Here is a 144,179-nt window from a genome sequence, read left to right as displayed (position 1 = left end):
GGAGGGATGAGGGCTGGAGAGTGGATGAGAGAGATGGAGGGATGAGGGCTGGAGAGTGGATGAGAGAGATGGAGGGATGAGGGCTGGAGAGTGGATAAGAGAGATGGAGGGATGAGGGCTGGAGAGTGAATGAGAGAGATGGAGGGATGAGGGCCAATCCCTTCTTTTGTTCTCTTCAGTTTCTGCCTGTCTGTCTCTTTATTTGTCTTTCTCACTCTCTCCCTTTCTTTCTTCCTCTCTCATGCGCCCCTCTGCCTCTCTGCCTCTCTTTACCTCTGTCTCTCTCTCCCTCTCTCGCTTCCTCTGACTTTCTCTATTCCTGTCTCCCTCTCTCTCCTTCCCTGTCTCCCTCTGTCTCTCTTTCTTTCTCCCTCTGTCGCTCTCTCCGTCTGTCTCCCTCTCTTTCTGTCTTTCTCACTCAATCTCTCCCTCTCCCCTTTATATCTCCCTCTCCTTCCCCCTCTCTCTCTCAGTTCAGTTCAGTATGCTTTATTGGCATGACAGTCCGGGTTGAGCAGTATTGCCAAAGAAGTCCATATTGAATGGACATTTTACACATATATCATAACATTTAACAAGGAGTCTAATAATGTCTAATAATAATATGGCAAAATAACAGTAGCATAGTAAGTGTAACAGTAACAGATAAATGCATGTTAAGATACAGAAAGGTTTTAACAGTCATACAAGGTTGGTTCACTGTCCCTCATGTTGTGACTTTGAGGTGCATATCTAGCGGCAAGACTTGCAGTAGGCCGTTCGCCCAGAGATTTCCTTCATTTATATCAAGCTCTGTGTAATTTTCAATTGACTGGTTACATTTTTCCAGATATTTCTTATACTTTTATTCTTGTAACATTTAAGTAGGAAATGTGTTTCTGTTTCAATTTCCCCTGATGTACAGTGATCACAGATTCTGTACTCTTTAGGTAACCATGTTTTTTTATTTATTTTTATACGATTGCAAGGGTGTGGTCACTCATTCTGTATTTAGTGAGCAGCTGTCTCTGTTTTATCTCCTTGACGATATATAGATATTCAGCCATTTCCAGAGGTGGAAAGTAACAAAATACATTTACTCACGTTACTGTATTGAGTAGTTTTGTGGTGTATTTTATATTTTTCAAGTCTTTTTTTAAATCGATAATTTAAAATGTACTTGATTACGTTTTACATTTAGTCATTTAGCAGACGCTCTTATCCAGAGCAACTTACAGTAAGTACAGGGACATTCCCCCTGAGGCAAGTAGGGTGAAATGCCTTGCCCAAGGACACAACGTAATTTTGCAGAGCCGAGAATCGAACCAGCAACCGTCTGATTACTAGCCCGATTCCCTAACCGCTCAGCCACTCCTGACTCCCTAGGGTTTTGAGGGAAGGATTGTATTTTGCTACATTAGCCGACAAATCCCATCTGTTGAGTAAAAAAAAGTCTGACTAACGAAAACAGCAAGAAAAAAAAAATTGCGCCCGGAACCACAGTGACGAATGATCAGCATCTATAGGCTGCCTACCAAGCGCAAAGTCTTTCTGTAGGATGTGCTGGATTACTGTTTACTGCAAAGTAGTGATGGTAAGTTCGGATCTTTTTAAGGACTCGGTTCTTTGAATCTCGTTCATTAAAAGGAACGAATCTTTTTTCGAGTCATTCGTTCATTTCAACGGGGCGGGGGGGGGGCCACACTCCTAGCCCCTAGCTCCTCGCTCCTCAATCCTAGCTCCTCACTCCTAGCTCCTAACTCTTAGCCCCTGGCACCCTTGTGTGATTGTGCAAGGCTGTGGTTCTTTGAAGCACAGTTCATAAACAGCACACAGGTTTAATTGGTTGCAAAATCAGTTCCTCCTGGTAGTCGGAGTAAAAGTGTAAATTAAGCTGTGTGTGTGATTGCTTATGTGTGTGTGGATGTGTGTGTGGGTGTGGATGTGTGCGTGTGTGTATCTTCACCCCAACACTAACCCAGGTCTATCTCCTACTGGAAAACCCTGTCCATCAACACTGCTGATCAAAGATCTTATGACTGAGATAATGGAACAGACTACCCTTTTATTTTCAGCACCATTTAAAGGTCATTATACTAAGACACACACACTCACACACACATTAAGCTGAAGGTCAGCTGATGGTTTTCAGCCCTATGGCTTTGTCTCCACACTGAGACCCAGCTACCAGTCTGACACACACACAAACTAACGCACATAAACACACTCACGTACACACACACTCACATACACACCATGGCACACACACTCACATTCAAACCCAGACACACACACTCACGTACACACCCAGACACACACACTCATGTACACACCCAGACACACACACTCACGTACACACCATGGCACACACATTCACATTCAAACCCAGACACACACACTCACGTACACACGTACACACCCAGACACACACACTCACGTACACACCCAGACACACACACTCACGTACACACCCAGACACACACACTCACGTACACACCCAGACACATTCACTCACGTACACACCCAGACACACACACTCACGTACACACCCAGACACACACACTCACGTACACACCCAGACACACACACTCACGTACACACCCAGACACACACACTCACATACACACCCAGACACACACACTCACGTACACACCCAGACACACACACTCACGTACATGTTAGTACAGTACCATCTGCTAACTGAAAATATGCCCCAAAAACGTAAATAAGATTTTTGGGGGCATATTTTAAGTTAGCAGATGGTACTGTTTGAATCGCGATTCCATCTTGTTAGGTCCCTCGCCCTGCTTGTATGTGTGTTCGTATTGTTGTGTGCTTGTCTTCCCTTCTGTTTCCCCTCATTCTCGTTGCTGCAACCAGGTGCCCGTCAGTGATTGGCAACCGCCTCCATTCCCCGTCACCGGAGCACCTACACCCATCCATCTCCGTCCATGATTGGCTGTCGTCACCACTCCCCCGCCACCGACGCACTACACTCCTCCAATCAACTGTCTGTCCGTCCACATTTAAACCCTGTCCTGTCCTCTGTTCAGTAGTCTCTCGCCCTGTGTGTGTTTATCGTCGGCGTTGTATGTGTTTGTGCCATTTGCGTTTGCCGATACTTCTGAGACTCTTGTTAAGTGTTATACATTGTTATCCTCCCGTTTGTTTGTTTGTCTAGTTATCACTGATACTCGGTATCGTGCTTTTCGTTGTTTTATTATTAGTTCAGTCGCACAGGGGCTTTGGAACAGGTAAGCTGCCCACATGGGCATACATCCCATCAGGTAGCTAACCCCTAGTTAAGGAGCGTGTGCCACCCATGTATGTTTTTAGTACAGGGACGTCTTTTGGTTAGGTAGATAGGACACTTTTGTTACTTACTTTTCTTGGGCACCGCTCATAGTTCCACTGTACCCTGTCGGCTGTGTTTTTCTCTTTTGTGTAGACAATAAACGTTTTGTTCGCTTGTACCTCAGTGTGTCTTAGTGTCAAAGGGTCATTGGGCAGTGTTCAGTGTGTCCTCATGTATAGGCTCATTGGGCAGTGTTCAGTGTGTCCTCATGTATAGGCTCATTGGGCAGTGTTCAGTGTGTCCTCATGTATAGGCTCATTGGGCAGTGTTCAGTGTGTCCTCATGTATAGGCTCATTGGGCAGTGTTCAGTGTGTCCTCATGTATAGGCTCATTGGGCAGTGTTCAGTGTGTCCTCATGTATAGGCTCATTGGGCAGTGTTACGGCCTTTCCCCTAGACAAGGTCCGTAACACATCTGAAATACTGCCGGTGACAACGTTGTTAGAATACCTTCTCGATGGCTGAGCGGTTAGGGAATCGGGCTATTAATCAGAAGGTTGCCGGTTTGATTCCCGGCAGTGACAAAATGACGCTGCGTCAAGGCACGTCACCCTAGCCTGGTCCTAACCAGACTCTTGTACATTTCATTTGTACAGAGAGTCTGGGCTCGATCCATTGACAAGCGTTAACTTCCTTGAAAGCAGGTACTCTGTTGAAGTTTAAAACTATTGGATCTGCCCAGAGCCACTCTGGATCTGGCATAACCAATCGCTAGCGTTCGCCTTAGCCAACTCCTTCACCACTAACGGAGCTAGCTGGAAAATCAAACGAACCCCGTGGGGATCAAAGATTGTTCTTGCTCCAGCTTTAACTTCTGGATATTCGGCAGCGTTGCCACAACGGACCGAAATGGCTTCACTCTCATCCTTCTCCGCCGCCATTACGGAACTACAACTCAAACTAGCGCACAACATCAACGTCATCGTTCTCAGCCACTCCCTCTGTCCGCTGATTGGACATCTGACTAATATATCTAAAGCCCAAACGCACACCAGGAGCAAAATCAAAAATTTGCGGAAGTACGTAGGAGGGCAGAGCCAGGCTAATGTCACCCTACTTGCCTCGGGGAATGTCCCTGTACTTACTGTAACTTACTGTAAGTCGCTCTGGATAAGAGCATCTGCTAAATGACTAAATGTAAATGTATATATCACCATATATGTACATACATTATATGTGCATGTTCTCATATATGTACACATACATTGTACAATATATATGTACATATATTTCCATATAATTGTACATATATTTAAAATATATTCCATAATATCATCAATATATGTATTGGAAAATATAAATATTAAGTCCCATATATGGGAATATATTGCCTAATATATCACAAGATATTTTCCAATATACTGCAATATATTTTTCTTCCGTAAGGGTTGTTCTCAGCAAGGAAGCATAATCTCACTATCTGCTGGAGACACACACACACCCACACCCCTCCTGCAGTATCATGAGCTTGTTTTCACCAGGGAATCCTCGTCATTCTGCAGGGATGTGGAATCACACCTGTGTCGCTCTGATAGAGCAGAGTACCTGCACTGTGTAGGGGGGTGTAGGGCTGTATAGGGCGATGTAGAGGAGTGTAGGGTGGTGTAAAGTGTGTAGGGAGTCAGGTGGCTGAGCGGTGAGGGAATCGGGCTAGTAATCCGAAGGTTGCCAGTTCGATTCCCGGTCATGCCAACTGACGTTGTGTCCTTGGGCAAGGCACTTCACCCTACTTGCCTCGGGGGAATGTCCCTGTACTTACTGTAAGTCGCTCTGGATAAGAGCGTCTGCTAAATGACTAAATGTAAATGTAAATGTAAAGAGCTGTAGAAGGTGTAGAAGGGTTGGTGACAGCAGCAAACAGAGGCAGTGATGGATGTTCCCTCTTCACTGGTTATCTCAGTGAGCAGGGTGACAGTCAGATAGCAGCAGTAGGCTGGGTGTTCCTGCCTCTCCCTTTGTCTCCTAACATCCTGTTGTTGTCAGTATTCATGTTCAACAGAGACTCTCCCTCCCTCTGTGTCTCTCACTCACACACTCACACACAGACTCAAACACCACGCACATACACACACCATCCTGCCTGTCTAACCCCCAACCTTCCTTCCTGCCTGTCTAACCAGAGTCCATGTCTATTACTACGCTGGTCCCAGTCTTGCTGCAGGGTCCATGTCTATAACCACCCTGGTCCCCGGCTAACCCTGTGAACCCCTCCACCATCCTCCACCCGCCTTCCTGGGTGGGAAGACCGACCCTCTCTACGATTAGGTGTGACCAGTCCTTCTGTACGATTAGGTGTGACCAGTCCTTCTGTACGATTAGGTGTGACCAGTCCTTCTGTACGATTAGGTGTGACCAGTCCCTGTGTACGATTAGGTGTGACCAGTCCTTCTGTACGATTAGGTGTGACCAGTCCCTGTGTACGATTAGGTGTGACCAGTCCCTCTGTACGATTAGGTGTGACCAGTCCTTCTGTACGATTAGGTGTGACCAGTCCCTCTGTATGATTAGGTGTGACCAGTCCTTCTGTACGATTAGGTGTGACCAGTCCCTGTGTACGATTAGGTGTGACCAGTCCTTCTGTACGATTAGGTGTGACCAGTTCTTCTGTACGATTAGGTGTGACCAGTCCTTCTGTACGATTAGGTGTGACCAGTCCCTGTGTACGATTAGGTGTGACCAGTCCCTTTGTAAGATTAGGTGTGACCAGTCCCTTTGTAAGATTAGGTGTGACCAGTCCCTGTGTACGATTAGGTGTGACCAGTCCCTTTGTAAGATTAGGTGAGACCAGTCCCTGTGTAAGATTAGGTGTCACCAGTCCCTTTGTAAGATTAGGTGTGACCAGTCCCTTTGTAAGATTAGGTGTGACCAGTCCCTTTGTAAGATTAGGTGTGACCAGTCCCTGTGTACGATTAGGTGTGACCAGTCCCTGTGTACGATTAGGTGTGACCAGTCCCTTTGTACGATTAGGTGTGACCAGTCCCTTTGTAAGATTAGGTGTGACCAGTCCCTTTGTAAGATTAGGTGTGACCAGTCCCTTTGTAAGATTAGGTGTGACCAGTCCCTTTGTAAGATTAGGTGTGACCAGTCCCTGTGTACGATTAGGTGTGACCAGTCCCTTTGTAAGATTAGGTGTGACCAGTCCCTGTGTACGATTAGGTGTGACCAGTCCCTGTGTACGATTAGGTGTGACCAGTCCCTTTGTAAGATTAGGTGTGACCAGTCCCTTTGTAAGATTAGGTGTGACCAGTCCCTTTGTAAGATTAGGTGTGACCAGTCCCTTTGTAAGATTAGGTGTGACCAGTCCCTTTGTAAGATTAGGTGTGACCAGTCCCTTTGTAAGATTAGGTGTGACCAGTCCCTTTGTAAGATTAGGTGTGACCAGTCCCTGTGTACGATTAGGTGTGACCAGTCCCTGTGTACGATTAGGTGTGACCAGTCCCTGTGTACGATTAGGTGTGACCAGTCCCTTTGTACGATTAGGTGTGACCAGTCCCTTTGTAAGATTAGGTGTGACCAGTCCCTTTGTAAGATTAGGTGTGACCAGTCCCTTTGTAAGATTAGGTGTGACCAGTCCCTTTGTAAGATTAGGTGTGACCAGTCCCTGTGTACGATTAGGTGTGACCAGTCCCTGTGTACGATTAGGTGTGACCAGTCCCTTTGTAAGATTAGGTGTGACCAGTCCCTTTGTAAGATTAGGTGTGACCAGTCCCTTTGTAAGATTAGGTGTGACCAGTCCCTCTGTACACACGAGGGCTTCGGGCCTGAGGGAACTCATCAGTTGTGCTCGTTATGTAACACCACTCCTGTTTCTGTTAGTAAGGCCCCTCTTATTGAAACATGAGTGGAAAGCTGTCGTTGTTGCAGCACTTTCACGGTAAAGCATTCAGACTTTTCAAAACAACAAAGTAATTAGAGCTTCTGCCAGCTTTTTTCCTCTTGCTGCTGGAGATCAGAGATATTTTACTGTGGTGCTGGAGGTCAGACATATTATAGTGTGGTGCTGGAGGTCAGAGCTATCCTACCGTGGTGCCGGAGGTCAGAGATATTCTACTGTGGTGTTGGAGGTCAGAGCTATCCTACTGAGGTGCTGGAGATCAGAGATATTTCACTGTGCTGCTGGAGGTCAGAACTATTCTACTGTGATGCTGGAGGTCAGAGCTATCTTATTGTGTTGCTGGAGGTCAGAGCTATCCTACTGTGGTGCTGGAGGTCAGAGCTATCCTACTGTGGTTCTGGAGGTCAGAACTATTCTACTGTGCTGCTGGAGGTCAGAGCTATCCTATTGTGGTGCTGGAGATCAGAGCTATCCTACTGTGGTTCTGGAGGTCAGAACTATTCTACTGTGCTGCTGGAGGTCAGAGCTATCCTACTGTGGTGCTGGAGGTCACCTACTGTGATGCTGGAGGTCAGAGCTATCCTACTGTGGTGCTGGAGGTCAGAGTTATCTTATTGTGCTGCTGGAGGTCAGAGCAGGTGATGCAGTGATGCTCTGTATTCCCAGGTGATGTATTGATAGTGAAACCCTAACTCTGCTACAAGATTGATGTTACTGTCATCACTGCCTGGCCAGGATGGAATCTCATTGAGCCCTTCCTGGTACAATAAGGTAAAATAAATGACAGGTGCTGGGATAAAAGCATTTTACACTCAGTTAAAAAAGAAAATGAATTCCAATTCATGAAGAGAAAATGTAATTTGTCCATTGATTTGTTTTCTCCGGGTTAGTTTCCCAACTGAAGTGAGTCTTAGAGATGTTGAGATGCTGGTCCTGGAATGCAGGGAGGAAAACAGCAACACAGCTCTTACACTTAGAAAACTGTCCTCCAAGAGGCAGAAGGAGCTAGATACTGTGAGGGGGAGTCAGGTGGCTGAGCGGTGAGGGAGTCGGGCTAGTAATCCGAAGGTCGCCAGTTCGATTCCCGGTCATGCCAACTGACGTTGTGTCCTTGGGCAAGGCACTTCACCCTACTTGCCTCGGGCGTATGTCCCTGTACTTACTGTAAGTCGCTCTGGATAAGAGCGTCTGCTAAATGACTAAATGTAAATGTAATACTGTCTCTAAGCCTAACATAACCCTAACCCTGTGTCCTGGCTCTTCTCTGGGTAAAACCCTCTGCTGCAGAGTTAATATAAAGAGGGAAATGAAGGAGAGAGGGAGAGAGAAAGGGAGAGAAGGAGGATAAGAGAGGGAGAAGGAAAGAGAGAGGGAGGGGGAGGATAAGAGAGGGAGAAGGAGAGGGAGGGTAAGAGAGGGAGGATAACAGATGGAGAAGGGAAAAAGAGAGGGAGGATAAAAGAGGAAGGAAGAGAGACAGAGTGTGTGAGGGAGAGAGAGAAACAGAGGAGAGAGGGAGCAGGTAGAAGGTGATTCCTGATTCCTGACAACTGATTTGGCTCTCAACGAAGGCAGTCGCATTTTCTTTCCCTCTCCTCCCCCTGACTTTCCCTGCTTGCTTCCCTGCTTGGCTTCTATCGTATTGTCTAGTTATTCACGGAGAAATGCTCTGAAGTTTCAATCATTGGGTGTGCTTTGCCTTCGGCAAGGGCACAACCTTTGTTCTCTCACATAAAGAGGATATAGAAGATATTTAGACGATACAGCTATGATTACATTTTCTGAACAATTTGCTCTATATGAGCCGACTAATCATGATTGCTCTCTGAATGAAATGGTAGAGAACCTCAATGATGCACTATTATCTGTGTTAGACTCTGTTGCACCACTGAAAATCAAAAAGAAGTGCACAAGCAGAGCCTCCCCCATGGCTGAGAAAAATAAAATAAAAATGCCATGCAGCAGAGAGAAAATGGAGGAAAACAAAGATCACTATCCACTACAATATCTACAAAGATACTCTACCCACCTATAACAAAATCATCCGTCTGGCAAGGAGATAATATTTCTCCAACATTATTACAGAAAATGCCAGAAATTCCAGAGTTCTTTTCTCCACCATTGACCAGCTGCTAAACACTGTCCCTGCCCCACCTCCATCCTCAGCAGTTAAATGTGAAGAGCTTGCTTTATTCTTCAAGAACAAAATAACTTTGATCAGAGCTAGTATTATTAATAGTGGGGTCGAAACTGACATCAGTAGATTCTGCAACATAACCATGAGCACATTTACCTGTATCACACTTAGTAAACTTTCCAAAATTGTCTGCGAATCTAACTCCACAACCTCAGATATTGATCCTATACCCACAACATTCTTTAAGCGAGTGTTTGATAGTGTCTCAGGTCCGGTGCTAGAGATTATAAACACATCCCTTAGAACTGGCGTCTTCCCAGATGCCTTCAAAACAGCTGTTGTAAAGCCCCTATTAAAGAAACCCAAATTGGATAACAGTTTACTTGCAAATTACAGACTAATATCAAACCTTCCATTTATTAGTAAAGTACTGGAAAAGAACTGAAAGTACTAAAGTACTGGATTCTTTTCTTGAAGAAAATAACATCCTGGAAGTCTCGCAGTCAGGTTTCAGGAAATATCACAGTACTGAAACTGCTCTCACCAAAATAAAATAAAATGCAAATAAAGTCTCTATCCTTATCTTGTTAGATCTCAGTGCAGCATTTGATACCATTGATCACAGCATCCTAATCAATAGACTGGAAAAGCTTATTGGGTTCACGGATAGTGTATTGAACTGGATTAAATCATATATCACAGGAAGGAAGTTTTATGTTAGTTTAGGAGACCATAGGTCCAAGAAACTACAGGGTTGCTCAAGGAAGCTGCTTAGGTCCATTACTTTCACCTGAGGAATATAGCAAAGGTACGACCATTCATAAACCAAAATGATGCAGAGAAGTCAATTCATGCTTTTAAATCCAGCCGGCTGGACTACTGTAACGCACTTTTCACTGGTCTTTCCAAGAAAACCACTGAAAGACTACAGCTCATTCAAAATTCTGAAGCTAGATTATTAACCAAAACTAAAAAGAGAGAACACATTAGTCCTGTCCTAGCTACTTTACACTGGCTCCCTGTTACCTTCAGAATTTACTTTAAGGTCCTTTTCCTCACATACAAAACTCTACACGGACAAGGACCTAGCTACATTGCTAACTCCCTTATAAACTACACACCAGCTAGAACACTGCGATCATCAAATGCAGGCCTATTAGAGGTCACCAGAAGCAGTCACAAGAAGATTGGTGATTCAGCCTTTGTCAATTACGCCCCAAAACTGTGGAACAAATTACCCATAAATATTAGGGAAGCAAATACGCTAGACATTTTTAAAAGACAGCTTAAAACCTACCTTTTTACCGAAGCATTTAAGTAATTTTATCTCAGAAGGGTTTTACTACTTTTATTAGTTAGATTATTGTTTTTATAGATTTGCTATTTTAATTATTACTTTTATCACTTGTATTATTGTTTTTATTGATTTTATGTAAAGCACCTTGAGCTACAATTCTTGTATGAAATGTGCTATATAAATAAAGTCTTACTTACTTACTTACTGAGTGTGTGTATATACAGTGCAACTCAGATAATGAGATGCAGTGTCGCCTTGCTGCTGTAGTTCATAATGATTGTTGTTATTGTTGCTTGTGTCGTACCTTGTGTGGACTACAGGTACTAAGTACCCAGCCACTGTGGCTGGAGGCCCGGTGGCCTTGCTGTGTCATTGGCTCTATAATCTGTCATGTGTGGCCATGTGAGATAATTGAGTTTCCTGTGTCCCCAGCACACTGACAGGAACACATGAGCTTCTGAGGGCTGTGCTGCTCTGAGACCAGGGAATTGATTACCCATTGATGCAGTGACTGCTCTATGGAGGAACTGTCTCCATGGTGACTTGAATGCTGCTCTGTAGAAGCAACTTTCTTCATGGTGACTAGAATGCTGCTGTATATCTCCATGGTGACTAAAATGCTGCTGTATATCTCCATGGTGACTAGAATGCTGCTCTGTTAAAGACACAGTCTCCATGGTGACTAGAATAATGCTCCAGGTCTTCATGGAGACAACACTTCTGCTGTAGGTCTCCATGGTAACTAGAATGCTGCTGTGGGTCTCCATGGTAACTAGAATGCTGCTCTAGTGCTCTCAATGGTGCAGCATTGGTCACCATGGAGATTGGTCTCTTTAGAATGTGGCAGGTGGTGGAGGAGGAGAGAGAAAAAGGAGCTTGAGGGTTAGAACAACACACTTCCCCAAAACTGTGAAAAATGTAAAGGCCTCAAAACTTTTAACAAATAGAGAAAAACTAGTGTATTTATTAGGAGTCAAACTTAGTTGCTCCCTAAATTTTGGCAGTTCTCTGATGTGTTACAAATTACATGTGAAGGGACACTTCACTGTGGACTGCTTTGACCACATTGTGGTTCCTCGGACAGGGAGAGGAAGGGGGAGAAGGAGAGGGAGAGGGAGGTGGGGAGAGTAAGAGGGAGAAAGGGAGGTGGGGAGAGTGAGAGGGAGAAAGGGAAAGGGAGGTGGGGAGAGTGAGAGAGAGAAAGGGAAAGGGAGGTGGGGAGAGTGTTAGGGAGAAAGGGAGAGGAAGCGGGAGAGGGACCCTCTCTAACTAACTAACCAACCCTCCCTCTCTATCTATCTCCATGTCAGATCATTTCAGATTTTTTTTGCATGAAATACATATGTAAATATTGCCAGAGTAACATTAAAATTATAACAATAATAAGGAGGAGGTAGAATGTTTAGCAAATATTAAGAAAATTATTGTTTACAATATATTTCCCTCTGTCTGTCTGTCCACACACACACACACACACACACACACACACATAACCTCATGTACCTGACCTCAAACAGGAAAAAAGTCTCCTGTGTGCTGAGTGATCTAGGTCCTCCTCTACCTGAACTCCCTCTGTTCTCCACACATCTAACCCATCACTACATCACCTGGAGATACAGAGCATCACTACATCACCTGGAGATACAGAGCATCACCACATCACTACATCACCTGGAGATACAGAGCATCCCTACATCACCTGGAGATACAGAGCATCACCACATCACTACATCACCTGGAGATACAGAGCATCACCACATCACCTGGAGATACAGAGCATCACCACATCACTACATCACCTGGAGATACAGAGCATCACCACATCACCTGGAGATACAGAGCATCACCACATCACTACATCACCTGGAGATACAGAGCATCACCACATCACTACATCACCTGGAGATACAGAGCATCACCACATCACTACATCACCTGGAGATACAGAGCATCCCCACATCACTACATCACCTGGAGATACAGAGCATCACTACATCACTACATCACCTGGAGATACAGAGCATCACTACATCACCTGGAGATACAGAGCATCACCACATCACTACATCACCTGGAGATACAGAGCATCACTACATCACTACATCACCTGGAGATACAGAGCATCACTACATCACTACATCACCTGGAGATACAGAGCATCGCTACATCACCTGGAGATACAGAGCATCACTATATCAGTAAGGATGCTCTCAGAGTGTGTGTATGTACATGTGAGTTTACACATTGTTAGTTTAAACAGACTCGTTCTCACATAAATTGAAGGTCGCATGGTGGTGTGGATTTTGTCAAAACATAATTATCCTCTTGACATTTATGGATAACGCATTTGAACGTAAATGCTTAAACTAAACTGACTAAAATTGACTAACCCCGTAGGCTACAGAAGCCGATTCTGTCAATCTTTATGTCACCAATTTGGCCACTCATGGCCTCACTCAATAAGAGCAATACAGGGTGATTTTTAAGACCTCTTTTAAATCTTCAGTCTCACCCGGAGTACGGGAGTGCCTGATGCTGATAGCCGCTCCTGTCGCCTGTCAAGCAGAGACGTCCTATCAACACTAAGCTCTTACAACAAATAGGCCAACTGCAATTCTCCACTTTAATTCTGTATATTCCAAGTTGCCGGTGGAGCTATAAGAAGAAAAGCCGTCGTGCACAGTTAAACAGACATGGCTTTGCGTGGCGGCTTTCACAATTCAACAACTATACTTTACCGATCGAGCGAACGTACCGTGAAATGTGCTGCTTCAAGACTTCTGACAGCGGAGAGTTCATCCTGGAGGATAGAGGACTGTTCACTCATCCGTCCCACTTTAATTAGCGCAGCACAGTTTAGTGTGTTGTCAATTACACTGCTTTTACCTTCTCGGCACAGGCTGTGTTTCTGTGTCTGTTTAACGGACCTCAGAGTCAAGTACAATTAACCCTGTTGTGAGTGCTTGTTCATTTTAACAGCTAATGGGCCTGTGTCACAGCACCTGCAGTTTCCCCGGCTGGTATGAGTGTGGTTATATTAATCATGTTTATGATTATATTAATTAATTATGTTATATTAATCAATCATTATTTTACAACTAACAGTTGCTTCCACTTCTGACTCCTGTTTAACTTTTAGACGCGACACCATCAAACACAACGACAGGCTACGGGCGATGATGAAAGCACACTACTCTCTAACACACTAACTGTATTTTCTCTTCTATCATCTTGACTATTCCCACTATCCATAGGTGCTTGTGTGAGCTTCACTAAAAGCACTAACACTTTCAGCGTAGACATCCCTGAGGCTGCCTGAACAAAACGGCTTCATTGGTTTCTAGCTCCGCAGGGAGGCTGAGAGGTAGAACTGGATTGATAGGTGTGACAGGAGAGCGGGGTCGGAGTCCAAAACAAATACACCACCGACCTAAGAGAGTTCTGATCGTGGCTCAGCGCCAACACCAGACAAGACGGGCAACAGAAAACAACAAGCAGCGTGTGGCAGAGTGTGTTCTGGTGTAGAGTGTGTGGTAGAGTGTTTTACTGGTGTAGAGTGTGTGGTAGAGTGTGTTCTGTTGTAGAGTGTGTTCTGGTGGAGAGTGCGTGGTAGTGTTTACTGGTGGATAGTTTCTGGTAGAGTGTGTGGTAGAGTGTGTTCTGGTGTAGAGTGTTGGGTAGAGTGTGTAGTAAAGTGTTTTACCTGTGTAGAGTGTGTGGTAGAGTGTGTAGTAAAGTGTGTTCTGTTGTAGAGTGTGTGGTAGAATGTTTTACTGGTGTAGAGTGTGTGGTAGAGTGTGTTCTGGTGTAGAGTGTGTTCTGGTGTAGAGTGTGTTTGGGTGTAGAGTGTGTGGTAGAGTGTGTTCTTGTGTAGCGTGTGTTCTGGTGTAGAGTGTGTTCGGGTGTAGAGTGTGTGGTAGAGTGTGTTCTTGTGTAGCGTGTGTTCTGGTGTAGGGTGTGTAGTAGAGTGTTTTAATGGTGTAGAGTGTGTTCTGGTGTAGAGTGTGTGGTAGAGTGTGTTCTGGTGTAGAGTGCGTTTGGGTGTAGAGTGTGTTCGGGTGTAGAGTGTGTTTGGGTGTAGAGTGTGTTCTGGTGTAGAGTGTGTAGTAGAGTGTTTTACTGGTGTAGAGTGTGTTCTGGTGTAGAGTGTGTTTGGGTGTAAAGTGTGTTTGGGTGTAGAGTGTTTTACTGGTGTAGAGTGTGTGGTAGAGTGTGTTCTGTTGTAGAGTGTGTTCTGGTGGAGAGTGCGTGGTAGTGTTTACTGGTGGATAGTTTCTGGTAGAGTGTGTGGTAGAGTGTGTTCTGGTGTAGAGTGTTGGGTAGACTGTGTAGTAAAGTGTTTTACCTGTGTAGAGTGTGTGGTAGAGTGTGTAGTAAAGTGTGTTCTGTTGTAGAGTGTGTGGTAGAATGTTTTACTGGTGTAGAGTGTGTGGTAGAGTGTGTTCTGGTGTAGAGTGTGTTCTGGTGTAGAGTGTGTTCAGGTGTAGAGTGTGTTTGGGTGTAGATTGTGTTCGGGTGTAGAGTGTGTGGTAGAATGTGTTCTTGTGTAGCGTGTGTTCTGGTGTAGGGTGTGTAGTAGAGTGTTTTAATGGTGTAGAGTGTGTTCTGGTGTAGAGTGTGTGGTAGAGTGTGTTCTGGTGTAGAGTGCGTTTGGGTGTAGAGTGTGTTCGGGTGTAGAGTGTGTTCTGGTGTAGAGTGTGTTCGGGTGTAGAGTGTGTGGTAGAGTGTGTTCTGGTGTAGAGTGTGTTCGGGTGTAGAGTGTGTGGTAGAGTGTGTTCTGGTGTAGAGTGTGTTCGGATGTAGAGTGTGTAGTAGAGTGTTTTACTGGTGTAGAGTGTGTTCTGGTGTAGAGTGTGTTCTGGTGTAGAGTGTGTTCGGGTGTAGAGTGTGTGGTAGAGTGTGTTCTGGTGTAGAGTGTGTTCGGGTGTAGAATGTGTGGTAGAGTGTTTTCGGGTGTAGAGTGTGTTCTGGTGTAGAGTGTGTTCTGGTGTAGAGTGTGTGGTAGAGTGTGTTCTGGTTTAGAGTGTGTTCTGGTGTAGAGTGTGTGGTAGAGTGTGTTCTGGTTTAGAGTGTGTTCTGGTGTAGAGCGTGTTCTGGTGTAGAATGTGTTTGGGTGTAGAGTGTGTTCTGGTGTAGAATGTGTAGTAGAGTGTTTTACTGGTGTAGAGTGTGTTCGGGTGTAGAGTGTGTGGTAGAGTGTGTTCTGGTGTAGAGTGTGTTCGTGTGTAGAATGTGTGGTAGAGTGTGTTCGGGTGTAGAGTGTGTTCTGGTGTAGAGTGTGTGGTAGAGTGTGTTCTGGTTTAGAGTGTGTTCTGGTGTAGAGTGTGTGGTAGAGTGTGTTCTGGTGTAGAGTGTGTTCGGGTGTAGAGTGTTTGGTAGAGTGTGTTCTGGTGTAGAGTGTTGGGTAGAGTGTGTGGTAGAGTGTGTAGTAGACTGTTTTACTGGTGTTGAGTGTGTTGTAGAGTGTGTTCTGGTGTAGAGTGTTGGGTAGAGTGTGTGGTAGAGTGTGTAGTAGAGTGTTTTACTGGTGTAGAGTGTGTGGTAGAGTGTGTTCTGGTGTAGAGTGTTGGGTAGAGTGTGTGGTAGAGTGTGTTAGTAGAGTGTTTTACTGGTGTAGAGTGTGTGGTAGAGTGTGTAGTAGACAGTGTTGCCACAGTTACTTTGAAAAAGTAACTTAGTTACGTTACAGTTACTTGATTTTAAAAGTAACTTAGTTACTTTACAAATTACTTGATTTTAAAAGTAACTAAGTTAGATTACAAATTACTTTATTAGTTACGCCTCAACATAAAAATAGGTGTGTTCGACTTCATGCAGCGCCGCCGGTGCTGCATGAAGTCGAACACACCTATTGACAACCGTCTCTGTAAGTTTGACTGTGCAGTGCTGCGACTCCAAATTTTTTGCTTGATAGCACTTTGTCACCACCAGCACAGAGTGTACAACGAACCTTGATATTTACTATATTTAATTGAATTGACACAGAGCTCAAGAAGTGTGTCAGTAAAATGGAGCTATTACTGTAACCAATTGCAACGCTGCTCATGACTATATTGGAGTTTACTGGAGCTGCAATGGGAGACACAGCTTCCCCAATTCTTGTCTGAACTTCTATGCTTTCCTCTAGTTTTAGTTTTATTGACAGTGGTTCCACAAAATAAGGCAAGGAGGAAGGCCGGACCGAAGGCGATTGGCAGGGACAGGATTAAACTTACAGGAAAAAGTTATAAATGGCCATTCCACGGCCCTGAGCTGTCTGTGCTGCTTAACAACTCCCACAGGGCCTCATTAGCTCATCCAACATGTTTATAGGGGACAAAACATCCAAGTTTTTACTGAAAACTTCTTCTACGTTTAACCAGTCCTGGCTGAATACTTCCAACGCCCCACAAGGACAAGAACACGCCTTTCAAAGCACATGCTTTTTCCAAAGCAACTTAGACATTTTTTGGATCAGAAGTGAATCGTTATAATGGTTTGTCAGTGGTTAGAAACCAGGAACAGTCTGTATTTACCAGACACAATGCAGGACCCCAGTGGTTAGAGACCAGGAACAGTCTGTCTTTACCAGACACAGTGCAAGACCCCAGTGGTTAGAGACCAGGAACAGTCTGTATTTACCAGACACAGTGCAGGACCCCAGTGGATTCCTCCTCACCACACACTCTACACCAGTAAAACACTCTACCACACACTGTACCACACTCTACCACACACATACCCCACATGTTGTAACTGGTTTGCTAGCTTCTTGGCTGATCGTGACTTGGTTTCCTGTATCGAAACAAGGCCTCCTTCACACACTCTGCCAAAGTCACCCTTGTGAAAATGACCATCCTTCCTCTTTTTGACGGTGATATAATTTATAAAATGGCATCAAAGACCACCCTCAGAAAACTGGACACACTCCACCACTCAGCAATCCGTTTTGCCACAGGTGTCCCCTTCACCACCCACCACTGTGATCTTTACAGACTGGTGGACTGACCCTCCCTTCACACCAGGCGGCTACAACATTGGCTGCTCGTGGTCTACAAGTCCATTTTGGAAATGACCCCTCGCTACCTCTCAAATCTTCTGCACATCTCTGACAGCAATCGGCAGTCTTAAAGTTGCGTCAGAGGTTTCAGTACAATGGACAGCGTCTTGTTAAGTGCAACTTAAGAGACACGTACGATGAGCATGTTCATGAAACGCACGTAAGAAATAACGATGGATCGTTATTTTGATCGTAGAGAACCCTCGTAACAGCTACGATCCATCGTTATCGGGAAACGCAGCCCAGACTGTTTTTTATTGTTTTTAATGTACTTCAGCGCGAACAAAATAAAGACCCTAATTGGCCCATAAGAAACTAATACGCAGGTGATTGGGTAGATGTGACTTAGGTCAAAATACAAAGGTTAAAAGAACAACGTGACCAAGATATCCTAAAACACATCCCTAAATTGACTGGATACATCAAGGGTGCTGAATCTTCATCCAGTCGAAGACAAGATCCACAGCAGGAGGACTGCCAGCTAGCATCGGCTAACATCGGAGCTGGGGTTGAAACACCAGCAGCAGGATCCTTGGCTGTTGCAGCAGCTAGCTCATCATGTTTCATTCATTTGTGTTTTGCTAAAACTTTGCCTCAAGGACAGAGGGTAAGGGTATAGCAGCTAAATTGGTCAATAGGTAGCTAGCTAGAGATCGAGTTTCAGGGTACTTGCCGCCAAGTGAGACCCTGGCTTTGTTTACATAATTAGGTCCATTGTCAGCTGTACCTTTAGCATATTTAGGCGAGTAGCACTGCAGAGGCAGCCTCGTCTGGCAGCCTCGGTGCACGAAGACTCGGTCGAACAAAGACAGGGAGTCTACCTGCAGGAGTCCACCGAGGACGGCCGAGGACGGCCGACGAGGCGGATCACCTCTTCTGATAAGCATCACCCTATTTGTATTCTATTCTACCTAGAACATATTCATAGCTAGCATGTGTTTCTCCAGCATTCCTGTTCATTACACTACTGATAGACGTAGATATATCACAAAGTATATACGGTCAACTTCTAACCTTCACTACCTATCCAGATCTTCTCCACCTGCCCTCTCTCTTTCTATAGGGCTCTGGAACTGCCAGTCTGCTGTGAACAAGGCAGACTTCATCCCAGCGTTTGCATCCCATGCTTCTCTTCACGCCCTTGCGCTGACAGACATGGATCCGCCCAGAGAACACTGCAACTCCAGCTGCTCTCTCCGTCAACCACTCCTTCACTCACTCACCCCGCTCAACCGGGCGGGGTGGTGGGACAGGGTTGCTTCTTTCCCCACATATTAAATACACATCCACACCACTCCCTGTTACTGCCAAATCATTTGAACACCATTATGCGATGCTAACTGATCCTATCAAAGCATGCTTAATTGTTCTTTATCGCCCACCAGGCCCGCTAGCCGACTTTGTGGAGGAGCTGGACATGCTCCTCAGCGTCCTCCCGGATGATGGAACCCCCCTGATAGTCCTTGGGGACTTCAACATCCACCTCCAAGGAACGCAGGCCGTCGACTTCTTGTCTCTCCTGACCTCCTTCGACCTGACGCTGCTGAGCACACCGGCGACCCACAAGGCAGGCAAACAGCTAGACCTCATCCTGACACGTAACTGTATCACTAACTTAACCTCTATAACCCCATTGCATATTTCTGATCACTACTTTATACAATTCTCTATCTCTCTCCCTCCAACTCCTTCTACCTCCCCTCCTCTTGTAACTTTCCGGCGCAACCTCCGCTCCCTATCCCCCTCCCATTTCTCCTCTATTGTAACATCCTCCCTCCCCCCCATTGACGAGTTCTCGTCCCACCCCACTAACACTGCCACCGACACCTTGTTAACCACTTTAACTGCATCACTTGACTCTCTCTGTCCCCTGTCAACCAGGCCTGCACGATCTTCTCCCTCCTGCCCGTGGCTTACGGATGTTATTCGTGAAGCAGCTGAGAGGAGATGGCGCAAGTCCAAAGGCGGTCTGGACCTTGATAAGTATCACTTCCTCCTCAAATCCTTCTCTTCTCACATAACTGGTGCTAAAACCCTCTACTTTCTGAACAAAATTAACTCTGCTTCAAACCCCCACAAACTTTATTCTACCTTCTCCACCCTTCTTAACCCACCTCCCCCACCCCACCCTGACAGCAGACGACTTCTCCTCCTCCTTTGAGAAAAAAGTCGGCGACATTAGCAGTCGGTTCCCTAAACCCACCTTTCCTACCCTCTCACCCTCCATGACTGACCCAACTAAATGTCTAAACTCTTTTTCTCCCCTGTCTGAGGCAGAGATCTCTGACCTCATTGTCTCTCATCGCCCCACCTCCTGTCCCCTTGATCCTATCCCCTCCCCTCTCTTTCAAACCATCTCCCCCTCCATCATAACTTTTCTTCTCCATGTCCTAAACTCCTCTCTTACCTCTGGCACCTTCCCCTCTGCCTTCAAACAGGCTAGAGTTACCCCTCTACTCAAAAAACCCTCCCTTAACCCCGCCGTCCTCCAGAACTACAGACCGGTATCACTGTTACCCTTCCTTTTAAAAACAATTGAACGTGCTGTATCTAACCAACTGTCTAACTTTCTCTCTCAGAACAACCTGCTTGACCCCAACCAATCGGGCTTCAAGACTGGCCACTCCACAGATACTGCCCTCCTTTCTGTCACCACTGCCCTCCAGTCTGCCAGAGCGGCTTCCAGGTCATCCGTCATCATTCTGCTGGACCTATCTGCAGCGTTTGATACAGTTAACCACCAGATCCTGCTCGCCAGACTTTCTGAGATGGGCATCACTGGCACTGGACTCCAGTGGATCTCATTCTACCTGTCGGGAAGATCCTACCAGGTTTCCTGGGGAGGCAAACTGTCAGGCCCTCGCCAGCTCTCCACTGGTGTCCCACAGGGCTCCGTCCTTGGACCCCTCCTCTTCTTTCTGTACACCACCTCACTTGGACCAATCATCACCTCCCATGGCTTCTCCTACCACTGCTACGCTGACGACACGCAGCTGTACCTGTCGTTCCCCCCGACCGATCCGGGGATCTCAGCTAGGATTGAGGCCTGCCTCACAGACATCTCCGCCTGGATGACCGAGCACCACCTCCAGCTGAACCTCGCCAAAACAGAACTTCTCATCATCCCGGCTAAACCCTCCATCTCCCACGATCTCTCAATCATCCTGGGATCTGCGACGGTGACCCCTTCATCCTCTGCCAGGAACCTTGGGGTTACCATGGACGACGAGCTCTCCCTCACGGCCCACATTGCTGCGGTCTCCCGGTCGTGTAGATTCACCCTCTACAACATCTGGAAGATCAGGAGATACCTGTCTGAGCACTCCACCCAGCTGCTAGTCCAAGCACTTGTCCTCTCCAAGTTGGACTATTGCAACTCGCTGCTCGCTGGTCTCCCAGCATGTGCAACCCGCCCTCTTCAGAGGATTCAGAACGCAGCGGCCCGCCTGGTCTACAATCTACCCAGACGCTCCCATGTTACCCCGCTCCTCATCTCTCTCCACTGGCTACCTATTATGGCCTGTATCAGATTCAAGACCCTGGTATTGACCTTCCGAGCAGTGAACGGGACTGCACCCGTCTACATCAAGTCTCTCCTGCAGCCTTACACCCCCACCCGTCACCTACGGTCTTCTTCAGACAACCGCCTGGTGGTCCCACCGCTCAAGACCGCCCGGTCCCAACACAAGCTCTTCTCCTGTCTGGCCCCCCAGTGGTGGAATCAACTCCCCACCTCCATCAGAGACACTGACTGTCTCTCCACCTTCAAGAAAAGGCTCAAGACACACTTGTTCCGGGAGTACAACGGTACTTAGGAATGGTTCGCTTGACCCGATGTTAGTTTCCTCAAGGATCACAATGACTATTGCTCAGAGACTTGTTGCTCTTGTGGTTAGTGGTAACTGATTTAAAATTGTTTGTACTCGCTGTGATATATTGTTTTTATTTTTTTATTTTCTCCACAGGTACACTTGCACTTATAGCAGTTCATGTTGTTTAATTGTAACTTGTTTAACTCATGCTCTTATGGTTCTTCCCTTTGGCACTTACTTTGGTTGTTCACAATGTGTGCTTCATGTTTTGGCTACTCGCAATGTTTTGTGGCTATCTCGTTGTTATGATCAGTGACCTATGCACTTTGTAAAGCTCTCTCTTGGAAGTCACTTTGGAAAAAAGCGTCTGCTAAATGAATAAATGTAAATGTAAATGTCATCGGTAATATTTCAGCGAATTTGGGGGAATTATTCCACAATGACACGCATATTACGCATCAGTGATTAATTAGACACATTAGTGATAGATTAAACCATGTGTAATCAGACTGTGGTTTGTGTCTCAGTAATGATCAGCGGTGGAATGTAACTAAGTACATTTACTCCAGTACTGTAGGCTACTTAATTCCACATGTTGAGGTACTTTACTTGAGTCTTTTCTTTTCATGACACTTTCTACTCCGTTACATTTCAGAGAGAAACATTGTACTTTTTACTCCACTACATTCATCTGACAGATTTAGTTATTAGTTACTTTACACATTAAGGTTTCTGCACACAAAACACATTTAGGTCTAGTTTGAACAATACAAGTTTTATTATTAATGAAACTAGCCAACAATATAAAGGCCTAAAAGTCCTAAGTAATTAGCTGAGGAAATAATTAGTTGATTGACAGAACTGTTTGGATCATTTCTAAAATGTGAAGATTTTTCCGCATTCCGTACTTTTACTTTAACACTTTAAGTACATTTTCCTGAAGATATTTACAGACTTTTACTTAAGTAACATATTCAATGCAGGACTTGTAACATAGCACTTTTACAGTGTGGTATACTTTTAAGGATCTGAATACTTCTTCCACCACTGATGTTGTGATTTTGCCTCAGTAAAACATGGTGTTCCACACTGATGCAGATGCTGTAACCTACCTGTTGGTTAATAAAGTTAAAAGCGATTACCAGCTTGCAGTTGAACTGTGAATGCAGGGTATTCTGTTGCTTTGCTGTTTATAGTTACATTTACATTGTATTGATTTGGGGCTGTGGAGTCTACAGGTTATATCTGGTATTCTTTCCACTTACATCTCTGTTGACGTTAGTTTTGTTTGTATTGCAAGTGTTTCTTGATCATAATTAAAGGGCTGATTCTAGCACTGGGCCTTATGCTTGTTTGTATTTGTGTTTTGTCTGTAATGTTGTAATTTTTCATTTTAACTATGTGGTGTGGTGGTAATTTCTTACTGTTGTGGTCCACCACTTGTAGGAATGTAAAGAAAACACTGTAGTGTTGGCTGTCTCAATGTGTGTGTAGGCCAGTTCACCTTATTTGCATGTGGACCTTGTATTGCACTAAATATTTTTCTAGTAAAGCACAATGTTTAAGGCTCACACAAAGAGCAACCTAGGGGCCCCTGACTACCTTAATCCGCCCCTGCCTATAGCACTCTGTTAGGCTTCTGTGTTGCAGTCCAAACATGAAGGCTATTTACGTGTCGGCTACCGCTGTGAATAGACTAACGGTAAATGCAGATTAACTGTTGATCTCATTTTTATCTAGAAAGTTAGAAGAACACTGCTTAAACGTTACTGTGTAGCAACTAAACCTACAAGTAAAGTTGATATCACCAGTTTATTGGACTCCCTCCGGTAATTGGTTATCTCTTTTTTGGACATAACAGTCAAGTTATCATATATTTTTTTTTATTTCTTGAATTGACCGCTTCACCAAACACGTAGAGTATATTTTTGTTACAATTTCGATGCACATTGTTTTTTGTTTGCAGTCAGGGCCTATCTGTGGATCAAATGTAAAAAATGTTTTTTTTTGCCTTCTTGTCCTCCATTATTAGCTCTAGCTTTTTCTAAGGTGATGCACTAGCGATACAACTGAACAAACGCGGTCAGGAAAAGGTTGAATTTTACGGCTGTGAAATCACGTTCAATGTAGTAAATCCCTTAACTTTTCTATGCAACAACCTTAAGTAAATGCCTTATCTAAGGAGAAATCTACCCCTAAGTGTCATAATTAAGGAAAAAACTTAAGGTGTTTTGTACAACCGGACCCAGTTACTGTAGTACAATATCTCTTATTGAACAACTATCGCCCTAAGGGGACAGAGATGGCTTTGGTCACACACAAACACACACACGTGCACACATGTGCACACACACATGCATTTTATTCATTTATTTTATTTAACCTTTATTTACTCAGGAACGGCTCCTTGAGATATGAAATCTCTTCATCCAGAGTGTCCTGGCCAGGATAGGCTGCACCAAGTCATAACACCATCACAACATGAAAAACGATTAATCTAGTACAATAATCATACTGGAATATAATAAAAACAACTGTAAACAATTACAGGTCAGGGAATCAGACTAAAAATCCTCCATCAGTGATTTAAAACTCCAATCTGGACACGTTTGTCCAGTTGAAAGCAAATTTGAAAGACGTTCCAACGGGGGTGGCGTGTTACCCTGGTATTCTACCAAACCGCCCATGATGATGCTCGTTAAAGACAATGTTAATGTTTTTTGAATAACAGATCTGAACATGTAAAAGTGTCTTGCTTTAACTAATGATGTCTCTACAAAATCTCTCTGCGCATTTGATTTTCTATAAGTGCATTTACGTGGACTTCCATTTTTTATGATGGATTTATGGTAGACAGAGTTGTCTACATTTTGTTGAGATATAATGTGGTTTCATGGTTCCGTTAGGCTACTTGGCAGTGTTGTTGTTATAAGGCCAGATTAAATGATGCCATACCCTATTAATTTGAAACGCTGCCACTGTGTTCCAGGCTGATGGAGACCAGGACATGAAATCATGTTTTCCATATGTCATTCTGAATGTTGAAACAGTTCACAGGATATAATCATGTGAAAGACGTGAGTAGACCTCCCAGTTCTGGTGAATAAGAATCCTCCGATAAAATGGTCAAACCCAGAATGTGTGAGACAGAGCACACACACACATACACACACACATACACACACATACACACACATACACACACATACACACATGCCATATAGCTTTTCTAGAAGACATCTGAGACATAGAGCCAGAGCGTGGTGCTTACAGTAACAGGGCGCAGGGCTGGGATCGATAACTCCACGGACCAGCGCTTCTGCAGGTCGTATTGATTTTGTGAAGGTCTATTAAATGTTCAATTTAGCGTGGATGCTCGCCTCGATTATGCGGAGCAGTTAGAAGTCTTTTGCCAAGAAAAGGGTTTATGTTTTGTAAACTGTGGACATTTGTAAACTGTGCAATGTCTAAAACCGAGTCTTTTCCGTTGTCATGCTCTCCTGCACCGCGCAGGATATTCTCCCGCCGAACCCGAAATCAGAAAATGTCTGCAGTTAACACGTAACACTGGTATCAGATGGGCTTTAACAGGCAACTGCAACCAATATGATGGCGTCCCAAAAGCCAAACCGTCCATTTGAGGGGAGATTCCCCATCCATTTAGAATTTTGCGCATTCGAAAAGGCCTGTGGCACACGCCCCCCCCCCCCCCCTTCCACACACACGCGCACACACACACACACACACACACACACACACCAGTGCGGCAGGAGCGCATTATGATCGGATTTTTGCCCTCCATGGCTAGAACCCTGTCGAGGATTTCTCGGAGCTGGTTCTGGATAATGATGCGCAGAAGCGCGGAGAAGGAGTAGCCCGCTGTTACCTAACGGCGATACAGAAGGGAGTCTGATGCGGGTCGATGATAAAACTGTGACTGTCACGTAACACATCTCTGAAACTCGCTGGTCACTTAATGGGTATCTAAAAGCCTATCGTTTTAAAGCGTTGGTAACTTTAGCAAAGTGGACTGTTCTAGGCACAGTGCTCGCGATGATGAATCATGCTCATCGGAACTCGGTGAAGCAACTCGCGGGTATCACTAGAACTAAAGCGTTAATGGTAGAGAAATCACGATGACGTCACGAGTCTCCGGTCGCTCATGTTCCGAACATTAAGACTCTAATGAAAGTGTGCCAATAGCGGACAGAGGAGGCTGTGGGCTCGTGAGAACAGTAAACGGCGCCGGGCAGTCATCTTTCGGACAGAGAGAAGCATGATTCAGAGACGGTCTGGTGCTAATCACGGGAGCTTTCAACCCCGCAGCTGAAAACCGATAGGAGCCGCGACTCTTAACGAGACGAAAAAATAAGAAAAATAACACAAATGGCGGACATGTCTGCGGCAATTAGAGAATGGCAGAGATGACTTGTGTGTGTGTAGGACGGTGTCACATGAGAAGAACAGATGTTCTTCACGGTCCCACGGTAAACCCCGTGGCAGAGTACTAGCGCTCGACATAGAAGTCCTACAGCGCTGTTACGCAGATATTCTGAAAAAGCATGGAGTGTCCGCGGCTCCGGGAGGGAGAATGCTTTATTGACCTGATACATCCACAAGTGTGTCTGTTCTTGTTGCGTTGTCTCGTCTCCTACAGTCTCCTACATCTGCAAAAAAGACGATAGTTTCCATACTCTGTTGCCCGTATGTCGGTACGTTGGTCAGGACACCACGAGACATACCCATGGAGTTCTCTAACGGCCCGTCCTGACCGGTCAGAAGCGCAAGTGAGTGAGCATAGATGCCTTCCCCGGCGCGGAGCGGGTCGCTGTTCGTCTCTCTGGGGGTGCTGAAACCTGAATCATGCCTGTCCAGCGGATGCCGGGCTGCCGCGGGCTACACATCAACGAAGACAACGGGCGCTTCCTCCTCCTCGCGGTCCTCATCATCCTGTACCTGCTGTGCGGCGCGGCGGTGTTCTCCGCCATAGAGAGACCCTCTGAGCTGCGCGCTCACGGCCGCTGGAACCGGGCGCTCTACAACTTTAGCGATACGTTCAACATCAGTCTTGCGGAACTGAAGTCCTTCTTACGGGAGTACGAGGCGGCGATCGCTGCCGGGATACGGGCTGACGTTCTCCGGCCAAGATGGGATTTTACCGGAGCTTTCTACTTTGTGGGGACCGTTGTGTCAACTATAGGTGAGTTTCGGGGCTACAGGGATCAGTATCCAGTGTTTGGATATAGTTATAGTTAAGGATATAGTTAAGGATATAATTCAGTGGTAGTGATGGGTATAGTTCAGTGGTAGAGGGTAGCCTATAACTCAGTGGTAGAGGGTATAGTTCAGTGGTAGAGGGTGTCAGTGGTGGTGATAGGTATAGCTCATGTGAGTGTTTATATTTATTGTTGTGTGTGTACGTGTGTCAGTGTTTATATGATAATGACAGAGGGTGTGTGTGTGTGACAGAGGGTGTGTGTGTGTGTGTGTGACAGAGGGTGTGTGTGTGACAGAGGGTGTGTGTGACAGAGGGTGTGTGTGTGTGACAGAGGGTGTGTGTGACAGAGAGTGTGTGTGTGACAGAGGGTGTGTGTGACAGAGAGTGTGTGTGTGACAGAGGGTGTGTGTGACAGAGAGTGTGTTTGTGACAGAGGGGAAGAGCAGGGACGCCAGCCCTCCGGAGTGTGTAGGACAGGCCCCCTGGGTGGGTCATGCTGCAGTCTTAGTCCAAACATGGAGAATGTCAATGAGAAGCCCCCCCACACACACACCCTTCAACATTTGCTGGTGCGATAGGTCACTAAAGAGCAAGAGGCCCCTCTGGCGCCCTCCCATCCCCCCCCAGCACCCCCATCCCCCCCCAACATCCCCCAGCCTCCCCAGCACCCCCCAGCACCCCCTAGCCCCCCCCCCCAACACCCCCCAGCACATCATAATCTATTTAACTCCTCCCTCAGAGTATCGGACACACGGTCTCATAGTCACTAAAGGGACCTTGTAGTGCAATACTTGTAATCAGCAATATTTTCTTATGATGTAAATTACTTTATGTTTTTAACTGTATATTTTTAGACATGTATTTTTAATCTTCTATTTAACAACTTTCTATTATTATTTATATTCTTTATGCCTGATGTGCTAGGTGTGCAAACGCAACACAAGATTTTACCCTCTGAGATCAATAAAGTATTTCTGATTCTGAGGATGAAGCTCTTTCCCTGCATCATCCTGTTGTCTTTCCTCTGAGGGCAGCCGGGAGCAGCGTCCTGCCTCAGGAAGGAACTCGGGCTTCCAACCTTCTCGGTAAAAGGGACTGAGCCACCGAGCCACAAAGAGAGACAGAGTTTGAGTGCAAGGCCCCTCTCCTCTCTCCCCTCATCCTCTCTCCTCTTCCTCCACTCTCTCCCCTATCCTCTTCCTCCAATCTCTCCCCTATCCTCATACTTCCCCCTCTACCCTCTCATCTTCCCCCCCTCTCTCCCCTTTCATCTTCCTCCCCTCTCTCCTCTTCCTCCCCTCTCTCCCTCCTCCCCTCTCTCCTTTCCTCTCTTCTCCCCCTCTCTCCCCTCTCAGCTTCCTCTCCTCTTCCTCCCCTCTCTCCCCTCTCTTCGTCCTCCCCTCTCTCCCCTGTCCTCTTCCTCCCCCTGTCCCCTCTTCTCTTCCTCCCCTCTCTCCTCATCCTCCTCTCTCCTCCTACTCCCTCTCCCATCTACCCTTTCCCCTCTCTACTCATCCTCTCCCCTCTCTTTCCTCATCCTTCCCTCTCTCTTCATCCTTCCCCCTCCCCTCTCTCCCCTCTCCCCTCTCCCCTCTCTCCTCATCTTTCCCCCTCTCCTCATCCTCCTCTCTCCTCTTCCTTCCCTCTCTTTCCTCATCCTTCCCTCTCTCCTCATCCTTCCCCCTCCCCTCTCTCCCCTCTCCCCTCTCTCCTCATCTTTCCCCCTCTCCTCATCCTCCTCTCTCCTCTTCCTCCCTTCTCTATCTTCCTCTTATCAGTCTGTGCTGGAGGAGGTCATTTGTTCTCTCATCCATCCCCCTCTCTCTCCCCCTCTCTCTCCCTCTCTCTCTCCTTCTCCCTCTGTCTGGAACCTTCACTTGTCAATTGACTTGATTTTGTTGAAAAGGAGTAAGTGAGATAAAAAATGGCTGTTGTGGTATCACTGTTGGTTAGCTGGAAGTTTTGACTGCCCAATAAAGATATACAGGTACATATACATTTAAAGTCAAAGTCTCTCTCGCTCTCTCGCTCTGTCTCTCTATTCCTCTCTCCTTCAGTGTTTGTGGTGGTGGCTCAAAGTAACAGGCAGATATAACATTCCTCTACTTTTTTAAGTCTTATTGCCAAGTTTTTTACTCTAAAGACAGAAGATCACTTCAGTAATCTACGTATCATCCACAACATCTAAATATCTAAAGGTGTAAAAATCTCCAGGTAGATACCTGTCTAACATACATCTTTGCTCTGCTCTCCTCTCCTCTGCTTTCCCCTCCCCTCCTCTGCTTTCCTCTGCTCTGCTCTCCAGCCCCAGTGTCACTATGTTACTCCCTGTCCCCCCAGTGTCTCTATGTTACTCCCTGCAGCTCCAGTGTCTCTATGTTACTCCCTGTCCCCCCAGTGTCTCTATGTTACTCCCTCCAGCCCCAGTTTCTCTATGTTACTCCCTGTCCCCCCAGTGTCTCTATGTTACTCCCTGTCCCCCCAGTGTCACTATGTTACTCCCTGTCCCCCCAGTGTCTCTATGTTACTCCCTGTCCCCCCAGTGTCTCTATGTTACTCCCTCCAGCCCCAGTTTCTCTATGTTACTCCCTGTCCCCCCAGTGTCTCTATGTTACTCCCTCCAGCCCCAGTGTCTCTATGTTACTCCCTGTCCCCCAAGTGTCTCTATGTTACTCCCTGTCCCCCCAGTGTCTCTATGTTACTCCCTGTCCCCCCAGTGTCTCTATGTTACTCCCTCCAGCCCCAGTGTCTCTATGTTACTCCCTGCAGCTCCAGTTTCTCTATGTTACTCCCTGTCCCTCCAGTGTCTCTATGTTACTCCCTGTCCCCCCAGTGTCTCTATGTTACTCCCTCCAGCCCCAGTTTCTCTATGTTACTCCCTGTCCCCCCAGTGTCTCTATGTTACTCCCTCCAGCCCCAGTGTCTCTATGTTACTCCCTGCAGCTCCAGTTTCTCTATGTTACTCCATGTCCCCCCAGTCTCTCTATGTTACTCCCTGTCCCCCCAGTGTCTCTATGTTACTCCCTGTCCCCCCAGTGTCTCTATGTTACTCTCTGTCCCCCCAGTGTCTCTATGTTACTTCCTACAGCCCCAGTGTCTCTATGTTACTCCCTGCCCCAGTGTCTACAGGGTTAGTGCTTAACTGCCCCCCTGATCTCCTCGCTGCAGTGTGAGATCACAGAGGAAGGAAATGTCAGGATTCTAAATAGAGAACAGAGGGTTTCTTTTCAGATGAAAGACTCCTGCTGTGATGCTAGGCCTAGGTTCTCCTCCCTGGAGCAGGGGCTCCTCTCTGCTCCTGTCCTCTCTCCTCCTCCCTGTTCTATCTCTCCGGTGTTGTAAAGACTTGCGCTACTAGTGTGGGTGGGCTGAAGGTTTTCTGTCCTTTCTGTCCTGTGCACATTTTCTTACTATTTTGTGTGGTTTGGGTCCTATTAGAAAGGATTTCGTATTAACGTTGTCTAAACTTGGTAGCATAGGATGGTGGGTTCAAGTGAACATAGGCTGAGTGCGTATGTGGGTGAATTGACAATGGCGTCTTTTCCCAACAAAGAGGAGGTGTGCATCCTCTCCCTTAGCCATGGCTTCAGGTGTGTGCCTCGGGCCGGCTAAACAAACGTGTAAATATGTCAGTGGAGAACGGCTTGTGGGTGAAATGTGATGTTTTTGCAGGAGACGCATAGTGATGTAGGGATTTAAGCTAACTGGGGTATGGAGTGGAAGGGGGAGTATGCCCTGAGTCACAGGAGCACGAGAAGGAGAAGGTAGAGGAGGGCAGAGCCTTGATCCTGAGTCATGGGAGAAGGAAAAGGTAGAGGAGGGCAGAGCCTTGATCCTGAGTCATGGGAGAAGGAGAAGGTAGAGGAGGGCAGAGCCTTGATCCTGAGTCATTGGAGAAGGAGAAGGTAGAGGAGGGGAGGGCCTTGATAGTGAAGGCAGAGATTGAGGGTTACGGTTTCTATTTGTTAACGTATATGCTCTGAACAGGGGGTTCCCATCTTGTTTCAGACGTTCTACTCCCTCTGCAGGATGGAACAGATATAAAGCAGACAGAGAATGATGGATAGAGAGACAGGGAGATGGTCTCTCCTCTCATCTCTCTCCTGGTCTCTCCTCTCCTCCCCTCTCTCTCCTGGTCTTTGGAGGATTTCCTCAACCTGACAGCAGACATCACCAGATCTGTTTGTTTCTGTAACAATGACGAACAGGAAATCATTAGTCACTGGGTATCCTGGTGGGGAGACCAGGGCCACTGGGACAGAACCCAGGGACAGACAGACGGACTGGCCCATCTGCTGAGTAGCAGGACTGCAGAAAGGATGAAAATAGACACATTGACACTGTATACAGAGACGGTATTAGCACTTTACATAATCACTCTCTCTGTCTTTCATGCTCCCCCCCTCTTTCTCTCTCACACACACATAGTTAATGCAGCAACACTGATCCTGTGTCTGAAACAGAATTGAACGGTATGTTATGGTGATTCACATTCCAGGGATAATACCGGCTTTGATGAGACACTGTTTAACACCCTGTGCTCTGGGGAGAATGTGTGTGTGTGTGTGCTTCCATGTTGATTAGTTGTCAGGTACATTAGGTGCATTAGCTCAATCTCTCTGTCCTCCTCCCTTTTCTATCTTCCTCTCCTCACTTTCCTATCTTCCTCTCCTCCTCCCTTTATTCGCTCTCCTCCTTTCCTTCTCCTCTCCTCCTCTCCTCTCCTCCTCTCCTCCTCCTCTATTCTGCTCTATACTGCTCTGTACTGATCTATACTGCTCTACTCTGATCTGTACTGCTCTATACTGCTCTGTACTGCTCTATTCTGCTCTATACTGTTCTGTATCGCTCTATACTTCTCTGCACCGGTCTGCACTGCTATACTGCTCTGTACTGATCTATACTGCTCTACTCTGATCTGTACTGCTCTATACTGCTCTGTACTGCTCTATACTGTTCTGTATCGCTCTATACTTCTCTGCACCGGTCTGCACTGCTATACTGCTCTGTACTGATCTATACTGCTCTACTCTGATCTGTACTGCTCTATACTGCTCTGTACTGCTTTATACTGTTCTGTATCGCTCTATACTTCTCTGCACCGGTCTGCACTGCTGTACTGCTCTCTACTGCTCTGTATTGCTCTTTACTGCTCTATCCTGTTCCATACTGCTCTGGACTGCTACATGCTGGCAACTCTAGGCAGCTCTGGGTGACCTCACTCTGAAAGACAGGCTTTTAGAATATCTTACTCCCAGCTTCAACCTTGTGGATCCTATTGGACCAAAATGCTGGCAACTCTGTAAGGACTTCTTTAATGTGTGGGAGGAGGTCACATGGACAGGAGCCAGAGTATTCTCTCTATCTGTCTTTCTTTCTTTCTTTCTCTCTTTCTCTCTCCCTATCTCTCTCCCTCCCTCTCTCTCTCCCTCTCTCTCTCCCTCTCTCTCCCTCTCTCTCTCCCTCTCTCTCTCTCTCTCTCTCTCTCCCTCTCGCTCGCTCTCCCTCTCTCTCTCCCTCTCTCTCTCCCTCTCTCTCTCCCTCTCCCTCTCTCTCTCCCTCTTTCCCTCTCTCCCTCTCTGCCTCTCTCCCTCTCTGTCTCCCTCTCTCTGCCTCTCTCTCCCCCTCTCTCTCTCCCTCTCTCCCCCATGCTTTGTTTATTTCCTTATTTTCTTAGCCTTTGTTCCCCAAATTACAATTTACAGCAATGAATTTGTGTTGTTGACTAACAATACTACTATTTGTATACTGTGACCACTACAGTAACAAGAGCTCAAAATGCAATTGCTGTATAATGTAAATATAAAATAAACATCCTGTAAGAAGGACAATGGCAATATTTATAATTTACATAATGTCAAACTCATTAGGTGGAACATATCTAAAATTCAGGGACACGTTATAGTCAATGGTTCATGAAAACCTTTTTATAATAGTGTTTTCAATTCCTCCCAGCAGTGTGTAAAAGGTATTCAGAATGTTGATTTTATTTGAAGGCTTTGTGTCTATTTTGAATGCAAAGTTTGGTTTCTACGACAGATAATATGGTTTTGACGACAGTGTTTGATTTTGGGTCAAAAGTCAAGGGTTTGGCCAAAACAGTGTAAGTATGAATGTGTGTGTTTAGAGTTTGGAGAAAACACAGTACACATTCAAGAATGTGTCTTAGCAGAAAAACTGTAAGTACAACATTAAACTGGTGCACAACCATAATGCTGTGAGGCCGGGAGGGCTCGGGGCAGAAAATACTTAGAGTACTATGTGATAGCCTATTGGCAACGTGGTTAAGCATTTTGACTGTCTTGCTTGTGAACAATGACACAAGGACTGATTCTGATGGCACTGGCATGTTTATTGACCTATAGCACGTAGGCCTCTCTAGGAGTTTGAGCAAGCTATCCTTGCAGGTAATCCATATTATGGTAATGTTTGAATGAAATGTTTTGATGCTGACAATCGACTGAGTAGGTTAGATTCAGAATAGTTTTCTTGTCGCCCATTTGTGGCTTTGTCACACAATAGATTACTGTAGCTCAGCTCAATGCTGTTGTATTACTGTAGTGCAGCTCAGCTCAATGCTGTTATATTTAAATCTAGGACCAGTTCCACAGCTGAAGCCATATTCACTGTGGCAGATCCATGGATGAAAATCTGGCAAGTTTACTAACAGCAAAACAATCTGAAGTGGATGCTTACGTAATAGATGAGTGAATTTTGTTACGTTAACCTAATGCATACTACACAAGTCTGTTATAGCATCAGCTAGTTAGCATACAGCTCTACCTCCAATATACCTATTTACTGAAGGCATACATACTCCCTTTATTGCAAACAACAGGATCCCTTTTAGTGAAAGAGTGTTCGGGCAGGTCTGGTGTAGAAGAGTGTTCAAACAGGTCTGGTGTAGAAGAGTGTTCAGGCTGGTCTGGTGTAGAAGAGTGTTCAGGCAGGTCTGGTGTAGAAGAGTGTTCAGGCAGGTCTGGTGTAGAAGAGTGTTCAGGCAGGTCTGGTGTAGAAGAGTGTTCAAACAGGTCTGGTGTAGAAGAGTGTTCAGGCAGGTCTGGTGTAGAAGAGTGTTCGGGCAGGTCTGGTGTAGAAGAGTGTTCAGGCAGGTCTGGTGTAGAAGAGTGTTCAGGCAGGTCTGGTGTAGAAGAGTGTTCAGGCAGGTCTGGTGTAGAAGAGTGTTCAGACAGGTCTGGTGTAGAAGAGTGTTCAGGCTGGTCTGGTGTAGAAGAGTGTTCGGGCAGGTCTGGTGTAGAAGAGTGTTCAGGCAGGTCTGGTGTAGAAGAGTGTTCAGGCAGGTCTGGTGTAGAAGAGTGTTCAAACAGGTCTGGTGTAGAAGAGTGTTCAGGCAGGTCTGGTGTAGAAGAGTGTTCAAACAGGTCTGGTGTAGAAGAGTGTTCAGGCTGGTCTGGTGTAGAAGAGTGTTCAGGCTGGTCTGGTGTAGAAGAGTGTTCGGGCAGGTCTGGTGTAGAAGAGTGTTCGGGCAGGTCTGGTGTAGAAGAGTGTTCAGGCTGGTCTGGTGTAGAAGAGTGTTCAGGCTGGTCTGGTGTAGAAGAGTGTTCGGGCAGGTCTGGTGTAGAAGAGTGTTCAGGCTGGTCTGGTGTAGAAGAGTGTTCAGGCAGGTCTGGTGTAGAAGAGTGTTCGGGCAGGTCTGGTGTAGAAGAGTGTTCGGGCAGGTCTGGGTAGAAGAGTGTTCAAACAGGTCTGGTGTAGAAGAGTGTTCAGGCTGGTCTGGTGTAGAAGAGTGTTCAGGCTGGTCTGGTGTAGAAGAGTGTTCAGGCAGGTCTGGTGTAGAAGAGTGTTCGGGCAGGTCTGGTGTAGAAGAGTGTTCGGGCAGGTCTGGTGTAGAAGAGTGTTCAAACAGGTCTGGTGTAGAAGAGTGTTCGGGCTGGTCTGGTGTAGAAGAGTGTTCAGGCTGGTCTGGTGTAGAAGAGTGTTCGGGCAGGTCTGGTGTAGAAGAGTGTTCGGGCAGGTCTGGTGTAGAAGAGTGTTCGGGCAGGTCTGGTGTAGAAGAGTGTTCGGGCAGGTCTGGTGTAGAAGAGTGTTCAAACAGGTCTGGTGTAGAAGAGTGTTCAGGCTGGTCTGGTGTAGAAGAGTGTTCAGGCAGGTCTGGTGTAGAAGAGTGTTCAGGCAGGTCTGGTGTAGAAGAGTGTTCGGGCAGGTCTGGTGTAGAAGAGTGTTCAAACAGGTCTGGTGTAGAAGAGTGTTCAGGCTGGTCTGGTGTAGAAGAGTGTTCAGGCAGGTCTGGTGTAGAAGAGTGTTCGGGCAGGTCTGGTGTAGAAGAGTGTTCGGGCAGGTCTGGTGTAGAAGAGTGTTCAGGCTGGTCTGGTGTAGAAGAGTGTTCGGGCAGGTCTGGTGTAGAAGAGTGTTCAGGCTGGTCTGGTGTAGAAGAGTGTTCGGGCAGGTCTGGTGTAGAAGAGTGTTCAGGCTGGTCTGGTGTAGAAGAGTGTTCAGGCAGGTCTGGTGTAGAAGAGTGTTCAGGCAGGTCTGGTGTAGAAGAGTGTTCAGGCAGGTCTGGTGTAGAAGAGTGTTCAGACAGGTCTGGTGTAAAAGAGTGTTCGGGCAGGTCTGGTGTAGAAGGTCTGGTATCTCCTCCCCAGCCCTACAGTACAGATGGTCTCTCCTCCCCAGCTGGTCTCTCCTCCCCAGCCCTACAGTACATTTGGTCTCTCCTCCCCAGCCCTACAGTACAGCTGGTCTCTCCTCCCCAGCTGGTCTCTCCTCCCCAGCCATACAATACAGCTGGTCTCTCCTCCCCAGCTGGTCTCTCCTCCTTGAATGAGTGTTGAATGATTTACTATTTTATAGCTTCTGTCAGACAGGAAGTCAGTGATCCACCTGCAGGTGGAGTCTGGCACCTTCGTCTGGGAGAGCTTGTCTTGTAGCAGATCCGGGATGATGGTGTCGAAGGCAGAGCTGAAGTCCACAAACAGAATCCTGGGGAGTCCAGGTGTTTCTGTGTGTGAGTGAGGTGTGTTTCTGTGTGTGAGGTGTGTTTCTGTGTGTGAGTGAGGTGTGTTTGTGTGTGTGAGTGAGGTGTGTTTCTGTGTGTGAGGTGTGTTTCTGTGTGTGAGTGAGGTGTGTTTCTGTGTGTGAGTGAGGTGTGTTTCTATGCTCCTCAGAACCGTATGTGTCTAGGTAGGTGATGGTATAGTCCACCCTGGTGGTCAGTAGTGACGAGGCTTCTGTTTGCACAGCATATTAACCCTTTCAGATGTCACTTTCAGGACAGGCTCCTGATTACTCTAACTCTTTATTCTCCTCCTCCCCTCTACGCTCCCTTCCTCTCCCCCTTCCCTCCATACTTCCCCCTCCTCTCTCCTCTCCCCTCTCTTCCTCCCCTCTCCCCTCCCCTCTCTCCCCCTCCAGGGTATGGTATGACCACCCCAGTGACAGCAGCAGGGAAGGTCTTCCTCATCTTCTATGGTCTCCTTGGCTGCGCCGCCACCATCCTTTTCTTCAACCTCTTCCTGGAGCGCATCATCACCCTCCTCGCCGTGGCGATGAAGACTGTGCGTGAGCGTCGTATCCGCACCAGTGGCCTGCTGCCTCCAGGGATCCAGCATGACTTCTCATCCTACAGCCTGCCGGGCTGGAAGCCCTCCGTCTACCACGTCATGCTCATCCTGGCCCTCTCCGCCATCCTGATCTCCTGCTGCGGCTCAGCCATGTACGCAGCGGTGGAGGGCTGGGCCTTCCTGGACTCGCTGTACTTCTGCTTTGTCACCTTCAGCACCATCGGCTTTGGGGACCTGGTGAGCAGCCAGCGACACGCCTACGACCAGCAGACGCTCTACCGCCTGGCCAACTTCCTGTTCATCCTGACGGGCGTGTGCTGCCTGTACTCGCTCTTTAACGTCATCTCCATCGTCATCAAGCAGGTGCTCAACTGGCTGCTGGAGCGGGCGGGCCTCCTGTGCTGCCAGCGCTGCCACAAGACCAATGCCTTCCTGGGCAGACGCAACGCCATCCGGCCCGGCTCAAGGAGCCGCAGGGGGCGCTTTGGACGGCCGGAGTGTCCAGACGCCCCGCCAAGCGACAGCGACACAGAGGGGAGGCGTCTGTCCGGGGAGATGATCTCCATGAAGGACCTGACAGCCTCCAACAAGGTGAGCCTGGCCATCATGCAGAAGCAGCTGTCAGACTCCGCCAACGGCTTCCCAGCCTGCGGAGGATCCAGACACAACGGCTTCTCTGGCGGCGTGGGAGCTCTGGGGATCATGAACAACAGGCTGGCGGAGACCAGCAACTCCAGATAGACACCAGACACCAGGAGAGAAATCTGGCTTTTGACTTTCAGCCTGAGGAACACTTCACTGTTTCAATTGTTCAGATGTCTTCTTCTTAGGCTTGGGGGAGAAACCAAAGGACAAGCGGGCGTGGAGAGAGACCAGGGGGCCTGGAGAGACCAGGGTCTTGGAGAGACCAGGGAGCCTGGAGAGACCAGGGGCCTGGTGAGACAAGGGGGCCTGGAGAGGCCAGGGGTGGGGAGTTGGGCAAATGTTACAGGGCACCATATATGCCCAGGAAAGAAGGAGAAGCTCTTAAAGGTTTTATGTCTGGGAGAGACCAGCATTTGAAGACTTTTTATTTGTGAGACCAGCTCTCCTGCGAGTGGAGACCAGAGACAAACCTCTGCTTGTAGACCTGGAGAGACCTAGAGAGGGGAGGGGGTGGGGAGGGCAGTAGGACCCTAGGGAGACCTATAGAGGGGTGGGTAGGGCAGTAGGACCCTGGGGGGACCTAGAGAGGGGTGGGGAAGGGATGGGGAGGGCAGTAAGACCCTGGGGGGACCTAGAGAAGGGTTGGAAGAGGAGGGCAGTAGGACCCTGGGGAGTCATAGAGAGGGGTTGTGAAGGGTTGGGGAGGGCAGTAGGACCCAGCAGGGTTGGGATGACTCATTGGGGGGTTAAGAACTTTTTTCCTGTTCAGTGTTGATGTGCATGATGTGCATGATGTGTTAGAGTCCCTCAGTAACGTTTTTCCTGCCTGACATGATGATGATAATGATGATGATGATAATGGTGGTCATAGTGATGATGATGATGATGGTGAGGATGATGAGGATGATGATGGTAATAATGATAATGATGGTGGTGATGATGATGGTGATGATGATGATAATGATGATGATGATAACGATGATGGCGATGATGACGGTGATGATGATGATAACGATGATGGTGATGATGGGGATAATGGTGGTCATGGTGAAGATGGTGATGATGATGATAATGATGATAGTGATGATGAGGAGTAGGATGATGGTGATAATGATGATGGTGATAACACTACCGTGTAAAGGCAAAGACCATAACTTCAATTTGATCAAAATTACTTTTTGAACATTTATGGTCTGCTTTATCATGTGAACAAATATCTTGAATTAATGTTGTTGTTTTTTGGAGAAAATAGGGGGTTGTCTTCACTGTAACTTTCAAAAGCCCAAGAGAAGCCGAGGCAGAATCCTGTAACATTAGTTACAGATCTTTGCCTTTGTTTTGCTGTACTCTACAACGTTCAAATTGAGTTACGGATTCACTTTGCCTAGCAACAACAACAAATCTCACAGCAACTAGCAACGAATCTGCCGACTTTTTGCTACTTTGGCAATCCCCGTTTTCATTGTTGAGCAGCACCAAAATAACTAATTTGATGGCCTACCTTTTTTTGTAACCTGATAAAAAAAGCCATCCTCTGTAGTTAAATCCACAGCTCTGAAGCTGTGGATTTAACTACAGTCTGACAACTAAAAACATTTCAAGTCATTTTTCTCAGTTCTACAATCTGGTGAGTTATGGTCTTTTGCCTTTGTATGGCAGAATAGTGATGATGATGGTGATGATGGTGATGATGGTGATAATGATGATGATGGTGATGATGGTGATGATGATGATAATGGTGATGATGATGATGGTGATGATGGTGATAATGATGATGATGGTGATGATGATGATGATGATAGTGATGATGGTGATGGTGATGATGATGGTGATGATGATAGTGATGATGGTGATGATGATGGTGATGTTGATGGTGATGATGATGGTAATGATGATGATGATGTTGATAATAGTGATGATGATGGTGATTTTTTGATGATGATGATGATGATGATGATGATGATGATGATGGGGATGATGATGGTGATGATGATGTTGATAATAGTGATGATGATGGTGTTGATTATCATGATGATAATGGAGATCATGATGATAATGGTGATGATAATGGTGATCATGATGATGAAGAACTAGCTGCACATCTGTATAATCTGTATTATCTCCACTGGCATGGTTAGCTTCTTCTATACTCTCTTCAGATCTTATTGTTCAGGGGCCGTATCCACAAAACATTTCATTTTACCACTAACAGTTCTCCTAAATAGCTAAGAGTTTCCTTCTAAAACATTCACAAAGCTGCTGAGACCAACTTTTACTAAGAAATGGGACGAAATCTTCAGCTAAGCGTAAGGGCGGGATTGATCTTGTTGGCAGGATGTCAACAAGCTTACTGACTATGCCCACAGCGACCCATGTGGGTCTTTGTCATGTCATCATAGAATGATTGTAGAACAAGGTATCAACTGATGGATGGCTGAGATATGCCTAGTTCGTCTGCGCTGCAGAGCTGCAGTTTCTCTGGTGAAGTAGCGTAAAGTTGTCACCCTTGATCTCCGGTGTTACTGGGTCGTTTCTATAAGTGACTGCATCCCTGATAACTCTACTGCAATCACAATACCCTCGTAATTAAGGCCATACCTGTAAGTTAAGTATCAAAAAATGTTTCTCAATGTTTATGTTTGCAAGACGGATTTTAGGATTGTTTGACTAAGATTTGGTCTTAGTTTGTGACTTGGTCTTAGACTTTGGTCTTAGATTTAGGAGCTCGTTTTAGTGCTAAAACGCTTTATGTAATATTCAGACACACCCATTACTTTTAAGAGTTTCACCTAAATTGGCAAGTTAGGAGCTAAGGGGGGAGGGGGGACAAGTGGTACAAGGAGTGAGACTGGAGGGGGGAGGGGGGCAAGTGGTACAAGGAGTGAGACTGGAGGGGGGAGGGGGGGCAAGTGGTACAAGGAGTGAGACTGGAGGGGGGAGGGGGGGCAAGTGGTACAAGGAGTGAGACCAGCATTTGAAGACTTAACACAAGTGGTCTTTCCTGATCAGGATCTTCTGGCCAAGTCAGCCAGTCTGATCTCATTAACCCATCCAGGGATTAAGGTATGTAGCAATAGAGGAATGAAGTAATGGCGTGGCAGGGGTGGTTCTCATATTTAGATGGTTCCCACCAGACACCCCCTCATCATGGTTCCCACCAGACACTCCCTCATCATGGTTCCCACCAGACACCCCCTCATCATGGTTCCCACCTGATACCCCCTCATCATGGTTCCCACCAGACACCCCCTCATCATGGTTCCCACCAGACACCCCCTCATCATGGTTCCCACCTGATACCCCCTCATCATGGTTCCCACCAGACACCCCCTCATCATGGTTCCCACCAGACACCCCCTCATCATGGTTCCCACCAGACACCCCCTCATCATGGTTCCCACCAGATACCCCCTCATCATGGTTCCCACCAGACACCCCCTCATCATGGTTCCCACCAGACACCCCCTCATCATGGTTCCCACCAGACACCCCCTCATCATGGTTCCCACCAGATAACCCCTCATCATGGTTCCCACCAGACACCCCCTCATCATGGTTCCCACCAGACACCCCCTCATCATGGTTCCCACCAGATACCCCCTCATCATGGTTCCCACCAGACACCCCCTCATCATGGTTCCCACCAGACACCCCCTCATCATGGTTCCCACCAGACACCCCCTCATCATGGTTCCCACCAGACACCCCCTCATCATGGTTCCCACCAGACACCCCCTCATCATGGTTCCCACCAGACACCCCCTCATCATGGTTCCCACCAGATACCCCCTCATCATGGTTCCCACCTGATACCCCCTCATCATGGTTCCCACCAGATACCCCCTCATCATGGTTCCCACCAGACACCCCCTCATCATGGTTCCCACCTGATACCCCCTCATCATGGTTCCCACCTGATACCCCCTCATCATGGTTCCCACCAGACACCCCCTCATCATGGTTCCCGTGAATACCATGACTACCCTGAGTCTGTGGCTCCTGCTGTAGATGTTGAGATGTAGAGATGGATTCATGTAGGACACAAGGCTCCTGCTATAGATGTAGAGATGCACCTCTCATTTTCAGGCTCAATGATCCTCTCTGTCTGAGCTTCCACCTTGTTTGCAAACACTCCCTTTTCCTGCTCCTCCTCCAACACACCCTTCTCCTCCTCCACCTTCTCCTCCTCCTCCAACACACCCTTCTCCTCCTCCACCTTCTCCTCCTCCTCCAACACACCCTTCTCCTCCTCCACCTTCTCCTCCTCCTCCAACACATCCTGCTCCTCCACCTTCTCCTCCTCCAACACATCCTGCTCCTCCACCTTCTCCTCCTCCTCCAACACACCCTTCTCCTCCTCCACCTTCTCCTCCTCCTCCAACACATTCTGCTCCTCCACCTCCTCCTCTAACACACCCTTCTCCTCCTCCACCTTCTCCTCCTCCACCTTCTCCTCCTCCAACACACCCTTCTCCTCCTCCACCTTCTCCTCCTCCTCCACCTTCTCCTCCTCCTCCAACACACCCTTCTCCTCCTCCACCTTCTCCTCCTCCTCCACCTTCTCCTCCTCCTCCAACACACCCTTCTCCTCCTCCACCTTCTCCTCCTCCTCCACCTTCTCCTCCTCCTCCAACACACCCTTCTCCTCCTCCACCTTCTCCTCCTCCTCCAACACATCCTGCTCCTCCACCTTCTTTTCATCCTCCTCCTCCTCATCCTCCAACACACCCTCCTCCACCTTCTCCTTTCCTCATCCTCCAACACAACCTCCACCTCCACATCATTCTCCAATACACCCTCCTCCTCCACCTTCTTCTCCTCCTCCACCTCCTTCAACACACCCTCCACCTCTTCCTCCAACACACTAGCAGAAACTCTAAGTTCGAGAGGGGAGGGGAGGAGAGAACAGGAGAGGAAGCAGATCTTATTCTGTCAGCCTTATCAGCTCAGAACATATTGAAGGACTGAAGACTAGTCAGAAAGCTGTCTCAGTAGGAATTAACCATCTGCCTCCACTGATCACAGAACTGAGGCCAGTCCTGTTACACCAGGAGACAATGAGTAAGAACAAAACACTGATGGAACAAGAGAAAAAGAGAAGGAGAAAGAGGAGGGGAAATAAAGAAAATGGGGAAGAAGAGAGATAGAGAGAAAGAGCTAGAGAGAGAGAAAGGGGACAGAAAAGAAGATAAGTAAAGAGAGAGACGGTAGGGAGGGTGAGAGTGATGGAACAGCTGTAACTGTATTCCTATAGGTGATGAAATTGAAGTCAGCCCGATGGGAGTTCTGAGACTTGAAAGAGTAAAATTACTTTCCTTCCATATGGAGACTAAAATCTGAAATAGGGGGGTGGGGTAGAGAGGAGAGAGAGGGAGGAGATTAAGAGGAGAGAGAAAGGAGGAGAGGGAGAGAGAGAAAATGAGGCTGGAGAAGAGAGAAGGATGGCTAGAGAGAAAGAGGAGAGGAATACAGAGTTGGAGTGGAGAGAGAAAACGAGACAGGCGAGGAGGAGAAATAGAGGAGAGGATGAAAGAGGAGAGGAAGAAACATACAGGAGATAGAGGATGAAAGCTAGAGGGGGAGATGAGGAGATATAGAGGAGCAGAGAAGAGGAGAGAGCGGGGCCCGTGGCAGTTGATCCACAGCTCCAGCAGTTTCTCTCCCCAGTGTCCATCGTTAGTTTCTCTCTTACTCCATCAGCCCACGCCTGCTGCTGCTCCATCATCTCTGCATTCCACTGCACCCTCCCCATCCTCTCTCCTCCTCCTCCTCCCTCCCCCAACATCCATCACTCCCTCCTCCTTCCTCCCTCCCCCTCCGCCCTCCCCCTTCTCTCTCCTCCTCCTCCCTCCCTCCCCCTCCCCCCTCCACCTCCACCCTCCCCCTCTTCCCTCCTCCTACATCCATCACTCCCTACCTCCCTCCATCCTCCCACCTCTTCATTTTTCAATCCCATTCTCCCTTGCTTCCTTATTCCCCCTCTCCATCTTTCTACATACATCCCCATCCGACACACACACCCAACATCAGTGCAGACTGCAGTCCCCTGTAGGACAGTGATTCCAGGGCTCCCTGGTATCCTTGATCTTCTGCAGAGGAGAATCTCAGGTCGTTGTTCGTAGCTCCCTGCATGTTGCCATGGTCAAGCCATATGGGTAGGAGGTACTGTTTATAAACAAAGAACTCTGAGTCAGGTGGCTTAATGGTTAGGGAGTCGGGCTAGTAAACAGAAGGTTGCAGGTTTGATTCCCGGCCCTGCAAAATGGCGTTGTGTCCTTGGGCAAGGCACCTAACCCTACTTACCTCGGAGGGAATGTCCCTGTACTTACTGTAAGTCACTCTGGATAAGAGTGTCTGCTAAATGTAATGTAACTCTTTTATGAGGTATATATTTTTTACTGCTTTTAAATATGAAAGAGGATCATGTGTGATGACAGTTGTTGATCCTGAAGGTGAACTGTTTCTGTGTGTAACTGGTTTCCTGTCTGTCTGAGCTGCAGAGCCAAAGGGAGACCCCTAACTCCTTACCTCTTCTCCTCACCCTTGAAGCCAAACCGTGATCCCAGCATTATAACAGTGCAGGATTACAGCTGTGACACAGAAAGAGAACAGGGACTTCAGGGCAGCTAGGAGCTCTTAGTGGGGCTTTGACAACACAGTTCTTCCCCAGTGTTTAGTACACAGCTCCCATCAGCAGAGGGGCTAGGTGTTACTGGTTGTGCATGTGTGTTCAGCCCACCTGGTACATCACTCCACTTCTACTACCCAAGAACATTACCCTATTCAGAGTTAAGGTTTTCTTGCTTAAAGATGCATGCATGGCTTGAATTCAGATGCCTTACTTTTGTCCTTGCATATTATGAAAACAATTGTATTACTATAGATACTAGATTATTTTAAATGTATTACAGATTCTATAGAGCCTGTGCATTGTACAACACACATAGCATTTAGCAAAATCTCCATTAAATGCAATGCAGAATGCATGTGGGAAATTACGTGTGTTTGTGTGTATGTTTGTGTATGAAGGCTGTCATCGACCCACAGCTCATTGTTCTGGAGCTGGAGGAGCAGAGCAAGCACTAGCCTGAGGCTGTTCTCGTGTTCTCATGCTCTCATGCTCTCATGTTCTCATGCTCTCATGTTCTCATGTTCTCATGTTCTCATGCTCTCATGTTCTCATGGCCAAGGGATCTGATGGACCTGCCTGCCGACCGCGCTCGATGTTTGTGTGCCATGTGTATGGCCACAAACACATTGTGTAAAGGAATTGCAATGCGAAGAAAACACACTGTGGTAAGAACCTGGTGGTCTGGATGGTAGCTAGGCATAACCCTGGGGTCTGAATGCTAACCCTGGGGTCTGGATGCTAGCTAGTGCTAACCCTGGAGTCTGGATGCTAGCTAACCCAGGGGTCTAGATGCTAGCTAGCGCTAACACTGTGGTCTGGATGCTAGCTAACTCTGTGGTCTAAATGCTACCAAACCCTGTGGTCTAGATGCTATTCAGTGCTAACCCTGTAGTCTGGATTAGAAGCTCCTCATCTGCGTCTCTGTGGTTAGGGTTAGCTACCAGGGTTACAGTGGTTAGCTATCTGGTGATGTCTGTTATAAAGCACCATCATCATCATTCTGATACCCCTGACCCCTGAGCCCCATCCTGACCCCACACTGACCCCTGAGCCCCATCCTGACCCCACACTGACCCCTGAGCCCCACCCTGACCCCACACTGATCCCACTCTGACCCCTGAGCCCCACACTGACCCCTGAGCCCCACCCTGACCCCACACTGACCCCTGAGCCCCACCCTGACCCCACACTGACCCCTGAGCCCCATCCTGACCCCACACTGACCCCTGAGCCCCACCCTGACCCCACACTGACCCCTGAGCCCCACCCTGACCCCACACTGATCCCACTCTGACCCCTGAGCCCCACCCTGACCCCACACTGACCCCTGAGCCCCATCCTGACCCCACACTGACCCCTGAGCCCCACCCTGACCCCACACTGACCCCTGAGCCCCACCCTGACCCCACACTGACCCCTGAGCCCCACCCTGACCCCACACTGATCCCACTCTGACCCCTGAGTCCCACACTGACCCCTGAGCCCCACCCTGACCCCACACTGACCCCTGAGCCCCATCCTGACCCCACACTGACCCCTGAGCCCCACACTGACCCCTGAGCCCCATCCTGACCCCACACTGACCCCACACTGACCCCTGAGCCCCACACTGACCCCTGAGCCCCACACTGACCCCACTCTGACCCCACACTGACCCCTGAGCCCCACCCTGACCCCACACTGACCCCTGAGCCCCACCCTGACCCCACACTGACCCCTGACCCCACCCTGACCCCACACTGACTCCTGAGCCCCACCCTGACCCCACCCTGACCCCTGAGCCCCACACTGACCCCTGAGCCCCATCCTGACCCCACTCTGACCCCACACTGACCCCTGAGCCCCACACTGACCCCTGAGCCCCACACTGACCCCACACTGACCCCACACTGACCCCTGAGCCCCACTCTGACCCCACCCTGACCCCTGAGCCCCACCCTGACCCCTGAGCCCACCTTTACCCCACCTTGAGCCCTGACCTCACCCAGGGTCAGCCCTGACCCCCTTCCTGACCCGACCCTAATCCCACCCTGACCCCACCCTGACCTCACCCTGACCCCACCCTGACCCCACCTTAACCCTGAGCCCCATGCTGCCTGCATCGTGATATTCCCTTGATTTAATGTATGCAAATAAATTCTGGTTGCAAATTGCACATTTATACCAATGATTGTACTTTTATATTTATGTAATTAAAATTAAAACCTATTTAAACACTGAGGAGTAACATTATAGACTGCTGTGGTTATTCTCATGTCTGCCTCTCTGGGTTAAAGAGACCATCCAAATCAAATCTTGTGGAAGAATGAATGAATGAATTGAATGTTACAACAACGACATAAGTCGGTGCAAGACGTTCCTGCAGAAAAACATAAACATCTGTCTGTCTCACAGGCACTTTTGCAGCCGCAGTGTATCACATGCAAAACACTGTCAGGGGCCGAATTTCTGGTCATCCAGGTGACGTGCAAGGTCCCATCCTCTATTTGCCAACCATATCCATCCATGTGGACAAAAAGCAGCTACCTTATTTGTGTAGAACGATCACGTGTCGAACCATGCCACCAAAATCCTATTATGCTCTGAAGAATCTAGTTCTGCATAAAACATAGACGCATCGACAATCGACTGGAATTTCAGCGAATTTTTTTTTGTTAGCTTAGCATGACTCGTTCTTTTTTATGAGCTAAAGATTGTGTAGATGCCAGACCGTGGAGCGGGATGAAACGATAACAGGGTTCAATTTACGGTCTATAGGAAAGTTTTGCAAAGCTAGCTATTTTAGCTTCTATTCCAAACGATTCAAACCCTAATATCCCATCCCCTCCCTTCAAAGGCACTCACACAAAACACATGAACGCGCTGCCTGACTACAGAACTGCTGGGAGACCAGACTAGTTAGTCCATGAAAGAGAGAGAGAGCTTTTGGGAGAGCAGCATTTTTCCCAAGAATTACCCCATGTCGCATTCACATATAAAAACACACACACCACTATCATAATGAACACAAACATGGCTAACATTAGTACTCAGTACTTTCAAGCTAGCATGTTAGTATTGGGATTTTTTTTAAATAGAGTTTTAACTGTGAAATCTGGAACTGGATTTATTGCCTGCTCTTTCTCCGCCATTCTTGTGCTGCTAGCTCCTCCTCTCCTCTTCTCTCCTCTCCTCTTCTCTCCTCTCCTGTCTCCTACTCTCCTGTCTCCTCCTCTCCTCCCCTGTCTCCTCCTCTCTTCTCCTCTCCTGTCTCCTACTCACTTCTCCTGTCTCCTCCACTCCTCTCCTGTCTACTCCTCTTCTCTCCTCTCCTGTCTCCTACTCACTTCTCCTGTCTCCTCCTCTCCTCTCCTGTCTCCTCCTCTCCTGTCTCCTACTCACTTCTCCTGTCTCCTCCTCTCCTCTCCTGTCTCCTACTCACTTCTCCTGTCTCCTTATCTCCTCTCCTGTCTCCTCCTCTCCTCCCGTCTCCTCCTCTCCTCTCCTGTCTCCTACTCACTTTTCCTGTCTCCTCCTCTCCTGTCTCCTCCTCTCCTGTCTCCTCCTCACCTGTCTCCTCCTCTCCAGTCTCCTACTCACTTCTCCTGTCTCTTACTCTCTCTCCAGCTCCTCTAACCTCCCAGCCCCCCAGGCCAATCTGTATGACTCACGCAAAGAGTGTGAAGGGGGAACTCCATCATACCCTCCACCCCCTGCCCAGACAGAAAGACCCGGAGTCATGACACTCACATTCTAAATGGAGAAAATATGGAAAGCACTTCCTGGATTTACTGTTTTCTCAAGTCACAGGAGTGAGAGAAGAGGGAAGGGGAGAGGTGAAGGAGGGGTGAGAGAAAAGGAGAATAGAGAGGAAGGAGAGGTAAGAAGAGAGGAGTGTGCAAGGAGGGGTAAGAGAAGATGAGAATAGAGAGGAAGTAGGGGTGAAAAGAGAGCAGTGGGCAAGGAGGGGTGAGAGGAGAGGAGGAGAGGGAAAGGAGGGGTAGGAGGAGAGGAGGGGTGAGAGGTGTTCTGTATTGGTAATACTGGTATCACTCCAGAATAAGGCCATGCCGAGTCAGCGTTGGATTCATTGTATCTTTTCTTCACTCGCTTGCATACAACACAGTATTCATACATTTCCCCTGATGCAATGCAGGGTTTTCCTACGGGTGTCAGCGAGGAACATAAGGGAGTCACCATGATACATAACAAGAGGAGAGGAGAGAGGGAACGGAGGGGTGAGAGAAGAGGAGGAGAGGAGGGGAGGGGAGAGGGAAAGGAGGGGTAGGAGAAGAGAAGGAGAAACAGTTATTGATCGCACAATTTGACACGTGTGCTGGGAGCGGTGACACCAGAACCCACACACACGCGCAGGAGTAGACAGCCATGACAGTAACAACAGCCCTGGCATCAAGTGCTCGACCAGGGACGTGGGCAGGAGAGCAATCTGGTCTGAATGGTTTCATACTGGGAGACAGAGAGGTTAGGAGATACTGGGAGAACATGCAAACTCCAGACAGGGAGGTCAGGAGATAGCCACCCTGAGCACTTACAGGCCTGGGGACAACATACCCATGGGTGAATAAAACCCAAGACCTTGCTGTGAGATGGCGGTGCAGATCATCATGCCACACAGAGAAGAGAGAGACAGGGAGAGTTTCTCACCACCCCCATATCTTTCTCTCTACAGTACCTGTTCACACTCACACCATCTTTCTCTCTACAGTACCTGTTCACACTCACACTATCTTTCTCTCTACAGTACCTGTTCACACTCACACTATCTTTCTCTCTACAGTACCTGTTCACACTCACACCATCTTTCTCTTTACAGTACCTGTTCACACTCACACTATCTTTCTGTCTACAGTACCTGTTCACACTCACACTATCCTTCTCTCTACAGCACCTGTTCACACTCACACTATCTTTCTCTCTACAGTACCTGTTCACACTCACACTATCTTTCTCTCTACAGTACCTGTTCACACTCACACTATCTTTCTCTCTACAGTACCTGTTCACACTCACACTATCTTTCTGTCTACAGTACCTGTTCACACTCACACTATCCTTCTCTCTACAGCACCTGTTCACACTCACACTATCTTTCTGTCTACAGTACCTGTTCACATTCACACACACTCTCTTTCTCTCTACCAGTTCACACACATACAACCACACACACATCAGCTCCTCGCTGGACATTTCCATATAAGATCACAGCTCAGAGTGATGCTCATATTTATACAGTAGCATACACACACACAGTAATAGACACACACACACTGACAAACACACATAACAACAGACACACACACACACACAGTGCTGTACCTGCCAGCACTTCTGATGTATCAGATGTGCTGAGTCCACACTTCATAAAGCACAGTGTTTCTATAGCAGCCCAGCGCCCAGGTCTCTGCTCCTTCCACACCATGTCCACATCTTTACCCCTCCCCTCTACTCTCTTCTCCTCCCCACCTCTCCTCTCTTCTCCTCCTCACCTCTCATTTCCTTTCCTCCCCACCCCACCTCTCTTCCCTATCTTTCATCTCCTCTTACCCCGCCTTCTCTTCTCATCTCCCCACCTCTCCTTTCCTCCTCTCCCTCTTCTCTTACCCCCCTCCCTCCTCTCCCTCTATCCTCTGCTCTCCCCACCTCTCCTCTGCTCTCCCCACCTCTCCTCTGCTCCTCCACCGGCTGCAGCAGCAGAAGAGATCACTGAGTAATGGTGATGTCTTCCTCTGCATCCCAGTCTACCTGAACGACTGCTGACAGATGGGTTACAGTGTGTGTGTGTTTATGCACGTGTATGTGTTTCATCTCCTCTGCAGGGTGAGAGGGGAAACAAGCTTCACAAGATCCTTGTTCCTATTGGAGCCTATCACAGAGTTTAGAATTCATTGCACCCAATCCCTGGGCAGTTGGAACTGGTTCAGAACCAATAAGATCACACAACCAAAACATACAGTAGTCATACACAGTGTGGGCTTGTGTGTGGGTCGAGTTCATTTCTACACAATATGAATATGCAATGATCCTCATCTTGTTGTAATACTGTACAGTTATTACTGTGCAGTTATCACTGTGCTACTGCACAATGAAGGAAGGAGCAGAGGACTGGGAGTATCTGGGAGGATCCCCACCATCATCACCATCATCGTCACCATCATCAGCCTCATCATCATCATCATCACCACCATCATCATCGTCGTCACCATCATCATCACCATCGTCATCATCATCATTATCACCATCATCATCGTCATCATCGTCACCATCATCATCACCACCATCATCATCAACATCGTCTATAAATAGGATATTTGTTTGTTTTTGTTCAGTAAGTGGGTGGAGCCAGAAATGTCTGCAGCCTGAAATTTCTGCAGCCTTGAAATTTCTGCAGCCTTGAGCTTTCCTCAAACACAGTAGATGACATTATCTGCAGAATTTTATTATTTCTTGACCCAGGTGGTAAACAAACTAGTTGTTCTCCTATCTCTACATTTACATTTAGTCATTAGTCAACCTTCTGATTAATAGCCCGATTCCCTAACCGCTCAGCCACCTGACCCCCCCTACTTCAATACACTCTACATATGAGCAATATGTTTACCAAGAAATGTATGCTTTCTAGTTAACAGTATACAGTGTTTATACAGTATCTGTTATGATTAATTGATTGTTTAATTTTTGAGTCCTGCACAAAACTGCCAAACCCTCTTGGCTTTACAACCCTAACCCTCTTGGGTTTACAACCCTAACCCCAATTCAAACCCTCTTGGGTTTACAACCCTAACCCCAACCCTCTTGGGTCTACAACCCTAACCCCCTTGGGTTTACAACCCTAACCCTCTTGGGTTTACAACCCTAACCCCAATCCAAACCCTCTTGGTGTTTACAACCCAAACCCAAGACACCAAAAGTACCGTTGCAGTGGTCAAACATGTCTTCACATTTCATAACAAATCACAAGTTATTTTACAGCTCGGTCTTAAAATTATTGTCGTCCTTTTCTTCCCAAGATCGGCAAATGAAAACTGCAACAAAAATGTATATTTAAATCTTCACTTGAGATTTAAGAATTTCCATTTAATTGCTTCCATTTCAACTGCTTGGTTGTTGTTCAATGGTAGATAAATAATTGTATGATTGATGGGAGTACTTGGTAGCCTGGTCCTAACCAGACTCTCGTACATTTCATTTGTACAGAGAGTCTGGCCTCGCTCAATTGACAAGCGTTGACTTCCTTGTAGGCGGGTCCTCTGTTGAAGTTTGAAACTATTGGACCTGCGAAGAGCCACTCTGATCTGCCATAACCAATCGCTAGCGTTCGCCTTAGCCAATTCCTTCACCACTACTGTAACAGAGCTAACTGCAGTAGCTGGAAAATCAAACTGTTCCCAAACCCTGTGGGGAAGAGGGCCACAACATCATGGCCACCAACAAAACTCAGCAAAACTTGTTCTTGCTCTGGCTTTAGCTTATGGATATCCGGCAGCTTTGCCACAACGGACCGAATGCCTTCGCTCGCATCTTTCTCCGCCGCCATTACAGAACTACAACACAAACTAGCGCACGACAGCCACTCCCTCTGTTCGCTGATTGGCCGGTAGAAAATTAACCGGAGACATCTGACTTACTTACCTCATGGCCAGACCTGGTACAGAAGCAAAATCAAAATTGAGCGGAAGTACGTAGGAGGGCAGAGCCAGGCTAAGTACTTGGCACCAATTGTGTCTATTCTATGTACAACATCACCCTCTAGTGGCAAGGGGATGGTGTCAGTATCCTGTTGGAACGTAGAGGGTCAGACTGTAGCTTTTATTCAGGGGAGAAAGGTTGATGAAAGGGTCTGAATTTTACAATTTAACTTTTGTCCATATACATTTCATTCCAGGTATTTACTTGATATTACATACCTGGTGTGTACATGACATTTCACACCTGGTGTGTACATGAAATGTCATACCTGGTGTGTACATGAAATGTCATACCTGGTATGTATGTTACATTTGATTCATACTCTTACATGCAGTGTAAGAGTAAAAATAAACTAGAGAGGATACAATTTCTGGGGAAATTGTAGGGTGTGCTTGCTTGCGTAGGTTGCACAGGGGTCTGTATATTTTATATAAAAATGCATCGGGCCTACTTATTATTTATAAAGATTACATAGATTTAAAAGCATCTTTTTTTTGCTGCTCATTTACAACTCAAAATACGAGTGAAGTGTAGAATGAAATATGATGTCTTCTCATTTCCCCTGCAAGAGGCAGCTGACAGGCTGAATCAAAACGAATACATTTGGCAGACCGGTGTACAAATGGACCTAATCTCTATGACTTAAACGTCCTTTTAAGTTGTCCCTTCTCGTGATATTTTCAGGCATTTAGCCTACTCATATTGCATTCATTCATTAATAAAGAACCCCCTTTGAAGATTATTCTACGACTTTACCGGCAGAAGATAGAATCGCGATTCAAACAGTACCATCTGCTAACTGAAAATATGCCCCCAAAAACGTAAATAAGCTTGACATTTATTTAGTGGAAAATAGCTCATTCATAAAAAGCTCACTGGTAGCGATCATTGTCAGTAACAACTCAAAATGCGATATAGCCCTGTGTGGAGAAGCTGCCCCGGTAAATTCTACTACTACAGAACATTACTAGACTACTGCTGTGTTCGTCTTGATAGCGATTGCGTTGGTTGAATTCGATTAAACGTTCCGTTGTACGGTTTAGGCTGAAATTAATTATTTTCATGAACAGATTGACAAAGTTTAGGCTGTGGCAATGAAGTTCAGGTTAGTAGTCAGATAGTTTCCCTACTGAAAGACTTTTGAGTAAGGGGAGTGCCGAACATGTTCTGTTGCCGTTTGACTTAAACAGCTGAGGAGTTGTTGTTAGCTACTCACACTAGTGTCTCGGGTACAGTAGGCTACAGCGTTGCAGTGAGCTACACTGGTTTGAAACCACAGGTAATGGTAATTTCACCAACAAATCGTTTACTAATGTCAGAATAAATCCTACAACGAAAATGTATATGTGAGGAATGTTTATTTTAACGATTGAAAACAGATACATCATAGACCACTGTAGTATGTGTTGCCCGGGCAACACAGGCTAATGTCATGATGCTAATATGTCAGTGAAATAGTAGACTACTGTTTCCGAAAGTAGATGTACTTCCTTAATAATATCAGCTTATATTGTACATTACACATCACAATTGTGTGTCATATCACAAAGTAAAATGAGTAAATATTTATCACCCTGGCCTCTTTGCTTGTGGCGTTTCTGCAGCTGCCTTGCAGTAAAGCTATAGTTAGCCTAGCTATCCCCCAAGTTAACAGATGCGAAACGAATGTTCTGCCAAAGGTAGTCACGCGTGTTTTCGTGACATTATTGCAGACCGGTGTAAAAATTGACCTAATCTCTATGATTTAAACGTCATTTTAAGTTTTTCTCTTCTCATGATATTTTCAGGCATTTAGCCTACTCATATTGCATTCATTCATGAATAAACAACCCCTTTGAAGATTATTCTACGACGTTACCCGGCAGTAGAAGATGGAATCGCAATTCAAACGGTACCATCTGCTAACTGAAAATATGCCCCCCAAAACGTAAATAAGCTTGACATTTATTTAGTGGAAAATTGCTCATTCATAAAAAGCTCACTGGTAGCGATCATTGTCAGTAACAACGCAAAATGCGATATAGCCCTGTGTTGAGAAGCTGCCCCGGTAAATTGTACTACTACGGTACAGTACTAGACTACTGCTGTGTTCGTCTTGGTAGCGATTGCGTTGGTTGAATTGGATTTAACGTTCCGTTGTATGGTTTAGGCTGAAATTAATTATTTTCATGAACAGATTGACAACGTTTAGGCTGTGGCAATGAAGTTCAGGTTAGTAGTTAGATAGACTTTTGATTTAAGTAAGGGGAGTGCCGAACATTTTCTGTCGCCGTTTGACTTCCTAAACAGCTGTGTACTGTAGCTAGATGTTTTTGTAGTGTGTCTCGCGTAAGCTACAGCGTTGCAGTGAGCTACACTGGTTTGAAACCACAGGTAATGGTAATTTCACCAACAAATCGTTTTCTAATGTCAGAATAAATCCTACAACGAAAATGTATATGTGAGGAATGTTTATTTTAACGATTGAAAACAGATAACGCTACATCATAGACCACTGTAGTATGTGTTGCCCGGGAAACACAGGCTAATGTCATGATGCTAATACTTCAGTGAAATAGTAGACTACTGTTTCCGAAAGTAGATGTACTTCCTTAATAATATCAGCTTATATTGTACATTACACATCACAATTGTGTGTCATATCACAAAGTAAAATGAGTAAATAGTTATCACCCTGGCCTCTTTTCTTGTGGCGTTTCTGCAGCTGCCTTGCAGTAAAGCTATAGTTAGCCTAGCTATCCCCCAAGTTAACAGATGTGAAACGAATGTTCTGGCAAAGGTAGTCACGCGTGTTTTCGTGACGTTAGTGACGCAGTGACGTTAGTAACGTCAGTGACTGTGGCTAGCAAATTAGCCACCGTTAGCTTCACTTTTCGCCACAAAAACTTAACTTACGCTTAAACCATGCAACGGAACGTAAATTCCAATAGAAGCAACTCAATCGCTACCAAGACGAAACTTTTGACACCTACGTTGTCTATGTAGGCCAAGTATTTACTGAGTTTTAGGGGGGCAAAAAGAAATAAAAAAAATAATAATAATAATATATATGTGAGAGAACAAAGGTTGTGCTCTCGCCGAAGGCTTGAGCACACCCAATAAAAAATGACTAAATGCAGTGACAGCTTGCAACGTTCTCGATAGGCATGTCTCCAGTTAGGGTTACGGTTTGGGTTAGACTGCCTCACGCTCTCGAGAGGCATGTCTCATGTCCATTCGTTTCAATAGAAAGCAATCCACACCACTCCGGCAAATCTACCACACTCGGACGGTACGGTAGGTGTGTTGCATCTGTTCAATGCCTTTTAAAATTCAAAACATGATGTCACTGATTTGCTTCCATACATGGTGAGCTAGCTACAGGGCTCTTAAGTCTCATGTGTTCGTCGGACAAGGTTTTTCCGGAAATCTGGGAACTCATTAGATGGATCAACTGCCATCCCTTCTTTCTACAGTATTGACCTTATGTAACGGTGTGAAAACCGTGAAACTCACTCCTCAGGTATGTAGTAGGCCACCCGCGTCAACGAAGAGCTAGCTTTTCTTTGGCGTAGTTGGTAGTGGTTGCGCTTGGCAAGTCGGAGGTCGAGCGTTCGAGTCCAGCCAGTGGCGGACGATACCTTGTAGTAACGGAGCGTGGCTACGTCTGTCACACTTATGTCATTGCTCCCCAACATACGTATTCATCCTTGTTTTAATTCTATATCATATTTACATTTATTCATTTAGCAGACGCTTTTATCCAAAGCGTCTTACAAGATAGAGCTTTATCAAAAGTGCGGGTAGCCAAAACATGAAGCATACATTGTAAAAAGCAAATAAGTGCTAATGGGTAGAAACAGAAGAGCATGTAGTTAAACAAATAACAATTAAACAACATGATCCTCGAAAGTGTGAGTGTACCTGGAGGAAAGCAAGCAACAATAATATAATTCACAGCGAGTACAAGTAGTTAAATCAGTTAAAACTAACCAACAAGTGCAACAAGTCCCTCAATAAGTGTCACTGTGTTCCTGGAGTAAATAAACTAACATCTGATCCAACAAATCTTTCTTAAGAACCGTTGTACTCCCGGTACAAGTGCTTCTTTACTCTTTAGCCTTTTCTTGAAGGTGGAGAGTAAAGAATATATTGTGCTTATTAAAGTTATGCATTGTGCTTATTAAAGTTATGAACTTAGAAGTGTGCTCAGGCTTAAACATTGGGTCTCACACTGGGTGTGGGAAGCAGGCTGTTCTTTGTGTCTCTATCTCTTCATTTTCAGAAACAACCTTGAAACCGGGTGGAGACGGCACCCGAGCAGGTGGGACGCGTAGGCAAGAACAACTCCCTGATGCACGAGAGAACAAGCTCAACCCTCTTTTCATCTTTCTGTTTTAATTGCACTGTATATTATATGCTGGGGCAGGGAAAGATAGCCAGTTGGACTTCGTGAACCAGCCCAAACTCTGTTGCGGGTAGGGAAACGTAGACAGCCCCAGAGCTCTGTACTTGTTGATTTCCAACTGCTGCATTAAAGCTGATATTATCGGACCTCTGCGACTCCAGACCACTCTTTCTAGAACACAGATTTGTGTCATAGAATACCATCATTACATATTGGAATAGACACATAGATTTTGAATCCTTCAAGAGACAGTCAGTGTCTCTGATGGAGGTGGGGAGGGGATTCCACCATTGGGGGGCCAGACAGGAGAAGTGCTTGGGTTGGGAGCGGGCGCTCTTGAGAGATGGGACCACCAGACGGTTGTCAGAAGAAGACCGTAGGTAGCGGGTGGGGGTATAAGGCTGGACGACAGACTGGATGTAGTCGGGTCAAGGGCGTAGGTTTGGTCTCAGCTTTGGTAGGGACACTGAACGCTGAAAATTATATGTAGGTAATTGGTTTAGGTTTTATGGAGCTGTACTAGGCCTACATCATCTGTACTGGACTTTTGAGCAATGAAATAATGATTTATATTTGGGCATCCCAATTTATAGCACCTTTTTTCTACCTACAAGTATAAGTGTGAATGATAACATTCATGGGTAACATTGTCTAAACATCCCTTAACCCTTGTGTTATCTTCGGGTCATTCTGACCCATCAGTCATTGTGACCCACCGTCGTATTGCGACAACTTTACCGCATACAAAAACAAAGTTAAGCATTTTCTTTTAACCGTTGGGCTGTCTCAGACCCCCACATTGCGAATGTTAAAAGAAAATTATTTTTATTTGTTTTTGTATTGGGTAAAATTGGGTAAACACAACGATGGTTCGTTATGAACCTTTGGGTCATGTGACCCGAAGGCAGCACGAGGGTTAAAAACAGCAATTTAATGCAATCTTCACCAAAATTGACAAATTCAACTTCTCACCTGAACCCCTGATGCTGATTCATCACCAACCTGCTCTACATCTGTATCAGAGTGCTGTTTTTCCTGCACAGTAATTCATCGATTTAATACAGACACTAACCATGCTTAGTTGACTGCTGACATTGGTCGAGATTACAGGGATAGCCATATTACTATCCAAGGGATTATATATCACTTTTAAATTGCTAGCCTGCTGGTACTAGGCTAAACTAGCACGGTCCCATTATGTGGGTAGGTTAGCTTTATCCTTCTGGCTTCAACAAGACCAGCTGCTGCTAACACAATGGTCGAAAGATTGCAGACGCTAGCAATAGATTTAATACAAGCAAAAGTTACATGCTCTACTACACTAACAACTTTCAAAACATGTTTCCATTGTAGAATGGGTGGCGATGTAAGGCTAGCAGGTTTGCACTGTGTGGGTAGTTTTCCTGAGAACAATGGTTCTCAGTTGCCCCTGCCCGGAAGCGGGTCACCGGGGCCCCCCCCTGGAGCCAGGCCCGGGGGTGGGGCTCGATGGCGAGCGCCTGGTGGCCGGGCCTTTTCCCATGGAGCCCGGCCGGGCTCAGCCCGAAGAGACAACGTGGGACCCCCTTCCAGTGGGCTCACCATCCGCAGGAGGGGTCATGGGGGTCGGGTGCAGTGCGAGACGGGCGGCGGCCGAAGGCGGGGGCCTTGGCGGTCCGATCCTCTGCTGCAGAAGCTAGCTCTACGGGCGTGGAACGTCACCTCGCTGGCGGGAAAGGAGCCGGAGCTGGTGCGCGAGGTAGAGAAGTTCCGGCTAGATATAGTCGGCCTCGCCTCGACGCACAGCATCGGCTCCGGAACCAGTCTCCTTGAGAGGGGCTGGACTCTCTTCCACTCTGGAGTTGCCCTCGGTGAGAGGCGTCGAGCTGGGGTGGGAATACTTGTTTCCCCTCGGTTCGGTGCCTGTACGTTGGGGTTCACCCCGGTGGACGAGAGGGTAGCCTCCCTCCGCCTTCGGGTGGGGGGACGGGTCCTCACTGTTGTTTGTGCTTATGCACCAAATGGCAGTGCAGAGTACCCACCCTTTTTGGAGTCTCTGGGAGGGGTGCTGGAAAGCGCTCCTCCCGGAGATTCCCTCGTCCTCCTGGGGGACTTCAATGCTCATGTGGGCAACTACAGTGAGACCTGGAGGGGCGTGATTGGGAGGAACGGCCCCCCCAATCTGAACCCGAGCGGTGTTTTGTTGTTGGACTTCTGTGCTAGACACGGCTTGTCCATAACGAACACCATGTTCAAGCATAAGGGTGTCCATATGTGCACTTGGCACCAGGACACCCGAGGTCTCAGTTCCATGATAGACTTTGTAGTCGTGTCGTCGGATCTGAGGCCGAATGTCTTGGACACTCGGGTGAGGAGAGGGGTGGAGCTGTCAACTGATCACCATCTGGTGGTGAGTTGGCTACGATGGTGGGGGAAGACGCCGGTCAGGCCTGGCAGGCCCAAACGTAATGTGAGGGTCTGCTGGGAACGGCTGGCAGAATCCCCTGTCAGAAGGAGCTTCAACTCCCACCTCCGGGAGAGCTTCGACCATGTCTCGGGGGAGGCCGGGGACATTGAGTCCGAATGGGCCATGTTCCGGGCCTCCATTGTTGAGGCGGCTGACCGAAGCTGCGGACGCAAGGCGGTCGGTGCATGTCGCGGCGGTAACCCTCGGACTCGGTGGTGGACGCCGGAGGTGAGGGAAGCCGTCAAGCTGAAGAAGGAGGCCTATCGGACTTTGTTGGCTGGTAGGACTCCAGAGGCAGCTGATGTGTACCGGCAGGCCAAGCGGAATGCGGCTTTGGCGGTCGCGGAGGCAAAAACCCGGGCATGGGAGGAGTTCGGCGAGGCCATGGAGAATGACTTCCGAACGGCTTCGAAAAGGTTCTGGACCGCCATCCGGCGACTCAGGAGGGGGAAGCAGTGCACTGTCAACGCTGTATATGGTGGGGATGGTGCGCTGCTGACCTCGATGGGGGACGTCCTGGATCGGTGGAAGGAATACTTTGAAGACCTCCTTAATCCCACCAACACGCGTTCCGACGTGGAGGCAGAGTCTGGGGACATTGGGGGGGGCCCTTCTATCGCTGAGGTCGCCGAAGTGGTTGAAAAGCTCCGCGGTGGCAAGGCCCCTGGGGTGGATGAGGTCCGCCCGGAGTTCCTTAAGGCTCTGGATGTTGTAGGGCTGTCTTGGTTGGCACGACTCTGCAACATCGCGTGGACATCAGGGACAGTGCCTCTGGACTGGCAGACCGGGGTGGTGGTTCGCCTCTTTAAAAAGGGGGACCGGAGGGTGTGCTCCAACTTTAGGGGGATCACACTCCTCAGCCTCCCTGGGAAAGTCTATTCAGGGGTGCTGGAGAGGAGGGTCCGTCGGATTGTCGAACCTTGGATTCAGGAGGAGCAATGTGGTTTTCGTCCTGGCCGTGGAACTGTGGACCAGCTCTATACCCTCGGCAGGGTTCTGGAGGGTGCATGGGAGTTCGCCCAACCAGTCTACACATGTTTTGTGGATTTGGAAAAGGCGTTCGACCGTGTCCCTCGGGGGCTCCTGTGGGGGGTGCTCCGGGAGTACGGGGTACCGGACTCCCTGATCGGGGCTGTTCGGTCCCTGTACGACCGGTGCCAGAGTTTGGTCCGCATTGCCGGTAGTAAGTCGAACTTGTTCCCGGTGAGGGTTGGACTCCGCCAGGGCTGCCCTTTGTCACCGATTCTGTTCATAACTTATATGGACAGAATTTCTAGGCGCAGCCAGGGCGTTGAGGGGGTCCGGTTTGGGGACCTCAGGATCGGGTCGCTGCTTTTTGCAGATGATGTGGTCCTGTTGGCTTCATCGGGCCGTGACCTCCAGCTCTCACTGGAGCGGTTCGCAACCGAATGCGAAGCGGCTGGGATGGGAATCAGCACCTCCAAATCTGAGGCCATGGTTATCGACCGGAAAAAGGTGGAGTGCAATCTCCGGGTCGGGGAGGAGATCTTGTCCCAAGCGGAGGAGTTCAAGTATCTCGGGGTCTTGTTCACGAGTGAGGGAAGGATGGAGCGCGAGATCGACAGGCGGATCGGTGCGGCGTCCGCAGTGATGCGGGCTCTGCATCGGTCCGTTGTGGTGAAGAAAGAGCTGAGTCGAAAGGCGAAGCTCTCTATTTACCAGTCGATCTACGTTCCTACCCTCACCTATGGTCACGAACTGTGGGTAGTGACCGAAAGAACGAGATCGCGAATACAAGCGGCCGAAATGAGTTTTCTCCGCAGGGTGTCCGGGCTCTCCCTTAGAGATAGGGTGAGAAGCTCGGTCATCCGGGAGGGGCTCAGAGTAGAACCGCTGCTCCTCCGCGTCGAGAGGGGCCAGTTGAGGTGGCTCGGGCATCTGATAAGGATGCCTCCTGGACGCCTCCCTGGTGAGGTGTTTTGGGCACGTCCCACTGGGAAGAGGCCCCGGGGAAGACCCAGGACACGTTGGAGGGACTATGTCTCACGGCTGGCCTGGGAACGCCTCGGGGTCCCCCAGGAAGAGCTGGTGGAAGTGGCCGGGGAGAGGAAAGTCTGGGCCTCCCTGCTTAGGTTGCTGCCCCCGCGACCCGACCCCCGGACAAGCGGAAGATGATGGATGGATGGATGGGTAGTTTTCCTACTAGCTAGCTAACCAACAACGACCTTGCTAGCTACTTACTCTCTGGGTGGTGAAAAAACTTCTGATACATCTTTTCTTTTTGGGTGACATTTTCCTATCACAAAAGGGTCAAAAATATCAATGCTGAGACCAAACGAAATACTAATATGAGGCTTTATTATTTCCTGGCGTATTTAGTAGTTTACCGTGTCAGACTACTGACAGCTCTCTTTCTGCAAGTCAAGATTCACGAAGTGTTTCTGACTGCCACTTCAGCCAATTAAATTACATCATCTTGTCTCGCAGGCTCAAGGGCGCATTGGATAACTTGAAAAATTATTTTTCACTTTTCTGGGCGACGAACAATAATACAAATGAGTTTTGCACATATATTGTGTCGTCTTAAAATATTGGTGGGGACTAGCGTGCCACCCTAAATCTACGCCCATGAGTCAGGTTCAGTCCCGTTCACCGCTCGGAAGGTCAGTACCAGGGTCTTGAAACTGATGCGGGCCGTGATGGGTAGCCAGTGAAGGGAGATGAAGAGTGGGGTAACATGGGAGCGTCTGGGTAGGTTGAAGATCAGGCGGGCTGCTGCGTTCTGAATCTGGTGGTCCCACCGCTCAATAGCGCCCGGTCCCAACACAAGCTCTTCTCCTGTATGGCCCCCCAATGGTGGAATCAACTCCCCACCTCCTTCAGGGACACTGACTGTCTCCCCACCTTCAAGAAAAGGCTCAAGTCGCACTTGTTCCGGGAGTACAACGGCACTTAGGAATGCTTGGCTGGACCTGATGTTAGTTTCCTCCAGGATCACAATGACTCGTATTGAAAGACTTGTTGCTCTTGTTGGTTGTAACGGTTTCAAATTCTTGTACTCGCTGTGAAATATTTTACTGTTGATTGTTTTTTCTACAGGTACACTCTTGCACTCTTGTGGGGAGTTTCCTGTTATTCAATTGTAACTTGTTTAACTGCATGCTCTTATGGTTCTTCCCTTTGGCACTTATTTGGTTTTCCACCATGTATGTTTCATGTTTTGGCTGCTTACAATGTTTGGGGCTATCTCATTTGTTATGATCAGTGGCCTATGCTCTTTTGTAAAGCTCTCTCTTGGAATTCGCTTTGGATAAAAGCGTCTGCTAAATGCATGAATGTAAATTTAATATCAGCAGTCTTCTCTGCTTGAAACGGGGGGGGGCGTGTCGCCTGAAGGAGCTGAAGCTCCGCCCCTTCGAATTTATCAACAACAGCAACACTAGCTAAATCAATTGCAGATATCAGAACAGGGGCCTGTTGCACAAAAGTAGAATTAAGACATCCGGGATAAATGACTCAGCTGAGCTCAATGAAGCCAAAACATGTGCGTCCAGGCTTAATTGGTTGCACAAAGACCAAGCCAGGATGAGCAGACACGGATTCATTAAGCCAGGTGAAACCAATCCTGGATAGGTGCGCGCTCACGGCTCACTCAAATAGACCCCGCCACAGATCACAGATTAACTGATTTACCATGGCAACTAGAGCCGCGTACTTTTCCCCGTCGGAAGCACAAATCCTCATGGAGGCATACGAGGAGGTAAAAGATATAATTAAGAAGAAAGGCAACACCGCCACAGTGATAAAGCAAAGAGAAAAAGCGTGGCAAAGTATTGCAGACCGCCTGAATGCGTAAGTAGTGCACAATTACATACTCACCGCTCCGCTGAAACATCACAATTACAATTCAAATATTTAATTCACATCTCCAAAAATGCAGTTGTACTGTAATTATGAAACGGTTAAATTTTTTATTGAAATGCACTGCAGATATGAGTGAAATTGTGTAAAGTAACTCCATCACACTGTATAAAGCTATGATAAATTTTTTGATATTTTTACTGAAAACAAGACAAAAATACCAAGTAATTTTTTGCAGTGTGACTCCATTAAATATGTGTGTGTGTGTGTAGATTAAACATGAACGGGCCAAAACGGACATGGCAGCAGGTCAAAATCAAATACAAGAACATTCTGCAGAATGGTATGGTCCCTGACTAATATTTAACAAAGCACAAGCATATATTGTACCCAGAAGGTGCCTGCTCACACATTGTCTGTACTGTTTTAGCAGTGAAAAAGAATACCCACAGACAAGGCACGGGTGGTGGGTCACCAAAGGCTGACCTTACCCCAGCAGAGGACATGGCCTTGGAGCTAAATAAAGGCAGGCCCGTCTTAGAGGGGATCCCTGGGGGGAAAGAGACGAGCATAGGTTCCTCCCAAGATGCCACCCGCTTCATTCAAGGTATGTCCTTCCATCTCTACATGGGATACAACCACATTCATATTGAATCAATTTGGACTGTCTGACTTTGGTTTACCTATTGCCTTGCAGTGTCTGGCAGCACTGTGTTCCTGTTAGAGCCACCAGCACAAGCACCAGACGATGCTGATCCAGTGAGTACTCCATCAAAGGCATACTGTAGGCCTGGCATGTCTTGTCTACTAGCTTCAATATGAATCCGATTAAATGTGATAGGGTGAAGGCCCCAGTGCAGCAGCAACAGCACATGATGGAGACGATGATGAGGAGGAGACCATCTCTCTGGATTCCAGAAGGCATGAGGTATCATGTTAAGACTGTGAAAGTACTATTTACTCTACAATGGTGAGGAGTCCTCATCAAAATCAAAAAATCTAATTTCTTTTACAGGACCCAGATGCTATACAGTGGGAAAACCAGCCTGGCAACATAGTGCGTATTAATAAAAGGACACCACATCCTGCCAAATTCCAGCTGCGCTAATTGTATTGTGTTCACAGAGCTCACAAGCTATCAGAAAGTTGTATGGCAACCACCTCCGGCGCCAAATAGAACTGGCAGACATAGACATTCAGTACAAGAAGAAAAAGATGGAAAATCTTGCACTGGAGTCCGAAATAAAAAAGAGGACAATTAGGAAACTGGACCTTGAAATAAAAAAACTTGAGAGGGAGGTGAGATATGCCTTCAATGTACACTGTATGCTAACTGTAACACAAATGTATTAATCATTATTTTTCTTTCCTCCCCCAGCTCCAAGAAGATGACACAGCTGAAAATAAAAATTAGGTATATTCTCGTAAAGTCAAGTGAGCCATGACATATGAGCTCTTATTGTGAGCACACAGGACGGTGGCATCTTTCTAAGGTTTTTTTTATTTTCCCAGCAATCAGTACAACCAAGTCATCGTTATAAGGCATCGCCCTCTTTTGCCCACCCCCCCAGCACCAGGTGTGGCCACTAGCCTATATGAAGGCCCAAAATTGTGTGTTCCTTTCTGCTCTGACAATGGCATGCCCATTCGTGCGAGATGTGGTGGATGAAGAAGCACTTGTGCTGAGGAGAGCCTTCAGGCGAGAAAGGGTCTTCAGGGACCGGTTGGACCCACTGGCCTTCCCTGATGACCATCTATATGAAAGATACAGGTTTTCTGCAGATGGCATCAGGTATCTATGCAGACTACTGGGTCCCAGGATTAAGCACCGCACTGCACGGAGCCATGCACTGAGTGTGGAGCAAATGGTTTGTGTGGCCTTGCGCTTTTTTGCTAGTGGAGCCTTCCTGTACTCAGTGGGGGATGCAGAACAGCTGAACAAGGCCACAATTTGCCGCACAATAAGGAGTGTGTGTCTGGCTATCAAAGCATTAGCAGATGTCTTCATCTCCTTCCCTGGCCACAGAAGACTCTGTGACATCAAAGAGGAGTTCTATAGGATTGCAGGTAAGAGGATCTACAAATTACAGGACAACTGTTAACACATAGTAGGATACTCATTACTTTGTGTGACAGGTTTCCCCAATGTCATTGGTGCAGTGGACTGCACACACATAAGGATAAAAGCCCCCTCAGGTGCCCATGAGGCCGATTTTGTGAATAGGAAATCCTTTCACAGCATTAATGTTCAGGTGAACATAACTTTTTGATATTGTCCATTGACGAACACTCTGCATTGCCAGTGATGTGCATTGATTGGTGTAATATTCCTCATCTTATGATTTCAGATGGTCTGCAATGCTGACTGTGTGATCAGCAATGTTGTGGCAAAATGGCCTGGCTCAGTCCATGACTCCAGAATCTTTCGGGCCTCTGAAATCTATCAGTGCCTATCACAAGGTAAGCCACACAACCCCTATTTATAACCATCATGGCTGTGTCAAGAATATCACTGTGTTTATGAGGTAGTAATGATGAGATTTTGTGTTGACAGGTGAATTCTCTGGTGTGTTGCTGGGAGACAGGGGGTATGGCTGCCAGCCTTTTCTCCTGACACCTTTCACAGACCCCCAGGAAGCACAGCAGGCCTACAACCATGCCCATGCCAGGACCAGGGCCAGAGTTGAAATGACCTTTGGCCTCCTGAAGGCACGCTTTCACTGCCTTCACAAATTAAGGGTCAGCCCTGTTAGGGCATGTGATATTACTGTGGCTTGTGCTGTCCTCCACAATGTGGCCTGCCTGAGGAAGGAGAGGGCCCCCAGAGTGCCACCAGCCATGGACTGGGACAATCCGGCAATCTTCCCTGATGACGACAGTGGTCGGCTGCTGAGGGACCAATATGTGTTGAATTATTTTAGTTAGTATGTGTGCTTTCAATTTTGGTTAAATATGTCCTGCGGTGGCAGAGGAATTTGGGTTTTTTTGGGTTCGTTTTTTTACGAATTTGGCCTCTTATGATGTTTGTGCGGTATACTGTGTGTAATACAAGGCTGCAGGGAGGCTACTGCATCCATTCATTTGTCTGTTCAGTTGATGTGTATGGATTTGTCCTGCATTTATTTTAGTGTGCAGACATGCAGGGTGTGTTATATACAGACCTTTGAATGTGTATGTATCATTTTGTATAATATGCTTGGATTCTGTGCTTTCCATCTTGTAGAGTCACTGTGACTTCAGTTTCGAAAGGAGCTGATGGTTTACCTGCTTTGTTTTGTCCTTATTCAATAAAGGAACATAATGTTACACATTGTGTTTTTATATTCATATGGAATGTGTATTTGTTTATATGACAGAGTACTAGGGCCACACTGAAGAAAAAGGATAAAGTCATAAATTTATGAGGCTGGTTCTTTCTGCAGAAAAGCTACATATTGTTTTTACAGTTTTGATACTTATGACAATGTGATACTTAATATTCTGGCACATCAGCATGTCTTTGTTTATGAAACCATACTGAAGTACAATTTCACGAAATGCCCCACATCTGTCATTTTAACAACTGTCCTCCTTTAAAACAACTGGTTACAATATTATGACTTGTGTTTTTTTCCCCTCTGTGGCCCTAATATTCTATCATTTTATATATAGCCTTATAGTCTATGGGAAACTGTAAATTATCTAATGATAGCAACATCATCTAAAAATCATTTTTTATCCAAAATCATTGAAATTAATGATCACAAACGTTTAAATAATGACAGTGGGTCTAGTTATATGTGATAACAATGTATAGTGAGCAGTGAAATAACTATTGGTTTCCATTTGTGGTGACTGCTGACTGACATTAGGGATGAGATTAAATAGATCCTGGAATTTAGCCTGGTCTGGAGCAGGCTAGCTCCACAGAATAAATCTCCATGGTAATTTATACCATAACATATCCTCCTGCCCCCTATCCATCTTTAGTGCAACCGGATTACGGATCAATTGAGCCAGGATCACCAAGATATCCTGGCTTAATCCCTTATCCTAGTTTTGTGCAACAGGCCCCAGACCTACCTGCAGTCTCTGAGTGTTTATTGTGTTAATTACTTTGTCTTTGCATTGTACCAGCTGAGTAACAGAATGCAACTGTCTGTGATCTGACGTAGATCGGTCGCTGTGACGTAGATCGTCGGGTTTTGGCTCCGCTTATACAAAACCTGAGCTGAAAACGGAAGAGAAACTGTTCAACAGTCTAACTCCACATTTCAGTGCGACAAAGTTTTCGCGCTTTGCACATGTTTTCAGGAACTCATTCCACACGCATATAATGTACTGAGAAGCAAATCATGGAATTTGCTTTACAGGATCTTTAAGGACTTTCATAGACATTTATTTGTCCGGCGCCCCTCGCCCATGAACTGCTTGAAACATCTTGTATTTACATTACTGATTAAAACCAATTTTTTATTAAATGCTGAGGCGATTAATACCAGCCAGCACATCGTATGAATAAACTATTTTATTTTTATATTATTGTTGTGTTTAAGTATACTAGTATATTTCTGGAATTTTGATCGTGGCGGCGCCCTAGCGCCCTTTATTAACAAACCGCTACTGGTAATAACATTATTGGCTGTGACAGACCCCTCTCTAAGATGCCATTATAAATGTTTAATCTGTTCATTATGTAAAACTAATAATGAAATAAATCAGTGGGGCGCCATGTTTAAAGGGTCTACTTAATAAGAGGTGCATATGTGCCTCAGACTTTACTTGTATGACCCTTTTGCACAATAATCAGAATCAGAATGGGATTTATTCGCCATGAAAGTTTGCACAGACAAGGAATTTGCTTTGGCAGGAAGGTGCATACAATAAACATATACCTAAAATTTAAATATGTGGACTATCTATACTAAGGGTACATAAACTAGCAGTACTAAGTGGGATTATAATATAAGTTGCCGTAAATTACAATATAAAAATACAAATATTACAAAAAATACAAATGTACAAGATATGCTTTGCTGATTGTAGAGTAGCAGTGATCCAAGGTGTTTCCTTCTCTGGTAGGGCATTTGATGAATTGTCTATATTTTGGGCGTTCTTGAGTGAGATTGCCTTTGTTAAAGTCGCCTAGCACAATAACCAAGGAATCCGGATTTTCATGCTCCACACTCAGTATCTGGCTGGCGAGCACACGTTGAGCCTCGTTGACGCTAGCCTGCGGAGGCATGTAGACGCCAACCAGAATGAATGATGCAAACTCTCGGCGAGTAAAAAGATCTAGTTAATAAAAAATGATTCCATATCAGGAGAACAGTGCTGCAGAATCACTGACACATCTTCACACCAGCCACTGTTAATGTAAAAACAAATACCACCGCCTTTCGTTTTGCAAGAGAGCACAGGGTCACGATCCGCTCTCAGCAGTTTGAAACCTGCTAGCTGTAGCGCAGAGTCTGGGATCAGTTCACTCAGCCATGACTCCGTAAAGCACAAAACGGAAGATGAATGAAAGTCTCTGTTTTTCCACACCAGTAGCTGAAGTTCATCCAGTTTGTTGCTCAGTGAACGCACGTTGGAGAGAAATATCCCCGGTAACGCTGTGCGTGCCCCACGCCGACGGAGTCGCACCAGAGCACCGGCTCGTTTGCCTCTCCTACGACGCTTCGCTGCTAGGACAAAGCCGAGGGTGGCTTTGACTATAATTCCCACTAATTCTGCCGCTGGAAGCAGAAAAGTGGGAAATAAATCCACAGGAGTTGTAGTCCTGATGTTTAGAAGTACTTCTCTAGTTAGAGAACCCCGAAAATCTTGGCAGAACACTGAATTAACAGACAAAACGAGACAAAAAAGAGCGCACCTAACGACCGAGGCAGCCATCATCGGCGCCACCTTGGATCAATCTGGAACGATCTGTTGTGATTGTATATTTTATTTAATTCTAATCCCACTTAGTACTACTAGTTTATGTACCCTTAGTATAGATAGCCCACATATTTAAATTTTAGGTCCCTATATGTTTATTGTATGCACCTTCCTGCCAAAGCAAATTCCTTGTCTGTGCAAACTTTCATGGCGAATAAATCCCATTCTGATTCTGTTGGCCGTAATACGTCTTCACGTGCAGATAATCTACCTGACGTGTTAACATTTCAATTTTTGTTAGGTTAACGCGTCCAATAAATACCAGTTAACACCACCAACATGTACATGTTAAGACGTATTTTATGTCATGTTATCATGAGATTTCTAAGACTTGAACTGCGCTTATTGCCTTCTATGCTGATGCCCTGCCGTAAGATGGAGAGGTCCTTTGTCTTTTTGCGCTTGCCGTACTTGCTTACGTAGTCGTTGCTGGTTTTCCTCCACGTCGGCTGCACATGCGCAATGGTTCATACACCTGCAGAGCGATGAGAGTCGAAATAGGAAGTGAAACACTACGAACTTGATGCAAACATTGTTTAAAAAACACAAAACTGTTTATCTAGAAAGGATCTGAACCAGCGTGGGAACATGTTTAAGAAACTCAAGCAGAAGATTAACGAGGAGCAGTCTCCACAGCGGAATGCGCAGTCACCACAGGCCCAGGTTGGTCGGCACATTATGTTGTTGATAGCAGTGTTGCTAGTAGCTAGCTGTCTGTTGGCTAGTCGGCTGTCAGTTCAGCTACGATGTAAGGTAACTTTTGGTGATGATATGACGAAAGACAGACAAACTGTTTGGTTCGAGTTATTTGGCATGTCAGACTGATTCAATGGTGACCTTGCTCTGGCTATGTAAACAATCTACATAGCTTGCTAAACAAGCCAGATTGTTGTTGAGGAATCTATTATCCTTTCCCCAATCGGGCAGTGGCTAGCTACTGTGTTTGTCAGTTATAACTGGCTGCACGTTTTACTGACACACCAGCAGGTGCATTACTAGCCAATTACCTTGGACTGTGAGTCGGTGATGGTGATTTAAACATTGCGGTTAAAGTCATGGTAGGTCATTTTTCGAAACTAGCAATTTAACTCGCATTCGAAAGGATTCACATCAAAATATCCCTCCCCTTCCCTTAAAAGCCACTCCTCCAAAACACATGAACGTGCTGCCTGACTATTGTCAGGTGGCAGACAAACAAGTAACCTGTCCAATCATTGCATTCATTTTGAATGCCGTCCAATCATGAGTGCCGGTCCGACCATAATGATTGGTCGTTTTTTTCTGAAACAGACCAAAGGTTAAAAGAAAATGCTTTACTTTGTTTTTGTATGCGGAAGTTGTCGCAATACGAAGGTAGGTCACAATGACTGATGGGTCAGAATGACCCGAAGATAACAAAAGGGTTAAATGGTCATACATGAAGACTTGAGAACCAGAAAACTTTGTATTGCGATCAGATTTATCTCCTTGCCGGCAAGCATTAAACCATTGTACTTTCTTTGAATCCGACGACTCTGTGCATTACTTGATAAAGAAATTATTTTAACACAGAGGCTCATTGTATTTTTCATCCAGATAGCTCAGGATTTTGGTCTTGATGGTGCAGGTTAGGTCTGTCTCATCATCGTTCACTTTCAAGATGGAGGACTGGCTTCACAAAGGAAACGCTGACATACTTCTCACTGGAAAACGCATCAGTAAATTCCGATAGAGGGCTGAGGGATGTCTGTGTCCTGCCAGGTGGGGATGAGGTGTCAGGCTTTTCTGTCATCGGACAAGACATGAGAAATATCCCTCTGCTGCTCCAGGACTCGTGCAGTCATTGCCTGCCTTGATCCCCACCTTGTGGGACACTCGGCCTTCAGTGTTAGCTGCTTTTTACGTTGCCAGCTGTTAGAGATACCAGCTTTTTGCAGAGACCCCAGTGTTTCCCCTAGGTTTACAGCTTTGGGGGGGGGGGGCGTGGGACTGACCATGTAGAGACAGAAATGCCTTTCCTTTGTGTAAATGAGATAAATAACATAAGGCCATTTAGTTTGTTTAATAACAGAGCAAGCTATAGACCTGTTTTACAGAAAGGTAAGGTAACCTTAAATGATTTATTTTGTGATCTGGCGCTATATAAAAATAATAATAAAAATATTTACAATTTTTTAAATTATTGTTTTTACAAAATTAACTTGACCTTCCAGGGGGGGCGGGGGGGGGCATTGGGGGGGCGGGGTGCCCCCCTTATATAATGGTAGGGGAAACACTGGACCCACTGCTTGGTCAATCCGAGGATCTCTCATTGCATACTCTAAGAAAGAACATGAAATAAAATGTACAATTTTACCACAGATTTGATAAACAACCCAAATCATATTATTCAAGATTTAAGTTAGTTAAATCTTATGCGGGAGTCAGGTGGCTGAGCGGTGAGGGAATCGGGCTCGTAATCCGAAGGTTGCCAGTTCGATTCCCGGTCATGCAAACTGACGTCGTGTCCTTGGGCAAGGCACTTCACCCTGCTTGCCTCGGGGGAATGTCCCTGTATTCACTGTAAGTCGTTCTGGATAAGAGCGTCTGCTAAATGACTAAATGTTATGCCAGACAACATGAGTAAAACTGTTTGTTTTTGGTTTCTCAACACTAGCAGAAATAACAGTTGTTATATTAGGCTACTATTGTTATTATCAGTAACATATTCACACACTTAAGCACAATAAGTACCGTATTTTACAGTAAATAAGCCACATCGTGTACAAGCCGCACCCCCCCAGAATGAGCACTTTATGTTTGTAAATTACAGTATAAGCCGCACTGGAGTACAGGCCGCACTTCATAAGAAAACTGTAAAATCGGAGTACATGCCGCGGCTTATTTATTTAGAGAAGCTGCCTTCACCACATTAGCAAGGGGATCATGTATTGTTTATCCAAGAATTTGAAGCCTTCCTTTGTCACCGTGTTTATTTGGCACATCTTTGGCCAAATGAAATGCGACGTTATTTCGTTATTTCACTGTGTCTTTGAGAGGTGGATGGGTATGGTGATGCGCTAAAGAGGCTCGCTTCGATGGATGCCTGAGTTAATGTTGTTGGATGATTAGTCTTTGAAACGCATTTCTTGGCCCTCATACATTCATGGTATTGAACTTCATGGTGTTTTTTTAAGTGGTTGAAGAGGTTCGTTGTACTGCTTCGTGGCGCCAACTAGGGCTGGGCGATATGGGTAAAAAATTATCAATAGGCCATAGATATTTATATTTCCATTGATAACGATAATTAAGACAATAGACCAAAGTTCCGTAGTAGCAGCAAAATAAATCTCTTCTTCAACTTTTACCCTACACTCGGCATAAGGTTTAGGCAGCGCGGTGTGAGAGAAATATTTGCGGCCAGGGAGCACGTACCTGGGGTCAAGTAACTTAAGCTTTTTAAAACCTTGCTTTTTGTCAATACCTTGGCGCAAACTCACACTGTCTGCATGTTCCAACGAGTGTTTTTGCTTCAGATGGTAAAAAAGGTTTCACGCTAGTAGTATAATTGGACCAATACGCTGTTCTTATTGGTCCAGAGATGTTCTAAGAAGCAAGTGTCTTAGCTAGCGGTTGCCTTGGAGATGTTGACAACATGGCGTCTGCTCCAGATTCGTTGTGTTTGATTTGGGATTTTCCCACGTATTGTTGTAGTATATAAGAAACCAAATATGGACTTTGACAGGTCTGCAAACGCTTTGTCACCTCGATTTGTTAGAACGTTTTAACAAATCTCTGCTTACAAAGGCGTTTGTAGACTTGTCGAGAAGTCCACATTTGCAGTTTGTCGTATTACCAGACTTGGTAGCCACCTGTTTGTTTACTACACAATTTGCACCGAACATTGCTCTGCTCTTTGTCGGATTTCAAAAAGCTACGTTAGACATTTTTTTTGTTTTCTTTGTTAAGATAGTTTATAGCCTTTTATACCATGGTCTGGGTGAATACTCAATTCTGATTGGCTGCAGGGGTTTACATTAAAAGTTGATATACGGACACCTACGTAATTGCATCAAAACTGTCTTTTCACCGTTCTGAATTATTGGGCTGGCTACATAGTATATGAGCCTGTACAAAGTGTCTGAAATAAGTAACCATAACAACAGGGATGCAGTCAAAGCCTCCATTTACAATTTTGAAAGACTTTAACAAGCTACCTTGTATTTACAACAATGAGTGACTTCAATATTTATTTGAACCTATTTGAAGATTTTTACTTTTCTGAATGTACTGTGTCAGTGTCACGTAACCGCTCATCTCACATCCCATTCGCTAATCTTCACCTCGCTAGTCAATCTACTTCAGACAGGCTGCGGCCAACACGACAGTAGCTGCAACTCTACACATGGCCGATTATTTTCTTCTTAAAAATCTTGATTTTATTTGGGGACAATGACATGGCTCGATAGCTGGCTAGTATTGTTGTTAAACATACTGTAAAATTATAATTACTGTTTGGAGAATATGTCAACTTTGATGCGGTCATCTCACATCCATTTTCGATTCAACTCGCTCCACAGGCTGCGGCCGTAGTGTAGCCTGGTACTAGTTTATGGCCGATACTTTGTTCGTGAAAATCTTGATATTGATTTTGGGACAGTGACATGGCTGGTTAGCTAGCAAATCTTCTTGTCAAACATACTGTAAAATTATATTTACTGTTTGTCAACCGTATACAATGTTATTGCCTTTTAATCTTGCTAGCATAACGTTATCTTTCGGGCTAATAGCTCATCCAAAGGAAAGCCGGTGTTGGTTCTATGAGTTGAGCGGCTAGAAATATCAGAGTTGGCTAACGTTAAAAAACGTTACATTTTCTTTTGCAAAACGCATGAAAACATAAATTAATGTTTGTAATAAAAATCGTTGGCAAGTGACCATGGTATAAGCGGGATAATGCCTTTCGAGGTGTACAATATCACCTGATAATGGACTCCGCGGGACCGTCAGAACCATCCGACGCGCACACCTCCGCATCGTCCATTATCAGGTGATATTGGACACCTCGTCGGGCATTATCCCTTACATGACCGACTGCTATCTGTTTTGGAATTTTCCTCACGTTACTCTGTCCTCTGTGACAGTCTACATCTAGAAAACTAAGTTGCGCGGTGCAGGGAACAACTCTGATTGGCTCATGGAGGAACGTGATCAGACGGTAGGTGTGTTCGACTTCATGCAGCGCCACAGCCGGCTGCAGCCTGCAGATTGGAGACAGAGTTTAACATAGCCCAATACATCAAATGACAAATTTCAGTGCACTGGTTCGTGCAAGTTCTAATGCGAAACCAATGAAATTCACGACCATGCAGTTCGTCAGCGATAAAGTAAGCAAACAGCGCTTGATAGGCCATGACTGACATTCAACGCAGCAAACCACGAGAAGCAGGAATGTCAGACTTTACAGAGTCGTTTATAACTCAAAACCTTGAAACTGAGTGTTCTATGAATGGAATGACTCATTTTAAATATCGCTCGATCACGCGAATTTTATCGTGGGAAGCTAAAATCGTGATTGTGATTCAAATTCGATTAATTGTGCAGCCCGAGTTGCTATCGAGTTTAGTTTATTGTATTTATATTGATTGAGGGGCCCTGTCTGTATTGAAGAATGGATGTTTAGTAGTTTAGGTCGTATCCATGCATTGAGCTGAAGTAGCTAGTTAGCTACCCAATAGTGACGGCTCAATGTTGAAACCTTGAAATTCTAGGTGGGTCCTGGTGGCGACAGACGTGGCAGCCACACGCCCTCTCTGCCGCGCGACGGACCTGTGTTGCCTAGTGACAGAGAGGTAAGGAATGGTTGTCCCTGTAGCTACTGTCGCTAAGCTAACTGATGTGCTTGCCTTGCAGCTGTTTGCGCCTTAAACATGCCCCTTTTGGATCAAATTCCTGCAGCATAATATGGATAATCCTCACACATAATAATGGACCTCTTTTATCCAAATCAGGGCACTACACTGCGACTGAAATGGTCGCATTTGCGACCTTTTGAAATGCCATTGCGACCGTAATTTTTTATGGGTCGCAAATGTATCACTGATTATTTTTGTGCTTACCTTAGGTTTTAGGCAATATGCTATGATTTATTGTGAGCATTTGTTAAAACAGTAATGTGTATTTTTAAGAATGTTTTAAAACCTGCTCTGAGCAAAATCAACCTCATCAAGACGCGTGCAGCAATCGCATAGGCTACTCAATCTGACATGTTAAAATGAAGCGGACAATTTGCCATGTACGGAGCATGTGAGTGAGAATGCTACGGACATATGAATTTCAACACCAGTGGCTCGAAGAATACCAGTGGTCATAGGTGCCATCACCAGAGTATAAGTAGTATTGCCAAACTTTTTCGCCAGCGCAAGGTGCAACGTGTAGCCTATTGAAAAATCTAATGTTTTTGTATCGTTTCAGATTCCTCATCAGAATCAGAATCAGAATCAGAATCAGAAAGGGATTTATTCGCCATGAAAGTTTGCACAGACAAGGAATTTGCTTTGGCAGGAAGGTGCATACAATAAACATATACCTAAAATTTAAATATGTGGACTAACTATACTAAGGGTACATAAACTAGCAGTACTAAGTGGGATAAATATAAGTTGCCGTAAATTACAATATAAAAATACAAAAATACAAATATTACAAAAAATACAAATGTACAAGATACCATGTTGTGGTGCAGTGCAAAAGCAGTGTGTTTTAAGCAATAAGTCATTTGAGTCAGTGTGGTCCCTTGGCCTTGTTGAAGAGGCCAACAGCGGAAGGGAAGAAACTGTTTTTGTGGCGTGAGGTATTGGTCCTGATGGACCGCAGCCTTCTGCCGGAGGGGAGTGACTGAAACAGGGAGTGTCCAGGGTGGGAGGAGTCGGCCACAATCTTCCTCGCTCGCCTCAGGGTCCTCGAGGTGTGCAGGTCCTCGAGGGTAGGCAGATTGCAGCCAATCACCTTCTCAGCAGTACGGATGATACGCTGCAGTCTGCTCTTGTCCTTGGCAGTGGCAGCAGCGTACCAGACGGTGATGGAGGAGGTGAGGATGGACTCAATGATGGCTGAGTAGAAGTGCACCATCATTGTCTTTGGCAGGTTGAACTTCTTCAGCTGCCGAAGGAAGTACATCCTCTGTTGTGCTTTCTTGATGAGGGAGCTGATGTTCAGTTCCCACTTGAGGTCCTGGGAGAGGATAGTGCCCAGGAAGCGGAAGGACTCCACAGTGTTGACTGGGGAGTCACACAGGGTGATGGGGGTGAGTGGGGCTGTGTTCCTCCTGAAGTCCACAACCATCTCCACTGTCTTAAGAGCATTGAGCTCTAAGTTGTTCTGGCTGCACCAGGTCACCAGGTTGGCCGCTTCCCACCTATAATCAGACTCGTCTCCACCAGAGATGAGCCCAATAAGGGTGGTGTCGTCCGCAAACTTCAGGAGTTTGACGGACGGATGACTGGAGGTGCAACTGTTGGTGTACAGGGAGAAGAGCAGAGGAGAAAGGACGCAGCCCTGAGGTGATCCGGTGCTGATGGACCGGGAGTCAGAGACTTGTGTTCCCAGCTTAACGCACTGCTTCCTGTCAGACAGGAAGTCTGTGATCCACCTGCAGGTGGAATCAGGCACGTTCAGCTGGGAGAGCTTGTCCTGAAGCAGGGCGGGGATGATGGTGTTGAAGGCAGAGCTGAAGTCCACAAACAGGATCCTGGCATAGGATGCTGGGGAGTCCAGGTGCTGTAGGGTGAAGTGGAGGGCCATGTTAACTGCATCGTCCACAGACCTGTTGGCTCTGTAGGCAAACTGCAGGGGGTCCAGTAGAGGGTCAGTGATGGATTTAAGGTGTGCCAGCACCAGGCGCTCGAAAGACTTCATTACCACAGAGGTCAGGGCGACGGGTCTGTAGTCATTATGTCCTGTTGGCCTTGGCTTTTTGGGCACAGGGATGATGGTGGAGGACTTGAGACAGGCTGGCACATGGCATGTCTCAAGGGAGGTGTTAAAGATGTGGGTAAACACCGGAGACAGCTGGTCAGCGCAGTGCTTGAGGGTGGCTGGAGAGACAGAGTCCGGCCCAGCTGCTTTGCGGGGGTTCTGCCTCTTGAAAAGTCTGTTAACTTCACCCTCCTGAATGGAGAGAGTCGTCACTGTAGAGGGGGGGAGGTGGGAGGCCTCCTGGGTGGGAAGGGGTAGTTCAAGACTGTCCAATTGTCTTTCAAATCTGCAGTAGAACTCATTCAGGTCGTTGGCCAGGCGGGAGTCGTTAGTGGAGTGGGGGGCTCTGGGCTTGTAGTTGGTAATTTGCCTGAGCCCTCTCCAGACAGAAGCAGAGTCGTTTGCAGAGAATTGGTGTTTTAGCCTCTCTGAGTACAGTCGTTTAGCCTCCCTCACCGCCTTGCTAAACCTGTTCTTTGACTCCTTGAAACTGTCTTTGTCCCCACTCCTAAACGCGGCCTCTTTCTCTGACCTCAACCTTCTGAGTTTAGCTGTAAACCAGGGTTTGTCGTTGTTGTAGCTTACCCTGGTGCGTGTTGGTATACAGCAGTCCTCACAGAAGCTGATGTATGATGTCACAGCCTCTGTGAGCTCATCCAGACTATTGGTAGCAGTCGTGAACATGTCCCAGTCAGTGCAGTCCAAGCACGCCCGCAGATCCTCCATAGCTTCACTGGTCCACTGTTTTGATGTCCTCACAGCAGGCTTACAGCGCTTTAGCTTCTGCCTGTATGCAGGAATCAGGTGGACCATGGCGTGGTCAGAGTGACCCAGTGCTGCTCGGGGGACCGCATGGTATGCTTTGCTGATTGTAGAGTAGCAGTGATCCAGGGTGTTTCCTTCTCTGGTAGGGCATTTGATGAATTGTCTATATTTTGGGAGTTCTTGAGTGAGATTGCCTTTGTTAAAGTCGCCTAGCACAATAACCAAGGAATCCGGATTTTCATGCTCCACACTCAGTATCTGGCTGGCGAGCACACGTTGAGCCTCGTTAACGCTAGCCTGCGGAGGCATGTAGACGCCAACCAGAATGAATGATGCAAACTCTCGTGGCGAGTAAAAAGATCTACAGTTAATAAAAAATGATTCCAGATCAGGAGAACAGTGCTGCAGAATCACTGTCACATCTTCACACCAGCCACTGTTAATGTAAAAACAAATACCACCGCCTTTCGTTTTGCCAGAGAGCACAGGGTTACGATCCGCTCTCAGCAGTTTGAAACCTGCTAGCTGTAGCGCAGAGTCTGGGATCAGTTCACTCAGCCATGTCTCCGTAAAGCACAAAACGGAAGATGAATGAAAGTCTCTGTTTTTCCACACCAGTAGCTGAAGTTCATCCAGTTTGTTGCTCAGTGAACGCACGTTGGAGAGAAATATCCCCGGTAACGCTGTGCGTGCCCCACGCCGACGGAGTCGCACCAGAGCACCGGCTCGTTTGCCTCTCCTACGGCGCTTCGCTGCTAGGACAAAGCCGAGGGTGGCTTTGACTATAATTCCCACTAATTCCGCCGCTGGAAGCAGAAAAGTGGGAAATAAATCCACAGGAGTTGTAGTCCTGATGTTTAGAAGTACTTCTCTAGTTAGAGAACCCCGGAAATCTTGGCAGAACACTGAATTAACAGACAAAACAAGACAAAAAAGAGCGCACCTAACGACCGAGGCAGCCATCATCGGCGCCATCTTGGATCTATTCGCCACTGTTTTTGTGGCGTGAGGTATTGGTCCTGATGGACCGCAGCTGTGTTTGGCATTACAGTTTACTTAAGTCTTCTAAATTAAATACATCTCATAAGGTCTGCGAAAAAAAGTAGTATTGCTAGGCAAATGAGGCAATACTTGTTTCAAAAGTAGTATTGCCATGGCAATACTGGCAATACTGACGGCGGCGGCAATGGTTAAGGTACCAAGACGGAGCAATGCACTGTGTGTACTGTACATTCTGTGGGACTTCAATTGCAGGACTGTCCAAATTTGTAACAGCGTCAAAACAATTCAAACACGAAACATTGAAGCTTCACAATGACAATATGAAGCACGTGAAGTGTAGAGACAGGTAGGCCTACATATCCCGTAACGCAGCAGCACTCCCGACTGCATTTCATTAAGAGTTCAGGAGTCTGCCCATCTGTGCCCCAACCATATGTTGAAATCTACAATAAATTAATTTTGCACTTCATAATGTAGGCCTACTGTATTTTCTATTGCAGTAAATCTATCCCAATCAAATGTTAAAGAAAGGCATATGGTTTAAAAGATGGCAAGTAATTAAAGGTCCCAGGGCATGCTGTTTTCGGATGCTTTTATATAGGCCTTAGTGGTCCCCTAATACTCTATCTGAAGTCTCATTCCAGAAATTCAGCCTTGGTGCAGAATTACAGCTACTACGAGCAGTCCCACAATGAGCTTTCCTCAGGACGTGCCATTTCTGTGTCTATAGCTTTAAATGCTATGAGGAGGAGAGAGGTGGGGCTAACTGCCATTGCAAGCAATGATGTCTCTCAAGGAAAAAACAATATCGCGCTTGCAGTCGTAGCTCATTTTCTCATTGGTGGGCCAAATTTTCTGTGCGGGCAAAGCAGAGAAAGGGGAGGTAACCTTTCCCCTTATGACGACGTAAGGGAAAGATTTTCTTCTGACAACCGTCTGGTGGTCCCACTGCTCAAGAGCGCCCGGTCCCAACACAAGCTCTTCTCCTGTCTGGCCCCCCAATGGTGGAATCCCCACCTCCATCAGGGACACTGACTGTCTCCCCACCTTCAAGAAAAGGCACAAGACGCACTTGTTCCGGGAGTACAACGGCACTTAGGAATGCTTGGCTGGACCTGATGTTAGTTTCCTCCAGGATCACAATGACTCTTATTGAGATACTTGTTGCTCTGGTTGGTTGGTTGTAACAGATTTTTTTTTTTACTGTTAATTGTTTTTCTACAGGTACACTTGCACTTTTGAGTTTCATGTTGTTTAATTGTAACTTGTTTAACTGCATGCTCTTATGGTTCTTCCCTTTGGCACTTATTTGGTTTTCACAATGTATTCTTCATGTTTTGGCTGCTCGCAATGTTCGGGGCTATTTCGTTGTTATGATCAGTGACCTATGAATCAGAAGAAGAAGAATCAGAATCAGAAAGGGATTTATTCGCCATGAAAGTTTGCACAGACAAGGAATTTGCTTTGGCAGGAAGGTGCATACAATAAACATATACCTAAAATTTAAATATGTGGACTAACTATACTAAGGGTACATAAACTAGCAGTACTAAGTGGGATAAATATAAGTTGCCGTAAATTACAATATAAAAATACAAATATTACAAAAAAATACAAATGTACAAGATACCATGTTGTGGTGCAGTGCAAAAGCAGTGTGTTTTAAGCAATAAGTCATTTGAGTCAGTGTGGTCCCTTGGCCTTGTTGAAGAGGCCAACAGCGGAAGGGAAGAAACTGTTTTTGTGGCGTGAGGTATTGGTCCTGATAGACCGCAGCCTTCTGCCGGAGGGGAGTGACTGAAACAGGGAGTGTCCAGGGTGGGAGGAGTCGGCCACAATCTTTCTCGCTCGCCTCAGGGTCCTCGAGGTGTGCAGGTCCTCGAGGGTAGGCAGAATGCAGCCAATCACCTTCTCAGCAGTACGGATGATACGCTGCAGTCTGCTCTTGTCCTTGGCAGTGGCAGCAGCGTACCAGACGGTGATGGAGGAGGTGAGGATGGACTCAATGATGGCTGAGTAGAAGTGCACCATCATTGTCTTTGGCAGGTTGAACTTCTTCAGCTGCCGAAGGAAGTACATCCTCTGTTGTGCTTTCTTGATGAGGGAGCTGATGTTCAGTTCCCACTTGAGGTCCTGGGAGAGGATAGTGCCCAGGAAGCGGAAGGACTCCACAGTGTTGACTGGGGAGTCACACAGGGTGATGGGGGTGAGTGGGGCTGTGTTCCTCCTGAAGTCCACAACCATCTCCACTGTCTTAAGAGCATTGAGCTCTAAGTTGTTCTGGCTGCACCAGGTCACCAGGTTGGCCGCTTCCCACCTATAATCAGACTCGTCTCCACCAGAGATGAGCCCAATAAGGGTGGTGTCGTCCGCAAACTTCAGGAGTTTGACGGACGGATGACTGGAGGTGCAACTGTTGGTGTACAGGGAGAAGAGCAGAGGAGAAAGGACGCAGCCCTGAGGTGATCCGGTGCTGATGGACCGGGAGTCAGAGACTTGCGTTCCCAGCTTAACGCACTGCTTCCTGTCAGACAGGAAGTCTGTGATCCACCTGCAGGTGGAATCAGGCACGTTCAGCTGGGAGAGCTTGTCCTGAAGCAGGGCGGGGATGATGGTATTGAAGGCAGAGCTGAAGTCTACAAACAGGATCCTGGCATAGGATGCTGGGGAGTCCAGGTGCTGTAGGGTGAAGTGGAGGGCCATGTTAACTGCATCGTCCACAGACCTGTTGGCTCTGTAGGCCAACTGCAGGGGGGTCCAGTAGAGGGTCAAGCCTGGGGCTGGAGGTACTGGGGGGGGGGGGGAGCAGGCCTGGGGCTGGAGGTACAGGGTGGGGGAGCAGGCCTGGGGCTGGAGGTACGGGGGGGGGAGCAGGCCTGGGGCTGGAGACTCCCTCAGCCCAGGGAGGGCTGGAAACACCAGTTACATTCTGGGAAAAGACTCAGATCTCTTAGAAACTGGTGGTGGTTGAAGAGGTGTTTTACTCACCTCCAGGGACTGTTACCATGCAGGAAGAGTTTTGATGCGGCTGCTTCATCAGCAAAACACTTGTCTAGACGGTCAGGGTTAGACCTGGATCAGTCTTCAGGTTGAGTATGTAGTGTTTGACCTTTGTCTTCAGGAACGTAAACCACCAGGGTGATAATAGCTTAATACTGGACCTGGTATTCTGAAGTTGGCAAAGCATGGAGAATGCTAGACTATGACTTCAGGATGTTGGTGAAGTTCTGAGGTTATTTTAGATCTAGTATTCCTACCTTATATCTGCATCAGACCATCCCTAAACACAACCATAGACTTTGTATTGTCCCTTTGTTCTGCATTTGTTAGGTTTGTGGTGACCGGGGGCATCTTATTGCTAAAACGTTTCCCAAATAAAGGTCCATTTAATAAATAAACATACAGGTAGACAAAGCAACACAAAGTAAAAGTAGAGCAGGGCTTGAAATAAACTTTTTACCTGGTAGCACTGGTGCTCCCAACTGTAAAAAGTTAGGAGCACCAGCAAATATTTGGGAGCACCCACCAAAGTTTTCATGTTGTCTTTTCAGCTCTTCAAACTTTGAGCGTGTTAGCTCCCTGCCATGTGACCAAGGAGCGCAGTGATGAGGAGTGAGTCACAGATAATATTAACCAATCAAAATGGTTGCAATTTGAAGCCCTGAGTAGTTTAAGACAAACTGAAGATGATAAGAGCACAGACCAGGGCTCTAGAATAACGTTTTTTTGTAGGAGCACAGTAGCCCCTGACTGAAAATTTTAGGAGCGCAAGCAGAACATTTAGGGGCACACCTTAAATCAACCTGCAATGCAATTATTAATGTAAAGAGAGGGTACCATTTCTGGGGAAATTGTGCGGTGTGCTTGCATCGGTTGCAGATGGGTCCGTTTTTTTACAGATGATATACAGCGACGCACCACACAAGCTTGAGTTTTAAAGGGGTGATTGAATGCAAAACCGATTTTACCTTGTCATAGTTGAATAACGACAGTTCGGTGGGTAAAATGAACATACAGTGAATCTCAAAGTCCATTGACACCTCTTTCCTATGCAAATCTCAAAATGAAAACATTTGGCTGTAAAACGCTAGCTTTTCAACAAAGCCACCGGACTGACGTCAGTCCGGGGACCGCCTTTTTTGACTCTGGTCTGTATCTTTGTCACGCCCCAAAATTTACATCCAGACCAGCCCACTCTCTGGTGTTCTTGCCCAGTCCGAGGTAGCGTAGATCTCCGATGCTAGTTTAGCTGCGCGCTGCTCTGTGTAGGCTACTAAGCAATTACAAAGAATAATGTTTTGAAGTATAACAAGGATATTGAAAATGGACCACGGTCGTAAATGCTGTGTGCATTCGACAGGCATGGCTGCTGTTTGTCTATGAGAAGATCCCGGCGAAGTTCAATTATTCATTTGCTCTGAACATTTCACCCAAGACAGTTTTGACAACCTTGGACAATTTCAAGCAGGATTTGGTAAGAAGCTGAACCTGAAAATATATGCTGTTCCGACCGTACGCTCATCGCAACCGCAAGCTGTAAGTAGGCTACAGTATGATTTTGTCGGTAACAGTTATTAGCAATGCTAACGTCTCCTGTATCTAGCATAGGTAGAATGCTAAATACGTTTCTAAACACATCAACATACTTTACTTAGCAAATGACTCTAGCTAGACTAGCTGTAGTCGGCATTAGAAGGGAAGCTTCCGAAAAAATAGCCAGAAAACAAATAGCAGTCTGGCCTATTGCTAACGCCTGTCTAGATTATCTATTTGAAAGAACTGGAGAAAGGCAGGTGCTAGATACAGGATACGTTAGCATTGCTAATAACTTATCGACAAAATCATACTACAGCTTGCGGTTGTGATGAACGTAAGGTCGGAACGCACCTCTTTTCAGCAACAGCTTCATAGCAAATCCTGCTTTAGCTACATTGTCCCAGGTTTTCAAAACCGTCCTTGGTGAAATGGTTCGCGCAAATGTGTCGAGGGTCGAACTGCACAGGGATCTTCTACGCTACGGTATAGACAAACATCAGCATGCCCGTCTAGTCAATGTTAGCTAGACTCTAGCTCATCTGCTTTTTATTAACGCTGATTTGCAAGGAATGCAAGAACAGCTAGATAGCGAAAACACCTACACTGTAGGCATGTAAACTAGTTTAGCTAACGCAAGAGCATAGGTAGAATGTGTGATGATTTAGCCTAGTTTATTGGCAATGGGGCTAACGTTGTTTCATGTTCCTGACTGTTTCATTCAAATATATAACCCGTGTTGTTATGTAAATCTACAATTCACGATGCATGTTTGTCCAGATCTTTGTCAGGTTATTTTTCAGCAAGATGTCTAGAGCTAGCTAACTGAAGCTGAGTTGAATCACGATATAGTTTGGTTGCTATAAGCTGTAACGTTCTACCCACCTAAGTCAATCCAGTTTGCTTCGACAACAGAAGTGGAAACAACTAACGTTATCATTTCAAATGATATCAAGTCAATCGGTTGAAAACAGTGTTGTGTAGACACAATAGATTTATTTGCACGTTTTTATTTCAAGTCTCCAACTTCGGTGTTTCAGTGAGTGCTGTTGGCCGTGTTGCGTGTTTGCTCCCCAGCTTCACTCGTTGAAAACCAACCAATCAGCGCGCAGCTCATCTAAATATTAATGAGCATACCATAAAAGGAGAAAAGCTAGTGTTTTTTCCCGGGAACATTTCAGAGGATCTATCAGGGGGCATAGAACAGCACCCGGGCCATTTTCAACCCAACCAATGTTACATACCCTATTCGGAGACCTTAAGGAACAGTGTGAAATACCCCAAAAACCCAGTCAATCACCCCTTTAAATACATTATTTATTGTGACATTATGTGTACTGTACATGCAAGTCTTAGCTAAATGCCTTAAATGTATGATGCGCTTGTCGATCAGTCCTCCCACACCACGACACGATACTTGCTGAGCAACAGCGCAAACACAGGCAGGGATACAGTAGTTAACAACGCTAGTGCTAAATAAGTATTTAGCTGCTCGGCTCCATGACGCTGTGTAAGAAGGGCTTGTGAGACTGCTCACCAAAAGAACGAAGGGGAACCCACTTGTCTAGCAGATTAAGACATGTTTGTAGGAACCTAGCGAAAAATAGCCTAAACTTTCCAAGACTTTTAGCTAGGTTAATAGGTACCTATCGAAAAGTAGCCTCAACTTTCCTAAACTTTTAGCTATGGTACTAATGCTGAGGGCTCGCTGATATCGCTGTCTTACTAGAACGTTGTATCTATGCGTCGTTGCTAACGTGTGCTGACGTTGTGCACACACAAAAAATTCTAAATTTGTAGGTACTTGTAGAGTACTTGTAAAAAATAAAATAAAATGCACTGTCTCAAAAAATGTTCTCTAAATGTCTGGAGCCCTGGCACAGACGGTAAACCAGCAACAGCTCAGAAGCTGTACTCCCAGTCGACCACCACCACACACGCTGCTCTTCCAAAGGAACGTCTTTTCACCTGTAGAGGCACATACTTGCCAAACGGAAATACAAATGACAGCATTATGATAAATTATCAAATAAATGGCTCCTACAGACTTGTTGACCTCATATCTCTGCACCACCAAAAAACACCATCATCCTCACTTCCCCAAACCCACTCTTCCAAGCACACCTGTGGACTGGGTTAGGGATGAGCTGGGATGAGTCTTGTTCGGGAGGTAGGATCAGGACAGCCCGCTCATCCCAGCAGAGGGAGTAGGAGAGGTCTTTCTCAGCATCTCTGGTGTCACCTCCCGCCTCACGCCCTTTGACCTCTCTGTCTGCTCTCTGCCCCCTCCTTCTGGTGGGAGGGAAACTCTAGGTTGTGACTGTCTGAGGGAATCGCAGGACATAGACAGAGATGCCAACTGGTTCTACACTGCCCTGATGTTGATGGCTGTTTCACTCATCTTCTCTCTTGCCATTCTCTTTCTTTCTCTTTTCTGCTCCTTCTTCCCCCTCCCCCCTTTCACTCTCTCATCAGCACATACCTGCTCACATTCTCATTGCCTCTTTTTTCTCTCACCTACCACAAATACTCACACCTTAATTCTCTCTCTCTCTCTCTCTCTCTCTCTCTCTCTCTCTCTCTCTCTCTCTCTCTCTCTCTCTCTCTCTCTCTCCAGCCCTCCCCCCAGCCTCTGGTCAGTCTATCTGAATGGATCTCTCCCCCCCCCACTCCTCCACCCCCCCCCCAGCTCTGTTTCACTCATGGTGTTTTTCTCATTGCTCTCTGTCTCCCTCTCCTGCCTGTTGTCCCGGCAACCCTGTGGTGGTCAGCTGCTGGCCGGGATGATAGCTGAGCCTGCTTTTCTCTCTGAGTACACTATCTTTGCTCTGGACCAATCAAAAAGACCCAAAGCGCTCCAAGTTGTCAGTGCGGTGAGTTGGCGCAACTTTACGCCCTCCTCCTCCTCCTCCTCCTGCTCCTCCCTCGTGCTGTGCTGTGGGACCAGGCAGCGGAGGAAGGCCCCTGCAAGGACTGCTTCCACCCCACTCCGTCTCTCCTTCCTGTTTCCTTTGGAGTGTATTCTGACGGCATCCAACCCTAACCCTGCATCTAACCCTGGGAGAGTGATGTGTGACGTGGTATTGAAGCTTGTGTTGCTTTCTGCTGTGGGCACATCTGCATCCCCTGTCCCCTAGTTGGGGGGTCCGGGCCCGGACGGTCTGGGCCCGGACGGTCTGGGCCCGGGGGGTCTGGGTCTGGGCCCGGGGCGGTCTGGGCCCGGGGGGTCTGGGCCCGGGCGGTCCTCCCTGTAGTATGCCACGTGCAGAGAGAGGCCAGGCCTCCCCAGGGCTTCTCCTCTCTGGTCTGATTGGTAGGAATGTCCTCTTTGTCTTCCCCCCCCTCCATACACTGTCCTCTGCCTCTCTCTCCATCTTTTTCTGTATCTCTCTCTCTCCCTGTTTCTCTCTCTCTATCTTTCTGTCAATGTCTCTCTCCCTCCCCTCCCCCTCTGAGTCAGTGTGTGTTGAAGGTGTTCCTGTATGTGCATCTGTCTCTGTTTGCCTTCAGTTGTTAAATTAGAAGCTTGTCTTGGTCTCTTTACATCTAAACATGTGTAGTGGTGACCTACACACCTGGTGTAGAGAGACTTGCATTCCTGGTAAAGAGAGACCTACACACCTGGTGTAGAGAGACATACACATACCTGGTATAGAGAGACTTGCACATACCTGGTATAGAGGGACCTACACAAACCTGGTATAGAGAGACCTACACATACCTGGTATAGAGAGACCTACACATACCTGGTATAGAGGGACCTACACAAACCTGGTATAGAGGGACCTACACAAACCTGGTATAGAGAGACCTACACATACCTGGTATAGAGAGACCTACACATACCTGGCATATAGAGACCTGTACATACCTGGTATAGAGAGACCTACACATACCTGGTATAGAGGGACATACACATACCTGGTATAGAGAGACCTGCACACCTGATATAGAGAGACATACCCATACCTGGTATAGAGAGACATGCACATACCTGGTCAGGAGAGACCTGCACATACCTGGTATCGAGAGACTTGCACACCTGATATAGAGAGACATACCAGGTATAGAGAGACCTACACATACCTGGTATAGAGAGACCTGCACACCTGATATAGAGATACATACCCATACCTGATAGAGAGACCTACACATACCTGGTATTGAGGGACATACATATACCTGGTATAGAGAGACATGCACATACCTGGTCAGGAGAGATCTACACATACCTTATATAAAGAGACCTACACATACCTGGTATAGAGAGACATGCACATACCTGGTATGAGAGACATACACATACATGGTATAGAGAGACATACACATACCTGGTATAGAGAAACCTACACATACCTGGTATAGAGAGACATACACATACCTGTTATAGAGTGACCTACACATACCTGGTATAGAGAGACATACACGTACCTGGTATAGAGAGACTTGCACACCTGATATAAAGAGACATACCTGGTATATAGAGACATGCACATACCTGGTATAAAGGGACATACACATACCTGGTATAGAGAGACTTGCACATACCTGGTATAAAAAGACCTGCACATAGCTGGTGTAAAGAGACATACACATACCTGTCAGGAGAGACATACACATACCTGGTATAGAGAAACGTACACATCCTAGTGTAGAGAGACCTACATATCTGCTGCCAATCCTCTGGATGTCTTATCTTCTCCCAGCAAACTCCATCCTCTTCATCATCATCATCATTAACATCTTTATCTGCATTAATCACACTAGTCTAAGAAAGTTAGGTTAATACTTTGGTCTAAGTCCCAAAGATAGGCTTATTCCTAATGTCAGACTAATTTCCAAATTGTAGTTAATTGCAAAAGTTAGGCAAATTACTTAAAATCCCAACACTAAGCAAAGTTTAAGCTAAATCCCAACACTAGGCTAATTACTAACTCTAGGATAATTTCCAGAGCCAATGCTTATTCCCAGTGCTAGGCTAATTCCCAGCTTTTGGCTAATTCCAACTGCTATCCTAATTCTCAACGCTGGGTTTACACAGACAGAGACTGGTACTGGTTCCTACCAGTCATCACTGGTCCTGGTACTGGTTCTGGTTCCTACCAGAACCAGTACCACTAACCACTAACACACACATTCACTTTCTTACACACACACTCACATACAGACTTGCTTTAAAGGGAGCTAACAACTACTTTCTAAGGTGCAGCCCTGCCAGTGAACTTGACCTCTCTCCCCTGGCTGGTCCTCTCCCTGAGTTTCACTGTGTTTGTTATTAATGGTTTGTTTGTACGTCCTGACTTCTGGATGTCCCGTAGAGATGACATCAGAGTTTACTTATAACCCCCCTGCCTCTCCTGTTGTGCTCGCAGTAGCGCTGCCCACTATGTTATATTTAACAATCTTTACCCTCAAACCTTGCTCCCCTACCCCCTGCCTCTACACCCCGCCCCCCCTACCCCCCATACCCTGACCCCTCAACTCTTCTACACCCTGCCCCCCTACCCCCCGTACCCTGACCCCTCAACTCTTCTACACCCTGCCTCCCCTACCCCCCATACCCTGACCCCTCAACTCCCCCACATCCCCGCACCCTGCCATGCTGGTCTCCCTGCCCCCCCTCACTGGTCTCACCCGTCTTACCCTCTCTTACCCAGGTTGACTCCCCCGCTTCTGGTGTAGGTCTGAGGTCTCCCAGAGGAAGCATCAATGGAGATGGGGGTGCTTCTCCTCAGGTGAGGCCCCCAGTAAACACGCACGCTCATACACTATGGGATCCGTGTCAGTGCAACTGCACACAGTGCATTCATCGCGTACCTGCTACAGGTGAAGTACGTGTACTTTGGCGAGTTGTAGCAAACGCCACATGAACACTATACCTTACAGTTTGATAGATAACTAGGCGTGCGTATAGGCTGGCGTTATTAGTGCTGAGCATAGCTGACATGCAGCACAACACAGCAACCCCTGCAAACACCTACACGCCTAGACGCATTAGCTCTTTAGGCTACGTCAAACACCTCCACGCCTAGACGCATTAGCTCTTTAGGCTACGTCAAACACCTCCACGCCTAGACGCATTAGCTCTTTAGGCTACGTCAAACACCTCCACGCCTAGACGCATTAGCTCTTTAGGCTACGTCAAACACCTCCACGCCTAGACGCATTAGCTCTTTAGGCTACGTCAAACACCTCCACGCCTAGACGCATTAGCTCTTTAGGCTACATCAAACACCTCCACGCCTAGACGCATTAGCTCTTTAGGCTACGTCAAACACCTCCACGCCTAGACGCATTAGCTCTTTAGGCTACGTCAAACACCTCCACGCCTAGACGCATTAGCTCTTTAGGCTACGTCAAACACCTCCACGCCTAGACGCATTAGCTCTTTAGGCTACGTCAAACACCTCCACGCCTAGACGCATTAGCTCTTTAGGCTACATCAAACACCTCCACGCCTAGACGCATTAGCTCTTTAGGCTACATCAAACACCTCCACGCCTAGACGCATTAGCTCTTTAGGCTACATCAAACACCTCCACGCCTAGACGCATTAGCTCTTTAGGCTACACCAAACACTTCCACGCCTAGACGCATTAGCTCTTTAGGCTACATCAAACACCTCCACGCCTAGACGCATTAGCTCTTTAGGCTACATCAAACACTTCCACGCCTAGACGCATTAGCTCTTAAGGCTACATCAAACACCTCCACGCCTAGACGCATTAGCTCTTTAGGCTACATCAAACACCTCCACGCCTAGACGCATTAGCTCTTTAGGCTACATCAAACACCTCCACGCCTAGACGCATTAGCTCTTTAGGCTACATCAAACACCTCCACGCCTAGACGCATTAGCTCTTTAGGCTACATCAAACACCTGCATGCCTACACACATTAGCTCTTTAGGCTACATCAAAGGATCGCTGGTCCGAAAATTTGTTTTGTGCCATTACATCTTTCCAATCGCGACGATGAACCGCCTTAAACAAACAAGCCATGGCTGGACTCTCATGCACCATGTTATTATTGTCTTGCATCTTTGAGTTGTGGCTAACTGCGGGTAACCTAGCCTATATAAATTATGTTATTATGCTGTAAAATGAGGGTCTGCGTTGTGTTCTTAAGTTGGCAGTAGCCTAACACCAGACAAGGAAACCGACTGAGGACTACCCAACTCACTTCCTTTTCATTTATTCTTTCAACTGGATGTAACTTAAAGCACTTAATATTAAGATGTATTTCAGTAACATGGTGACTGAAAGGTAGAGTTATATGTCATGTAATAGGTCTTTAGGGTTAGGGACCGTGAGGTTGAGTCCTGGCTGAGGTGACTTCTGCTAAACTGCATTTCATTGTCTTGAATTACAATAAAGTTTAATCTAATATGATTCTTAGTAGGCGACAGTGCCCAATTATAATTACATTGTTAATAGCAGATTAGACAGATAAGCTGGCATAAGAGGATGGCAGTAGACCAGAATTAATTATGTTAATACCCATGTAAAGAACAAATGCGTTTTATAGTTATCTTTCTTAAGGTCAGTTTACACCGAGAACGATAACCATCAATATCCCGTTTAAGAATCGTTCTATATTTAAAACTATAACAAAAGTCCACAACGATAACAACAACTATATAGCAGAACGATATCGTTGGGATCACTTTCAAAGCGATTATTTTCCATCTGATGAACGATAAAAAACAGACAACCAATAAGTATCCATCTGAATTGAAAGTGCTACGTGTTTGAAATGGAGGACAACAAGCTCATGGTCAAGATTGGTGTGGACGCAAATATAGTTATTGGGTGTGCTCAAGCCTTCGGCGAGAGCACAACCTTTGTTCTCTCACATATATATTTATTTATTTATTATTATTATTTCTTTTCGCCCCCCTAAGGATCAGTCAATATTTGGACTACATACACAACGGCGGTGTCAAAAGGTTCGTCTTGGTAGCGATTGCGTTGGTTGTATTTTTATTTACGTTCCGTTGCATGGTTTAAGTAGAAATTGCGTTTTTGTGGTGAAAAGTGAAGCTAACGGTGGCTAATTTGCTAGCCACAGTCACTGACGTTACTAACGTCACTACGTCACTAACGTCACGAAAACACGCGTGACTACCTGTAGCAGAACATTCGTTTCACATCTGTTAACTTGGGGGATAGCTAGGCTAACTATAGCTTTACTGCAAGGCAGCTGCAGGAACGCCACAAGCAAAGAGGCCAGGGTGATAACTATTTACTCATTTTACTTTGTGATGTGAAACACAATTATGAAATGTAATGTACAATATTAGCTGATATTATTAAGGAAGTAGGCCCACATCTACTTTTGGAAACGGTAGTCTACTATTTCACTGAAGCATTAGCATCATGACATTAGCCTCTGTTGCCCGGGCAACACATACTACAGTGGTCTATGATGCATCTGTTTTCAATCTTTAAAATAAACATTCCTCACAAATACATTTTCGTTGTAGGATTTATTATGACATTACATTACAAGTAAACGATTTGTGGGTGAAATTATCATTACCTGTGGTTTCAAACCAGTGTTGCTCACTGCAATGCTGTAGCCTACGCAAGACACTACAAAAACATCTACACAGCTGTAGGAAGTCAAACGGCGACAGAACATGTTCGGCACTCCCCTTAGTTAATCAAAAGTCTATCTAACTACTAACCTGAACTTCATTGCCACAGCCTAAACGTTGCCAATCTGTTCATGAAAATAATTAATTTCAGCCTAAACCGTACAACGGAACGTTAAATCCAATTCAACCAACGCAATCGCTACCAAGACGAACACAGCAGTAGTCTACTAGTACTGTACCGTAGTAGTACAATTTACCGGGGCAGCTTCTCCACACAGGGCTATATCGCATTTTGCGTTGTTACTGACAATGATCGCTACCAGTGAGCTTTTTATGAATGAGCGATTTTCCTCTAAATAAATGTCAAGCTTATTTACGTTTTGGGGGGCATATTTTCAGTTAGCAGATGGGACTGTCTGAATCGCAATTCCATCTTCTACTGCCGGGTAACGTCGTAGAATAATCTTCAAAGGGGGTTCTTTATTAATGAATGAATGCAATGAGTAGGCTACATGCCTAAAAATATCACGAGAAGGGAAAAACTTAAAATGACGTTTAAGTCATAGAGATTAGGTCCATTTTTACACCGGTCTGCCAAATTTATTCGTTTTGATTCAACGATGAGGCTGCCTCTTGCAGGGGAAATGAGAAGACATCTATTTCATTCTACACTTCACTCGTATTTTCAGTTGTAAATGAGCAGCAAAAAAAAATGCCGTTAAATCTATTTAATCTTTATAAATAATAAGTATGCATTTTCATATAAAATATACATAAATCAGTTGTAAAAATGTCATTCAAAAACGGACCCCTGTGCAACCGACGCAAGCAAGCACACCCTACAATTTCCCCAGAAATTGTACCCTCTCTAGTTGTTATAGTTATAGTTGTCTTTATCGTCCTTGGTGCGAACAGGCCTTTAGGATCAGCGATTCCTTGATGTAGCCAAAAGAGCTCACGTGTCAAGGCGGGCAGGAGTGTGCAATGTTTCTGTGTTGCCCTGACACACTGCATGTGAAGCATTAACAATCTGCCTGTATGCATGCCTAGATATCTATCAAACAGTTAGACAAAGTGTTTGTTGCGTAGGTGACTTTAGTCTGTAATCCATTACATTTAGCTGAATGATTGAAGGGCTAGACATCAAATATTCAAAGGAAATAGTCACCGACTAACAACACAAACATGAATGACAGCTTGACCCAAGGCCAGTTTATTTTCCGACAACAAGTCGGGAAAACTGGCGTGTTGAGGCTCTAGTGTTGAGGCTGTTCATCATGGCACAGAATGTATTTAGAAACAGCAATCTCTTGTTGTAGGCTAGCACACACACATGCTCCTCTCACACACACCGGCTCCTCACACACGCACCCACACACAGGCCGACATGCACATTGACACTCACTCATACACAGTAATACATCCCTGCTCCCCCCTGTGGCCCCAGAGGGCCGAGCCCCAGTCGCTGGCCCAGAAGCTCCTGAAGGTTCCCTCAGTGGAGTCCCTGCTCCGCTCAGCCGGCCGTGCCGAGGGCCTGTTCCGCTCCGCCTCCCGGGAGTCCCTGCCCCCCCTGGGGGAGGCCGAGCCCCCTGCCTACGACCCCCCCTCCGACCTGGAGAGCGAGGTTGAGGAGGGGGAAGGGGGGGAGGTTTCTAAGGAACATCAGTCACACCGTCTGGCCAGGCTGGAGAAGAGCCTGGGCAAGTACCGAGTGAAGTACTCTGAGGTGAGTACACACACACCATACACACTCAGGGTTTCCCGCCGAAAATTTATAAGTTAAGGTGGTAGGGTGAGGTTTGCCAGCAGACCGACAAAAACATTTATTGTATTTTTTATTTTTTTATTTAATGCGTTCTGCAGAGAAGGGAGACTTGCGTTGGTCACGGTTTGGAATGAAACAGGACAGAGTAACAGAAGATATCGCTCAGAAATTGCTATTTTTTTCTTTTTTTTGACGACGTAGTTGCCTTAACTGCAAAGTGCTGCGGGAAACCCTGACACTACACACTACACACACCATACACACTACACACACAGACACCATACACACTACACACACAGACACCATACACACTACACACACAGACACCATACACACTACACACACCATACACACTACACATACCATACACACTACACACACACCATACACACTACACACACGCTACACGCTACACACACAAACCATACACGCTACACACACCATACACACTACACACACCATACACACTACACATACTACACACCACACACACTATACACATGCTACACACTACACACACCATACACACTACACACACCATACACACTACAAACACCATACACACTACACATACTACACACCACACACACTACACACATGCTACACACTACACACACCACACATGCTACACACTACACACACCATACACACTACACACGTTACACGCTGCACACTACACACACGCTACACACACACTACAACTGCGCCATACACACACACACTACATACACACATTACACACCATACACACACACCATACACACCATAGACACACTACACGCACACACTACACACACACTACACGCACACACAGTACACACCCCTGTATGTATTCACCTCGACAATATGCATTTCACACTATCAACTGTGTTCATCTCTCCCTCCCTCCATATCTCCCTTCCTCTCTCCCTTCCTGCATCTCTCTCTCTCTCTCTTTCAGCTGGTGACAGCGTACCGTTCAGTACAGAAGGATAAAGAGAAAACCCAGGTAATTAGCATGTTAGCTAACACTTCCACTCCTCCTGCAGTTAGCATGTTAGGTAACAGCTCAACTCCTCCTGCAGTTAGCATGTTAGCTAACAGCTCAACTTCTCCTGCAGTTAGCATGTTAGCTAACAGCTCAACTCCTCCTGCAGTTAGCATGTTAGGTAACAGCTCAACTCCTCCTGCAGTTAGCATGTTAGCTAACAGCTCCACTCCTCCTGCAGTTAGCATGTTAGCTAACAGCTCAACTTCTCCTGCAGGTAGCATGTTAGCTAACAGCTCAACTCCTCCTGCAGTTAGCATGTTAGCTAACAGCTCCACTGCTCCTGCAGTTAGCATGTTAGCTAACAGCTCAACTTCTCCTGCAGTTAGCATGTTAGCTAACAGCTCAACTCCTCCTGCAGTTAGCATGTTAGGTAACAGCTCAACTCCTCCTGCAGTTAGCATGTTAGCTAACAGCTCCACTCCTCCTGCAGTTAGCATGTTAGCTAACAGCGCCACTCCTCCTGCAGTTAGCATGTTAGGTAACAGCTCCACTGCTCCTGCAGTTAGCATGTTAGCTAACAGCTCAACTCCTCCTGCAGTTAGCATGTTAGCTAACAGCTCCACTCCTCCTGTAGTTAGCATGTTAGCTAACAGCTCCACTCCTCCTGCAGTTAGCATGTTAGCTAACAGCTCCACCTTTATGTGGCCTAGCGTGTGATCAGTGAGGGTTAAGTTTGCTGATGTTACACTCTTCTCCTCAGGTTATCCTCAGCCAGAGTCAAGACAAAGCCTTACGAAGGATCGGAGAACTGAGAGAGGTGCTCTACAATCCTGTCTGGATCTGCTTGCCTGCGTCCTGCCTGGCTCTCTTCTCATCTCTACTCTCCTCTCACCTCTCCTTTCCTTTCCTCTTATCTCTCCTTTCCTCTCCCCTCATCTCTCCTTTCCTTTCCTCTTATCTCCCTTTTCCTCTCCCCTCATCTTTCCTTTCCTCTCCTCTCATCTCTTCTTTACTGTCCTCCTTTCCTTTCCTCTCCTCTCATCTCTCCTTTCCTTTCCTCTTATGTCTCCTTTCCTCTCCCCTCATCTCTCCTTTCCTTTCCTCTCCTCACCTCTCCTTTACTCTCCTCTCCTTTCCTCTCCTCTTTACTTTCCTCTCCTCTCATCTCACCTTTCCTCTCATCTTTACATTCCTCTCATCTCTCCTTTCCTCTCCCCTCATCCCTCCTTTCCTCTCCTCATCTCTCCTTTCCTTTCCTCTCCTCATCTCTCCTTTCCTCTTATCTCATTTCCTCTCCCCTCATCTCTCCTTTCCTCTCCTCTCATGTCTCCTTTCTTCTCTCGTCTACTCTCATCTCTCTTGTCACCACTCATCTCATCTCATCCCCTCCCATCTCTATCCTCTTATCACTCATCTCTCCTCTCTTCTCTCATCTCTCCTTTCCTTTCTCATCTCTTTCCTGTCATCTCATCTCTCTTCTCTCATCTCTGCTCTCCTCGCTCCTCTTTTCTCCTTTCTTACTTTCTCCTCTCCTCTCCTGCCTCACTTTGTACACCTGTGTTTAAATATAAACCTGTGTGTGTGTAGGAGCTTCAGATGGACCAGCAGGCTAAGAAGCACCTGCAGGATGAGTTTGATTCTGTGCTGGAGGAGAAAGATCAGATGATCACAGTTCTGCAGACACAGGTAGTGTTTGTTATTGTTGTGTGTGTTATCAAGGCTGTAGACTGTGTGTTTTCTGACTGTGTGTTATCTAGACTGTGTGTGTGTAATCTAGAGTGTGTTTGTTATCTAGGATGTGTGTGTAATCTAGAGTGTGTTTGTTATCTAGGATGTGTGTGTAATCTAGAGTGTGTTTGTTATCTAGGGTGCGTGTGTGTAATCTAGAGTGTGTGTGTTATTTAGACTGTGTGTGTAATCTAGACAGTGTGTGTTATCTAGACAGTGTGTGTCATCTAGACAGTGTGTGTTATCTAGACTTTGTGTGTGTTTTCTGACTGTGTGTGTGTTTTCTGACTGTGTGTTATCTAGACTGTGTGTTATCTGACTGTGTTTTCTAGACTGTGTGTGTGTAATATAGTGTGAGTGTTATCTAGACCAGGGGTTCTCAAACTTTTCAGCCCAGGACCCCTAAAATAATGGTGCCAGTGACTCGCGACCCCCGCATCCTCTGAGGTGGTTTACGTATACGTGGGAGTAAAAATAGGCCCTGGATCTGATCCAGACCGGCCCACCAGAATCGGCCCCCGTATACGCCACCACAGCTAACCTGTTAATGCATGCAATGCTTGATGTGATGCTAGTTCGGGAGTTCGATAGTAAATGCCAATTGGCGCTCAAATAAAGGCCAAAGAATTTGGCCTTTATTTGAGCGCCAATTGGCAATTTTTTTTTGAGCTTTAGTGTAAAATAAACTGCTGTTTTTCAATTGGTAAAACTTTATCTAGTGAAGGTGATGTATTTTTGTCTCTTAATTATTCAGCCCCACCCTTATGTTTGTTAGACTGGTTTTCCATCGTTATTCTTCTCCCGGTGCTCCTGATGGCCAGTCTGCTACTGTGGGGCTGTGCCGCGGTGGTGGATTTTCAAGTCATATCATTTTAAATTCTCGTGCTGTCAGGGGGTGCTGCAGCACCCTCAGCACCCCTAGTTCCCGCGGCCATGGGTATTCCCTCTCCACTGACATCCAAAACTCAGCCAGTGTCTTGGCTGAGAACGCTGTCTTTAACGTTCGGTCGCTTGACAGTTCAACTAATGCGTTCTCCTGCTTGGATGTCAGATGGTTTGCTGTACTTACAGTGAATGGAAAATCAAAAGGCTGATGGCTTTTTTATTTGCATGCATTAATTTAACTACTATGTTTAATAGTAGTGAAATAAATTCGCGATCCCCTAATAAATAGTAGGGGGTTGCGAATTAATAATTTTTAATTCGCGACCCCCACTTTGAGAACCCCTGATCTAGACTGTGTGTGTTATCTTGGCTGTGTGTGTATTATCTAGACTGTGTGTGTATTATCTTGGCTGTGTGTGTATTATCTAGACTGTGTGTGTGTTATCTAGAGTGTGTGCGTGTCATCTAAACACTGTGTGTGTGTGTTATCTAGACTGTGTGTGTTATATAGGCTGTGTGTGTGTTCTCTGTGTGTGTGTTATCTAGGCTATGTGTGTGTTATCTAAACACTGTGTGTGTGTGTGTTATCCTAGACCTAGGTTGTGTGTGTGTATTATCTGTATGGAGTGGTATGTGTGTGTATAAAGTGGTATTTGTGTGTGTGTATGGATGTGTGTTTGGGAGGGGGGGGAGATTTACTTAGAAAGAGGGAGATTTCGTTAAAAACATTGATTTACTGAATATTACTAATTGTTTGTATGGTGAACTCCTATCAGCTGTAACATACATACATTTACATTTATTCATTTAGCAGACGCTTTTATCCAAAGCGACTTCCAAGAGAGAGCTTTACAAAGTGCATAGGTCACTGATCATAACAACAAGATAGCCAAAAAACATCGCGAGTAGCCAAAAACATGAAGCACACATTGTGAACAACCAAAGTAAGTGCCAAAGGGAAGAACCATAAGAGCATGTAGTTAAACAAGTTACAATTAAACAACATGAACAGCTATAAGTGCAAGTGTACCTGTGGAAAAAATCAAGCAACAGTAATAAAACAATATATCACAGCGAGAACAAAATTTTAAATCAGTTACCACTAACCACAAGAGCAACAAGTCTCTAAGCAAGAGTCATTGTGATCCTTGAGGAAACTAACATCGGGTCAAGCGAACCATTCCTAAGTACCGTTGTACTCCCGGAACAAGTGTGTCTTGAGCCTTTTCTTGAAGGTGGAGAGACAGTCAGTGTCTCTGATGGAGGTGGGGAGTTGATTCCACCACTGGGGGGCCAGACAGGAGAAGAGCTTGTGTTGGGACCGGGCGGTCTTGAGCGGTGGGACCACCAGGCGGTTGTCTGAAGAAGACCGTAGGTGGCGGGTGGGGGTGTAAGGCTGCAGGAGAGACTTGATGTAGACGGGTGCAGTCCCGTTCACTGCTCGGAAGGTCAATACCAGGGTCTTGAATCTGATACGGGCCATGATAGGTAGCCAGTGGAGAGAGATGAGGAGCGGGGTAACATGGGAGCGTCTGGGTAGATTGTAGACCAGGCGGGCCGCCGCGTTCTGAATCCTCTGAAGAGGGCGGGTTGCACATTCTGGGAGACCAGCGAGCAGAGAGTTGCAATAGTCCAACTTGGAGAGGACGAGTGCTTGGAATAGCAGCTGGGTGGAGTGCTCAGACAGGTATCTCCTGATCTTCCGGATGTTGTAGAGGGTGAATCTACACGACCGGGAGACCGCAGCAATGTGGGCCGTGAGGGAGAGCTCGTCGTCCATGGTAACCCCAAGGGTCCTGGCAGAGGATGAAGGGGTCACCGTCGCAGATCCCAGGGTGATTGAGAGATCGTGGGAGATGGAGGGTTTAGCCGGGATGATGAGAAGTTCTGTTTTGGCGAGGTTCAGTTGGAGGTGGTGCTCGGTCATCCAGGCGGAGATGTCTGTGAGGCAGGCCTCAATCCTAGCTGAGATCCCCGGATCGGTCGGGGGGAACGACAGGTACAGCTGCGTGTCGTCAGCGTAGCAGTGGTAGGAGAAGCCATGGGAGGTGATGATTGGTCCAAGTGAGGTGGTGTACAGAGAGAAGAGGAGGGGTCCAAGGACGGAGCCCTGTGGGATACCAGTGGAGAGCTGGCGAGGGCCCGACAGTTTGCCTCCCCAGGAAACCTGGTAGGATCTTCCCGACAGGTAGGATGAGATCCACTGGAGTGCAGTGCCAGTGATGCCCATCTCAGAAAGTCTGGCGAGCAGGATCTGGTGGTTAACCGTATCAAACGCTGCAGAAAGGTCCAGCAGAATGATGACGGATGACCTGGAAGCCGCTCTGGCAGACTGGAGGGCAGTGGTGACTGAAAGGAGGGCAGTCTCTGTGGAGTGGCCAGTCTTGAAGCCCGATTGGTTGGGGTCAAGCAGGTTGTTCTGAGAGAGAAAGTTAGACAGTTGGTTAGATACAGCACGTTCAATTGTTTTTGAAAGGAAGGGTAACAGTGATACCGGTCTGTAGTTCTGGAGGACGGCAGGGTTAAGGGAGGTTTTTTTGAGTAGAGGGGTAACTCTAGCCTGTTTGAAGGCAGAGGGGAAGGTGCCAGAGGTAAGAGAGGAGTTTAGGACATGGAGAAGAAAAGTTATGATGGAGGGGGAGATGGTTTGAAAGAGAGGGGAGGGGATAGGATCAAGGGGACAGGAGGTGGGGCGATGAGAGAGAATGAGGTCAGAGATCTCTGCCTCAGACAGGGGAGAAAAAGAGTTTAGACATTTAGTTGGGTCAGTCATGGAGGGTGAGAGGGTAGGAAAGGTGGGTTTAGGGAACCGACTGCTAATGTCGGCGACTTTTTTCTCAAAGAAGGAGGAGAAGTCGTCTGCTGTCAGGGTGGAGGGAGGGGGTGGGGGAGGTGGGTTAAGAAGGGTGGAGAAGGTAGAGAAAAGTTTGTGGGGGTTTGAAGCAGAGTTAATTTTGTTCAGAAAGTAGAGGGTTTTAGCACCAGTTATGTGAGAAGAGAAGGATTTGAGGAGGGAGTGATACTTATCAAGGTCCAGACCGCCTTTGGACTTGCGCCATCTCCTCTCGGCTGCCCGAAGGGTGGACCGTTCTTCACGAATAACATCCGTAAGCCACGGGCAGGAGGGAGAAGATCGTGCAGGCCTGGTTGACAGGGGACAGAGAGAGTCAAGTGATGCAGTTAAAGTGGTTAACAAGGTGTCGGTGGCAGTGTTAGTGGGGTGGGACGAGAACTCGTCAATGGGGGGGAGGGAGGATGTTACAATAGAGGAGAAATGGGAGGGGGATAGGGAGCAGAGGTTGCGCCGGAAAGTTACAAGGGGAGGGGAGGTAGAAGGAGTTGGAGGGAGAGAGATAGAGAATTGGATAAAGTAGTGATCAGAAATATGCAGTGGGGTTACAGAGGTTAAGTCAGTGATACAGTTACGTGTCAGGATGAGGTCTAGCTGTTTGCCTGCCTTGTGGGTCGCCGGTGTGCTCAGCAGCGTCAGGTCGAAGGAGGTCAGGAGAGACAAGAAGTCGACGGCCTGAGTTCCTTGGAGGTGGATGTTGAAGTCCCCAAGGACTATCAGGGGGGTTCCATCATCCGGGAGGACGCTGAGGAGCATGTCCAGCTCCTCCACAAAGTCGGCTAGTGGGCCTGGTGGGCGATAAAGAACAATTAAGCATGCTTTGATAGGATCAGTTAGCATCGCATAATGGTGTTCAAATGATTTGGCAGTAACAGGGAGTGGTGTGGATGTGTATTTAATATGTGGGGAAAGAAGCAACCCTGTCCCACCACCCCGCCCGGTTGAGCGGGGTGAGTGAGTGAAGGAGTGGTTGACGGAGAGAGCAGCTGGAGTTGCAGTGTTCTCAGGGCGGATCCATGTCTCTGTCAGCGCAAGGGCATGAAGAGAAGCATGAGATGCAAACGCTGGGATGAAGTCTGCCTTGTTCACAGCAGACTGGCAGTTCCAGAGCCCTATAGAAAGAGAGAGGGCAGTGGAGAAGATCTGGATAGGTAGTGAAGGTTAGAAGTTGACCGTATATACTTTGTGATATATCTACGTCTACGAGTAGTGTAATGAACGGGAATGCTGAAGAAACACATGCTAGCTATGAGTATGTTGTAGGTGGATTAGAATACAAATAGGGTGATACTTATCAGAAGAGGTGATCCACCACGTCGGCCATCCTCTGTGGACTCCCGCAGGTAGACTCCCTGTCTTTGTTCGACCGAGTCTTCGTGCACCGAGGCTGCCAGACGAGGCTGCCAGACGAGGCTGCCTCTGAAGTGCTACTCGCCTAAATATGCTAAAGGCGCAGCTGACAATGGCCCTAATTATGTAAACAAAGCCAGGGTCTCACTCGGCGGCAAGTACCCTGAAACTCGATCTCTAGCTAGCTACCTATTGACCAATTTAGCTGCTATACCCTTACCCTCTGTCAAAGAGGCAAATAATTAGCAAAACACAAATGAATGAAACAAACTCTGGTTACTTACAGTCAGATGGCAGTCACGAAGTACACTCAGTAAGACACTATTAGCTCTGAATCTGATTACAGAAGTCAGGGCTGATTTAACCAAATTCTACAATGGCCCTAATTATGTAAACAAAGCCAGGGTCTCACTCGGCGGCAAGTACCCTGAAACTCGATCTCTAGCTAGCTACCTATTGACCAATTTAGCTGCTATACCCTTACCCTCTGTCAAAGAGGCAAATAATTAGCAAAACACAAATGAATGAAACAAACTCTGGTTACTTACAGTCAGATGGCAGTCACGAAGTACACTCAGTAAGACACTATTAGCTCTGAATCTGATTACAGAAGTCAGGGCTGATTTAACCAAATTCTACAATGGCCCTAATTATGTAAACAAAGCCAGGGTCTCACTCGGCGGCAAGTACCCTGAAACTCGATCTCTAGCTAGCTACCTATTGACCAATTTAGCTGCTATACCCTTACCCTCTGTCAAAGAGGCAAATAATTAGCAAAACACAAATGAATGAAACAAACTCTGGTTACTTACAGTCAGATGGCAGTCACGAAGTACACTCAGTAAGACACTATTAGCTCTGAATCTGATTACAGAAGTCAGGGCTGATTTAACCAAATTCTACAATGGCCCTAATTATGTAAACAAAGCCAGGGTCTCACTCGGCGGCAAGTACCCTGAAACTCGATCTCTAGCTAGCTACCTATTGACCAATTTAGCTGCTATACCCTTACCCTCTGTCAAAGAGGCAAATAATTAGCAAAACACAAATGAATGAATCAAACTCTGGTTACTTACAGTCAGATGGCAGTCACGAAGTACACTCAGTAAGACACTATTAGCTCATACCTCCCAGCAGACATGTTACATTCAGCTGTAACATACATACCTCCCAGCAGACATGTTACATTCAGCTGTAACATACATACCTCCCAGCAGACATGTTACATTCAGCTGTAACATACATACCTCCCAGCAGACATGTTACATTCAGCTGTAACATACATACCTCCCAGCAGACATGTTACATTCAGCTGTAACATACATACCTCCCAGCAGACATGTTACATTCAGCTGTAACATACATACCTCCCAGCAGACATGTTACATTCAGCTGTAACATACATACCTCCCAGCAGACATGTTACATTCAGCTGTAACATACATACCTCCCAGCAGACATGTTACATTCAGCTGTAACATACATACCTCCCAGCAGACATGTTACATTCAGCTGTAACATACATACCTCCCAGCAGACATGTTACATTCAGCTGTAACATACATACCTCCCAGCAGACATTTCATATCAATAAGCTTGCATTCACTATTAAGAATAGGAAACTAAGATCACGGATACTGTCAAAATTAAAAAATAAAAGGTGATTTTAAGAGATGAGTCAACAAAAGTCCACCAAAAGTACGCTATGTGAGCTTAAACAAGTTTGTCCAATAAACTGCGCATTGTCGCTGTTTCATATAAGTCACCAACGAGACGATAACAAAATAAACTATTAATTGAAAATCAAAGCAAACTAATTATTTGCATTTGTTTTTGAGAATATCTAACAGCAAAACAATTGAACATATTCTCACAAGATTCACTTTTCCTGAAAGGTCCATCTTGAAAATGGCGTGGCAAGTATATATGCAACCAAATCTATCTTTTCTCCTCCTTCAGCCATCGCGGGTGAAAAAAATATAACAGCAGCAATAATAAACAGCGATCGCAGTTGGTAGATAACGGATCGATCTCTCTCACTAACGGATTGCCCTCTTTCAGGCTCTCACGAGTGCTTATCCAATCACAGGACGTGTACATGTCAAGTTCAGCTTAAGACCTTCTAGCTGGCCTTGGTGTCGCAGACTCGAGATCTGATTGGCTATCGCAACTGACTGTCTCCGTTCACTTACAGTGCACGGGAGCCTGCTCTGTTGATTCTGAAGGCCTCAGACAGATTTCATAGAACCTGACAACACAAGCTAGATGAAATATGATTGGAGAAAAACTACCATAATATACAACACTGTCGGAAGCTCAACCAAGTGGATATAACATGACATGAGAACAGACTATGGAGAATAATTTTTGTTATTTATGTCAGTGTATTTATTGAATGACATTAAGATGGGGGAAAATTACAAAGAAAAAAATATATAACCGCAACATTTTTTAAATAATTTTATTTACATATAAAAAATAAATAATAATAATATCAAAAAAATATTTTCAGAATATGTTTAGGCCAGCAGAGAAGGCCTTGCTGGCCCTGAAGGCCCATCATGCATACCTCACAGCCAGGGGCGGATCTAAAAAAAATATTCATGGGGTGGCAAGAGATTTTGAGGGGTGGCACCTTGTGGCAGAAGTGTGTGAGTTAAAAATAAAAAAAATAAAGGCTGTGAAACATGTATGCATAGTCAGTGAACACTCTGAAATGGATTTTAGGTATATAGGTCACATGACCCAAAAGCTATTGAAATTTGAAGATTTATTTTGAATACAAAATTATTTTTATTAACCTGAGATGGAAATGCACAAAATAAAGGCTGTGCAGCATGAATGCATACATCTTCAACAGTTTAACATTATTTTGACGCTCATAGTTCATAATGTTGAAAAGCTATTGACTTTTGAAATGTTACATTTGTTGATGGTCCCTAAACATACTCGTTGTTTAGGCAGCGAAAAGCATTGGCTAAGCGGCCGGTCGTAGCGGTGTTAAACACCGGTTAAAATAACACAATACTGGGCGTCCGAATATCTGTTTAATATCGAACTTCAAACTAACTTTACCACGGTCATATTTGTTGTTGCTTTCCCAAAGCATTCACAAATTGACATTATTAACCTCAATTCAACAGGAAAACTAACCCTAACTTTGTTAGCCCTGCACTTTTCTAATTATTCTTAGTCATTAAAGGTCCCATGGCATGAAAATTTCACTTTGAGGTTACTTAACATTAATATGAGTTCCCCTAGCCTGCCTTTGGTCCCCCAGTGGCTAGAAATGTTAAACCAAGCCCTGGGTATTCTTCTCCGCCTTTGAGAAAATGAAGGTTCAAACAGTCCGATCTTGAACCTTTCCCCTTATGTCGTCATAAGGGGAAAGGTTACCTCCCCTTTCTCTGATTTGCCCGCCCAGAGAATTTGGCCCGCCAATGAGAAAATGAGCTAAGACCATGCAAGCGCAATATTGTTTTTTCCTCGAGAGACATCATGGCTTGCAAAAGACCGAAGCATGGCAGTTAGCCCCGCCTCTCCCCTCCTCATAGCATTTAAAGCTATAGACACAAAAATGGCACGTCCTAAGGAAAGCTCATTGTGGGACAGTTCGTAGTGGCTGTAATTTAAATTCTGCAACCAAGGCTGAATTTGGGGAAAGAGACTTCAGATAGAGTATTAGGGGACCACTAAGGCCTATATAAAAGCATCCAAAAACAGCATGCCATGGGACCTTTAAAAGATAATTGCTTAACACCTCATTCCTCCGGTGTGGTCTGCTGTCCGTGCCGACGATTGCTTCCTTGAGTTGGAGCCTTCTATGGTCAGTTTGCGCCTTCCTTGTGTTCAAATGAAAGCAACTTCGGTCGGCGGTGTGGGGAGGGTGGATGGAGTCGTCTCGTGCTGCATTTACTTGCATTCGGATATTAGAAATTCGCTCTTGCAAATGTCCGATGAGCCACAACTTTTCTATGTTTTCAAAGCTGCCAACTGGGGTGGCAGCTGGGATGGCAAGGCTATTTTAGGGTGGCTGTTGCCACCCCATGCCACCCCGGTAGATCCGCCCCTGCTCGCAGCAGACATGTTACAGACGTGTTACATTCAGCTGTAACACACACACCCCCCAGCAGACATGTTACATTCAGCTGCTTTAAATATAAAATGTAGAAAATATAAAATGTAGAAAATGTACAATGCAATAACAATGCAAAATGCTACACCTAAACCAACCACTAGGTGTCACTATTAACACATGTTTAAAGTGGTCATAGAATGATTTTATAGGGTATTTCACACTGTTCCTTAAGGTCTATGAATAGGGTATGTAACATTGGTTGGGCTGAAAATGGCCCGGGTGCTGTTCTATGCACCCTAATGCAACCCTGTGAAATAGCCCTAGAATGAAACAAGAGGTTTTCTCCGTTTTATGGTATGCTCATGAATATTTAGATGAGCTGCGCGCTGATTGGTTGTTTTACAACGAGTGAAGCTGTGGAGCAAAGACGCAACATATCCAAACATGCATCGTGAATTGTAGATTTACATGACAACACAGGTTATTTATTCGAATGAAACACAGTCAGGAAAATGAAATAACGTTAGCCCCATTGCCAATAAACTAAATCATCACACGTTCTACCTATGCTAGATTCAGGATACATTAGCATTGCTAATAACTGTTAACGACAAAATCATACTTACAGCTTGCGGTTGTGATGACCATACGGTCGGATGTGTATGTAAAGTTTGAGCTGTGACAAAGGTACATACCAGAGCCAAATGGGGTGGAACCATCGAGTTGCCGTCAACTCGTGGATTTTTGGAAACCGCCCGTTTTACAGCAGCAGTTTCAAATAGTGAGATTTGTATAGGAAAGAGGTGTCAATGGGACTTGAGGTTCTCTGTATGTCCATGTTACCCACCCAACTGTCGTTGTTCAACTATGACAAGGTAAACTCGGTTTTTGCATTCAATGACCCCTTTAAATAATACATCTTAATTCAAATGCTTAGAGGGCAGAACAAATATGTATGTATGTATGTATATATCAAATCAAATGGATTTTTGTCTGTATGTCGTACTGTGTGGACCCCAGGTAGAGTGTTGGATGTTGTCATGGTGTCCTGAAACAGTCCTCCATCCTGACCTAACGTGTGGTTCCTTATGGCAGGTGGCCCTGATGAAGAAGCGCCTGAAGGGGGCTGCTGGAGGAGCCATGACCCAGGACAGTGAGCTGTCCCTGGGCCAGGAGACTGCAGACCCTACCTCCCCCCAGAGCCCCTCCAGAGACCCTGCAGCAGACTCAGGGGCCAGTGATGGTGAGATCGGTGTTGTGTGTGTAACCGTGGTGTGTGTGTGTAACCGTGGTGTGTGTGTGTAACCGTGGTGTGTGTGTGGAACCGTGGTGTGTGGGTGGAACCGTGGTGAGTGTGTGGAACCATGGTGTGTGGGTGGAACCGTGGTATGTGGGTGGAACCGTGGTGTGTGTGTGTGTGGAACCGTGGTGTGTGGGTGGAACCGTGGTGAGTGTGTGGAACCGTGGTGTTTGACTGTGGTGTGTGTGTAACTGTAGTGTGTGTGTGTGTGTGTAACTGTGGCGAGTGTGTGTGACCGTGGTGTTTTGACTGTGGTGTTAACGTCCCGTCCAGCAGGGGGCGATGGGGGTCCAGGCCAGACCTTGCAGGCGCTGCAGAAGAGGGTGAAGAGGCAGGAGAACATCCTCCAGAGGTGCTGTCGCCTCGTTTTAAAATCTCCTTGTTTTAAAATCACCTTGTTTTCTCTTTTGTGTGTATACCATCTCCTGTGTGTGTGTGTGTGTGTAACCTGTCTTGTGTGAATGTCTGTGTGTGTAACCTGTTCTGTGTGTGTGTGCAGGTGTAAGGAAGTGTTGAGGACCCATCAGGAGCGCAGCGCTCAACTGGGCAGTGAGAACGAGGCTCTGCAGCAGCAGCTGCAGGAGAGGCTGCAGGAGCTGGAGAAGACCAAGGTAGGTCCTGTTGGATGTGTCACTATGTGGTCAGGTGTGTCACCGTGTGGTCAGGTGTGTCACCGTGTGGTAGTGTTGGGTGTGTCACCGTGTGGTAGTGTTGGGTGTGTAACCGTGTGGTCAGGTGTGTAACCGTGTGGTCAGGTGTGTAACCGTGTGGTCAGGTGTGTAACCGTGTGGTAGTGTTGGGTGTGTAACCGTGTGGTCAGGTGTGTAACCGTGTGGTAGTGTTGGGTGTGTCACCGTGTGGTCAGGTGTGTAACCGTGTGGTAGTGTTGGATGTGTCACTATGTGGTCAGGTGTGTCACCGTGTGGTCAGGTGTGTAACCGTGTGGTAGTGTTGGGTGTGTCACCGTGTGGTCAGGTGTGTAACCGTGTGGTAGTGTTGGGTGTGTCACCGTGTGGTCAGGTGTGTAACCGTGTGGTAGTGTTGGGTGTGTAACCGTGTGGTAGTGTTGGGTGTGTCACCGTGTGGTAGTGTTGGGTGTGTCACCATGTGGTAGTGTTGGGTGTGTAACCGTGTGGTAGTGTTGGGTGTGTTACGGTGTGTAACCGTGTGATAGTGTTGGGTGTGGTCAGGTGTGTAACCGTGTGGTCAGCTGTGTCACCGTGTGGTAGTGTTGGGTGTGTCACCGTGTGGTAGTGTTGGGTGTGTCACCGTGTGGTCAGGTGTGTAACCGTGTGGTAGTGTTGGGTGTGTTACGGTGTGTAACCGTGTGATAGTGTTGGGTGTGGTCAGGTGTGTAACCGTGTGGTCAGCTGTGTAACCGTGTGGTAGTGTTGGGTGTGTAACCGTGTGGTCAGGTGTGTAACCGTGTGGTAAGGTGTGTAACCGTGTGGTAGTTTTGGGTGTGTAACCGTGTGGTAGTGTTGGGTGTGTAACCGTGTGGTAAGGTGTGTAACCGTGTGTTACCGTGTGGTAGTGTTGGGTGTGTAACCGTGTGTTCAGGTGTGTAACCGTGTGGTAGTGTTGGGTGTTTACATTTTAGTCATTTAGCAGACACTCTTATCCAGAGCGACTTACAGTAAGTACAGGGACATTCCCCCGAGGCAAGTAGGGTGAAGTGCCTTGCCCAAGGACACAACGTCATTTGACACGGCCGGGAATCGAACTAGCGACCTTCTGATTACTAGCCCGATTCTCTAACTGCTCAGCCACCTGACTCCCTTTAACCGTTTAACCGTGTGGTCAGGTGTGTAACAGTGTGGTCAGGTGTGTAACAGTGTGGTCAGGTGTGTAACAGTGTGGTCAGGTGTGTAACAGTGTGGTCAGGTGTGTAACAGTGTGGTCAGGTGTGTAACAGTGTGGTCAGGTGTGTAACCGTGTGGTCAGGTGTGTAACAGTGTGGTCAGGTGTGTGGTAGTGTTGCGTGTGCATTGTTTCCCCAACCATTGTTTTGGAGGGGCGGCGCCCCCCATTGTTGCTAGTCCACAAATGCTCTAATAAATGCACAGAAAAGCTTCATCTTGTCCTGCTAGGCTACCTGTTTGCGCTGCCAGGTATGTCACACTGCCTTGCGGGGCCTGTCACATGACTTCCATTGAAAATTAATGGGAGGCAACATTTTAGTCTAACCCCCCCCATGAAAAGAATCCTTGGAAAAACACTGGTGCCACTGCAGTTTGTCACAACACAATGCAGCCTTGTCTGGAATAGGAAGAGGTTTGGGTGGAGCTGTGTATGTGTTTAGCTGTGTGTGGGAGAGTGTGTGGATGGAACTGGGTGTATGTGTGTACATTTGTGTGTTTGTCTGTGTCTTTGTGTGTAGGTGCGTGTGTATGTTTGTGTGTGTTTGTGTATGTATGTGTGTGTGTGTGTGTGTGGATGAAGCTTGGTGTCTGGGAACCCGATTTTTCCTGTGACAGGAAGAGCAGAGGGTTAGAGCAGAGGTTAACAGCCACGCTAAATAGCGTGGAAGCTCCTTGCCCTACTCATCCTCTCTCGCTCTCTCTCTCTCTCCCTCTATCTCTTCTCTCTATCTCTTCTCTCTCTCTCTCTCTCTCTCTCTCTCTCTCTCTCTCTCTCTCTCTCTCTCTCTCTCTCTCTTCTCTCTCTCACAAAGACACAGACGCACACACCATACTCACATACACACACATAGAACCACATACATCCTTCACACCAGTGTACCTGTGGTGATATCTGTTTAAACAAAAGAACCGGGAATAATATTTGATTGGATCTATAATCATTCAACACTTGCATGTTATGAATTGTATTCTGCTAAATAATTAGGTGAACATGTCATAACTGTCAATATGATAATGGCCCCTGTCATTGTCAATAACAATCAGTGCAATTACCACACCTGGAAGTGTTTCTAACCCTATTAATATTAATTTGTGTTGTGTCAGTGAACATTTATAGGCAACTATAGGTGGGACAAGATGCTCACGCACGTGGACTTAGTTTCCAGTGAGTTAAAGAGAAAACGTGTTTGCATTGTTTTATAAATCAGAATATTTTTGTGCGCAGGCACATCCCACTCCTGAATAAATCACAAAGTGCACCAGCGCGAGCGTCTTGTCCCACGCACTTTCTGTGTTTCGTTTGTTGGCATAGTTTTCACGTGAATTCTACGCACAGTTTTATAAATGAGGCCCCTGGCCCCTGCAGGGTCTCTTTGTGTGGATTACAGGGATGGAAATTACATTTTTTGTCCACCGGCCCCTGTGGCTGGTGGATTTCAAAATCTACCAGATCTACCAGCCACTCAATGTTTTTACCAGCCACTTTCTTGTTTTTAACCGACAATGTGTAACTGCATGTGAAAATGAATACTACAAGATCTACAATACTTAAGCAGTTCATTTAATCTCAGTCTCAATGAAACACTGACACTTTCTCTTTTATACATACACAAACAACAAACTGATATACATTTCATGAAATGAGTAGGGCAGATTAAACAACAAACTAACATTCCTCCACCCATCCTCCCCACTCCCAGTACAGTTTACTCCTGCTCATCAGAATCAGATTGTGAAGTTCCAGAGGTGCTTTCCTGAGCGTTCTTCTTCCACGACAGGGCGAACAGCACCCCGACGCGAAGCGGAGGGGTGTACCTTCGCTCTGAAGGGGCTTATTTTCCCGATAATGACAACGGCGTTCTATACATTGTCCCGCTTATTACACGGCTACTTGCCCCAAAAATTCTTTACACAGTGTGTCTTATTACAATTTATATGTTACCATTCGTAGTGTTGATCAGCAGAGAAATAGCCCCATTCAAGTGAATGGGGCTTTCTACAGCATTAACAACAGCCGTGTAATAATTACCGCTTTATTACACGCTTTGTGTAAGATTTGTGTAATAATTAATCGCTTCACTTACCGGCCACCGTGGCCGGTAAGTGAAGCGAGTTTACCCGCCGCAACACAAAATCACCCGCATTTGGCTGGTGGCGGGTGCTAATTTCCATCCCTGGTGGATTAGTGTGGGGCTGGCTTGGTCAGTGTGTGGTTGAGTGTGGGCCCATGTGGGTCCGTGTGGAGCTATGTGGAGCTGTGTGGAGCTGTGTGGAGTTGTGTGGAGCTGTGTGGAGCTGTGTGGGTCCATGTGGAGCTGTGTGGGTCCGTGTGGAGCTGTGTGGAGCTGTGTGGGTTCATGTGGAGCTCTGTGGGTCCGTGTGGAGCTGTGTGGGTCCGTGTGGAGCTGTGTGGGTCCGTGTGGAGCTGTGTGGGTCCGTGTGGAGCTGTGTGGAGCTGTGTGGGTTCATGTGGAGCTGTGTGGAGCTGTGTAGAGCTGTGTGGAGCTGTGTGGGTCCGTGTGGAGCTGTGTGGGTCCGTGTGGAGCTGTGTGGGGCTGTGTGGAGCTGTGTGGAGCTGTGTGGGGCTGTGTGGGTCCATGTGGAGCTGTGTGGGTCCATGTGGAGCTGTGTGGGTCCGTCTGGAGCTGTGTGGAGCTGTGTGGGGCTGTGTGGAGCTTTGTGGAGCTGTGTGGGGCTGTGTGGGTCCGTGTGGGTCCGTGTGGGTCCGTGTGGGGCCGTGTGGGTGAAGCGAGTTTACCCGCCGCAACACAAAATCACCCGCATTTGGCTGGTGGCGGGTGCTAATTTCCATCCCTGGTGGATTAGTGTGGGGCTGGCTTGGTCAGTGTGTGGTTCAGTGTGGGCCCATGTGGGTCCGTGTGGAGCTATGTGGAGCTGTGTGGAGCTGTGTGGAGTTGTGTGGAGCTGTGTGGAGCTGTGTGGGTCCATGTGGAGCTGTGTGGGTCCGTGTGGAGCTGTGTGGAGCTGTGTGGGTTCATGTGGAGCTCTGTGGGTCCGTGTGGAGCTGTGTGGGTCCGTGTGGAGCTGTGTGGGTCCGTGTGGAGCTGTGTGGGTCCGTGTGGAGCTGTGTGGAGCTGTGTGGGTTCATGTGGAGCTGTGTGGAGCTGTGTAGAGCTGTGTGGAGCTGTGTGGGTCCGTGTGGAGCTGTGTGGGTCCGTGTGGAGCTGTGTGGGGCTGTGTGGAGCTGTGTGGAGCTGTGTGGGGCTGTGTGGGTCCATGTGGAGCTGTGTGGGTCCATGTGGAGCTGTGTGGGTCCGTCTGGAGCTGTGTGGAGCTGTGTGGGGCTGTGTGGAGCTTTGTGGAGCTGTGTGGGGCTGTGTGGGTCCGTGTGGGTCCGTGTGGGGCCGTGTGGGTCCGTGTGGAGCCGTGTGGGGCTCTGTGGGTCCATGTGGGTCCGTGTGGGTCCGTGTGGGTCAGTGTGGGGCTGTGTGGAGCCGTGTGGGGCTCTGTGGGTCCGTGTGGGTCCATGTGGGTCAGTGTGGGTCAGTGTGGGTCCATGTGGGTCAGTGTGGGGCTGTGTGGAGCTGGCTGGCTGGAGCTGTTCTCCACAGCGAGATGCGACTGTTGATTTTTGTGGGAAGCAGGAATATGACCCAGGAGCTCAAACGGATGAACCTGGGGGGAGGGGGGGATGGTGTTAGAGGACAAGTAAGGAAGAAAGGGAGGGAATGAGGGGGTTAGGAGGAGGAGGGAGTGGGTTAGGAGGGGGAGGGGGCAGCTCTGTGTATGTGTCCATCCACTAGTACAGGTTCAACCCTAACCCTGTCTTTAGCCTGGAGACAGACAGGGTCTGATTCCATGGTTCTACTGACAGATAACCCTCTCTCTCTGCTTCTTCCCTGCCTGCCTGCCTGTAGGAGCTCCACACCACAGAGAAGACCAAGCTGATCACTCAGCTGCGTGATGCCAAGAACCTGATAGAACAACTGGAGCAGGACAAGGTGAGACCTGCACACACACACACATAGAAACACACACACTCACATAGAAACACACACACCATACACACTTACTTACACACCAGTGGACCTGTGGTGCTCCGAGACGATGATTCAGGTACAGCTGCTTAGAATTTGCGTGTGTATGTGTATATATATTTGGGGTTTAAACAGTGGGGAGAACAAATATTTGATACACTGCCGATTTTGCAGGTTTTCCCACTTACAAAGCATGTAGAAGTCTGTAATTTTTATCATAGGTACTCTTCAACTGTGAGTGAAGGAATCTAAAACAAAAATCCAGAAAATCACATTGTATCATTTTTAAGTAATTAATTTGCATTTTATTGCATGACATAAGTATTTGATACCACAGAAAAGCAGACCATAATATTTGGTACAGAAACCTTTGTTTTACAGAGATCATACGTTTCCTGTAGTTCTTCACCAGGTTTGCACACACTGCAGCAGGGATTTTGGCCCACTCCTACATACATACCTTCTCCAGATCCTTCAGGTTTCGGGGCTGTCGCTGGGCAATACGGAATTTCAGCTCCCTCCAAAGATTTTCTATTGGGTTCAGGTCTGGAGACTGGCTAGGCCACTCCAGGACCTTGAGATGCTTCTTACGGAGCCAGTCCTTAGTTGCCCTGGCTGTGTGTTTCGGTCGTTGTCATGCTGGAAGACCCAGCCACGACCCATCTTCAATGCTCTTACTGAGGGAAGGAGGTTGTTGGCCAAGATCTCGCGATACATGGCCCCATCCATCCTCCCGTCAATACGGTGCAGTCGTCCTGTCCCCGTTGCAGAAAAGCATCCCCAAAGAATGATGTTTCCACCTCCATGTTCACGGTTGGGATGGTGTAGAATGATGTTTCCACCTCCATGTTCACGGTTGGGATGGTGTAGAATGATGTTTTCACCTCCATGCTTCAGGGTGTTCTTGAGGTTGGGCTTCTTCTTCCTCCAAACACGGCGAGTGGAGTTTAGACCAAAAAGCTCTATTTTTGTCTCATCAGACCACATGACCTTCTCCCATTCCTCCTCTGGATCATCCAGATGGTCATTCCTCCTGTGGATCATCCAGATGGTCATTCCTCCTGTGGATCATCCAGATGGTCATTCCTCCTGTGGATCATCCAGATGGTCATTCCTCCTCTGGATCATCCAGATGGTCATTCCTCCTCTGGATCATCCAGATGGTCATTGGCAAACTTCAGACGGGCCTGGACATGCGCTGGCTTGAGCAGGGGGGACCTTGCGTGCGCTGCAGGATTTTAATCCATGACGGCGTAGTGTGTTACTAATGGTTTCTTTGAGACTGTGGTCCCAGCTCTCTTCAGGTCATAGACCAGGTCCTGCCATTTAGTTCTGGGCTGATCCCTCACCTGATGATCATTGATGCCCCACGAGGTGCGATCTTGCGTGGAGCCCCAGACCGAGGGAGATTGACCGTCATCTTGAACTTCTTCCATTTTCTAATTATTGCGCCAACTCTTGTTGCCTTCTCACCAAGCTGCTTGCCTATTGTCCTGTAGCCCATCCCAGCCTTGTGTAGGTCTACAATTTTATCCCTGATGTCTTTACACAGATCTCTGGGCTTGGCCATTGTGGAGAGGTTGGAGTCTGTTTGATTGAGTGTGTGGACAGGTGTCTGTTATACAGGTAACGGGTTCAAACAGGTGCAGTTAATAGAGGTAATGAGTGGAGAACAGACAGGCTTCTTAAAGAGAAACTAACAGGTCTATGAGAGCCGGAATTCTTATTGGTTGGTTGGTGATCAAATACTTATGTCATGCAATAAAATGCAAATGAATTACTTAAAAATCATTCAATGTGATTTTCTGGATTTTTGTTTTAGATTCCTTCACTCACAGTTGAAGAGTACCTATGATAAAAATTACAGACTTCTACATGCTTTGTAAGTGGGAAAACCTGCTAAATCGGCAGTGTATCAAATACTTGTTCTCCCCACTGTATATATATATTTGGGGTGTGTGAGTATAGCCCGGTCCTAACCAGACCCTCGTACATTTCATTTGTACAGAGGGTCTGGGATCGCTCCATTGACAAGCGTTAACTTCCTTTAAGGCGGGTACTCTGTTGAAGTTTAAAACTATTGGATCTGCCCAGAGCCACTCTGGATCTGCCATAACCAATCGCTAGCTTTCGCCTCAGCCAACTCCTTCACCACTAACGGAGCTAGCTGGGAAATCTAACTTTTCCCGAACCCCGCGGGGAGGAGGGCCACAACATCATGGCCACCAACAAAACTCAGCAAAGATTGTTCTTGCTCCAGCTTTAACTTCTGGATATTCGGCAGCGTTGCCACAAGGGAGCCGAACGGCTTTGCTTGCATCTTTCTCCGCCGCCATTACGGAACTACAACTCAAACTAGCGCACGCCATCAACGTCATCGTTCTCAGCCACTCCCTCTGTTCGCTGATTGGACCACCAAAAAAACGACTAATATAGTGTGAAAACATTAGATATTTCACAAAAACTTAAGCGTGATCATCGTACTATGAAGAGATTTGTGGCTGACTCAGAGCACAGACGGATTAAAGGCATAAGGAGGAAGGTTTCTGCTAGAAAAAATTCATCGGATTAAGAGAGCAGCGGCTAAAATTCCATTAGAAAGCAGCAAACAGGTATTTGAAGCTGCAGGTGCCTCTGGAGTCCCGCGAGCCTCAAGGTGTACGATCCTCCAGAGGCTTGCAGTTGTGCATAAACCTACTGTTGTGGCAATTGCTTCACGCGTCCTATTTTCCTTAGTCAACATTTCGAGCAGGGTTGTGACTCGTAGATAAATAAGCAATCGCGGAGATCCTTATGCAAGATTTATTTTGTCAAAAGAAAAAATACTAAATTCTCTGTGGTTGACTTTCAAATAAACTTAAACTGTTCCAAATAAATGATAACACTGTGTATACGCTACGGTCACGAAACTGTTTTCTGTCCAACTCTTGCTCAAACAAAAAGAAATCCCAAGCTTTCACCCGACCCTCTTTATACCTGCGAAGGAGGAGGAGCCGAGGATGCCATATTCTAGTAATTAATATAAGTTATTTCTCCAGATTTAAAGTCCAATATTTAATCTAACAATTCAGAAAGGAATAGAAAAATAAATTTAATACAGATCATCTTGTTTGGCTTTACAATGAAGTAAATAAATACCAACAGACTGATTATGACTGATTAACACCTATTATTCGGCCACCCCTAACCAATGCTCACATGCAGAAATGGTTGCAGAAATGGTTGCAGTGGGCCTAGAAATACATGAGACAAACAGTCTTGTTTACTGAAAATTGCTGTGCAATCCTGGATGGTCCAGATGGATGGAGTAGTGGATGGTTGGTGGATGTCCACCATGTCCCAACAAGGATGCAACGTCAGCAACGATGTGGCGGAGTTATGTTTTGGGCCGGAATCATGGGGAGAGAGCTGGTAGGCCCCTTTAGGGTCCCTGAAGGTGTGAAAATGACCTCGGCAAAGTATATCGAGTTTCTGTGCCTTCTGTAGCAAAATCATCTTCATGCATGACAATGCACCAAACTCACAAGAATTGTGAAGGTAATATCAAAGAAGGGGTCCTATGTTAACATGTAACTTGCCCTGTTAAGATGTTTTTGATCGAAATAACTTTTGATTTCAGTAAATATGACCTCCTAATGCTGCAAATTCAACAAATGACCTATAAAATGTTTTGAAACTATGTTGTGCATAATACTTTGGCAGTGCATTTAGAGTTTTTTATTTTTGAAAAAAATACTGTTATCATTGAGAGGTTTGTTCAGTACAATTAGTAATTTTTTATTGCGTTAAAGTGAGATTGCATTAACGCGTTATCGCGTTAACTTCGACAGCCCTAATATATATATGGGGTGCTTGTGTGTGTGTATATATATATATATGGGGTGTGTGTATATTAGGGCTGTCAAGCAGTACACATATTTAATCGCGATAAATCACATTATTTCATATAGTTAATCGCAAATGTATTACATTTATGAAACACAGCCTTGGTTTCGTCAACCGAACCGAGTCTGGCAACTTTTTGAAATGGAACTTCCCATCTAAAAGCCCTCTCTCCATCATTCAGCTACCGTCAGCAGTCGAAGTCATGTGAAGTCACAGGTGATTCCCAGGGTCAAAAAGAAAGCTGCGTTAACGGCACTATTTTTTTAAGTGAGATTACGTTAATGTGTTATTATCGCGGGAATCAAAAGCACATATAAGCCGCAGTCTTTGCGGTGTCTCGAGTCCGTCTTAGACTCGAGCTGCCTTTGCAGTTTCTAAAACATATGACAACCCAGACTAGCCACACTCTATCTGCGGTCTCTCGAATCCGTCTTAGACTCGAGCTTGGGTAGCACACATATTCTGAATGCCTTCGGCGGAATTCAAATGAGCCATTTTAATCTAGATTAACGCCAAGATTACAGTGAGATTAGATTTTTAAAAATTATCTATGCCCACCACTAATATATATATATGGTGTGTGTGTGTCCAGGGCATGGTGATTGCAGAGACGAAGAGGCAGATGCACGAGACTCTGGAGATGAAGGAGGAGGAGATTGCAGCACTGCGCTCCAGAGTCCAGCAGGCCACTGCTCAGAGGGACCTGCTGCAGGAGCACCGAGAACACTCAGAGAGGGCAGGTCAGGACAGGGGGCAGGGGCCAGTCCTGGGGTCTGTGGTCAGGGGACAGTCCTGGGGTCTGGGGTCAGGCCTGGGGTCAGGGGTCAAGACTGGGCTAGGACTGACCTGTCATCTGCTCCCCGGCAGCGTTTGAGGAGCTGGAGAGAGCCCTGAGCATGGCCCAGCGGGCGGAGGAGGGGCGGAGGCAGCTGGAGGAGCAAGTGAAGGATGTGGAGCGGACCGGGGAAGAGGAGAGGAGGAATCTGCAGCAGGAACTCAGCCGAGTCAAACAGGAAGTGGTCACCATCATGATGGTGAATCACCATCTTTTTCTCTTGTTCCCTACCCCCTAGATATGCTCCCTACTCCCTAGATAGGCTCCCTGTCTCCTAATATGCTCTCGACCCTCAAACCTACCTCCTAATATGCTCCTTCACCTCATCTCAACCTCCTCATCTCAACCTCCTCATCACCTCCTTTTCACCTCTACCTCCTCACCACCTCTTTTTCACCTCCTCACTATCTCTCCTCCTCACCTCCACCTTCTCCTCCAGCCTCACCTTACCAACTCCTTACCTCCATATTTTCCTTCTCCTCACCACCTAACCACCTCACCTCATCTTTCTCCTCAACTTCTCCTCATCTCTCCTCCTCACCTCCTGTTACTCATAGCAATATACTATCAGGTCAGTTCAGCTCCTAGTACCGTGCTTGTAGGTCATCTTAAATTAAGTCCAGCTTTCAACGCCAAAACTATATCCACAAAGGATTCACCCAAATAATTAATTCTGCTAAAGACCAAAAGTCCAAAGACCAAATAGAGCTGATGTCCCTGTTGTTTGTGTTGCAGAAGTCTTCGGAGGAGAAGGTTTGTGAGCTGGAGAAGCAACACAAAGAGGCGCTGGAGCATAAGGAGCAGGAGGCCCTCGCTAGGATCAGCCAGGCTGTGGTATGACGTCATATCTGAGAACCTGCTCTTCACTCATGACGGTGCTGCTCATGGGCCTCTAGGCAGCATGCAGCTGCTCTATTAATAATAATAACTACAGAGGGTACAATTTCTGGGGAAATTGTAAGGTGTGCTTGCTTGCGTCGGTTGCAGATGGGTCCGTTTATTAACAGTAATTTTTTAAACTGATATTTCTGTATATTTTATATAAAAATGCGTACTTATTATTTATGAAGATTGCATAGATTTAAAAGCATTTATTTGTTGCTGATCATTTACAATTAAAAATACTAAAAGTGAAGTGTAGAATGAAACGGTGGTCTTCTCATTTCCCCTGCAAGAGGGAATAGTGATAAGCTATAGCGTCAGTTGAAAAGTTGGATCAAACTAAGATATTGGGCAATCCGGTGTAAAAATGGTCTGGTAAGTTTTTCCCTTCTAGTGATATTTTCAAGCATTTAGCCTAGACTCATATTGCATTCATTCATTAGGAACCCCCTTTGAAACAAGCTGAACCCCCTTTTTAAACAAACTATTGTAGCAACGTTGTCACCGGCAGTATTTCAGGTGGAATTGCGATTCAAACAGTACCATCTGCAAACTCAAAATGTGCCCCCCAAAACGTAAATAAGCTGGACATTTATTTAGGGGGAAATGCCTCATTCAAAAGAAGTTTGCTGGAAGCGATCATTGTCAGTAACAATGCCAAATATGACCATTTGATCTTAGACTAGAGCCCTGCACAGTGGAGAAACTGACCTCGGTAAATTGTGCTACGAGCAAGCTAGCCTAGCTGCTGTTGCTAGCCAAAATACACTGAGTGAGGGGATTGTTTGAAAGCGCCGGAAATTAAAAACGTTTCTTTTTGACATAAAGTTTAGGCTGTGGCATTGAAGACAGCGACGCACCACACAAGCTTGAGTTTAAATACATTATTTAATGTGACATTAATTACTGTTCATGCAAGTCTTGATTTGCTTAAATGTACATGTATGATGCTGTTAGTACACCATGGCACGATACTCGCTGTGCAACAGCACATCTATGCACGTTGTATCCATGCGTCGTTGCTAACATTTGCTGACGTTGGCACTGAGTTCCCTTTGTGGACACAGGAAACTTTTTGCCACAAAAACATTGTAACCTGTTAAACCGTGCAAAAGAAAGTAAATCCCAGTAGAAGCAACGTAATCGGGACCAAGACGAACATTTTGACACTGATGTTGTTTATGTAGTCCAAATATTGAGGGATCCTTAGGGGTGGGAAAATACTAATAATAATATATATGTGAGAGACCAATGGCTGTGCTCGCCGAAGGCGTGAGCTCACCCAACTAATATATTACTTTTTTGAGTAACTTCCCCCAACACTGGTAGAGATGCAGTGAATAGTATCTATATGTTATTGAATTAACGCGTTTACTGATAATACATGTGGCTGCGCAGTAATATCTCTAATCAAACTGATCAGAGATATACCTGTGGTATACTGTCAATATACCACAGCTGTCAACCAATCAGGTCTTGAGGTTGTAACTATCCATTTCATAATCATGCTTTCTGTACCATTGAGCCGTTAGTTTGAGTTGGCGTGTGTGTCTGACCTCTGTGTGTGTCTGACTTGTGTGTGCATGCGTGTACATGTGTGTTTGCATGTGTGTCTGACCTGTGTGTGTGTGTGCCCATGTCCAGGAGCAGTGTGAGCAGGTGTTTGAGCAGGCGTCCAAGGAGCGGGTGCAGCAGGCTGGACTGGAGCTGGAGGAAATGCAGCTGCAGAGAGCTGCTCTGGAGGCAGCCGCCCTGAGCCGCGCCCAGGAGGCAGAGCTGGAACTGGAGGCAGCCAGGACGGTGAGGCTCACGTCTTTATACAGTCACTGAAAAGCTATAGAGTTCACATTGAAGTCCATAGAATGTAGCAAGGCTGTGTGGTCTCCCTTTCAATACCCATAGGTTTGCAGTTAGGTTATGTTTTTCTTAAGCCTTTTCAGCCTTTTAAAAAAATTTAACAAAATATACATTGTTTATAATAACGGAACATTGCTGAATATGTGTATAATGATATGATGTGTTCATTCCAGAGGATACTGGAGCTGGAGAGTTGTCAGGCGCAGAGTGAGCCGGCTGCAGACCAGGCCTCCCAGCTGGGGCAGGAGCACAGGCCGGGCCTGGAGGCTGGGCAGCAGGAGGCCCTGGAGAGGAGGCTGCAGGAGGAGGAGGCACGGCACAGGAAGGAGCTGGAGGAGGTCAGGCTGCAGCACCAGGAGTCTCTGGGAGGTGTGGAGAAAACGCTGAAAGAAGAGTTGAACAAGCTGAAGACGGCGTTGCAGAAAAAAGAAGAGGAGCTGGAGGAGCACCTGCAGCGAGAGAGCAGGCTGGTGGAGGAGGCGGAGGCCACGCTGCAGGAACGCGACACCAACGCTCGGGACCTGGAGGAGACCCGGCAGAGACTGGTGGCCGCTCGGACTGCTGAGGAGGAGCTGCAGCGCAGCAACACTCAGCTGGGCCAGCTCACAGACGAGCTCAGACGCTGTCACAGCAAGCTAGAGGACTTGGAGCGACACATGGAGGCTGCACAGAGAGACTGTCTGCAGAAGGAAGAGGCTCTTCAGCTCAAAGTGACAGAGCTTCAGGAGACAGAGCTGCAGTTACAGCAGAGCAGGAAGGAACTCTCGGAGCAGGACGAGAGGCTGTGTGAGAAGCAGAGGGCTGGGCAGGAGCAGCAGGAGAGGCTGAAGAAACAGCTGGAAGACCAGAAAGCTTCTCACGAGAAGAAAATTGAAAATATCAGGAAAGACATCGAGGGAAAGTTGAAGGCACAGGAGACGAAGATGGAGAAATTTAAACAGAAAGCAAAAGAGATGCAGGACAAGTTTAAGAAGAAGCTCCAGGAGAGCGAGGAGGCTCTGAAGGAGAAGGATGCGGTGCTGCAGCAGAAGCAGGAGCAGGAGCAGGAGGCGCAGGCCCGGTTTCTGCTGAAGAAGTCTCAAGAGCTGGAGGAGGCGTCCCGGCAGGTTGGGAGGAGCATGGAGGTGCAGGAGCAGGCCCAGCAGGAGGTGAGAGACCTGAGGGAGGAGCTGGCCATCCGGGAGACCACAGTACAGAAGCTGCAGGCTGAACTGAGGGAGGCTGCGTCCCAGCGGGAGGCCCTGGCGGATAGGGAACGCAGGCTAAAGCAGCAGCTCGAGGCCATGGAGAGGAACCTCAGCCAGACCCTCAGCCAGAAGAACCACACCCAGGATCAGCTCAGCAGGACCGGGGAAGAGAGCAAGGCCAAGCTGCAGACGCTGTCCCACAGATGTGAGGATGCGGAAAGGAAGCTGCAGGCCCTGGAGGCTTCGCGCTCCCAGGAGGACGACCTGCAGCGGACGCTGGAGGAGGAGTTTCAGACACGGTCCGCTGCAGTCAGCCAGCAGCTGGAGCAGGTCTGTCTGGAGATCCACACCAGGATGGAGGGAGCAGCGGGTCAGCTCTGTGAACGGGTGGAGGCCAGGGTGGGAGAGCTGCAGGACAGGGTGTTCCGCAGTCAGAAAAGGGTGGCACACCTTAAAAATGTCCTCCTCACCAAGGTGGACAGAATCCGCACTTTAGAGGAGGGTATCCGGCAGAGGACGGAGGAGAACCAGAAGCTATGCAGTTCAGTAGAGCAGTTGACTTCTCAGCTCCAAGCGCACACGGAGCGAATCCAAGCCTTAACAAAGGAGAAAGTCTCTCTACTGGCCGATGCAGAGAAGCACTCTCAGGCTCTCTCAAAGAAAGCCTTCCGTGTGCAGCAGCTCAGCCAGGAGAACACTGCCATCTCAGAGAAGGTTGAAAGCAGCACGTTGCACATCAGCAACCTGGAGGGGATGGTCCAGGACCTAAAGACCCAGCTGGTGGGGAAGGAGGAGGAGCGGCAGCAGGAGCTGCAAGAGCTGCTAAGACAGATGGACAAACTCCACCAGGACAAGATGGCCACCACGGAGCAGGCTGAGGCGCTCAAGGAAAACCTGTCAGAGTTCAAGGTCAAGGCAGAGGCCAAGTTGACCCAGAGCCACGACACAGTCCAGGCCCTGCAGGCCCGGCTGGAGGGGATGGAGAGGCAGCTGGCGGAGAGGGACGAGGATCTGCGGAGGCTGGAGCAGGCCAGTGGGGACTGTCAGTCCATCAGCAAGTCTGAGATGGACCAGGCCCTGAGCGAGAAGGAGCAGAAGATGAGTGCGCTTGGGGCGGAGCTGGAGCTCTGCAGCGTGACCCTCAGTGAGCGGGAGGAGCAGCTGGCCGCTAGGACCCGGGAGTGTGAGCAGCTCACGGCTGATCTGAGGCAGCGGCGCAGCCTCTGGGAGGCTGAGAGGAAGGAGAGGAGCGGGCAGCTGCAGCTCTCCCAGGACCAGTCCAGCCAGTGTGCCCAGGAGGCAAAGGAGAAGCTGCAGGCCCTGGAGATGGAGAAGGTGAGGCTCAGACAGGAGCTGGAGGGACAGAAGGAGGATTTTGAGAAGAAGGAAGAGGAGGTGCTGAGGAGTCAGGAGGAGAGGTTGACGGCGGAGGGCGCCGGGAAAATGTCAGAGCTGAAGAAGAAGGCTGAGCAGAAGATTGTCCAGATCAGGAAGCAGCTCAACTCCCAGCTGGAGGAGAAGGACAGGAGCGTTAGGAGCCTACAGGCTCAGCTGGAGGAGGTGAAGAAGGAGGTGAAGGAGCAGGAGCAGAACAACAACAACCTGCTTGCTCAGCTGGAGGAAGTGAAGGAGCAGAGTCTGAAGACATTGCAGGCTCAGCTGGAGGAGGAGAAGGAGCATAGTCTGAAGACCTTGCAAGCTCAGCTGGAGGAGGAGAAGGAGCAGAGTCTGAAGACCTTGCAAGCTCAGCTGGAGGAGGAGAAGGAACAGAGTCTGAGGACCTTGCAGGCTCAACTGGAGGAGGAGAAGGAGCAGAGTCTGAGGACCTTGCAGGCTCAACTGAAGGAGGAGAAGATGACCAGGCAGAAAGCCCTGGAGGAGAGGAGGAGAGAGCTGCAGGGCTCCATGTCGGAGCTGAGGGAAGAGCAGGAGAAACGCCTGGAACAGATACGCAGCGAGGAGAGGCTGGAGAGGGACAGTTGTCTACAGAGGCTGAAAGACATGTACGAGGATAAACTGGCTTCCCTCCAGAAGGAAGATAAAAAAGAGGAGAACCAGCCCGATAAGACTGCAGCTATGCAAGAAGAGATCAGGCAGAAGCTCAGAGAGGCGGAGGAGCAGAACTCTCTCCTCCAAGCAGAACTCAGCCGTCTGGGCGGGGATCTGGAGGAGAGGAGCCGGGCCGCCAGAGCACCCAGGAGGGAGGAGGAAAAACAATGCCTCCTGGAGGACGGGCCGGGAGGCTCTCTACAGAGCCAGCTGGCGGAGGCGACAGCTGAGATGCAGAAGGTCCAGAGGGAGTTCCTGCGGCTGCAGGAGGACATGCGGGCTCTGAGGCGGGAGCACCAGCAGGAGCTGGAGCTTGTCAGGAAGGAGCTGGGCGAGGAGAACGACAGGAAGCTTCAGTAGGTTGATCTAAAACGACAGGAAGCTTCAGTAGGTTTATCTAGAACGACAGGAAGCTTCTGTAGGTTGATCTAAAACGACAGGAAGCTTCTGTAGGTTGATCTAAAACGACAGGAAGCTTCTGTAGGTTGATCTAAAACGACAGGAAGCTTCTGTAGGTTGATCTAGAACGACAGTGGGGGGAGGGGAGCATTCAGGTTTGAAATTACTTGACTGCAACTTTAATGTGTTGATGTCCTATCCTTATATTGGCCTCCTGCTTCTTCCTTTTCTTACCTTCTCCTCCTGCTCCCCTGTCTCTCCTTATGCCCCCCCTGCTCTCCCTCCCTTGTCTCCCCCCCTGTCCCTCCCTGTCTTTCTCCCAGACTGGAGGTGGAGGAGGTGGAAGCCAGACACAGCTCGTCCCTGAAGCAACTGATGAGGGAGTTCAACACGCAGCTGGCTGTGAAGGAGAGGGATCTGGACGCTGCAGTGAAGGAGGCCATCGGTGGGACCCCCCCTAGCCCAGACCCCCCCCAGCCCAGACCTCCCCTAACCCAGACCCCCCCCTAGCCCAGATCCCCCTTAGACCAGACCCCTCCTAGCCCAGATCCCCCCTAGTTATTTTGCTACCTGCATAGCTGGCCACTGCCCAGGCTGTATTTTGTTATCTTGCTAGTTAGATTACAGGAGATTGTTGACTTCTAGAACTGCAGACTAGCTGCAAATCAAAATGCCACAGGCACTGCCAGGGTGACAATGTCTCATATTTAGCTAGCTTGATATGCTTTCTTGTGGTATCCGCACCTTGTATTTTGGTCAGTTTTAGCAGAAAAGTACTGCTAGCGCTAGCATAGCTCTACAACTCTAAAACGGAGCATGTGCGCTACTGTAGCTGCTAATCCTGTCGTTCTAAGCATCGAATCTACCAGATAGCCAGCTACTAGCCTAGCTACCAGCCATTTAGCTAAATACTTTGTCAACTCCCTGTCTTAGCGCTATTGCTCAGCTAGAATTGTGGTGGGACAGATAGATTATTAAAGCAATAAACCACGAGAGGGGCATCAAATGAGGATCATAAGTCCTGGAGAGCAATCAAACCCAACCAATAGTTAACATTAGTATTGGTAATGGAACTTGTGATGTAAAGTATCCAGGAGAAGGGTTCAGGGTGTGACTGACCCGGTTGTGTCTCTGCCCCCAGGAAGGGCCCAGGGTGTGGAGGCTGAACTCATGGCCGGCCACAGGGAGGAGGTCTCCCAGCTGCACAAGCAGATCTCCCAGAAGGAGGACGAGATGCAGAAGACGGTCCAAAGATATGAAGAGGTGCTGCAGGTACTAGAGGGAGGAGAGGATGGAGGGATGAATGGAGGGAGGAGAGGGAGGTAGGAGGAGAGGGAGGTAGGAGGAGAGGGAGGTAGGAGGAGAGGGAGGGAGGAGGAGAGGGAGGGAGGAGGGGAGAATGGAGGGAGGAGGGGAGAATGGAGGGAGGAGAGGATGGAGGGAGGAGGGGATAAAGGGAGGAGAGGATGGAGGAGAGGATGGAGGGATGGATGGATGGAGGGAGGGATGAATGGAGGGAGGAGAGGCTGGAGAGAGGAGAGTATGGAGGGAGGAGAGTATGGAGGGAGGAGAGGATGGAGGGATGGATGGAGGGAGGAGAGGATGGAGGGAGGGATGGATGGAGGGAGGTAGGGAGGAGAGGATAAATCAAATCAAATGTATTTGTATAGCCCTTTTTACATGCAAGCATGTCACAGAGGGCTTCACATATGCCCATAGAACTGCCCCTCAACCAACCTAAACCCTCAAGGAAGACAAGGAAAAACTCCCAAAAAACTCTCAACAGGAGAAAAAAATTGAAGAAACCTTGGGAGGAGCAATTCAGAGAGGGATCCCCTCCTCCAGAGACGGTTGGTGAGAGAGAGGAGCAGAACACAGGCTAAACATAGTCATACAGTGTCGGTGGGTTTTTAAAACACCAAAATCCATTGTTCAACTTTATAGATGTACATTTACATTTATTCATTTAGCAGACGCTTTTATCCAAAGCGACTTCCAAGAGAGAGCTTTACAAAGTGCATAGGTCACTGATCATAACAACAAGATAGCCAAAAAACATCGCGAGTAGTATCTCAAGTATCTCCTGAGGATCTCTTCCGGATGTTGTAGAGGGTGAATCTACACGACCGGGAGACCGCAGCAATGTGGGCCGTGAGGGAGAGCTCGTCGTCCATGGTAACCCCAAGGTTCCTGGCAGAGGATGAAGGGGTCACCGTCGCAGATCCCAGGGTGATTGAGAGATCGTGGGAGATGGAGGGTTTAGCCGGGATGATGAGAAGTTCTGTTTTGGCGAGGTTCAGCTGGAGGTAGGACAGGTAGACAGATGTAGGACAGGACCGGGAGACTCGCGACCAGGTCCAGCGTTGGCTGACCGACGACCTGGCAGGTGCTGACAACTCAAACCCTCCACACCACAAGGGATGTGTGTGGGGGGGGACAGAGAGAGGAGAGCAGGGATTAGAGAATGCCAGGAGCAGCTAACAGTTACAGTCATAATAGAATGAGATCCCCACCGGTCAAGTGTGGTCAAGTGTGGACTGGTGCAGCAATTTAACAGAGCAAAAAAGGGGAATTTGATGCAACCCCACACACCAAGACAGCGACAGCCCCCCCCATTTGGAACATGAAATCTGTTCCAGGGGAAGAGAACTCTAAAATAAGTTATACTTATAGAATAAGGATGGAAGCAACCCGTCCCCCGTTGCCTCCAACTAGTAACATACTAACCTTTAACAGTCGTAGAATTGACTAAACAATAAAAAATTTAACCTAATTTTAAATGTCGAAACAGTATCAGACTCCTTAATTGAGACGGGTAATTTGTTCCAGAGAAGAGGTGCTCTATATGAGAACGCCCTACCTCCAGCTATTTTTTTCTTAACTTTGGGAACCACCAGATAGCCGGCATCTTGAGATCTAAGTGTCCTTGCGGGGCAATAGGGTGCAAGGAGACCGGAGAGGTACAGTGGTGCCAATCCATGCAGAGATTTGTAGGTTAGTAGTAGAACTTTGAAGTCAGCTCTGGCTTGGATAGGGAGCCAGTGTAGAGAGACAAGAGTAGATGTTATGTGATCAAACTTTCTTGATCTGGTCAATAGTCTAGCAGGAGCATTTTGCACCCGCTGTAAATTGTTTAGGTGGGTAATTGGGAGGCCAGAGAACAACACATTGCAATAGTCCAATCGGGACGTAACAAATGCATGTATTCGTTTTTCGGCATCATCCTTTGAGAAAAAATTTCGTATTTTGGCAATATTACGTAGATGGAAAAATGCAGTTCTGGTAATTTGCTTAATATGGTACTCAAACGAAAGGTCTGGGTCCATTGTGACTCCTAAATTTTTTACTAGCTGGCTTTGAGAGACTTTGACGCCGTCTAGGCCTAAGGTCAGATTGGGAAAATTATTTCTATATTTTTTAGGACCGAAATTTGCAGTCATCCAAGCTCTCAACCTAGAAACACATTTTTCCATAGCATGTGGACATTCTCCAGACTTTATAGACATATATAGCTGAGTATCATCTGCATAACAGTGAAAATTTACCCCAGAGCTTCTAATTATGTTTCCTAAAGGCAGCATATAGAGAGAAAATAACAGAGGGCCTAGAACTGAACCCTGTGGTGCTCCGTATTTTACAGTGGAGCTCCTGGATGAGCAGCCATCATAGTGGACATATTGTGATCGATCAGATAGATACGATCTAAACCACTGAAGTGACGTACCAGAAATCCCAACATAGTTCTCCATACGTTCCACGAGAATCTCATGATTCACCGTGTCAAAAGCTGCACTTAGGTCTAGAAGAACCAGGACAGAGATAGAACCCGCGTCAGAGGCTAACAGTAGATCATTGACTACCTTGGCTAATGCAGTTTCAGTGCTGTGGTGGAGACGAAATCCAGACTGGCGAGGTTCATAAAGCTGATTTGAGGAGAGGTGCTCAGTGAGCTGTTGTGCCACAGCCTTCTCTAAAATTTTGGAGAGAAATGGCAAATTTGAAATTGGCCTGTAGTTGCTAAGACAACCTAGATCCAGGTTTGTTTTTTTAAGAAGGGGCTTAATAATAGCTTGTTTGAAATCGTTGGGGACTTGGCCAATTACAATAGATTCATTAATAATACTAAGCATGGGTGGTCCAATAATAGGGAGAAGTTCCCTACAGAGTTTAGCAGGGAGGGGATCGAGAAGGCAGATAGTGGGTTTCGAGGAGTCTATCAGCTCGATGAACGCTTCCATAGAAATAGGGTTAAAGTGAGTGAGAGCCTCAACATGCAGCATGCTTGGTATAGGGGAAAGTTCAGTGTTGATGGTCACTCCTCCAGGACTAGTCTGTAGTTTGTCCCTTATTGCATAGATTTTTTGGTCAAATAAATCTAAGAAATCATTGGGAGAGAAATCTGAACTAACACAGAGTGTACTTTTCTTAGTGAGACTTGCAACAGTATCAAATAGGAACTTAGTGTTGTGTTTGTTCTTACTAATCAACCTAGAGAAATAATCTGATCTGGACCTGATGAGGACTTGCTTGTACTCCATTAAAGAGAGGAGAGGATGGATGGATGGATGGATGGAGGGAGGAGGGGATGGAGGGATGGATGGAGGAGAGGATGGAGGGATGAATGGAGGGAGGAGGGGATGGAGTTGGGGATGGAGGGAGGAAGGGAGGATGGAGGGAGGAGAGGAGAGGATGGAGGGATGAATGGAGGGAGGAAGGGAGGATGGAGGGAGGAGAGGATGGATGGAGGGAGGAGGGGATGGAGGGATGAATGGATGAAAGGATGGATGGAGAGAGGATGGAGGGAGGAGAGGATAAAGGGAGGAGAGGATGGAGGGAGGGATGAATGGAGGGAGGAGAGGCTGGAGAGAGGAGAGGATGGAGGGATGCATGGAGGGAGAAGCGGAAGGAGGGAGGAGAGGATGGAGAGATGGATGGAGGGAGGAGAGGATGGAGGGAGGAGGGAACTGGGGGATGGAGGGAGTAGAGGATGGATGGATGGATGAATGGAGGGAGGAGGGGATGGAGGGAGGAGAGGCTGGAGGGATGGATAGACGGAGAAGAAGATGGAGGGATGGATGGATGGAGGAGAGGATGGATGGAGGAGAGGATGGATGGATGGAGGGAGGAGAGGATAAAGGGAGGAGAGGATGGAGGGATGGATGGAGGGAGGAGAGGATAAAGGGAGGAGAGGATAAAGGGAGGAGAGGATGGAGGGATGAATGGAGGGAGGAGAGGATAAAGAGAGGAGAGAGGGATGGATGGAGGGAGGAGAGGATAAAGGGAGGAGAGGATGGAGGGAGGAGAGGATAAAGAGAGGAGAGATGGAGGGAGGGAGGAGAGGATGGATGGAGGGAGGAGAAGATGGAGGGAGGGATGGATGGAGGGAGGAGAGGATGGATGGATGGAGGGAGGAGAGGATAGAGGGATGAATGGAGGGAGGAGAGGATGTAGGGATGGATGGAATGAGGGAGGAGAGAATAGAGGGATGGATGGAGGGAGGGTGGACAAAGAACTTATATTGACAAGAAGTGAAAGCCAATAGAATGTTCCATTGCAACACCAGTGCCAGCGTAGCAGCGCTACGTTTCCGCCATTTTCTATACTCTTTGGTAGGGGTGCACCGATCCGATATTAAGATCGGATATCAGCCCCGATATTGACAAAATAGCTGGATCGAGGATCGTTAAAATTAACAGATCCACTAGCCGATCCATCCTTTTTTTTGCCGCACATCCTATGTCAGTTTTCAGCAGCATGAGTTAACCGACCCTTTAGATGCGTGAGTTCTAACTATTTCCGACGCTCCCCACAGCAAGCATAATACTCGTAGCAATGGTCCTAGCATGCTTGTGTTACCTGTTAGCCTTCTCATTAGTACATATTGAAGTATACAGCGTTTGTCGCATAGTGTTTGTCTATCGGAAAATATTCAGTTGGAATTTTCGAAATCGCATATGCGACGGTACGCTGTGAGACCCGCATTCGACCGATTACATATGTGAGACGCTACTCCTTAACAGGTTAACTGGTTAATCTACACTGTAGATTCTACAGTATAATAAAGTCGTTGAGCTGCAGGAATTCAGCGTGCTCCTAGCATTGTGCTTTTGGATGTGCTTGATTAAATTGGTAGTATTGTACTTTGCAGTACTACCACCACCCTTCAAAACATTTACTTTGCAGACATTGCAAACACCCGACGAACTAGTTGGCGTGGCAAGCGTGAAATATTTCCACACATGGCCGACTCTTTGGCTCGCTCCATGTTACTTTTAAGTTTATCTGTCCACTGGTTGGACACGAGCTGTACACCGCACGGTGCAATGCTTCAAGCTAAAAACTTCCATGGTTCACACACCAGCAACCAGCGACAACAAATAAATAAGATTTCCCCAAAAAATGTTTTACATGTTTACAATGTTTGGTAATTGTTTGATTACTAATTTATGTTTGACCAATACACTATTTAGTTTCTACTGCTACATTTGATTTATTTTAATACGTTTGATTACATTCTATTTTCGCATTTTGAATGCACAATTGTTTTTTAAATAACAAATAATAAGAATTCAGTACATTACATCTGTTATTTTGTCTTAGTTAGTAAAGTTTGGTGCCTTTAGTCTCTTTCACATGGTGGAAGGAAGGTATAAAGTGGGAGGTATACAGTTTATTATTAATTCAACAACGGTATCGGATCGGTATCAACAGATACACAAAGCCCAGGCATCAACAGATACACAAAGCCCAGGCATCAACAGATACACAAAGCCCAGGCATCGGTATTGGTATCGGGACTGAAAAAGTTGGATCGGTGCATCCCTACTCTTTGGTTTGGATGGATGGAGGAATGAATGAATGGAGGGATGGATGGATGGAGGGAGGGAGGAGAGGACTTTCTAGATATATGAAGAGGTGTTGGTGCTCCTGGAGGGAGAGAGTGCTGAGTTGAAACAGGAAGGGACCTGGCATAATGTAGTAGTGAAACAGGAAGTGACCTAGCACAACTGTAGTAGTGAAACAGGAAGTGACCTAGCACACTGTAGTAGTGAAACAGGAAGTGATGTAGCACACTGTAGTAGTGAAACAGAATGTGACCTAGCACACTGTAGTAGTGAAACAGGAAGTGACCTAGCAAACTGTAGTAGTGAAACAGGGAGTCAGGTGGCTGAGCGGTTAGGTAATCGGGCTAGTAATCTGAAGGTTGCCAGTTCGATTCCCGGCCATGCCAAATGACGTTGTGTCCTTGGGAAAGGCATTTCACCCTACTTGCCTCGGGGGGAATGTCCCTGTACTTACTGTAAGTCGCTCTGGATAAGAGCATCTGCTAAAAATGACTAAATGTAAATGTAAATCTTCAGGTGTCGCCGCCATTGTTTCATCAACTGTTACGGTTTAGTAGCAAGCACTCCATCCTCCTCTCTTCTCTCTCCATCCTTCTCGCTAAATGACTAAATGTAAATGTAAGTGACCTAGCACACTGTAGTAGTGAAACAGGAAGTGACCTAGCACACTGTAGTAGTGAAACAGGAAGTGACCTAGCACACTGTAGTAGTGAAACAGGAAGTGACCTAGCACACTGGAGTAGTGAAACAGAATGTGACCTAGCACACTGGAGTAGTGAGAGTGATTGTCTTCCTGCAGAGTCGTGAGCAGGAGATGGGGGACAGGGTGTGGCAGGTGCAGAAGGAGATGGAGGACCTTCACACCAGGATGCAGGACAGCCCCCAGGTATGGCACACACACGCAGTCATATAAACACACACAGTCATATACACACACACACAGTCATATAAACACACACAGTCATATACACACACACACAGTCATATAAACACACACAGTCATATACACACACACACAGTCATATAAACACACACAGTCATATAAACACACACAGTCATATACGCACACACACAGTCATATAAACACTGACACGTGTTCCGGGAGGACAACGGTACTTAGGAATGATTTGCTGGACCTGATGTTGGTTTCCTCCAGGATCACAAATTACTCTTATTGAGAGACTTGTTGCTCTTGTTCGTTAGTTGTACCTGATTTAAAATTATTGTACTCGCTGCGAAATATATTATTGTTGCTCGTTTTTTCTACAGGTACACTCCTGTTTTGGCTGTTTGCAATGTTTGGGGATATCTCGTTGTTATGATCAGTGACTTGTGCACTTTTGTAAAGCTCTCTCTTGGAAGTCGCTTTGGATAAAAGTGTGTTCTAAATGAATAAATGTAAACACTAGTGCTGTCAGTTAAACGCATTATTAACGGCGTTCACGCAAACCCATTTTAACAGCGTACATTTTTTTATCGGGAGATTAACAATCTTTTTGGCCTAGCAAACTTTTTGGTTTTTTTCACATGCTGTTGCAACAACTGACGTTAGAAAAACTACAACACCACACCGGACACACAGTCATATAAATACACACACACTCATATAAACACACACAGTCATATACACACACACACACTCATATAAATACACACAGTCATAAACACACACACACTCAAATACACACTCACTCAAACACTCCCAGTCATAAACACACACACAGTCATATACACGCACGCACACTCATATACACACATGCTCATGCACGCACACACATGCACACTAATATACATACTCTCGTATACACACTCACATGCACATACACTTGCACACATACACTTATATTCACACACACGCATGTACATACACACAAACTCATACACGCACATATATATATATATATATATATATATACTAGGGGTGCAAAACCGAACCACAACAAATAGTTCAACACACAAACCAGGGTTCGGTTTTTACATGTAAGCCGCGGTTTTAGGATCTAAGAGAAAACACAACTTCTTTTTTTTTTCCCCTAATGTGCTAAACAAACCAAACCAAAACCATGACCCCTAAACCGCAATACAAACCGAACCGTGGGCTTGTTGAATTGTTGCACCCCTAATATACACACACATGTACACACGCGGGTGAGCACACACACTCTTCCCATCCCCCCCTCTGGCTGCAAGGCTGCAGAGACAAGTCTTGAATGTTCTCCCTGGAAGCTCTGGTATTTATTACCCTGCTCTAAGCCTGTACCACACTCACACACATACACACTCACACACATACACACTCACACACACAGCTGTGCTTCACCTCCGGCTACATAGCCGCTGCATGACGTAAGAGTTGTCAGAGGAGGAGAGAGAGAGAAGGAGGAGGGATGTAGAGAGAAGGAGGAGGGATGTCGAGAGGAGAGAGGTAGAGAGAGGAGGGAGGTAGAGAGAGAAGGAGGGAGGTAGAGAGAGAAGGAGGGAGGTAGAGAGAGAAGGAGGGAGGTAGAGAGAGAAGGAGGGAGGTAGAGAGAGAAGGAAGGAGGTAAGAGAAGGAGGGAGGTAGAGAGAAAAGGAAGGTAGAGAGAAGGAGGAGGGAGGTAGAGAGAAGGAGGAGGGAGGTAGAGAGAAGGAGGAGGGAGGTAGAGAGAAGGAAGAGAGAAGGAGGAGGAGGTATAGAGAATGAGGGAGGTAGAAAGGAAGAGGGAGGTAGAGAGAGAAGGAGGGAGGTAGAAAGAAGGAGGGCGGTAGAAAGAAGGAGGAGGAGGTGAAGAGAAGGAGGAGGGAGGTAGAGAAGAGAGGTAGAAAGAGAAGAGGGAGAGGGGGTAGGGAAGGGAGGGAGGTAGAGAGAAGAGGGAGAGGGGGTAGGGAAGGGAGTTAGATAGAAAAGGAGGAGGGATGTAGAGAGAAGGAGGAGGGAGAGGGGAGGGAGGTAGAGAGAAGGAGGAGGGAGGTAGAAAGAAGGAGGAGGGAGGTAGAAAGGAGAAGGAGATAGAAAGAAGGAGGAGGAGGTAGAGAGAAGGAGGGAGGTAGAAAGAAGGAGGGAGGTAGAGAGAAAGAAGAGGGAGGTAGAGAAGAGAGGTAGAGAGAAGGAGGAGGGAGGTAGAGAAGAGAGGTAGAGAGAAGGAGGAGGGAGGTAGAGAAGAGAGGTAGAGAGAAGGAGGAGGGAAGTAGAGAGAAGGAGGGAGAGGGGGTAGGGAAGGGAGGGAGGTAGAGAGAAAAGGAGGAGGGAGAGGGAGGTAGAAAGAAGGAGGAGGAGATAGAGAAGGAGGGAGGTAGAGAGAAGGGGGAAAGGGATGGAGTAAGTTAGAGAAAGATGAGAGATCCAGAGTTCAGGTGATGTATTGTGTTAATTTAGCAGACTCTTTTATCTAAAGGGATTTGGTGGTTTGGAACTAAATTTGCAAGCATATGCTTACTCAGTATAACTGGGTATAACTCACTGAGCTAAACACATCCTAATTTACACTGGTCAAGCATATGTCCCTAAAACATCTTGTCTAACCTGGCCTCCATCTTGTCGAACCTGGCCTCCATCTTGTCTAACCTGGCCTCCATCTTGTCTAACCTGGCCTCCATCTTGTCTAACCTGGCCTCCATCTTGTCGAACCTGGCCTCCATCTTGTCTAACCTGGCCTCCATCTTGTCTAACCTGGCCTCCATCTTGTCTAACCTGTCCTCCATCTTGTCTCCTCTCTTCCAGGATGGGATGGAGGAGCTACAGGTGAGTTGCTTATATGCCCCCAGGTCAAAGTTCACTGTCAACAGTTCAGCCTTCGTTTCTATAAGTCTTCGTCTTTGTTTCTGTCTCTCTCTCTTTCTTCTCATCTGCTCTTTCTCTTTCACATCTGGAATCTACCTACATCCCCATCTTCTCTTTTCCTCCTCCCTCTTTCTGTTCTGCCTTCTTCCTCCTACCTCCCCTTTCTCTATTCTCCTCTCTTCCTTGTTCTGCTCCTCTTGTCCCTCCCCAGGCCCAGCTAGCTCAGAAGACCACTCTGTTGAGTGAGGCCAGGCTGAAGGAGCAGGGACTGGTTGACAGGGTGAGTGGTTCTTACAACCAGACTGTTCTGGAAACACTCACATCCAAGCTCCCCTCCCTTCCCTCTCCTCCCCTCCTCTCTCCTCCCCTCCTCTCATCTCCCCTCCCCTCCATTCCCCTCTCTTCACCTCCCTCTCCTCCCCTCCCCTCCTCAGGCAGTTCTCACTGTATAAATGCACATAATGACACATCTGTTTATACTTGTCTTAACCTTCTAACCCTTCCAACTGTGTTTCTCACACACACACACACACACACATATATATGACTAGCTGGGAGAGCATGGAGGAAGTTGTTTTTGCAGGGAACCACATGCTGTGAAATACTGTAACTGTGAATGTGTCCGTGTGTGTGTGTTCCTATCCTAGATCCACTTACTGGAGGACAAGATGAGATGCGTCCACAAGAACTCAGTAGTGACCCATCTAACAAGCTCTTACAAAGGTTCCTCCTCCTCCTTTTCCCCCTCCTCTTCCCCCTCCCCATCCTTTCCCCCTCTTCTTTCTACTCCTCCTCTTCCTTCTCTCCCTCCTTCTGTTTGTGTGTGTGTGCCCGTAGTCCATCTTTGTGTGAATAACTTCAGCACAATGCCATCAATCTGCCTGGTATATAACATACACACACAGAGGGAAGACTAGACTGCACTGACCTTTCATGCTGCTTAATAGAGACAGCCTGCTGTCGTAAGAGAGATGGGGGGGTGTTAATAGGTTTAACAGGCTGTGGCCTTGCATTCCCACGGAAACCTTCCAACTGACACACACACCCACACATACTCCTCTCAACTCACACACACACAAACACTACCCCCTACTCTCACACACTGTCCCCCCAACGCACACACACACCCACTGTCCTCCAACTCACACAAACACACACACTGTCCTTCAACTCACACAAACACACACACTGTCCTCCAACTCACACAAACACACGCGCGCACACACACACTCTCCTAGACCAGGGTGGTCTCTCCATTACAGGGAGGAGAGAGTTGCCCCACCTGCCCCCCAGGGATCATAGTGCTGCCCTCTACCTCTACCACCCTACCTCTACCCCCCTACCTCTACCCCCCTACCTCTACCCCCCTACCTCTACCCCCCTACCTCTACCCCCCTACCTCTACCACCCTACCTCTACCCCCTCTACCTCTACCACCCTACCTCTACCCCCCTACCTCTACCCCCCTACCTCTACCCCCCTACCTCTACCCCCCTACCTCTACCCCCCTACCTCTACCCCCCTACCTCTACCTCCCTACCTCTACCCCCTCTACCTCTACCACCCTACCTCTACCCCCTCTACCTCTACCACCCTACCTCTACCCCCCTACCTCTACCCCCCTACCTCTAACACCCTAACTCTACCCCCCCTACCTCTACCACCCTACCTCTACCACCCTACCTCTACCCCCCTACCTCTACCACCCTACCTCTAACACCCTAACTCTACCCCCCCACCTCTACCGCCCCTACCTCTAACACCCTACATCTACCCCCCCACCTCTACCGCCCCTACCTCTAACACCCTACATCTACCCCCCTACCTCTACCCCCCTACCTCTACCCCCCCTACCTCTAACAGCCTACATCTACCCCCCTACCTCTACCCCCCTACCTCTACCCCCCCTACCTCTACCCCCCTACCTCTACCCCCCTCGTCCTCTCCTTTCCACCCCACTCCTCATCCCCTCCTTCCCTCCTCTCCCTCTTTCTCTCTGTGTGACCCTTGACCCCTAGTCTGTCCCTGTGTTACAGGTCTTCATGGTGTGACCCTTGACCCCTAGTCTGTCCCTGTGTTACAGGTCTTCATGGTAATGACGGGCTCTCGGAGCCCACAGAGTTTGATTACCTGAGGAAGGTTCTGTTTGAGTACATGATGGGGCGAGAAACCAAGGTAACCATCTCTAGCACATCTATAACTCCATCACTACACAGTGTATATATGCACAAGTCCATCACTACACAGTGTATATATGCACAAGTCCATCACTATACAGTGTTATATAGTTATAAATACCTCCATCAGTAGACAGGCTACATAACCCTAAAATTCGAAATTAAAATATAATTTGAATATTAAAAACAACAATGACATTTGAATGGGATTATAGAAGAAGATTGACAGCCATGATGCACTCATGAACCAGAACATTATAACCTATGACATTATCCCTGATGAAGAGAATTAACAATAGTTTTGTGTATGTTTTCATGGAAACACTCACGCAGACTCTCTCTTTCACACACAAACACACACACACACTCAACTTCAACTCTTTGTTTTTACTGGTGTGGAATCTTTCACAGAACCAGGAAGAGAAACTCTGTAAAGTAGAGGAAGTGGTAGACATCTTGTGCCCCAAAAAACTGTAGCAGCAATTAGTAAAAACAGTAATTGACAAGGTAGAAATTAAGATTTTTCATTCATTCTTAATTGTGTCCTTCAAACTTTGCTTTAATCAAAGAATCATCTATTTGCAGCAATTACAGCCTTGCAGGTCTTTGGCTAGCTGTCCATTTGTTTATATAACCTGAAGAGATTCACCCTACACTTCCTGAAGAACTACAAATTATATTGGCTTGATGGGCAGTTCTACACAGAACACTGTCAAGCTGCTCCCACTACAGTTCAACAGAGTTGACATCTGGTGACTGTGTGTCCATTATACACAGAAAACCAGTTGACTGCTTCTTCACTAAATAGTTCTTGCATAGTTTTCAGCTGTGCCAGCAAAATCCCAAAAGGGTTTTTAAAGATGAATTAACCTTTTTAAATGATAGACTTAAGTTTGCAAACACAATGTACCATTTAAACACAGGACTGGTGGTTGTATGTTTAAACAGATATATGTAGAAAAAAAAAAAATGACTAAATGTATGTAGATCTCCCAAAGAAAAATGGTGGGTGGGAGGGAGGGAGGCCGGATGCAGAGGCCTATAAACTGCATCCTTGCTACTTGAACCCCACGCCCCATACAGTGCCACAGAGTGTGTGAATGTGTGTGTCTCAGCTGTATTAACAGCCCTGTTGAGCCCCTCCTATGGGCTTCACACACAGCACCGCTGCAGAGAGGCAGGCACAGCCCCTCCTATGGGCTTCACACACAGCACCGCTGCAGAGAGGCAGGCACAGCCCCTCCTATGGGCTTCACACACAGCACCGCTGCAGAGAGGCAGGCACAGCCCCTCCTATGGGCTTCACACACAGCACCGCTGCAGAGAGGCAGGCACAGCCCCTCCTATGGGCTTCACACACAGCACCGCTGCAGAGAGGCAGGCACAGCCCCTCCTATGGGCTTCACACACAGCACCGCTGCAGAGAGGCAGGCACAGCCCCTCCTATGGGCTTCACACACAGCACCGCTGCAGAGAGGCAGGCACAGCCCCTCCTATGGGCTTCACACACAGCACCGCTGCAGAGAGGCAGGCACAGCCCCTCCTATGGGCTTCACACACAGCACCGCTGCAGAGAGGCAGGCACAGCCCCTCCTATGGGCTTCACACACAGCACCGCTGCAGAGAGGCAGGCACAGCCCCTCCTATGGGCTTCACACACAGCACCGCTGCAGAGAGGCAGGCACAGCCCCTCCTATGGGCTTCACACACAGCACCGCTGCAGAGAGGCAGGCACAGCCCCTCCTATGGGCTTCACACACAGCACCGCTGCAGAGAGGCAGGCACAGCCCCTCCTATGGGCTTCAAACACAGCACCGCTGCAGAGAGGCAGGCACAGCCCCTCCTATGGGCTTCACACACAGCACCGCTGCAGAGAGGCAGGCACAGCCCCTCCTATGGGCTTCACACACAGCACCGCTGCAGAGAGGCAGGCACAGCCCCTCCTATGGGCTTCACACACAGCACCGCTGCAGAGAGGCAGGCACAGCCCCTCCTATGGGCTTCACACACAGCACCGCTGCAGAGGCAGGCACAGCCCCTCCTATGGGCTTCACACACAGCACCGCTGCAGAGAGGCAGGCACAGCCCCTCCTATGGGCTTCACACACAGCACCGCTGCAGAGAGGCAGGCACAGCCCCTCCTATGGGCTTCACACACAGCACCGCTGCAGAGAGGCAGGCACAGCCCCTCCTATGGGCTTCACACACAGCACCGCTGCAGAGAGGCAGGCACAGCCCCTCCTATGGGCTTCACACACAGCACCGCTGCAGAGAGGCAGGCACAGCCCCTCCTATGGGCTTCACACACAGCACCGCTGCAGAGAGGCAGGCACAGCCCCTCCTATGGGCTTCACACACAGCACCGCTGCAGAGAGGCAGGCACAGCCCCTCCTATGGGCTTCACACACAGCACCGCTGCAGAGAGGCAGGCACAGCCCCTCCTATGGGCTTCACACACAGCACCGCTGCAGAGAGGCAGGCACAGCCCCTCCTATGGGCTTCACACACAGCACCGCTGCAGAGAGGCAGGCACAGCCCCTCCTATGGGCTTCACACACAGCACCGCTGCAGAGAGGCAGGCACAGCCCCTCCTATGGGCTTCACACACAGCACCGCTGCAGAGAGGCAGGCACAGCCCCTTCTATGGTGTCAGACTTATGTCAAAGCCGCGAGCGCATAGATTCTTTCACATGTGCAGATATTAATTTTTCATTCGTAAGATACAAGTATTCACGCACAAATTGAACAGCCGTGAGCTGTACAGGTTGCTTTTAGTGAGGGCATGGCAAGCTCTCATACGTTATCTGTTCACGCAGTGAAATTTCTGCTCGCGTGCAGTGGGGTTCTGCTCGCGTGCAGTGGGGTTCTGCTGGCGTGCAGTAGGGTTCTGCTTGCGTGCAGTTCTGCTCGCGTGCAGTGGGGTTCTGCTCGCGGAGTGGAATGTTGCTTGCACAGGGATAGGGGTTGACAACTTCCATTACAGGAAGGATGGAGTGATAATATAGGCTACTAAACCGTAACAGTTGATGAAACAATGGCGGCGACACCTGAAGATTTACATTTAGTCATTTTTAGCAGACGCTCTTATCCAGAGCGACTTACAGTAAGTACAGGGACATTCCCCCGAGGCAAGTAGGGTGAAGTGCCTTGCCCAAGGACACAACGTCAGTTGGCATGGCCGGGAATCGAACTGGCAACCTTCGGATTACTAGTCCGACTCCCTCACCGCTCAGCCACCTGACTCCCAGATTTACCTGTAGGTCTAAGTGATATTGATAGATGATGGGGGCCTGGTCTAACAATCCATAATTTACTCTGAAAACTATGAACAGGAGCTAATAAACATTAAACAAAGTGTAGTTTCTGTAGTATCACTCCGTTTTTTGCTTTTAGCACTATCTTTTTAATAGGCTATATATTAATATATTTGTCATATATATACCTATGTATATGGAAAACCCCAATTCCAGAAAAGGATGCTGTGTAAAATGTAAATCTAAACAGAATTCAATGATTTGATTGATCTCATATGACATTCACAATAGATCATTCAAAACATATAAAATGTTAAAACTTAGGAAAAGTACAATTTTAAGTAAAAAATAAGGTAATTTGAAATTTGATGGCTGCAACATGTCTCAAAAAAGTCGGGAAAGAGGCAATAAAAGGCTAGAAAAAGAAAAAAACATGATTCTGTAAAGGAAATCATTAGTTGGGCTCAGAAACACCTCCAGAACTCATTGTCTGTGAACACAGTTTGCCATGCCATCCACAAATGCAGGTTAAAGCTCTATGATGCAAAGATGAAGCCATATGTGAGCATGATCCAGAAAACTGCCATCTTCTCTGGCCTAAAGCTAATTTAAAATGGACTGATGCAAAGTGGGAAAACTGTTCTGTGGTCACACAAATTGAAATGTTAAATTATTTTTGGAAACCTTGGACGCTGCTTCCTTCGTACCAAAGAGGAGAGGGACCCTCCGGCTTGTTATCAGCGCTCAGTTCAAAATCCCTAATTTCTGATGCATTAGGGCCTATAGAATGGTCAGCTTGCACATCTGGAAAGGCACCATCAATGCTGAAAGGTATATACAGGTTTTAGAGCAACATTTGCTTGCATCCAGGCAACATCTTTTTCAGGGAAGGTCTCGCATATTTCAGGAAGACAATGCTAAGCCACATACTGCATCTGTTACATTTACATTTATGCATTTAGCAGACGCTTTTATCCAAAGCGACTTCCAAGCGAGAGCTTTACAAAAGAGCATAGGTCACTGATCATAACAACGAGATAGCCCCAAACATTGCGAGCAGCCAAAACATGAAGCATACATTGTGGAAAACCAAATAAGTGCCAAAGGGAAGAACCATAAGAGCATGCAGTTAAACAAGTTACAATTGAACAACATGAAACTCCCCACAAGAGTGCAAGAGTGTACCTGTAGAAAAAACTATCAACAGTAAAAATATTTCACAGCGAGTACAAGAATTTGAAACCGTTACAACTAACCAACAAGAGCAACAAGTCTCTCAATACGAGTCATTGTGATCCTGGAGGAAACTAACATCAGGTCCAGCCAAGCATTCCTAAGTGCCGTTGTACTCCCGGAACAAGTGCGTCTTGAGCCTTTTCTTGAAGGTGGGGAGACAGTCAGTGTCCCTGATGGAGGTGGTGTTACAACTGCATGGCTTCGTAATAGAGAGTCCGGGTGCTAAACTGGCCTGCCTGCAGTCCAGACCTTTCACCAGTTAAAAACATTTGGTGGATCATGAAATGAAAAATATGACAAAGAACACCCAGGACCATTGAGCAGCAAGAATCCTGTATCAGACACAAAAGGGACAACATTCCTCTCCTACAACTCCAGCAACTGGTCTCCTTAGGACCCAGACATATACAGACTATTAACAGTTATTAAAACAACTGGTTTCCTCAGTTCCCAGACAGATACAGACCGTTATTAAAACAACTGGTCTCCTCAGTTCCCAGACAGATACAGACTGTTATTAAACAACTGGTCTCCTCAGTTGCCAGACAGATACAGACTGTTATTAAAAGAAGAGGGGATGCTACAGAGAGGTGAACATGGCCTTGTCCTAACCTTTTTGAGACGTGTTGCTGCCATCAAATTCAAAATAAATTTAAATTATTTTTTCCTTAAAATTCTATATTTCATAAGTTTAAACATTAAATATGTTTTCTATATTCTATAGTGAATAACATATGGGTTTATGAGATCTGCAAATCATTGTATTCTGTTTTTTATTATATTTTACACAACGTCCCAACTTTTGGGGAATTGGGGTTGTATGTGTTACTGTCTTTTTTTTGCACTACGTTAGAAAACGTAAAAATAGTGTTTTTATTGTGTGTATTGTTGTAATGTCTATAAAAAAAATTATGTGTGATATAAAAAATGGTATTGGGTATCGAGTATCTTCCTGGGTATCGGTATCGAGTTTGAAATTCTAGTATCGTGACAGCCCTAGTGTGTGATGATGATAATGATTGTGTGCGTGTGTGTGTGTGTATATGATGATGGTGGTGTGTGTGGGAGGAGGAGGAGAAGGAGGATATAATGTTGATGATGATGATGATGTGGTGTGTGTCTTCAGACCATGGCCAAGGTGATCACCACCATGCTGAAGTTTCCTCCAGACCAGGCCCAGAAGCTGCTGGAGAACGAGGACTCCAAGACCACTGTACGCTCCTTACTGGATTCTACTGCTTACTATCCTTACTTTAGTTATCATTACTGTTTGTATGACAAGCTTAGTATTATTAATATGATGATTAGTATTATAGTATTATCATTATTATTAATATGATGATTGTTTGTGCTCTGTTTCCACAGCCTTGGCTACGGTTAGGGGTGGAGGGATTCAGATAAGGAGGGAAGGATGCTGCTACAGGGCCAGACTGCCATGGACTTGATTAAACCCCTCTCCTGTGTGTGTGTGTGTTGTGTGTGCGTGCGCACGTGCGTGTGTGTACGCACATGATTATTAACATGTACACTACCGTTCAAAAGTTTGGGGTCACCCAGACAATTCAGTCAGTTTTCCATGAAAACTCACACTTTTATTTATCAAATATGTTGCAAAATGAATAGAAAATATAGTCAAGACATTTACAAGGTTAGAAATAATTATTTTTATTTGAAATATACAATTTTTTCTTCAAACTTTGCTTTCGTCAAAGAATGCTCCATTTGCAACAATTACAGCATTGGAGACCTTTGGCATTCTAATTCTAATTTTTCTAATCATCCATTAGTCTTCTAAGGTAATTAGCAAACACAACGTACCATTTGAACATTGTAGTGAGAGTTGCTTGAAATGGGCCTCCATACACCTATGTAGATATTTCATTAAAAAACAGACGTTTCCACCTAGAATAGTCATTTACCACATTAACAATGTATAGTGTTTTTCTGATTAATTTAATGTTATCTTCATTGAAAAAAAGTGCTTTTCCTTGAAAAATAAGGACATTTCTAAGTGACCCCAAACTTTTGAACGGTAGTGTTAGTGTGTGTGTGGTTGTTAGGGTATGAGTATGTGTGTAGTTGTAAGGGTGTGTGCGTGTGGTCGTTAGGGTATGAGTGTGTGTGTGGTCGTAAGGGTGTGTGAGTGTGGTCGTTAGGGTATGAGTGTGTGTGTGGTCGTTAGGGTATGAGTGTGTGTGTGGTCGTTAGGGTATGAGTGTGTGTGTGGTCGTTAGGGTATGAGAGTGTGTGGTCGTTAGGGTATGAGTGTGTGTGTGTGTGGTTGTTAGGGTGTGTGTGTGTGGTCGTTAGGGTATGAGTGTGTGTGGTCGTTAGGGTATGAGTGTGTGTGTGGTCGTTAAGGTATGAGTGTGTGTGTGGTCGTTAGGGTATGAGAGTGTGTGGTCGTTAGGGTATGAGTGTGTGTGTGGTTGTTAGGGTGTGTGTGTGTGGTCGTTAGGGTATGAGTGTGTGTGTGGTTGAAGGTTGTGAGGGAGCTTGATAAAATATGCAGAGATCAGATAAATTCTTCCATGATTTAAGTTATTTTAAACATAAACATAAAATTGTTTAATTTCTAAATTATGTTTTTAGTCCAAGGTTAGTCCAACGGTTTTCATTTAATTTACGTTTGGATATTTCTGTAGTTAATGGATGGCTTGTGCAATAAAATTAAAGAGGATGATTATGATGTTTGAATTGATCAGGTTATTTTCAGCTTTCTCTGTGACTTCCTGTCTCACTTCCTGTGTTCTGTGACAGTTGAGGTCACATGACCCCATTAGCCCTGACAATGTAGAAACACTAGCTTCCAGAATTTATCACTGCTTTTCTACTTTATATTCACAGTACTGACAAAACAGATGCCATGTAAATTGTATATAATGAAGTGGGATCTGACCGAAGCTGACTGTTGCTTTAGTACAACATTTTGAGAGACACTAATTAAAGTCCTATTTGCAATATTTGTTGTTTTGTCTTGTGTACTGTTCTTAGTGTCCTTTCCTGTGATGTCATGATGATCATGAAAATGGTTGTAAGGTGGATTACAGTTTTTTTCAATTGCCAACATGCATTTGTCAAAACTGAAGTCACATTGTCAAAACTGCCAAAACACAGTCAGCAAAACTGAAGTGTATGTGGACCAAACTGAAAAATGTTTCACTACTTTCACTCAAAATGCATTCAGTAACCATTTTTTCCAAAATCCTTGAACTCTTCTCATTCATAGTCCACTACCTGCTAAACACTGGATTATTTGTAGCACATGTATCAAATGTTAACACTTTGAAAGTTTTTGCAGAATATTTAATCATTCCAAACACAGTTGATTGCAATTTCAGCAGGTTTTAGTTTTGTTACCAAACAGACAAAAAGGGACGGCTTCTGAATTATTTACATTTATATTTATGAATTTAGCAGATGCTTTTATCCAAAGTGACTTCCAAAAGAGAGCTTTACAAAAGTGCATAGGTCACTGATCATAACAACGTGACGCCCAAAACATTGCGGGTAGCCAAAACATGAAGCATACATTGTGAGTCCCAAAGGGAAGAACCATTAGAGCATGTAGTTGAACAAGTTACAGTTAAACAATTAAACAACATGAACCTCAACAAGTGCAAGGGTGTACCTGTGGAAAAAAAGCAAGCAACAAAAATATATTACACCGCAAGTACAAAAGACAGTAAGAGTCAATAAGAGTCATTGTGATCCTGGAGGAAACATCAGGTCCAGCCAATCATTCCTAAGTACCTTTGTTCTACTGTTGTACTTTACAGTTTAGAAACATGGATCAAGGTTGGTGGGGAAAGAAGAGAAGCAGGGAGAGGGAGAATGGGTGGAGGACAAGGGAAAGGAGTGAAAAAGTGTTTTTCTTGTTCTATCATGAAATATTGATTCATGTGAAAAAGTTCATCAATTGTGTAATGCTCCCTTTTAGTGTTTTAGGTCAGTGTGTTATGTAAGGGATAATGCCCGACGAGGTGTCCAATATCACCTGATAATGGACAATGCGGAGGCATGAACCGTCCGATGCGCAGCGGAGGCCATTATCAGGTGATATTGGACACCTCGAAGGGCATTATCCCGCTTATACCATGGTCACAACATTGTATATTTCATAAGTTTAAAAATGTAATATGTTTTCTATATTCTATAGACCTTTTTTGATGAACATTCTAGAATTTTCATTCGTCAAGTTTGGCCCTTGAAAGCTTCTGGTTTCAGACGTGCAAATGATTGTTTTGATGGAAGTGAGCTAGTTTAGAAGCATAAGTGAGCAAGTAACAGTGGGATTTTTTTTTTTTTAATGTCAATTGTTGCTGTGTTTAGCTGTTCGTCGAGATTGGGGAAGAACAAGTTGTCAAGTTTAAATGTCCTATAAAAACGGCACAACGAGATCATGGGTTGCTGCTGTAAATAATAGCGTGTTGATCTTTCAACAGTAGTAATATTGGTGGAAA

The 144,179-nt window shown here is 46.7% G+C and overlaps 3 protein-coding genes across 10 annotated transcripts; all 3 read left to right on the top strand.

Moving 5' to 3' along the window:
• The first annotated feature begins 26,317 nt into the window (after positions 1-26,317).
• Positions 26,318-36,934, top strand: kcnk12 (potassium channel, subfamily K, member 12). The gene is made up of 2 exons (XM_067236938.1): positions 26,318-26,654; positions 36,045-36,934. The coding sequence occupies exons 1-2, from the start codon at positions 26,318-26,320 to the stop codon at positions 36,932-36,934; spliced, it is 1,227 nt and encodes a 408-aa protein (XP_067093039.1).
• A 24,492-nt stretch (positions 36,935-61,426) lies between these two features.
• On the top strand, positions 61,427-65,139 carry LOC136942910 (putative nuclease HARBI1). 3 transcript variants are annotated; one of them, XM_067235963.1, is made up of 13 exons: positions 61,427-61,801; positions 62,083-62,153; positions 62,241-62,417; positions 62,508-62,569; positions 62,652-62,738; positions 62,826-62,867; positions 62,936-63,109; positions 63,189-63,211; positions 63,558-63,602; positions 63,708-63,877; positions 63,947-64,062; positions 64,159-64,270; positions 64,365-65,139. In XM_067235963.1, the coding sequence occupies exons 1-13, from the start codon at positions 61,644-61,646 to the stop codon at positions 64,733-64,735; spliced, it is 1,608 nt and encodes a 535-aa protein (XP_067092064.1). In that variant the 5' UTR covers positions 61,427-61,643; the 3' UTR covers positions 64,736-65,139. The 3 variants fall into 3 exon arrangements, with proteins under 3 accessions (XP_067092064.1, XP_067092063.1, XP_067092062.1); XM_067235962.1 differs by having other exon boundaries at positions 63,558-63,877; positions 63,971-64,062; XM_067235961.1 differs by having other exon boundaries at positions 63,558-63,877.
• A 3,066-nt stretch (positions 65,140-68,205) lies between these two features.
• golga4 (golgin A4) lies at positions 68,206-142,669 on the top strand. 6 transcript variants are annotated; one of them, XR_010876645.1, is made up of 26 exons: positions 68,206-68,392; positions 73,459-73,539; positions 87,622-87,699; positions 92,011-92,289; positions 93,269-93,316; positions 94,059-94,115; positions 94,886-94,984; positions 105,286-105,433; positions 105,764-105,842; positions 105,990-106,101; positions 111,231-111,314; positions 115,828-115,975; positions 116,103-116,269; positions 116,806-116,904; positions 118,597-118,752; positions 118,983-122,401; positions 122,768-122,889; positions 123,586-123,716; positions 130,089-130,175; positions 132,990-133,010; positions 133,261-133,329; positions 133,697-133,772; positions 135,133-135,224; positions 140,843-140,929; positions 141,082-141,996; positions 142,103-142,669. XR_010876645.1 is itself a non-coding variant. In XM_067235956.1 (25 exons), exons 1-25 carry the CDS (start codon positions 68,318-68,320, stop codon positions 141,115-141,117), a joined length of 5,850 nt encoding a protein of 1,949 aa, XP_067092057.1. In that variant the 5' UTR covers positions 68,206-68,317; the 3' UTR covers positions 141,118-142,669. The 6 variants fall into 6 exon arrangements, 4 of the variants coding, with proteins under 4 accessions (XP_067092057.1, XP_067092055.1, XP_067092056.1 ...); XR_010876644.1 differs by having other exon boundaries at positions 141,082-142,027; positions 142,078-142,669; XM_067235956.1 differs by having other exon boundaries at positions 141,082-142,669.
• Positions 142,670-144,179: the final 1,510 nt, after the last annotated feature.

Source organism: Osmerus mordax, chromosome 5, assembly GCF_038355195.1.
Source record: "Osmerus mordax isolate fOsmMor3 chromosome 5, fOsmMor3.pri, whole genome shotgun sequence".
In the NCBI taxonomy this organism is placed as follows: Eukaryota; Metazoa; Chordata; class Actinopteri; order Osmeriformes; family Osmeridae; genus Osmerus; species Osmerus mordax.
The sequence above is the reverse complement of the archived record's forward strand: the minus strand, read 5'-3'. Positions and strand labels throughout refer to the sequence as shown.

Excerpts from the sequence above, each read along its gene's own strand:
- kcnk12 (XM_067236938.1), top strand. The coding sequence starts at position 26,318 with ATGCCTGTCCAGCGGATGCCGGGCTGCCGCGGGCTACACATCAACGAA. Across the intron at positions 26,655-36,044 it reads GACCGTTGTGTCAACTATAG|GGTATGGTATGACCACCCCA; the intron begins GTGAGTTTCGGG and ends CTCCCCCTCCAG.
- golga4 (XM_067235953.1), top strand. The coding sequence starts at position 68,318 with ATGTTTAAGAAACTCAAGCAGAAGATTAACGAGGAGCAGTCTCCACAG. Across the intron at positions 118,753-118,982 it reads AACTGGAGGCAGCCAGGACG|AGGATACTGGAGCTGGAGAG; the intron begins GTGAGGCTCACG and ends TGTTCATTCCAG. Across the intron at positions 133,011-133,260 it reads ATGGGATGGAGGAGCTACAG|GCCCAGCTAGCTCAGAAGAC; the intron begins GTGAGTTGCTTA and ends GTCCCTCCCCAG.
- LOC136942910 (XM_067235961.1), top strand. The coding sequence starts at position 61,644 with ATGGCAACTAGAGCCGCGTACTTTTCCCCGTCGGAAGCACAAATCCTC. Across the intron at positions 61,802-62,082 it reads ATTGCAGACCGCCTGAATGC|ATTAAACATGAACGGGCCAA; the intron begins GTAAGTAGTGCA and ends GTGTGTGTGTAG. Across the intron at positions 64,271-64,364 it reads CTATCAGTGCCTATCACAAG|GTGAATTCTCTGGTGTGTTG; the intron begins GTAAGCCACACA and ends TTGTGTTGACAG.